Source organism: Astyanax mexicanus, chromosome 2 (assembly GCF_023375975.1).
Source record: "Astyanax mexicanus isolate ESR-SI-001 chromosome 2, AstMex3_surface, whole genome shotgun sequence".
Lineage (NCBI taxonomy): Eukaryota > Metazoa > Chordata > Actinopteri > Characiformes > Acestrorhamphidae > Astyanax > Astyanax mexicanus.
In genome coordinates, this window is record NC_064409.1 from 44,961,621 (window position 1) to 45,089,216 (window position 127,596).

At 38.4% G+C, this 127,596-nt stretch overlaps 4 protein-coding genes across 8 annotated transcripts; 1 reads left to right on the forward strand and 3 right to left on the reverse strand.

Moving 5' to 3' along the window:
- Positions 1-1,016: 1,016 nt before the first annotated feature.
- On the reverse strand, positions 1,017-5,995 carry echdc3 (enoyl CoA hydratase domain containing 3). The gene is made up of 5 exons (XM_049474356.1): positions 5,328-5,995; positions 3,519-3,640; positions 3,316-3,413; positions 2,988-3,188; positions 1,017-1,599 (listed from the first exon to the last, which is right to left on the reverse strand). Exons 1-5 carry the CDS (start codon positions 5,441-5,443, stop codon positions 1,267-1,269), a joined length of 870 nt encoding a protein of 289 aa, XP_049330313.1. The 5' UTR covers positions 5,444-5,995; the 3' UTR covers positions 1,017-1,266.
- A 3,378-nt stretch (positions 5,996-9,373) lies between these two features.
- LOC103036913 (mucin-12) lies at positions 9,374-25,197 on the forward strand. The gene is made up of 4 exons (XM_007235057.4): positions 9,374-9,571; positions 11,969-12,156; positions 18,774-19,032; positions 20,757-25,197. The coding sequence occupies exons 2-4, from the start codon at positions 12,085-12,087 to the stop codon at positions 22,403-22,405; spliced, it is 1,980 nt and encodes a 659-aa protein (XP_007235119.3). The 5' UTR covers positions 9,374-9,571; positions 11,969-12,084; the 3' UTR covers positions 22,406-25,197.
- Positions 25,198-29,784: 4,587 nt separating this feature from the next.
- On the reverse strand, positions 29,785-49,070 carry upf2 (UPF2 regulator of nonsense mediated mRNA decay). Of its 5 annotated transcripts, none has more exons than XM_007235061.4 (22): positions 48,912-49,070; positions 46,283-46,660; positions 44,981-45,760; positions 44,719-44,879; positions 43,825-44,016; positions 43,587-43,742; positions 42,803-42,906; positions 42,368-42,453; positions 42,112-42,220; positions 41,895-42,008; positions 41,687-41,803; positions 40,208-40,393; positions 39,812-40,015; positions 39,416-39,691; positions 38,258-38,441; positions 36,515-36,660; positions 35,294-35,395; positions 35,084-35,182; positions 34,401-34,571; positions 33,926-34,067; positions 32,882-33,002; positions 29,785-30,794 (listed from the first exon to the last, which is right to left on the reverse strand). In XM_007235061.4, the coding sequence occupies exons 2-22, from the start codon at positions 46,654-46,656 to the stop codon at positions 30,785-30,787; spliced, it is 3,834 nt and encodes a 1,277-aa protein (XP_007235123.3). In that variant the 5' UTR covers positions 46,657-46,660; positions 48,912-49,070; the 3' UTR covers positions 29,785-30,784. The 5 variants fall into 5 exon arrangements, with proteins under 5 accessions (XP_007235123.3, XP_022518494.2, XP_022518493.2 ...); XM_022662773.2 differs by lacking the exon at positions 29,785-30,794 and adding an exon at positions 31,628-32,045 and having other exon boundaries at positions 46,283-46,657; XM_022662772.2 differs by lacking the exon at positions 29,785-30,794 and adding an exon at positions 31,628-32,045.
- Positions 49,071-49,954: 884 nt separating this feature from the next.
- On the reverse strand, positions 49,955-61,133 carry LOC103037539 (protein FAM180A). The gene is made up of 3 exons (XM_007235059.4): positions 60,919-61,133; positions 53,956-54,053; positions 49,955-50,725 (listed from the first exon to the last, which is right to left on the reverse strand). The coding sequence occupies exons 1-3, from the start codon at positions 60,995-60,997 to the stop codon at positions 50,396-50,398; spliced, it is 507 nt and encodes a 168-aa protein (XP_007235121.1). The 5' UTR covers positions 60,998-61,133; the 3' UTR covers positions 49,955-50,395.
- Between the last annotated feature and the right edge of the window lie 66,463 nt (positions 61,134-127,596).

Sequence of the window (127,596 nt, forward strand, 5' to 3'; positions counted from 1 at the left end):
GTAGTTTTGGGAATTTTACAGTGCCTTCAAAATCACATTTAAATTCAACTTTTTCACTCATTAGTGCCCTAAAGCCTATATGGTGTTTCATTTCAGTCACTGCCTAATATAAAACAAACTTCTAATTAAACTTTTTTTGTGTAAAAATTCATGTGTGCAGTGAATTGTGGGTATGTGTGTGATGTATCCAAGTTGCGAGCTTCCACTTACTTTTCATTGTATGTATATTTGTCACTCTTTTTGCAATAAACGTTCCTGGATGTCTATAGTGTAAGTTATTGTGTGTATTGTGTATACTGTACAGTTATTTGTATATTCTATTTTATTTTATTATTCTCCGCACAGTAGTGGGAACCTGCACCCAAGATTTTCACTCACATGTACATCTGTACGTGACAATAAAAAGCTTGAATCTTGATTCAAATTACTCCAAATGTTGACTCTTTTTCTCAGCTGCACATAAAGGACCCTTCACTTCACCTTGACTAGTACAGCCTTCTATGATGTGCCCGAAAAATGCAGCCCACTTCAGCTGCAGCCTAAACTTTGATACATACCTGTTAACTACAAACTTGCACTCTGGACATTATGTTGCTGCTACTTTCCTGCTCTTCTTTATATTTTGTGTATTTATTTTGGTATCTATTTTATTATTATATTTATCTTTATATTATATTTAAAATTGCTCTTGGGTGTAACTGGACCATTAGAACACAGGTTCGTTCCACCTCATATACAACATGTGATGTAAATGACAGTAAAGTCATGAATCCTTGAATGGTTGAATAAGGTGTGTTGAGAGAAAAAAAGTAATAAATGTGCAGGGCCATGTGCACCAGAACCATGCTTAAGAAACACTGTTTTACAGATCACTGGGACTAATTTTAAAAGTAAATGACCGATTTAACAGATTTACTAAGAACATAATCATGTTTTTTTCTATTTTATTTGTCCGTTGAATTGGTGTTAGATCAAGACCTCACTCAGTAGAAAACAACTGCAGGTTTTAACAATGATCTACTAATAAATATTTATTTGTCTTTTTTAAATCAATAACAAAAACTTTAATCATTTGAGATATTTGCATAAATGTAGCTGGCGTAGTGCTTGAATTTACTTTGAACTTCCTTTGCAGATGCTGTTGTTCCAAACCTCCCATCAGCAAATACTGTCCACGATTTAAATGTCTTGTAAGATTGATGTACTTAAGTTATCAAATTGTGATTTTCAGGACCAGCTGTGTAAATGTACTTTTGGCAAGAGATGTCAGTCATGGGCTTTCTCATCGCTGTTGGTCCACACAGGCCTGCGCTTTTCTATAAAAGCTCTGATGCCCTCCTGCCCATCACGCAGAGACAGATTGTCCACCATGACGGCAGTGGCAGTGGCGTATGCTACATCTCTTGGTTGCGCCATCTGCCGCTGGAATGTCGCTTTTCCCATAGCCACCACTGGCCGGCTAGACTCGCACACTCTTCGTGCAATGCCCAACGTCTCCTCCTCCAAGTGAGCTTCACTCACGACCTTGCTCACTAGTCCGTGTAGCAAAGCTTCATGTGCTGTGATTGGTCGACCTGTGAACAACATCTCCATTGCAACCTGGGATAGACACAACAAGGTACAGGATTTAGTCGTGCACACACTTGATCAGCGTTATCACAATCCTGGTCATGAAACTGACTCACACAGCAGGATTTCTTGTTTAGCTAATTAAGCTTAAGCTTAGTCTTAAATCATCATCCTGATGGTTTATACATCTTTTACAATCAGAATATGTATAAAACAGTAGAGACCTACGCTTGAGTAAAAGTATCCTCTCAATAAAGTGCCCTCCTGAAAAGTGACTTCAGTTTTTAATGTACTAAAGTATTGCAAGTATTGATTTGGAAAATGTAGTACTGAAAAACCTGACGTAAAAGTAAACTTCTGTGTGGTGTAGCTATAACAAAGGAGTAAAAAGTTAGCAGAGTGAAAGGCAGAATGGGAGCAATGTGGTTTCATAAGATCAGCTTGATCATTTGATTCTCTCAATGATGAGGGGCTGGTGAGAGTGCAGAGCTCATTCAAAATATATAGTGAAGTAAAGGTGGAAGAAGGAGAAAAAAAATAATAATCCAGTAGATACAGATACAGCATTTTAGTAGTTAAGTACAGTAGTGGAGTAGTTCTACTTCCTTGCTAAAGATCTCTGGTTACAATGTATAATACACTTCTAAATTGCTCTGGGAACATAATCCAAAATCCAGAGCATAAGCAGAAAATCATGGTTTGTAATTCTAATTTGTAGTTCTTACTAGGTCACTTGTGGCATTAGCACTGCTTTTTACTGCACTGCACTGCATGTACGTCACTATCTAAACCAGACTTTTTTTTTTTTAGTATTTAAATTTTATTTTGAAAAGAAAAAGATTACAAGGATTTTACATTTTCACATCCCATCAGAGAAAACCTCTTGTACATTAATACAAAGCATTTCCCTATACTTCAAGCTAAACCAGACTTAACACAAGAACACTTTATACCAATTTAACATAATTACATAATAACGTAATTTTTTACCATTTACCAAAATTAGACTACAAAAAAAATAAAAATAAAAAAATAAATTACCAACATACACCATTGGGCAGTCATATGGACCTCTGAAATTATAAGACAGACAGCATACATGTATTTATGTTTAAAACACACTCAATTTGAACATTTGTTTTATGTTAAACTTAAAATCCACATTAATAAGAAAATTCCCAGTGCTGCCCACAATGAAATAACTTCACTGCTTCAACATGATGAGCCTGCGTCTTTCTTTCTCTCAAAACATTAACAAAGTGAAATTATCAATTGTAATTTAATTCTGTGCCTTTCAGCAGCCCTCTGGATTTCTGAGACCTCCAGAATCTCAGTTGACTGATGGGTCTTCCACTAATGATACAACTTGTTCACTTTCAGGGGGCAGCTCTATTTGACTCAACAGAAACACTGCTCACCTTTCTGGGTACAGCTCTTCCGAGGGCCACTCCTGGCGTGGAGCAGAACAGACCCACATTGACTCCAGGTGTTGCAAAAGTTGACTTGTCTGTTGCCACAGCAATGTCACAACTGGCAACCAGCTGGCATCCTGCTGCTGTGGCAATACCATTCACCATGGCAATCACAGGTACTGGGGCATCCTGGATCGCAGCCATTACCTTCAACAACAGTGACATCATGAGAAATGAGAAGGTTCTAGGCATTTTAAAGCTGATAAATATATAGATCTCAAGTATATTCCTTTTCAAAAAGACAAATTGGTAACTGGGTTACTTGTGTTCAAACCTCTGAGCAAGCCTGGAACACACTGGTGTGATATTCTCTGCCTTGTGCTGAGGTCAGCTCCTTGAGATCGTGACCAGAAGAGAAAACAGGTCCCTGAGCTACAGAGAGAGAGAAACTTTAATTTATGAATTAATTTATAAAGCCCAGAGAAAGGGTTCCAGTCTTAAGAAAATCCATCTTGAACTTTGACAAAAATGGAATACCTGATATTATGATGACTCTGAGGTTGTTGTTGTCAAGATCGGTCAGGATGTCCTCTCGCAGAGAGTTCAGCATGGCCAGAGACAGGGCATTTCTCTTCTTAGGGTTATTCAAAATGATTCTCCTAAAATGAGAACATGCAGATATGATCAGAACATTCTGGTAGACTAACAAGACTATCACTGCACACTTCTGACATTTGTGTTGTAACAGTATAATTTTCTAGACATATTGTAAATACCGTTAGTGCTTAAATATTACAGAAAAATTTTATACATCATGACGGTAAGCATATTAAGTTCTGTTTAACTGGACGTAAATCATCAAATATACATACACTGCAGAAATGTATGCAATAAAACTAACTTCTGTCTCTTTCTGTAAGTGCAACTGATGAGCTAGAAGACTGGTTTCCTTCCATTAAAAGTTTGCTTCACTTTTTTAACAGCATTTATTTTGGATTAGGGTCAGTACTTTGATTTGGACTTTCCAAAACATTCACTTCTTTCTTCTCTAACAATTCTTTGGCAAAATGTTTTGCGTGCTTAGGGTCATTGTCTTGCTGCAGAACCCACAGTCTCTTGGGATTCAGCTCACGGACAGCGATTTATTTTTTAATTCATGCAGAAATATAATAGAATGTAGGAAGGGTTTACAAAATATCAAGACCTATAGTAAGTATGTGAAAACTAGGGGTGTGTGCTATATTGCTAACGTACATTATAATATCACAAACATATTTTACAATTGTTATCTCAAAACTACCCTGTAATATTGTGATATTACATCATGGGCCGTCAGGGTACAGCTTTTTAGCTTTTTGTAGCAAAAGAAAAATTCCCACTGTTCTCATTTTCTTTTAAATTATTAATTTACTAGAGGCAGAATATGTATGTACAGTAACATTTATTTTACTTCAATCCTGGATATATGGCGTGAATTCTTAGTATCGAGAAGTTGGAGCATTGTCTTCTGTTACCATCTGGTAAAAATCTCAATCAGGGATGTGCCATATTCTATTGCAATTAATGTAATTACCACATAAACAACTAATTTTGTTGCAGCAATGTTTTTTTATTTATTATATATTTTCTTAAAAATCAATATTTTCACATATCGCCGGGACCATCCATATCACAAAAATACCCTTTAATATCTTGATATTATTTTTAGCGAAACCCTTAGTGAAACACATTAAATAATTGTTTTTAAATATGGGCAAGCACTGTAAAATAAAATAAAAAAAACATATTAAATTTGTGGAAGTAGTACATTTTTAAAATTAATAAAAAAAAATCTCCAACAATATTGTTATTGCAAAAATATTGCATGTTGTGATATTATTTTAGTGGAAACAATTAACATTTTTAATATGGGAGAGCACTTTTCATGTGTCAACATATAATTGTGAAAATATAGTGTATCATTGTAATTATTGTGGCAATATATACAGGTAACAGAATCTTATGAAATACATAGAAAAGTATTTCTAAAAATATATAATGAGTTCTAAAGGTCTCTAAAAGTGTATTAATGTGAACAATCACGAAAATGAGCCACCTTTCCATGAAATGCACTTATGCCACAGAGATTTATGAAATGATTATACAGAAGTACCAGCAGGGTGATCATTAACACCCGAGAATCACCAGACAGCAGCTACAGCACATAGACTAAAACTTACATTAAAATAACAATGTCTGTAAAGGACAGTGTGTGATGTGTGTGGTGTGTAGTTACAGGTCTAGAGTGTGTTTGTGAACTTGGTGTTAAAGTGTGAGGGTCGCTCTGAGGGCTGAACTGTACTGCACCTGATTCCGTCCTCCTGCTCTCTGATGGTTAAAGAGCTCACAGCTCGGGTCGAGCCGCTGGACAGAAGCCTGCGGACACAAAACCTGACCAACCCAGAAGCGACCAACCGAGACATGTTCACCACAGCGCTGTACTGTCTCTCCAAGGGTTGCCAGGTCCACCATAAATGTCCAGAAAGTCAGTCTAAAACCCGCCCTTCAGAAGCTTAAACTAGACCAAAGTATCTGTCTATAACAAATTTGAAGTCAAACAACTCAAAACAACGAGTGAACAACTTAGTATGTTGTTTATGGGGGATTTATTAACAGTATTGTTAGTTTTATTTACCATGCCATTAATAATATACAACGTTAGATCTATCTACCTATCTATCTGTCTATCTGTCTGTCTGTCTGTCTGTCTACTTTCTTATCATGCTGTCCATTATGCCGTTATGTTCTACTGGTTCTTATTTGTCGAAGTCAGTATTGAAAGATTCGTTTTAGTGTCGACTTCTACACGCTTGCCCTCCGTGTTCACGTAACATCCATTTTTTTGCGCCCGCGGTAATTTTTAAAAGTAGCCTAAAAACACACCCTACCACCCCTGAATTTCCACCTACGACTGGATTTTCAAACAAGCCCAATTTCACTTGATAACCGCGTACCTGGCAACTCTAAACCCACCGACACAGTAAAACAGGACAGAGGAAGAACAGCGGCCCCGCGGACACACTTCAAAATAAAAGACCTTGATGCACTAACACTGAAAAGTGTCTCACTTTCCTCTCAGCCTCAGTATATTAAGAGCATTATACAGGATTCTGCTTCCACCACGCAGTTCCTGTAGATTTATCGTAAAGATCATGATTTTCTTTATTAATCCTGTTTTTTTTTTTTTTGTTCAGAAAACTTTCTGGAGAGAGAAGTGTTTTTTGACTAGAGAAACAGCACCACCCTTCTGTCCAGAAGGAGGCACTTATTTTTGTCCTATATTTTATTTATTGGTTATACGGTTATATTTACCATTGTTTATTTTGAGGGTAGGCATTATATTTTCTTTTCTTTTCCTCTTTATTAGTCTTTATTTGTGTGTTGGCTGTATTTATATGCTAGTTACAGTGCCTTGCAAAATTCGGCTTCGGCTTTTCAATCTTTTGCCACATTTCAGAATTCAAACATAAAGATATGAAATTGTATTTTTTGTGAAGAATCAACAACACAAAAAAAAATCCAAAACATAAAGCAAAATCTACAATGGAAAGGTTCACAAATAAACGTATCTAGGTGTTAGAATGGCCAAGTCAAAGTCTAGACCTGAATCCAATCGAGAATCTGTGGAAGGAGCTGAAAACTGCTGTTCACAAACGCTCTCCATCCAACCTCACTGCAAGGAAGAATGGGCAAAAAATTCAGTCTCTCGATGTGCAAAACTGATAGAGACATACCCCAAGCGACTTGCAGCTGTAATCGCAGCAAAAGAAGTCGCTACAAAGTATTAATGCAAGGGGGCCGAAAAATATTGCATACCCCACTTTTACTACCCCAGTTTTTTTACTTCTAAAAATGCTTAAAATATCTAATTTTTTTTTCCACTTTACGATTATGTCCCACTTGTTGTTGATTCTTCACAAAAAATAAAATTCAATATCTTTATGTTTGAAGCCTGAAATGTGGCAAAAGTTTGAAAAGTTCAAGGGAATACTTTTGCAAAGCACTGTAGATCTTAATGGAAGAACTTAAATGGCTGAAATGAAAATGCAAATAGCTATTTGACTTTTTTCTCACATGTGAAAATATCATGACAAAATTAACAAACACAATTCTACATTGGCCATAACTTTGAGGCGCATGTCATGGTTCACAGTATGTTTGATTTTGTTATAGTTTATATAACACACACACAAATTTTGTGTTGCAATAATTAGTTTTGTGTTCCAATTAGAGATGGAACGATCGATCGGCAGTGTATCGGTTTCGGACGATTTTTAGCCAAAATACGGTATCGGCGATCGACCGATATTCCTCTGATTTTAGCCGATCTGATTCAGGAGTTTAGGGTTAAGCAGTGCTGCGTGTGGATGGCTGGAGAAACTGTTCGCTCACAGGAAGCTGCAGTTCCTCACCCAACCACTAGTCGGAGCTGAAGCAGCAGCAGCACAAGCCCCGCTCTCTCCTCACTCAGTCACAGAGCTACAGCCCAGCCACGGGCTACAGGCAAAGCTCAGTCAGTCTGGAGCGTTTTTACAGTTTCTGCAGTTCATATGTAGGACTAATGCGCTTCGCAGTGAAAAGAAAAAGGTTTAAACCACAATAACAGGATAATACCACAGCAAACAGCTAACCTCAGGAGCGCTCACAAGCTTAGCAGCAAACAGCCGCATCAATCACGAAGCTAGTTAGCTCACAAGCTAACAACAGCAGGGGACTATAGTCAGTGTTTTTAGAGCTGAGTATGGATATTTTTTTGCTCCTCACTGCAGTTTCTGTGTGCTCACACTCCAGCTCCTTCACTCCGTATCGGTTTATACTGGACGCGCTAAGGAAGCCGCAGTTCCGCTCAGATAAAATTAAAGGCACGTTGGTCAGTTAGCGCGCTGCTCACCTTAGAATGTTTAGAACTGCGCGGTTTAGTGAACACGGCTGCCAGGTAAGACTGTAGAAGGCTACTAAAGACTATTAAAGTCTATTAGAGGTTATTGAAAGGGATATTGGGGACAGAAATTAATGAAGGCTGGTTAGATAAGCGATTCACGTCCTCGCTGTGGAGAACACACAGTGCTGTCACGGTTTCGTAAAATAAAAAAAAGTCTTATTCTGTGTTGTACTGTTTATTAACGTCATTAAAATAAACAATAAAATATAAAAATTCTGGTGTCTTATAAATATTTGCACATAACCTATATATCTCCTGAAAAGCGTTTATTGTGGTCAGTAAAAGTCTTGTGTTTATTTACTATCAGTGTAAATTACCAGTGTTTGCTTAGGCGTAGATGTAATTAGGGGAATCTGTACCAGGTTTGTCTGGCACCTGTGTGGCATTAATGTGGCATTTGGCCCCGCCCAAGATCGGTATCGGCGATCGGCCGATCGGAATCGGCCCCAAAAACACTGATCGGTCCATCTCTAGTTCCAATAATTAGTGCTAAAGGCATTTAAACTGAGAAAACGACAAGGGTACCCAAATTTATCAACCTGCCTAGGTGGAAGGGTGATCATCCAACATCCTGACCTAACTAACACTCTTTTCCTTGAATGCAATCAAAACCCCACTGCAATGTTCTTGTAAAAAGCTTATTTGGGCAGAAGAGTTACTTTAGCAAAAGCAGATTATACTCAGTTTACACATAAAACCTAAAATATGTTTGTATGCAGTTGTAGGCCCATTCTGAGCTTAGATTTAGAATGCAAATCATCTCCTACAAGGCCTGTTGAACTAGTTGCAATGTGTGCAGCCCTAACCAACCACAAGAGGGAGGCCTATACCTTTCCCCTCTAAGTGTGTCTGACACTCTAAGTGTGTCTGATCGGCTGCATTAGTTTAATTCATACTACAGCTGTGTTGTTTCATTCCAGGGCTGCACTGAGTAATCAGAAGAGGGCATGTATACAAAATAAATGACGATCAAGCTGTTTATTTACAGACAACACGAATTAGAAGTACAAATATGAGCTGTGTAGTAAATACGCCTTAAACCAGACTTAATATTTCATTACTTTTGTTTATTTTTTAAAAGGCTATAAAAATAATAACCCCAAACAGTCCTTATTATTTCTCTCGATCCAGGTAAGCAACATTTCCCACCAAATGATCACTACTCATTTTTTACACAGACCCATCCAATGAACCCAGGTTCTCATTGTGAGGGATGATCTCAAGAGCAGAGCATTTTGAGCACAATTCTCTAGTCGGCTGTTTCTGAAATTCAGTTCTGGTTGATATCTGCTATTGGACGCTGGTTTGGGGTCTCTGAACACCCCAGACAACTGCTGTGTGCCCCCTTTACACCCCATGCTTTATAGATGGTCAGTGAGCTTACTCCTGTGTGAATACTGATGTAGTATATCTGTTCCAGTGGGTGGGGTTAGTCTGGTGGAGCAGTCAGTGCAGACCTGAGGGAGGAGGAGCTGAGCTCTGAGGAAAGTTTGGGAAACAGGACAGACCTCTACTTTACTCACAAACTGCTCAACAGCCAGCCACAGCAGGAGCCTCCTCTACCAACCAACTGGATTTAATGTTCAGACTGGATTCAGGTCCCTCACAGGTGAGAATATCTGAATATGACCATGCTATTTTCTTACTGAGTAAAACACATACAGGAGGACCAGGAAAATATTACTATATATACGGTTTGTTTTACAGCATTATAAAAGTGTTGTGTTCATTTAACCTCAGCTTTTAGACCTTTATTGTCAGAACTACTTTTTATAAGATGTGAGATATAAGTAGTGGTGTTAATATTTATCATGTTCAGTATGGTTGTTACTGTTAGGAGTATGTTTATTAGCTCTAAAGGACTTTTTCCCCAAGAAATTAAAAAAAGATTGTTAATGAGACCTGGGAGTATTAATGGTAATTCTAATAGACAGGATGTTTCCATTAGTAATATTTATAAAATATATAAAATTAGTAGAATTATTATTAACTCTAATGAACAGAAGTTTACGTTACCAGTATTTTTTGGTTACTCTAATGGACGGTGGGATAACATTAGTAGTATTATTGATAACTCTAATGAACAGAAGTTTACATCACCAGTATTATTGGTAACTCTAATGGACAGTGGAGTAACATTAGGAGTGTTAGTAACTGTCAAGGACAGTAGATTACCATAAGGAGTATTTTTAATGACTAAAGGACTGTGCGTTAAAATGAGTAGTTTTGTTAGTAACTTTGTCAGTTGATTAAAACTATGAGTATTATAGATAACTCAAAAAGACAGTAGGTAAGCATTACGTGTATTAGTAACTGAAATGTACAGTAGGGAATCATTAGGAGTATGAATAACTGTACTTTACTGTAGAGAAACAGGAGTATTAGGAGTACTTGTTACTGTAATGGACTGTAGGGGAATCATTAGGAGTTTTAGTAACTGTAATGAACAGTAGGGAATCAGAAAGAGTTTTAGTAACTTATGGACAGTAGGTAGGCATTAGGAGTACTTGTTACTGTAATGGACAGTAGGGAAATATTAGGAATATTAGTAACTCTAATGGACAATATGGAAACATTGAAAGTATTAGTAACTAATGGACAATAGGTAACAATTAGGAGTAATAATAACTAACAGTCAGTAAGAAAAGATAAGGAGTATTTGTAACTATAATGAACAGTAGAAAAAGATTAGGAGTATTAGTAACTAATTGACAGTAAGTAAGCATTAGGATTATTAGTAACTGTAATGGACAATATGGAAACATTAAATGTATTAGTGAATCTAATGGACAGTAGGGAAACATTAGGAGTAATACTAACTCCAATGGACTGTAGAGAAACATAAAAAATATTAGTAACTCTAATGGACAGTAGAAAAACATTAGAAGTATTAATAAGTCTAATGTACTGTAGGGAAACATTAGTAATATTAGTAACTCTAATGAGCAGCAGAAAAACATTAGGAGTATTAGTAAATCTAATGGAAACATTAGTAAATCTCTAAGTAAATCTAATAGACAATACGTATGACTAAGAAGTATTAGAAACTCAAACAGATTGTAAGGAAACTTTAGGAGTATTAGTAACTATAATGAACAATATGGAAACAGGAGTATTAATAACTCTAATGGACAGTAGGGAAGCATTAGTAAATCTATTAGTAAATCTGATGGACAATACGTATGAATTAGGAGTATCCGTAACTAATGAACAATATAGAACCATTAGGAGTATTAGTAACTCTAATGGACTGTAGGGAAACATTAGAAGTATTAGAAACTAATTGACAGTAGATAAAGATTAGGAGTATTAATAACCAACAATCAGTAGGGAAACATAAGGAGTATTAGTTACTTTAATGGACAGTAGAACATCATTAGGACTGTTATTAAATCTAATTGACTGTAGGGAAACATTAGGAATATTAGTAACCTGATGGATGGTTGGTTTACAGTACAAGAGTATTGCCAGTAAGTAATGGACGCTGATTTAACATTAGGAGTATTAGTATCTCTGATAAAAGGTGGGATAATATTAGTAGTATTGTTAGTAACTCTAATGGGCAGAAATTAATATTAGGAATATCAATGCTAACTCTAATTAATTTACAGTCGGTTGTAATGGATAGTTGGTGGTAGGGTGTATACAAATATACAGTACATATGCACTCTAAGAAATGTGTTGTCTCTAAGACAACTATGAGATTTTTAAGTTAGAGTAAGAATGACAACAGAAAGATATTAATTATTACAGGGAGGAGAATCTGTCATGTGTTCTTAGCATATTTTGGGTATTGTGACTGATTTGTCATTGGTGCAGCCCAATAGCTAGAGTAAAAACATGCACATACATTACCTCATGTTTGTTTATGTATACATAAAATATACTTATATAAGTATTTAAAGCGCAGACTGTTTCATTATACAATATTTTGAGTTCCGTTTGCTCCTGGAATGGCTAGTACCACACTTTATAGTGAAATGTGTGGAAATGTGTGTCTTTACAGGTGTACTTATGTGTGTGGACCAGCTGAGGCCCGTGGCTCCAGTGGAGATGTTTGAACTGTTGACCTTGACCACTTGACTGCTCCCCAAGAGACACTGAGACGTTGACGGGGTAGCCATGGACATTCATGTGCACGGAAATCCTCGCCTTCACTTTGGGCATAACGGCTACCTCCAGCCTCCACACTCAGTGAGTATACATGAGAGTCCCACTGTACTGGAAACTATGAACTGAGACCAACACTCACACAGTCACACCATATAACTATGCTGGACTGAATAAGGGTAGACTGATGTCCACAAAGATACGTGTGCCTGAACACACATTGCATATTGTATATGCAAAGATATATAAATACACACACACACACACACACACTTTGAGTGAAAACACATTCTTGAACTGTGTACACACTGGTGAAACCAGTTCTTCTGCAGTTTCTTCTGCTGAGTCTGACAGGAGAAGTCATTGTGCTCCTCATACTTTCTACAAGGTGTGGCTTTCCATCACGGATGTGCGTGTGTGTGTGTGTGTGTGTGTGTGTGTGTGTGTGTGTGCCTTTTCTAGGAGTAGTGTAATTGTCTCCAAAATCCTGGAAAGTGAAGCAGTCCGTTACACATTAATCACTATTGCACAACAGAAAAGGAAGGCCTGATGTGTGTGACACCACAACACAGGTGGATGCAATAGGGGATCCTGAAATTCTCTCTCTCTCTCTCTCTCTCTCTCTCCCTCTATCTTTCTCTCTTTCTCATTCTTTTGACAGACACATAAACACTCGTGCATATGTACACTAATGGTGATTTCTGCATTGTGTTTGAGTAGTGCAGAGATTGTTCTTTTGATAATGTCGGAAACAGAGCAGCTCCAGGCGCACTGCCACCGAGCCTGCAGCATTGTTTTCATCACAAAGTCAGAGTAATGTGAGAACTTCCAGTGATGTGTTCAGTCCAGTTCTCCCCGCATTCAGCTCAAGCAGAAAAGCTGGTTCTGTGTACCACTCTCTAACTCTCTCTCTCTCTCTTTACTCACTCACTCCACTGTCTGTCTCTCTATCTGTCTCTCTCGTTTTTGCTTTATTTTCTGTATTTTTTGTCTTTGGGGTGATTCCCTCAATGTTTTTACTTTTATTGAAGTCCTCAGTAGCGGTGTGCAATATTGTATTGTACAAGATAATATCGCCAACATTTTTGAAATATCGTTTTCCATTACATATCTGCTAGACAGGTTATATCTGTCCAGTATCATTTATTTTACTTTAATCCTAGATATATTGAGATATATGGAGTGCATTATTAATGTCATGACTGATCATTCTGGATCAATGAGTTTTGTTACAAATCTGATAAAATTCCTTTATTTGTTTTTATCTCAGTTAAGGGTGTGCCATATCATGCCTTTTCATATGCATTAATAATAATTATATATATATATATATATATATATATATATATATATATATATAAAAAAGAGTATCGTTAACACGAAAATACCATGAAATATCGTGATATTATTTTAGGGCCTTATCACCCACACCTAGTCCTCAGTGCTTTTAGTTAAGGGACAATGAACTGTATTTCTTTGCAGTTGGTTTCTCTTTTTTAAGGGGAAATGTTGTGACATTTAGATAACATTTGTACAGTTTTTTCTCTGAAGAACATAAAAGCACCTGTAAATTCTGAACAGTACTTTAAATTCTGAAAGTGTCGGACCCCCTAAAAATATGATTCTCAAAAAAAAAATCAAAAGTAGGGATGTGGAGATTACATATCAGCAGAGACCCAGACTTGAGTAGTAGTACTCAAGTGCTCCATCAAAAAGCTGCTTGATTGCTTGATGAAGTTGAAATGTTCTTTAAGCATCAGACTTAAGTGGAAGTACTAAAGTGTTTAACTTTTTATCGGACTAATATATTGCAAGTAGTTTATTATAAAAAGGACTGAAAATAAAAGTACAAAGACTGTATTATTTAGTTATTACAGAAAGCATTTGAACATTTGAATATCATATTGAAGGCTGGCATTAGAGCTAAAAGCTAAAGGTCTTCTCATAAGATCAGCTTGATCTCTTGATTCCCTCAATGATCAGATTGCTCAGCTTTATCAAACCCGGTGACAGTGCATCTACCACTCTGGCTTTAGTGATAATGTGGGTTTGAAATGATTCCTAACATTTAAAAAATCTTATTAGAAATATGTAGTGAAGTAAAAGTGGAAGTATAAGGAAAAATAATACTCAAGTAGATACAGATACAGCATTTTAGTACTTAAGTAGAGTAGTAAAGTAGTGGTACTTTATTACTATACATCACTGCATATCAGTACTAATTCCAGTGTGCATAAAGTAGCGGATTAGACGGTGGAGGGAAGCTGATCCAATCCTGTAACAAATCTATGCTAAAACAGTGTGTAATGTTTCTTTATCTGAGGTAATGGAGTGTTTGAGTAGCTAAGCACAGTGGCCTAAATCTGAACTTTTTTTTTTAATCATATTTGACACAGTTGTGTTATTTGTATGGCAGTACACATGAGAATTAAAACTCATAGTGAATCTGACATTTTTAATTCTGATTTGGGACACTTTGTCACTTTGCCATATGTGGCATTGGAATTCAATATATTTTTAATATGTGGCAATGCAACAGCAATGAGCAGTCAGATCAGAATTCATGCCACTGTCTTTGTCGAGGATAAAGAAAATAGATGTGATGAGAAGGGGAAATGGACAGAGAGTGAGGTTTTCAGTGGGATAAGGAGGTAACAAACATTTTTAATATTTGGGGTGATTTGGGGTGATTTGGGGTTTTGCTAAATCACCACTAAATCACAAAATGTGTCTCGCAACCTTTCATGTTTCTAAAAAAAATGACAGAATTTGGTTACAGGAGGAATTGGAATTGGAAACTAGTATCAGTATCTACTCAGAATACTTTCATATGGCTTCCTTATAACTTCACGTAGATGTCCAAGGCCTACATTTGTTTCCACAGACTGATCCTAACCCAAGTATACAATAATATAGCACAATAGCACAAAAACAACTTTACTATGTTTATTTTTTTGCCAATTTTAAGTTGTAATAGAACAAAACAGAAGCAGTAAATAGATTTTTAAAACCCACACTGCTCTAAACCCAGTTAGTCAGCACTAATCATGCTCTCTTAGTAATGAAAAATGTCCTTGGTCAAAGAAACCTGTGACCTATTGTGTTGTCATTTATCACGATAACAATTCAGATTGTCTTATTACCCAGCCCTATTGAGTAATCCAGGACCAACCCTGATCCTGTAGTTACCCTGCCTTGAACAGGATTTTACTGTTTCCATACCTGATCCAGCCCAAGGGGAGCTTGTTAAAGAGCTCACTGGATGGTTTCAGTGGTATTTGAATTCATAAAAAAATTCCTTTACAGTTTTATAGAAATATTGGTTTCTAAAGAGGTACACATATAGTAAAATGAATACAATGCAGAAATCAGAACCACTCAAATATTTGGCTACAGAGTACAAAAATACATTTATAAAACATTTTTTGATTTGAAATATTGGTCAAATGTAAACACTTGTCTGTTGATATGTGTATATTTCCAGTATCACTTTCCATCCCTTGTATATATCTTGTATATTGTATATACAGCTCTGGAAAAAAATAAAAGACCACTTCAGTTTCTGAATCAGTTTCTCTGATTTTGCTGTTAAATTAGTAAATGTTTAAGTAAAATAAACATATTTTGTGCATGTTCTTGGCATGTTCTCCTCCACCAGTATTACACACTGCTTTTGGATAACTTTGTGCAGAAATTCAAGCAGTTCAGTTTGGTTTGATGGCTTGTGATCATCCATCTTCCTTATATTTCAGAAGTTTTCAATTTGGTACAAAGTAACTCGTTATGTTTAAGTGGTCTCTTATTTTTTTCCAGAGCTGTATATCTAATTGTTTATCTAAATATATATGACTTACACTAACATGGCAAAAGTCATGGGATAGCAGTATGTAAATTGGACATGAAAAGATGGCTTGGGATTGCCCACGACTGTGTTATCTTGTAAGTAAGGGTAAATACTGGCCATTATGCTCATGGCAATGTAACATGAATCATTGGTGTTTGAGTGAGGTCTGATAGTAGGTTCCAGATGAATGGGAAATTCCACTTCCTTTTTTCTTGTGCCGTCATTTAACATTCCTTGATCCACAGTGTCACGTTTTCCATGAATACATCATAAAAGGCATTACCACCCACAGGGGACAGCAATATGGGTGTTAATGGTTGTGACCAGGAGCATCTGTCTAAAAACAAGCGATACAGACAGATAGAAGTCTCATCACACAAAGTATCCCACAGGGTAGTGCAGTTTCCTTCAGCTTTCCTGGGTCATGGCACTCGATATCAGTCTAATTTTAAAGTAATTTAAAAGTGGAATTTGTATTATTTGCCATTGAAGTGTACTTTAGCCTGTATTTAAGGGTGACCTTCCGCTAAAATACGCTTTTCTGGTTCTACAATAGGTGTCTCTAAGTTGTACATACATGCTGCTCATGAATCTCTTCCTCATCCTCCATTGTCTGCAGTAGCTAGTAAATGATTGGATTTTTTTTACTTTCTGGAAATGGACTACTCACCTTCATGTGTTCATATAGGTTTACATAGGATCTCCGGTGGATTTTCCATTTTACAGAGACTGAACTGCGTTTAGCAGAGCATCACACATGTTGTAAAGTAACATATGACACTGCGAAGACTGTTATTAGTGTATAAATCTTAATTTTAAAACATTTCTAACTGTTGCCAGTCAGAAGCAATATGCTTGCGTGTTTGAACGTTCATGAGCAAGAGCTGAAATCCTAGCGTCCCCCCACTCCTCCACGGGACTAAAGCAGCATTATTGGAGCACTTACAAATACAGCTAACATGGCATTCATTCATACCAGAGACCACAACTAGACGTTTTAAAATGAATGACAAAATGATTGAATGTGACCTTTAAGTAAATTATTCCGTAATTGTTTTTTTCTTTAGGTCCCCCTCCCCTTACAGATATAAAGCATCTGTTTGGTATCTTCTGTTTGTATATTTCGTACGTCTTTCTGGATAAGAACCCTAATCCCCTAATAATGAGTAAATGTTCATGTAAATGTACTGCAGGAACAGGGTGGGGACCACTGGAGTAAAGGTACCAGGGCCTTACCTAATCTTAGAGGCTGACTTCATGTTCTGTTTCTGAAGCGTAACTGCCTCACACACTAGTGCACACAGCCCCGCCCTCAGTCCTCCTGCGGCAAGGCAGGTGGAGTTCTGGAGTTATCCTCCTTTCCACCTCGGGTTAGACCTGGTTGCTTTAGGGGTGGGGGCACAGGGCCGATGCAACAAATGGCCCACTGTTCACCCACACACACACACATACACACACTCACACACACAGATGCAGTAGAGAGGAGGCTCCTGTCTGGCTGGACACTGTGCTGCACTGTGCACTCTGATTAAAAGAAACAGGGCTGTGAGGCCCTTCTCCACTGAATCAGGTTGTTTCTGTAAAAGACAAACTGGCTGTCTTTTTATTTACTGCCTTTACTCTTCAGTGTCTTGTTTCTGCTATAAAGCTCAGGGAGTGCCTCTCCACTGTAAAATGGAACTCAAACAACATATAAAATATAAATAGCAGAAGAACTGCTCTGTTCACTCCCTTGTTATTATAGAATACATGCTGCCCTTGCAATGTACCATTCTGTACTGTGCTATTCATGAAGAATTACTCAAATGTTCAGTAAGAGTATCAGTATGTTGTTGTAGGTCTTCCTCTGTTAACGTTCTCACATTACTTTTTCTGTCATCTTTTAATAATGGTTTCAATTGGTTCTAGAATCTATCTGCTTCCCTCATGTCCTTCACTGCTGTCCACAATTCTCCTTCTTTCCCAAATGACTTGTAATAGGGAGTAAAGCTGCTTTGTCTGTGCTATGATGGCTTGGCAGGCTGCTAATGCCGCTACGAAACTTTGGTGAAGCAGGCTGGGAAATGTTTAAGAAGCATATATAACATATAGCATATACCAGCAAAAACTAAATTGTGTTGTTGCAAAATCTGGTAATATTATTTTATTACAAAATACCACAGGCACATGCATGTGTAAAGGGTGTCCTTTAGTGGTGGGTCAAAGCAAAAAAAAAAAAAAAAAACCCTTCTTAAATGCAGAGGGGGCTCCAGGAGCAAGAAAAAAAAAAAACAATTCTTACCTAATGTTGCTCTAAGCTTTTAGAGGTCAGAAATCTTATTGTGTTCTGTAACACATGAACCTAAACTCCCACAAACCTAAACTCATTCTATCACTTGATGAGTGGTCCGGAATGTTGCATTGTCTTGTTGGCAGATCAAGTTTTTTGTGGCTCTCTGATAAAAAGACACAGTGAATGATGTCTGTACTTCTGAGCCATTATTTTTGAATATGAGCAAATGTAGGATAAATAATTATAGCCAATTTCAATTTATGTCACTCTGTTATTTGCCTAAAACATTTTATATGGCTTGACTCTGTGTTTTTTTTAATTAAACAAAAACATTGCTCTGAAAGACGTTGAGTAAGTAAATTGTGGAAATGCCCAGTTGACAGATATTTCCGTTTATGCATACCACCACTTATCATGCTGCTTTGTTTTTTCAGGAAAATTAGGGCAGGTAGAGGCTCTTGCTGAATGGTGGACACATACAGATATCTACTGCCACTTGCACATTATGTTCTTTCTGTCTTCTTTCAGAGTTTCTGTCAAGTTTATTTCAGCTCTTTAACAGCATTTCTGGTTCTGTCTTTGTAGAAAGAAGATGGCCTGCAGTTTCTCAGTCTGGAGGAGAAAGAGTGTATTCTTTTCTTTGAGGAGACTATTGATGCTCTGGAGGAGGGTTTAGAAGATGAGGGTACAGAACAGTCGTCAGGGAGAAGCACACCTGTGGAGGACGTTCGAGCCACATCCAGACCAGCTGTAAACTCCGTCCCAAACACGGCCATCGCTCCAAGCCTGATAGAGCATGACATCATTGACCTCGTCCACACTACGCCAAACTACTCCACGCCAGGTAATGTCTAACATGGATAATTTAATATTTATAGGTTTGATACTAAAATGACAGAACAGCAGTGCTAAACAATGACACTGATAGGGACTAGTTACTATATAATCAACTAGTTTTATAATCCACTTTGCTCCTTATAGTGCAAAAAATAGACTAATTATTGTTTACTCGAGCACAGAATCTGAACTCTGAGTATGTTTCACACATACAGTATGCTAACCCAGAATATTTTTACATATAAATAACCAAATCTGTTGTACTGAGCATTACCCGTACTTCATCCTGTCAGCCCCCCAGTACCATTTAATTACCAGAGAATTCACCGTGCAAAATGCCGTGGGCCATGGCGTGCCTCCTGTAAGTGCTACACAGGCACCGCCCCTTGCCTAAGCTATGCAGAACATTTCCTGTAGTAAGAATCCATTTTACATCAAAAACCTCTAGCTGTACGTTTACATGTATGAAAGGTCAGCTCCTGATAATATTCAGACCACAGTTCAAAAAGGGGTTTCCATGCCTGGGTCTATTGTTCCCCACCCTGTGCATTTGTGTTCTTTCTTTGCTGGAGCTAAATATCTCCAGATCTTCAAAATAAGATGTCCAAAGAACACACAGGAAACCCCTTACATAAGAATCTGATACGACTGCAATTCAGCTAATTAAGCAAAGCTGTAGATATGCTGGAGAAGACCTTGGATGAATACTTTAGTTTTTTTTGTTTTTTTTGAAGAAATGATTTAGATACATAGTTTTACACTAAAATACAAGGCCAATAAACACTAGAAGTCAATAGTTTTTTTTTTTTTTTTTTCCCAGTTTTTTTTTTCTCGACTACATGCACGTTTCTCCTAACCCGCTTAAGCTGCCTCCAGATTAAAGTCAGACTTGTTCATGTAGATAAAATCATTTTGTTGTAAAATATAAGAATTAATACTTCACCATGTAGTAGAATGGCATAAACACTAAAAAAAAATTACCACTGTCAGATTCTTGGGTTGTTCTTGAGTTCTTGGGTTGTTCCTGATTTTGGGGAACTATTGAATTCTAATGTTTGTAAGCTTAATTTCTCTACTATCAAACTAAAGAAGCAAAAATAAGCCTACATTGCCCAGTACGTGGAAAATTCTCTTTATTTAACAATTTTTTAACCCATGACTTTAACCACATGAATCCACTACTTTTTCCGTTTTCACAGTAGTTCATTCACTGACATGTCAAAAGTCATGGGACAGGAACTAGTATAATGTTTTAGCTATGTCCATTGTAAGTTAAAGAACACTGCATTTACCTGCACTTAATTCATGTCACCTTGTCATGAGCAAGCTGGCCAGTGTTTGTTTGACCTTACAAGATTACACCTCATACCATATACAGGTGTGGGCGTTCCCAAGCTGTCCCTTCTATCTTGCGACTTTTGGCATGTACAGTATATACAGTATATACACCCACCGACAAAAAAATGACACACCACTGATTGCTGCAAAACTCAGCTTGCAGTTATACCTCAGGCAAACATATATAAATAATTACATGTGTGGATGTGATGATGTACTGATCATTTGCATACTGCTATCCCATTACTTTTGGCATGTGAGTGTACTAGTAACTGAATGATTTCAAATAACAAACCTTAAGACTAAAACTTTTAGCTATTTATATCAATGTTGTTACATATTAACAAATGTAATAACTATTATACTAATCCCTTTTCTGTGCCTCTTTTTCAGATTTTCACAGCTTGCCCGTGGCACCAGAGACTCATTTTGAGATAAAGCCAAAGAGGAAGCCCACAGAGAGCCTCCCAACCACGGCTGATGCCTCTGAAGATAACATCCACCAGCCTCCTCCGGGCTCCGTCCCCACGCCCGTCATCATTGCCAGCCATCTTGCTGAACACCAGGGCACGAGCGGCTCCTCTTCATTGAACTCAGTGTTGAACCAGCGTAGAAGTAGCTTGGAGGCTCCACACAGTCCTTCCTCCAGACATGGGCCTCCCACTCACGCCAAGCCACACCGGCTCCCAGACAACATTACCATTATGCGGGGAAGTCAGGATCCGAGTCCCCAGTCCATCGCCACAGCGGCAGTCAACATGCAGGAGCGCCGTTCACAGGTTCTGTCAAACCTGCCTCCCTCTGCCCATCCTTTACAAGGTGGGGAACCTGCCTGCGTGCGAAACCCCCCCTCACGGAGTGTGTCGTTCACAGACCCCACACCTAACAAGTCCAGGATGGAGGCACTGTCCATGTTGGGGCTGACGCAGGGTAGAACACCTTCGGTGACGAGTATAAAGACAGAGAGTGGCAATGCTACTTCAGCTACACATGCTAGCCATGCTAGCAAAGTTGGTAGCGGTGCAGATGTAGCTATCAAAAGTGCACATTCCTATACCAGTATTGCTAATAATGCTAGTATCAGCCCTAACTCCACTGTTAGCCAGAAGAACAGCGCTAACAAAGTAAGCTACAGTGCTGATAGAGCTAGCAACAGTGCTAAAAGTGCTAATATCAGCCCTAACACCTCGATGAGCCAAAAGAAGCCCAGCAGCACCTTTACTCCATCTAGTCCCACCAGCTATGAACCAAAATCCAACAGCTACGGGGGAAGATCTGCTGTTATCACACCTGCTACATCATCCACGTTTGCTAACCACGCTAACCAAGACAGCAGGCCTAGCAGTGCTCCAGCACCTTTAAGTGCGGAGGTGACGCACAGTGACTTCAACAGCTATGGTGGCAAGACCATCGTGTTGAATCCAACAGCAAGCTTCAAGGCCGAGTCCTCCCCCTCCCCTGCTGGCAGTTCCCCGGTCAAGCCTGAGCCAGCAGAGACTCACATCAACAGCTTCGGTGGCAGATCCAAAGTCTTCAACCCCTCCACACACACAGACCTGCTGGACGGGCCTGACTACAGACCTCGCTCCAACAGCCACTCGCCATCCAACACCATCACAGCCACAACCCACCACACTGACCTCCAAAACAAGTCTAGGATCTTCCCGCCAGCTAAAGCCGAGAGCCAGCACACAGTCTACCACTACTCCGGCCCAGCCAGAGATGAAGCGCCGCCAGACATAAATACCCATGAGGCTAAACCCAAAGCGGTAAGCCCCATGCACCCTGACCCAGTCTACCAGCCCATAAGCAGGAGTCGGCTCTCTTCCGCACCCCCCGCACCTGCCCCAAAACCACATCGTCCCACTGCTTCTCTAAGGCCACGGCCTGACCCCATTCCTGCAGAGATCCGCAGCAGGCCTCCACCCAAAGCCTCCTTCCGCACTCAGGGCATTACAGTGCAGTTCTCTGGGAAAGGAGCCACAGACGAAGCCAGGCGAGATGCTTTGCGCAAATTGGGACTGCTGAAGAACACTTCCTAAACCTTCATCCCGGCTCCTTTAAGGGATTCTTGTTCTCTTTCATTACGCAGTGGATTTTTAGATAAGAGGACAGCCCTTTGATTCAGCACGACAATAATAGTATTATTGTGTTTATTATGTACGTACTCGGTAACTGTTGTTCAACTTCATGAAATGAAAAAAAAAGGTTATATTTAAGAATTAATATTACCCAATATTTAATCACTCACCCAATCAGCATCCACAGTACAGTCCTCATAACTGATAAGTCAGGCCTAAGAGTGTCAAAAGCAGAATGTGGCAATTCTCTTACGTTATGCCTCTTAGTCATTCAAAAGAGTTGCAGTGATTCCTCAAATAAATATGATAAAAGGGTACCAGATAACATGCATAGCATGCACAAGGACAAGGATTTTGTGAGTTTAACCCTTTTTCAAAAAGGTACACAGTTCAGAGCTATTTAACTACAGTGTGCCGTATATAGTACTTACTATATAAATACTTTATATATAATGTTAAACATAGACCCCTTTGAGGTTTGTGGTCACTCCCTCCCTGATAGTTTTGTGTCCAGTTGAACTCTGGCTAAAATGAACACTGTAAGATTTCCATCAACAGTGGGGGTTCCGCTGTGTTTAAGAAAAGACTGGTATCCAGATCATAGTTGTAAAGGGCTGTGTAAGATTTTTATCCTAAAGACTTTTGTTGCTACCCACCTGCCTCACTCCCACTGCTGCTCAGGCTGCTTCTGCTGCTGCTACTCCAGGCTCACTCTCTGTTTGCACCAGCATTTCCACAGCAGGGTTTACAGCAAGGTTACATTACATTACATTTGGCAATCACTTTTTTTGTCCAAAGTGACTTACAATAATGATTGAACAACACAATGAATTTTGTGAGCGATGTCATAGAACAACCACTTTTTAATCAAATTTCTTTTAAATATAGATTGTGATGGTGAAGAACATTAAAAGCAACAGTCCTTAATGTGTTTAATCATAAATAAAATACTTTTTTTTGGCTCTGGCAGCATGTACTGGTTACCTAAGCATGTACTGCTAATCCTTGCTGAAATTATCTGATTTATTACTCTAAATAGAGACTGCACCACAAGGCATGTTTAAAATGATTTTTTACATGCTCTGTGCAATTACACCTTTCCCCAAAATATACTGTCTGTCACTTTAAGAGTTTAAAGGACATACATATTCACATAGTTATTATTTTTATTTTTTCCCATTTTCTCCCCATTTTACACGGCCAATTACCCAACCCACTCATTAGGACTCCCTTATTTTCCTTATTTTCCTTGATCTGAGGTCAGCTCATGTCTTTTATGTAACTGAACAGAATTATGTGAACTCACTAAACCTGGACAAGTATTCATAAAGCTTCTCAGAGCTCAAACTTTAGACTATAGTTTCTAGATCAGCACTCCTGTTCTAAGAAGCTTTGTGAATAAGGATCCTGATCTTAGATTAGTGTTCTTAATCTGAGATGTTTAAACAAAAATATGGGCCAGTCAGTGTAGAATCACACCCATAACTGTGATCTCTCTCTTTTTCTTCTTCACCCTGTTTGGATATAAACTCTAGTATAACCCTGGTAGGACCATATGAGTCCCGATTATTGTCATATGTGTGATTTTATTCGGTTTAACAAGCCGTAAGAAATGAGAAACATTTGGAACAGTTAGGATTATGCAGGGTATCAGTCTTATATGAACAACCATATATCAACAGTTTCTCCCTTTTTGGAGGAAATCAGGTGTTTTCTGTAGTAGTGAAAGTTATATTATTTGAAGTTTCTTCATGACTGATTACATAAAGCACATTTTAGGAAAACATTTTTTAGAAAGGAATTACTAATTTCTTCCAAAAGGGTGAAATGGTTGATCTGTGGTTATTAGAAGTGTAAGTTATGTGATGATGTTATATAGAAAACACAAAGCACATTGTTTTTAGTTCATTATTTTTAGTCTTCTTTCATTCCCTTATCCAGTGTGACTTCCGCTAAAATGACAATTTATTTAACAGTACTATATCTGTGACAGAAAAAAGTGTATTTATTCTCTTAATGTTGCTAAATTGTGAAATTTGGGTGTATGGTTTTGTTTTTTTGTTTTGTGGAAAGGACATCAGAAGTGAGAGCTGGGCTGCTTCTGTTGCTTCTTGCCTCTTCCTAAAGGATATTTTTACATTTGATGGCAGTGCCTCCCCCACTAAACCACAGTGATCCAAATCAAGCTTGTGGTGTGGAGAGAAAAACTGTAACTTTGTTGTTTTGCTTTCTTGCTTTGACCGTCCTTTCTGGGCTGTCTGTATTCATCAAACATGGGTGTACAATCCAAAGTGCATATGTGTGTGTGTGTGTGTGTGCATGTGTGGAAGGTATGTGTGTACAGTATGTGTGTCTGAGAGACTGGGAGAGTGTGTGCAAGCATGTGTTTGAGTTGGCCCAAGAGTGAGAATGAGAGCGTGTGTAAGTGTGTGATGAATGGCTGCCATGTTGTGGGCACATGGTTGATTGATGTCTTTACCTTGTGAGTATTGGATGATTTTTCTTTTTCTTTTTTTTAAATATGGACTCCGGTTTTTGTAGCAACTCTACAAATCTTATTGAAGGACCAGAATGCATGAGTGTGTTTTGTACACACACACACACACACACACACACACACACACACACATACATAAAATGTTTTTCTTGACTCTGATCTCTATTGAAATCTGTTTTTGCTAAATTATTATGCAGATTTTTGTATCATTCTGTTCCTCTTCTGTGTCTGAATAAAACAGTTTTTCTCAGCCTGATTAGTGTTTTTGGGGATTATTTGGGATTAGTAGGACCGAGCAAGTATTCTGTACAGGAAGTTGTTTTGGCAAAAAAACAATGTCATCTTATTTGGAGAGAATTGGCCAATATTACGGTCTAGACTGGCTGTAGAAACCTTCAACTGGGATTTCAGCCATCTGACCACTAGATCATACAGGTAAAAATAATAGTGCAGAGAAGCAGAAATGTAATGTGTTAGGACACAGGTCTCAAGAGATTAAGGTATGAGTATCACAAGTTTCACACACAAGTCGTAAATATGAATGTACAGCTCTGGAAAAAAATAAGAGACCACTTAAAAAAGATGAGTTTCTTTGATTTTACAAAATTGAAAACCTCTGGAATATACTCAGGAGGAAGATGGATTATCACAAGCCATCAAACCAAACTAAACTGCCTTAATTTTTGCACCAGGAGTGCTGTAAAGTTATCCAAAAGCAGTGTGTAAGACTGGTGGAGGAGAACATGCCAAATACATGAAAACCTGAAAAACCAGGGTTATTACACCAAATATTGATTTCTGGACTCTTAAAACTTTATGAATATTAACTTGTTTTGTTTGCATTATTTGAGGTCTGAAAGCTCATTTTCTGTAAATAAATGTTCATTTTACTCAAACATATATCTATAAATAACATTAGAAAAAAAACTGATGCAGAAACTAAAGTGGTCTCAATTTTTTCCAGAGCTGAATATGTGCCTTCAGTCTGCACATCCTCAGTGAAGATACAAGTCACTGCAGTACCGTTAATGTCCAAATCATGACTCCCCACCATAATGTAAAGTGTATGTTCTGGATTGTGGGCAGATACTGTTCACAAGATATTCTCTAGAATTCTGCAGCTCTTCTTTGCAAACTGTGACCTGGAAGTTTAGTTTCTGTGAATTGCATCTTACAGTGTAGCTTCTATTTCTGTTCCTGATATCTTCTGCTGTCAATCAGAAATACACCAGCCTTCTGACAGCTGGTGTGTTCTTTCTTTTAAATGATTCTACACACAGTTGATTCCCAAGCTTTGACCGAAGTCTTTAATGATTGTGTTCATGTTTTTCATTTTGACTTCCAATTTTACTTTTAGGCCACAGCAGTGCCAATTACAGGGAAAGGTGTCAAAGGTGTTTGCTTTGAAGCTTAGAAGTAAAACTAGGTATCATATGTCTGCATAAATTAAGCAATTGAAGCTAGTTTGTTGGATTACTTTGGAACCTGTTGAAATCTAGGGAACAAAAAAGAGGATATTCTTCAGCTAAATGAAAAGGGTTGCACCTTAAAAACACCATGACTGTTTTATTTTAGATTCTTTTTCTCAAATATTTACGTGTTAAATTCAAATGTGCCCCTCTTTAAATACATATGAAACTGCTATGTATGTTCGTTTATAATGTATGTCTCATTTTATTCTTACTGTTGAATTGTAGTGTGGGAGGCCAATTACTCAACTATTACTATTACTGATGCCCCGACACCAGGACAGTGAAGACTAGCACATGCCTCCTCCGATACATGTAAAGTCAGACTATGCCTCTTTTTAAACCGCCACTGATATCGCATCACTGAGAAGCCAGCGTGCTCGCTGGAAAGTGCAGCAACCCAGCTCTGATACATCAGCTTACAGGCCAATTGTGCTCTCTCGGACTCGGACTGCTGATGGCAAGCAGATATGTGCTGTATCTTCATTATTCAATTTTTTTTTAGATTAGGTTCATTCTGAACAGTTTTGTGGTGTGGATTATTCATATGATTTTTTTTCTCCTGATTGTGATAAGCAGGAAAAACAATCATTCTTCTATTGATATTTTTTAGTGAGTGTAAAACATTGGACTGGAGCTTGTACTTCACTCCAGCCAGCTTCACCACTTTGCTTTTCAGGAACTATTAGTACTGCTCTGAATCTCCTGAATTATGCCTAATGCGGTTTACACATGTACTTAAATATGTGGGCCACAAAGAATTAGGATGCTGAAAGGCAGCCATGATGTTGAGAGTTCAGTCTTAGTCTATAATCCAAATGGGTCACATGCTTAGAGTGCAAATGGGGCTGGATGTCCCGAGTGTAAGAAGGGAATAAATATTGTATTCTGCTGCCATTTAAACCACACAGTTTGAATGGTAATAGAAATTTTAAATAAATAAAAACACATAAATGAGCTCTGTGTCATTCAGGGCTACTGGAAGGGAAAACAACATTCCAGTGCAGTATTTAAACATACAGCCTGCGGGAACTGAAGGTCAACTAACCCATCCCACCAAATGAGAGTCCATGATAACATGATGCCCTTTGGTTTAGACTGAAGAACAAGCAGAATAATGAAAAATAGCTCTTTGCCTTCTTAAAGCATCATGTTTGTAATTAAGATTTGTGAGTGTGAACTTTTTGAAGTCCTAAGAACCATAATCTTAGAGAGTCATAAGTAGATCTTCCATTGCACATCACTTAAATACTCTAGTGTAGAACTAATTTTAAGAGGGTTGGCAACATTGTGTTTTTTAATGAGGAAATCAATCTGAATGTATGCCCTTTTGTACTATTTCACAGAAATCAGTGATTCAAACAAAATGTTTTAAAAAGGTAAAAACTCAGCATTCAGAAATCTTGTTAGTGAATTATCCAGTCCCGTCTTTCTGACTTGATTCCAGAAAGATTAGATCAGATTAGACATCAGGTCCTGCCTGTTTCTATTTGAGGATTGGTATGTGGTGAGTGGATGGGGTTTGGCCTGGTTCTACCCGCAGTGACGGAGAACGTGTGTAGAAACTGCACAGTGAGTTCAGGCAGCTGGTGAAGCTGGTTCATGCTGTTCGTTTGTTCTGAGAAAACAGGTCAGGTATGTCAGGAGGAGCAGAATGCAGCAGAACAGGCCGACAGTGCGCTCAGACAGGTACAGTCCCTCTGACTGTCCACCTGACTCTGAAATGATTATCCACAGGGCTTTTTATTGTTAGTGTATCTGTAAAAGCTTGAATTCATGTAAAACAGAGCTTCAGTTCTGTAACTGAAAGGAAATAGTATACAGTATAGTTAGTAACTTCTTAAAACCAGTAAATAAATAGAAATGACTGATATGTGCTATGGCAGGGTTGGTAATAGGTGTCCTGTGGGTCAGATATAAGCATGAAACCACATAATCAAGATATCAGAACTGGGAAATCAATTTACCACATTTACTACCCATTAAATAAATATAAAACTATATTATATAAGAATAATTTGTCATACAGGTGATGTTGCCGTACTAGCAAACAATTATTTATACTCAATTGTTGCTTAACTGATTCCCTTTGCACTTTAAAAACGGGCTACATCCAGAAACTTTTGCTGCTTCTCTCCTTCCTCGGAAAAAGGTGGCCGAATGGGGAGAGGAGCAGGATGAATGGAGAGGAGCAGTAATTGGGGAAATGAGACAACTGAGCTCCTTTAATAGGATGGTGACTTCTGACAGACTGAGCCAATCACAATGCTCGCCTTCAGCTCACCCTAATGTTGCCTAAAGCAGTTTCAAAATCAGTGTCTCTGATTGTGCTATTTATAGGTATATGTTTGAGTAAAATGAACATTGTTCTTTTATTCTATACAGACAGCATTTCTCACAGATTTAAAATAAAAATGTCATTTAGAGCATTTGTTTGCAGGAAATAATAAACGGCTGAAATAAAAATTATGCAGAGCTTTGAGGTCTCAAATAATGCAAAGAAAACAAGTTCATATTCATAAAGTTTTAAGAGTTCAACTTTTTTTTTTATCACTGCTCTCATGCATCTTGGCATGTTCTCCTCCACCAGTCTTACACACTGCTTTTGGATAGCTTTATTCAAGCAGTTCAGCTTGGTTTGATGGCTTGTGATCATCCATCTTCCTCTTAATTATATTCCTGAGGTTTTTTTATTTTGTATTTGGTAAAATCAAAGAAACTCATCATTTTTAAGTGGTCTCTTAATTTTTCCAGAGATGTGTACAAGTCTAATGTCATGAAAGTTTTGAGATTGTATACTTATTTCTACAGTTTATTTAAAAGATAAATAAATAAATATATAAATAATTTAATGAATAAACAATTAATTATTTGAAAACATCCTGGGTAGGATACTCTGGTGTATTCTCTGCTGGAAGAAGCTTAGAGGAAGATTTTAAGCAGCTTCTTTTGTATCCTCTGGTATTCGGACAGGCAGCAAAATGGCGTCACAAAAAGTGTTTCTGGGTCACGGAGGAGAAGAATAGGAGGATCAGTAGGACGCAACCATACAGTAAATCTTGACAGAAGCATTGTGTGCATACTTGCACATATTCAGGACTTGAATAACACACTGACTGACATTAATTAATAGTGTGTGCTTTACATTTTTCTTTTATGATCTATGTGTTGCTCTAAATGTTCTGGGATCTTTTTCACAAAGCAAGATTTCTTGATTTAAAGAATTCCTAAAGTAAGGAAGGCCCAGAATGAATCTCCAGTCCTGTACAAAGGGCTAAACTGATCTGGTTTTGCTCAATATTACATCATATAAACCAGAAAATAAGACACACACAGGAATAAATGAGACACATACATGAAAAAATAAGACAATATCCACAGCAATGAAATCACTTTACTGCAATATTCACGGACGTACAGCATGTGTTACTGGCCTCGGCCGTCTCTAAGCAAACATTCATATATTGAGATAATATAAGCTACGGAACAGAGAGAAAAATCACAAAGAAACTCATTAGTTAATCTGAAACCAGCCTCGTTTTACAGAGAAAGCACTTGTTCATTTGTCAGGATGCTGATATACAGCCTGAAGAGGAAAGGAAAAAAAAGATCTGGGAGAGTGCAAAAGGTCTACAACTCACGAGATGTGTCGAAGGCTTGCCCATGAAAAAAAAATAAAACAACGTTTCCCTCCATTTAAGTCCTCTGCTCCTGCTGAGAAAAGCAGTACATCCCACAGTACCCCACACTCTCCATCTTTCAAGCTGCCTTTGTGAAGACTCTTTTCGTTTAAAAACATTACATTGTTTTGCACAAACAGCACAACTTTCTGGCATGTCACGCTTGGTCGTTGTACCGCTTTCTCCCGGTCACTGTGTGACGTGGAGGCTGACTTGTGCTGTGGAACACTGCCAGAAGGAGAGTGCTCCTTTAGTTTGCTTCCACCATCATCATCAGTATGAAGAAGAAACAGCTAAACTCTCACACCACACGCTGAGCCCTTCACAAACATCCACACATACTTCGTCTGCTCTTTGGAGCCTGCCTGTCGGGTTCGTCCGTCCGTCTGTCTATCTGTCTGTCTCTTTGTCTGACTGTCTCACTGTCTGTCTGCATAAGTGTATGTGTGGGTCTGTCCGTGTCTGTGTGTGAGGCGTGCCGGAGGTAGAATTCCTCCAGTTAGCTCTGCAGCTGATGGTGCTCGTCTTCCCTCCTCTCCCGCTCTCCTCTCAGATTGCCATGGTGAGGTTAGAGTCTGTAGGTCTGTCTGTAGCAGGTGCGCACTCCCTGCCCGTGCAGGGAAGACCAAATGCACCATGCTCCTGCTGCTTTCTGTTTCTCTCTCTCCTTCACGTGATCAACTCGCTCGCTCACTCAGCGTCTCCTATAAAGCAGAAGAGTTAAGGGTTATGTGGGAGCACTATGTTCAAAAACAGATGGACACCTAGAAATACAGTGCAAAGGACCGGCGTGTCTGTGAACACATGCTAAAGAAGACCTTCTCAGTCTTTAAAGGCTAACTAAAGCCCCTGATATTAGCTGAATTTATCCTCACCCTGCAACTTCACAGTTACTGTAACAATTTACTGCAGACCGATCAGGCTAGCTAGCTACTAAATAAAAAAATAACAAAAATTGAAAGAGTTAACAGTAAATCTACTTCTCTGTCTATGTAGCTAGCTAGTTCGCTAGGTTTAGCTGATGCATTGGAGATATTGCCCCTCCCTTCCTTCCTAGGAGCAGCAGCTGGAATGGCAGCCATGTGCCTCTGATAATGGTGAAGAACAGATGGTTGGACATCACCAGAGGGGTGGAATTATTGATCGACTGATTTGCATATTGTGACGTGTCCGCGTACCAAAGTACACAGACACATCTTGATCTATAGCACAGGTGAACCTGTGAGGGCGCTACAATAAAAAAAGTTTTTTAAAGGTTAGGAAACCTTTTTTAAAAAAATTAGGCAGCACTACCACGTTTCATCACTTCAAAAGAACACATTTCAGCTATTAATAAAAAAAATGAACTTTAGTGCCTTTTGAAAGGTTTTATTATTTGTGCTGCTGCTTTGTTGAAATAAAACATCACTTTAACAGTTAAATTGAACCACCTTGTTACAAGCTGTGGTCTGTGATAAGCCCGAGGAACTCTGGAAAATGTGTGAGAATGATGGTGTGCACTCTAGTTAAGGTACACAGAGCCACAACTTCAACTTCAAACATGCAAACGTTTTTTTATTGCGGAAATAGTGTTGAACAGACAATTTTTGTCAGGAGAAAAATATATTGGAAAACAAAAAACAAACAAACATTCAACAAAATTATTCCACTTTTGACTAATCAAAAAATCTGAAACTTTTTTTTTGTAATTTACAATGTTGCAGATGCCTCCAATAAAGTGCTTTAAGAAAAGTAAAAATATCCTCCAGGCTCTGCTGAAAAATGCTCAGCACAACAAACAAAATAAGGTGCATAAGAGACAGTGGAATCACAAGTGGATGACTGATGCTGGATCAGGCTGGCTGCCCTGTTGTGCATCAGCATGGCTCCTTTCCTAGCTGTTCTGCCTTCTCTCTCTCTCACACAGTTTTAGTCAAACTCGTCTACGCCTCTGGCACGCCCTACTCTCCAAATTCCTGCCCACAGATACAGCAACCAGCAATTACTTACAGTGGTATGCAAAAGCTCAGGAACTCCTGGTCAGAATGTCTGTAACTGTGATTACTTACGTGAGAAAAAGATAAACAGATCTCAAAAAGGGTAAAGTTAAAAATGAGACAATATTTTAGCGCGTTATTTTTGGAGCTGGAGTAGTAGTACAGCAGTACAGCAGTACATTTTCTCCATCCTCAATACAGCATTTAGTGTCAGCTGCTTTTAAAAGAAAGCCTAATCAAGTCTGATGATTTTTTTAATATATATTTTTGTGTGTAGAGAAGCAAAAGTATGTTTGGTGATTTTTTTTAAAGAATTTTATCTGTGCTGTAAACAAAAAAAAAAAAAAAAAAAAAAAAAAAAAAAAAATTCCACTTTAGGATGAACACACATCAAGATCCACAATGGACTAAAGCAACAGATTTAAGCTGAGGGTTTTGCCAGCTACTGAATCTAAAAAAATCTGTGGATGGATTTCAAAACCACATGCATGCCAGTCCTGTAGAACTATACATCTTTTACAAGGCCAAATGGGAAAAAATACCCCAAGCTTAATCTAAAACAGGCTACTTAATCTTTACAAACTGCAACACTTGCCGAAGTGGGTGGTAATTAGAAACAAAGTAATAATCATTCTAGGCACCTAAACTTATCCCTATTTAAGATATTTGTCATCTTTAAGTTACAGTGTCTGAAGATCAGCTTAGCAATTTACAGTAACTGAGACTTTTAAAATGTATTTGTGCATAATGCTGTACAGGCTGGGTACTGTGATACAACATACAACATTTATACTTAGCCTTTTAGCTTGTCTTACCTCCCTCCAGTTTTGAATATCAGGTCTGCATTTGGAGCCCCTTTAGGGTGCTGATAGCGTGGCCGACGCTCTCGGTTTGTATTAGCAGGTGCAGGTCTCTGAGCCAGAGACTGCATCATCTCTGTAAAAAATAAAATAAAAAATAAATAAAATCACCAACAATGGCAGCATTAACACAGTGATTCATAGCCCTTTGAGGCTACTGTAATAATCTTCTACAGCTGTGATCACATACGCTACATTGCTTAGTGCTGAAAGTATAGCCTAAATGTGACTGTTCACGTGTGTGCATACGACCCACATCAACTTAATTTGTTGCTTGTTGCTCTGTCACTTGTCGCTGAATCGTAACTACAAATAGCGACCTCCCATGAGAAATAAATGGCAACATGTCGCTCTCTTGCCTGCTCATATGGATGCAGGTTTAGTCTAAACAAACCTCTGCCCTGCAACATTTGATTTGATTTTTTTGTTAATTTACAATAAATTAGGCATGCACTGAATATTTGGCAACCAAATTTATTCGGTTATAAGAAATAAATTCACACAGAACAATTACTAATTTATCTGAAGTCATATTGCAATATTTCCTCTAACTTTGGCAGACCCACACTCCTAAATTCATGCAGAAATAATATAAGATATACAATATCCTAATAATAGAATTCTGTATTAGTCCCACAAGATTAGAGTAGCAGTGCTGAGGTGAAATTTTGACTTGAATAGCACTCTAGCAAATCTATTTTTATTAGTATTATAAGTACATTTGTGCCTGAAATAAATGTAAATGTATACTTAGGATGAAAAAAACATGTAAGCTAATTAATTTCTGTAATGGTGAAAATGGCAAAAATTATGATAACTGGCAAAAAAATATCAGAGATTCAGACAAACATTCTTTTGTTTGATTTCGGTTTCAGGCAAAATTTCCAATTTCTGTGTATCTATTAATACTAATAGATAATTACCTACATTTGTGTGTGTAATTAAGAACCACATTTGGAATTGATTCAAAACAGAGGTGACACTTTCTGTCTCGCTTACCCTGGTAGTCCTCCTGTTCCTGTCGTTCATTGATGTCCAAAGTGAGTTTCTTCATACGCATGCGCTCCTCCTGTTCTGCCTGCTGCTGGTTGAAGTGATTTGCAGCCAAGTGAGAGGATAGTGGTACGTTCAGGATCTTGAACTACAGATAACAAGAGTTACAGATAACAGGTTACACAGGGACACAAGTAATTCAGATTTATTTCAGATTTTTAAACCAGTAAAACAACCAATCTAATGTAACATAAGAGAAGCAGAAGTCTGAACAGCACCAGAAATGCATTAGAGTAAAAGTACAGCATGGAGTACTGTAGGGGACTGTATATGTGAACAGCTTCTCAACAGTGTGCAGTTCTGTATGCAGCAGTTTACTCTCCCAAAGCCACTTCCTGAACACACCCAGCTGCTTCGGACTGCAAAACCACACATTCCACAGCCAGCACACACACATACATACACACACACACATACGGACCTGCTGTTTGTTGCCTTTCCTGGTCAGCATGACGAACTGCATGGTGTCATTGATGTCTGCATTTGTTTCTGCTGCACAGGCAGGTACAGGGCCTTTCTTCAGCTGGCTCTTCAGTTGCAGTGGAATAGCAACATCAAGCTGATGCACCTTCACTGCCTCCCCACTGCGCTGCTGCTCAAACCCACACAACAGACAATTCAATCAAAGGAATCAAAACAAACATCTATATCTAAGTATCTAAAACAGTAGAGCAATTAATTAGTAAAAACGTGCAAGCTTTTAAGTCTTCCAAATATGAATTTTAATAACCTGCAGTCCTTAAACGCTCTCAAAAGGTGGAGATTTAGTATGATTGTGTGGACACTTAAAATTCAGCATTATGAATGATTTTTAATAAACTACCTGCAAGTAGTTCTCAGTGTCTTGTTTTAAATGTCAGGTCCCTCAGAACTCTATCAATAAAGTGTGGAGCTACTTTCTGCTAGTTAATAGTGTAAAACAGCGTTTCTTTGGATGGTTAACCCTATACCCCTCACACTAACATTGTAAGCCTGTTGGGAGCATCAGCTTAAAGCATGTGAACGTGAGGTGGGCTATTCGACAAAAGTTTGTACTTGTCCATTTCACACTGGATTTCTCCTTTAATATACATCCTTATACATCTTAGTCAATGTACAATGTACCTGCAGGTTCTCCAGCATCATCTTATCCAGGGCCTGAATAAAGTCATCATCCTCTGCACAGGCCACATGTTTCAGACCTCCACCACGAATCATCACCTCCTGGAAACAGCACAAACCATTATATACAAATATCAAACTTGTACAAAAATTCTTTTCAAAAGTAATTTCCATCTTTCCAAACTCTACTCGTCAAATCTATGAATCACACACATTGTTCTCCTCATCCGTCTCGTTCTCTTTGTTGGAATCAGTCAGATAGTCTGTGTTCTCTTCCTCTTCTTCCCGCTCCTCCTCCTCATTCTCTGAGCCTTCCTGCATGCGCACACAAACATATCACAGTCAAAATCTTTTACACACGAACAGATAACACCTTACAAAAGCTTCTCAAGGAAGTTTACACTAACATTTCCTTTCAGCTGTTTTCAGGTGCTGGTGTCACTTTGCAAGCGTGTTTTATGTAGCATTTTTTTTTGTTCAAAGAGAGACAGAATATCAACATAACACCAGACACTGTAAGCAATCCTGATTCCATACACAAGGGCCTGAGGCAAAAGTGCACATTTAAAACCGCAATCCTTTTGTCAAAGCAAATATAAGCCAATAGACATAAAAAGAAGCTGCTACAAAGAGGCAATGCATTGTTCTGAGGCAGATGCCACAACAGCATTCATCACTTCACTCCCACCAGGGTGTGTGAAGCAATATTGTCAAATCTCTGATCTTACACTGATTAAACTGATGACTACAGTTCTATATTTGTTTATTTATTATTACTTTTATTTTTTATTTCATTTTAATGTTTTGTATTTTCATTCCTGTTCTTAGTTCTATTACTCATTTAATCACTTATCATTTTTAATATTTTACTTTACTTCTACTATTATCTATTTACTTATTTTATATTTTATACATTTTTTAATTTTATGTCAACTTTTCTTTTTGTTTTTTTATGGTATTTTAGAATTTTCTGTTTTACATATATATTTTATTAAATGTTGATTTAAAATGCGTACTTTTATTTATTTATATATATTTTTTTACTATTTTATTTCTTATTATTTCTTAATTATCATTAAATGATAGTAAAAAGATTCCATGTTCTAAAGTACGCATATCGTTTGATTTTGCATTTTCCCCGTATTTGTCCCAAATTTGTGAGCGAGTGTTTTTGTGGCTGCTCACAATACAACCAACGCTAATCCAGCAGTATTATCTGTATTTTCATATTAACTTTAATAGAACATGTACATTCTTTGTGCGACATAATGCACAACTAACACCCTGTACTGTTACAGTTTGGTACAAACACACGTATAATTACACCTCTATATATTACATAGCAATAATAAGAATGATAATAAGCTCAGTCGTGCTTGAAAGCCTTGCATCATTCTATGTCTCAATGGAGCACTTATTCCGTTCTAGACTCACCTCCTCCTCCGGTTCATTCATTTCACTCTCGTTCCCAGACTGCTCCTCTGTCTCAGCTCCACCTTCATCATCGTCATCCTCGTCTTCCTCATCTAAAACCTCTCCTTCCCCCATGGCGCTGGAACTACGGCCATCCTTCTCCAAGCCTGGACACACACACACACACACCCACCCCAGCACAAACAATGTTTTCCATATTCACTGTGAGAACAATAGCGGTCATGTCTAAGGACTTTTGAAATGGATCTTAGGACCATAGACGTCCGGTTTCACTTTGACAGACTTATCTTGCTCATACATACTTCCCCTTGTATTCATCAGCTACGAACACAGAGACTACTTGTAATTACCAATGACTAATCGTCCATCAAACTAGATAAAAGCTTTTTGGCATATTCCAATGTTTTTGCCTCTGTAATCTACAGAGCATTCTGCAGAAAAGGCTACACCCACACACATACACCTGCTTAACTAGGATTACATTACAAACTATGAGTGGAATGTGCACCAGACACATTGATCTAATCCATGCAAAGTCTGTAGAACAAAGATGAATAGCACTCGTTTGTGACATGGAACAAAAAAAAGCTAAATAATACACATTTAAACTTTCAAATCTATTAGTGAGGACATCTATTATAAAGTAAATGTTTTCCTCCAGCAAGTGTTACAAGCAGATGTTTTTGTTTTTTAGCTTTTAATCGTTACTGTTCTTAGCCATGCTAAGATATGCTCTTTGTCAATGGGCATTATTGCCTCAAAAATTTTTGCACTAGGGTAACATCAATTTTGGCAGTACCTGAGCTCAAAATAATTACAAATATTTATGGTCTACCAATACTTTTGAGTGAATGACTAAGCAGCAAAATAAAAACAAAAAGTGACTGATAAATGTTGTCAATGTAAGTGTAAAATGTCAAGTTAAAAAAAAAAAAAAAGAATTATTTACCCATTATTTAGTCATTTAGAATTTTCACAATAACCAACAACTAAAGTGTTATTGAATTATATATTGTTAAATATTCTAATGCTGCAAGAAAATATTTTAACACACACAAAAGCACCATATGACACGGCACACACAAGTCACTCTGTTGCCACTGCAATCAGGATACTATTAAATGTGCTGAAAGAACCCAGCATTTGCTCTCCTTCAGGTATGAAGGTGTTCAGGGAGGATGAATGAAAGGAGGAAAGGAATAATGAACAAGTCTCAAAAGAGACAACTTATATACCATATACCGTATTTGCACTACTGTTATTTACTATTTTTACTGTCATTCCATCTCAATCACCATCAATATTGCACTATTGTCTTACGTATGTTTATTGTGTCTTGCTGTATTGAACATATAGTGTCTCCCACTCTTTTATATTATAATTATATATCTATTTTTACTTATTTACTTATATTTATATATCTATTCCTCCCCCACACCACTGCACCTTGTTTTTGTCTCATGTATGTCTATTTGTGTCCCTGCTGTATTGTACACATAGTGTCTCCCATTCTCCTTTATTATATCTATTATCTGTACTTGCTGTAAAATTTGGGAAGGAGAGTAACGTAATTTCAATTCTCTGTATGTCCTGTACATATGCAGTATTGACAATAAAACTACTTGACTTGACTTGACTCCTACACACACATACTGACACACACACAGACTGGAATGCTGCTTAGCAGGGACGACAGAAACTGGGATAACAAGCACAACACACACAGGCAAAAAGTTGAATTACCCAGTTTGACAAGGAACTCTCTCTCTAGGTCTGTGACCTGTCTGCAGGCCTCCTCCAGAGAACAGCACAGGTGCATTTTGGGCCTCAAAAGCTCCAGCATGTCACTGATCATGTAGTCGATATCAATGGGGAAGGGGTGATCTTTGGTCCACACTTCCAAACTCTTCTTCCACCAGATGTACCTCTACATTCACACACACAAAACAGCTTTGTTACTGGCTTGATCTACACAGGCTAGTTCACAGAATAATAGTACATTTAAATCACATGTTACTATTGTAAGGTCATATTTGGCCTCCCAAGTTTTTTCCCTGAGCTCTAACTCTGCAAAGGTTAATATTACGCTACACACCATCAGTGACCCCACAACTGAAATTATTCAGCATTTTAAATCATATAATTTCCATTTCAGTTTAGAAATAAAAGGTTAGATGCAGCATGTATTATGATGGGGCAGTCATTAATTAGATTAGATGAACTGTATTGTTGTCTAAACTTAAATACCAAAGAAACAAACTGGTAAGACACAGCATGTATTGTAGTGTGCTAAAATATTACTACCATAGATGAACACTCAAGTTTTAGAAGGAAGCTTAGCCAAATTTCAGGACTGCAAAGTTATCTGAATTTAGGTTATCTGAGTTGTTCAGATTTTTTTCAGGTCTTTTAATTCTTTTAATTAGCTTTTAATTCCACACTTTTTAAAGCAACTAAACCAAAAAGTTTGAAGTGACTGTTTAAATTTAAAGCAGATAAGAGCGGATTAATCCGATTCCAGGGTATGTTCAGTCAGAGAGAGGAAGATAGAGAGAAAGAGAGAGAGAGAGAGAGAAAGAAAGAGTCAGAAACTTCACTTCAACTAGACCCTTTGTTTGTACTATGAGTGAATGAGCTTCTGAGCTCCGAGTTTTCTTTTCTTGAAGTCTCCATTGCTCCACCAGCCGCTCGTGTTCAGTAAAACGTGACGAGTGATGTGGCCAGAAGAACTCCCGCGAAAAGTGACCCGACACTCGAGTTTTTAGATTTAATAAATTAGGCTTAGCAGGGATGGTTTTTCCAGCACATTGGTGCCATTAAACGCAATATTCTGTCCCTTCTCCACTCCACTTAGAAACAAAATTATATGAACGGCCGCTTTAAGGACAAAAAAACACCAACCTGGAAGTAAATGAGGAAGCAGTCCAGCTTTCTTTTGCTGGAGCCACGATCAAAGTACTGCCCGCAAGTGTCCAGCAAGGTGCACACCAAGCGGATACGGAACAGGTGCTCAGGTGGGTCCAGTGGACTGGGCGAGCCATCTGTGTTCACACCGAATGAGATAAAGGAGAAAAGTGTGCGGAAGATCACAGCTGACTCCACCATGCGGTAGTTGTACAGCTCTCCCAAGAACTTGGCACTGCTGATACGCCGCTGGTTGAACTTTGGCTGGTTCACCTGAGAAGAGGCAGCAAGCAAAAGAAGCCTTTTTGTTTTCATACGGAAACAGATGACATTGATGGCATAAAATTATATAATTTTCTGTAGTACTGCAATTAGTAAACGCAACTACACTACCTCCATGCCAAGGCGGATGTCTTCTAGTACTCCGTCCACCACATGTATGCCCACATCCTCCTGGTAAGCAACTAGACCAGCCAGCAGGTTAGCCACACAGTGGATGCTGTTGTACTTCACATTCCAGATGTTCACCATGCAGCAAATCAGATAACTCTTCATGTCTGGATCCTGCCACGGCAACTTCCGCATCTGCCTCAACACCTAAACACACACACACAAAATATATATATATATATATATATATATATATATATATATATATATATATATATATATATATATATATATATATATATAAATTCCTGATATAATCTTACTTTATATGTTCCAAAAATGCCAAGGGATTGATAAAAAATTATAGGAACAAGAGCGAACAAACAGACAAGCACAAACCTTCTCGGTGGTAACTTTAGACAGATCCTTGTAGAGCAGCTTGCGGATATACTCTTGTAGCGGAGGCCTCTTCTTACGTACAGCTTTCTCCACGGGGGGTGGGTTGCAGTAGTAGTAAGCATTCTCCACCATAGTCACATACCGAGCATCCAGATGTTGAGCCTGTTTTTTACGCATCATTTGTTCCTATAATACACGAACAGTGTGTAATTGTAGACAACATGCCTTGTGTACAATCCAAGAAGTGGTAAAAAGTTGTATTGGGCTCATGAAACTGCAGTAATTAAAAGCTCAGGTTAAACCTGGTGTCTGATCATGTGTTTGGAAGCTAATCTGTGCTGGGAATTAATTTAACAGGTTTTTAGGAAAATACCAAAGGGGGGAGGGGGTAATGAGAAGGTACAGACAAACATTAACAGGGTTAAAATAACAAATAAACTCTTGCACTCATTGCACTCACAGACACAGTAACAGGCTTTGGTACTGTGTTATGGTGTATTATGCTCAGGGATACAGACAGAGAATTCTGATCATATGCTGGATTTACTTTCTTTCATATTTGAGCACACACTTATAGTTTACAGGTACGAAGAGAATGAAGTAATACAACTGGAAAACATCGGGATGAGAAGCCAACAGCTCAAATAACACACAACCTCTGCTATTGGGACAGAAACTAAATCAAAAAAGGAAACTTATCACAGTGTTTACGATCATTTAAATTGCTGCTTCATCTGTTTTGTAGTAAGCAAATGATCAAGACCTCTTCCACAGTCACTTTGTAGAGTTTATTGCTTTTGAAGGTACCCTGCACCCTGCATTTTAATGCTTCTAGAACCCCGATTGCCAACATCCATGCCAGATGAAGGATGTGCAAAAAATGGGAGCAGATACTGAAATGGATGTATTAATCTTACAGTAAGCTTAGATTTTCCAATATTTTCAGTAAAGTTTCCCCTGGCTGGGTTCAGCATTAGCTGCTAACCGCAGTGCTAGCGGGATGTAAATGCTTCACAACTGCGCTAGATTGAGGAATGTGTTAGTCAGTGTTCAGGTAACCCAGGGTGTAATCAGCAAGCAGTTTGTCCCATGTAGCTTGTTTTAACATGGCAAACACACCGACTACAGTCCAATATACTGGAACAGCAAAAGAGCTAGCATTGTGGTAGTGGCTAATGCTAATGCTAATGCTGCTGCACGCAGCCTTAGTTCTGATTTTTTTTTTTTTTTACTGAAAACTAACCCTCATAATGTGGTACTTTAGTGAAGTGGCTTTACTCCTCCTTAATACCGGGCTGGTAGAATTTATACATAAGGCGCGCTGAATTATAAAGGGCACGCTGCGCCTTATAGTCTGAATAATATGGAACATAAAGGCAGTTTAAATGAGCCTAATCTACTAGACAGCACAGGGACACCTGTGGAACTAATTGCAAACCAAAAATACATTAATTTTGCATGCTTATTTATAAGCCTCACCAGTAGAACGCTGGTACGCAGGTGGGATTCAGGTGATCTGAAGAGGAAACGTCCACATGTCTCCAGCAGAGTGCAGGCCATTTCAATATGGTGATGAGAGAAATCAGACAACAGCATCTAGAGACAAAGCACATACACTATTAGATACACAAGAAAAATATCAGTAAAATAAAAGTAGTGAATTGTACCCTGGTTAATGTTTTCTCACCTTCAGACAATGCAGAGTGTCTGTTTTGGAAAACATTTTGAATTTGGACAACTCTCCAATAAATCTCACAGTTTTATTTTTGGTCTCAATGTTGATTTGGTCCTTCTTTCTCACCTACAAGAGAAATGGATAAATCATGACATGAAGCTGGGTTAGCAGAGTAAGTGGGTATAGATGTGTAAAAACTGTCATACGAGGCCAAGAGGAAGATACTAACATGGAATCTAAAGTCTCCTTTGAGCATGGAGCAGAGATCCTCCGCAACATCAGACATGCAAGGGTGCAGAGTAGCCACCAGCCTTGAGTAGAATGGCAACAGATCCAGTCTAACAGCAGAAAAAGAAAACACAAATTAGCAGAGATCAAAGTCTCCAAGAAAAAGATCCAAAGAGAGAGCTATGTTAGATAAAGCAACAGCTCTATCTAGTGTCAATTCATTATCACTGCATGTACAAAGATCAAAATGAACACACCTTTGCCTGGGAACAGTGAAAAGGGCACGAACAAGCTTCCTGCGGTTGGACTTTGTGTTCATATTCATACAGAAGTCCATCGCAGCCTTGAAGTAAAACATACACACAAAGATATTTAAACTACTTTAAAAGCACATAAAAAAATAATTTTACATTATATCTGAATATCATATTATTCTTTCCTATCAGCATTTTACAAGACAATAAACACACACAGAAAAGCCAGCTACTGGACATCTAAATTTAGGCCTACATATTTCAGTTCTGTCTCGTGCAACAGGCCTAGTATTGTTTATAAAGTGTACACCCACACACTCTCATTCAACACGCTATTTATAGAACGCCTGATATCATGAAACCAGGCGGAGCAAAATAAATAGAATGACAAGTGAAGAGTTGGGTGCTCTGGTATGCAAGACATAAATGTAGGTTTACCTTATCAATAAGATCTCTGTTGACACAGTTGGGAAGCTGCTGGATGAAGGCATCAACGATGAGCTTAAGATGAGATCCAGTGCTGGCATCTTCATCCTCTTGTTCTACACACACATACGCAAACAAGCACACAGTGACAATAAATTAACAAACAGTCTCTCTAGAGGTGCATTAACATTAAATTGCTGTTCTTTACAATGTAGTACTTAATTTAACTCTATAACTTTATATTATATTTATTATATATTAATTATTTCACTGACAGGTCACTTTTTAACATCACCTCCTGGTTAAATCTGTTTAACCACCACAGAGCCGCTGTTATTTGGAGGTGGTAGAATATTAGTGTATGTTTTGTTGCAAATAGTGAATCACACAGCATTTCTACTGGAGTGTTTAAATAACGCATACACATCTACTGTTCATTTTACTAACACTTCTACCTAAATGGTCCACCATAGATGTAAAGTTAGAGAAAGATGTTCATCTGTTGCTGCACAGTTTCCAGTTTATGATGATGTTTACTGCCATCATCATGTCAGTATCACTGCCTCACTGAGTGTGATAAATATTAATAACTAAATAATATAATAATATGTTCTGTGGTGGCCTTTTGAGGTTGTGACCATTAATGAAGAGGGTGAACGGAGGCAGAGGAACTGATGGACTGCAGTTTGTAATTACTGTTTTACAATGTAATACTATATGGAGGTATTGAAATTGACAATATGGAGAAATTAATGTATTGATTTATGTACACTTAAGTAAATCATGTTATAACCACCTTGCTCATCTAGTAGTTTCTTGGCCAGTTCTTCACTCTCTGCCTCATCAGCACCTTCCAGTTCCAGAGGGTCATCAGTGATGTCCAGAGCCTCAAGCTCCAGCTCTAGCTCCTCTGTGCAACTTGCTTCTTTCCCATCACGTCCCTCCTTAGTTTCTGAAGAGGAAGCAAAGACTCCACTTTAGCTCAACTTAATTATCAGACCTCAGGTCTTAAAGTGACAGCAACCATTTACTACCTTTGTTTTCTTCCCTATCTTTGCTCTGACAGGCCTTTTCATTGTCCTTGAACAGAATGGCAGGAACAAATGCCTTCAGGTCTACCAGGTTTTCATAAAAGTTTCGTGCATCCTCATCCTCCCAGATTCCTCCTTCAAGCTCATAGTCTCCTGGCTTCCCCGGGGTGAAGATGTCAATGCCTGGACCATGCTCTGCAACACAGACATCACACAAACACATTGTTCATACAACATAAATAGTAATTCACACACCTCTGTAGGGATCTATGTTACTAATTAACTCCTGACACTCATAAAACCACATTTAACCACTATTCTGGGTTTATAACCATTATAAAACTGAAAGTTATTACATAACAAACTTTTGCAAATTCTATTACATTAAATACTGTGTCACAAGGTGTTATTGCAATAAACAAAAACGCTTAATGTTTGTCTGAAAACAAAGGGCTGGTTTGCTGGTTCACTAAGTCTTGGACTATATCTTGGTGTAAACAACAAATTGAACTGAAACCACTGAAAATGTTTTGTTGTTTAAAACTTTAAACATTCATTTGAACAATATTGTGAGATTGAGGTAACATAACTAAAATGGAAGAAATGTAAAGCTAAAATATGGTCATTAGAAATGCTTTTTTTTAGGCTAGCTGTTAATTTACCAGTACTTATGAGGTGCACCTCATTAAATGCATTAGATGATAAGGACATTATTAGATAATATTTGTGAGTATTATTTATAAACATCAGACATTTCATTTGGTTCATACACTTGTTCAAATGAACTGGCAATTCGTGATTGAATATGCTTAACCTCCAGAGTATTTTGACTTTTTTGAAGGGTCTATATCAAAACCAATTTGTGTTGTAAAAACCCTGTTGTGCATGAGTTTGTACCTTCTTGGACAGTCTTATCCTGAGGCAGCTCAGGCATGTTCTCATCCAGCAAATCAGCCAGAGACTGGGTGTTGGCCAGCAGTTTCTGATAGCATGTGGCAAACTCCTCATACTGTTTATGCCTGTCCTCACTCAGCTCTCCTTTAGAGTGCAGAATACGCCTGAAAGATAAGGAAATAGAGCATAAGAGGTTTTTAGAAGAAGCTCCAGTACACCTACACTAAAGAGATACACTGGGCTGATGGTTATGACATTTGCTCACCTGTTTTGCCTTTCAGTGTTCTGAAGCTCTCTATGATCTTTCTTCAGGTGTTTGGTAAGAGAGGTAAAATACTCTCTCAGCAAATTCTGGAAGGGCTGCTGCTTCTCTATATTGATGATCTCACTCGGAGGGAATGTCAGGTTAAACTTCTCAGCTGCACTCTTCACCCGACGAGGCACCAGGCCAGCAATGTCATCTCCACAATGCTTGCAAAAGCTTATTACCACCGAAACGTGAGTGTGAGTCTCACGGTCAGCACTGATAATGTTCTTCAGTTGCTCATAGATGAGAGAGAGCCCTTCCTTATCAGTGAAGAGACCCACTATAGTCAGCTCAGCAATGAAGCGTAGGTCAGTGCGCAACTTGCTCACGTTTGGAGCCTTCTCCTCTTTGCGCGCCTCAAAGTGCCTCTTCCACGCAGCCAGAAGGAGAGGGGCAAATTCAGCGTAGCGCTGGTGGAACAGCGAACACAGGTGTACAGCACAACCCACATCAGAAATCTTAAGCTTGGCCTCCACCAGTGAGCTGACGGCTTCTCCAATGTATTTGCTGAGATTGAGCGAAGCGAAGTCGTGCGAGAGGGAATCACGCTGCTGTTCTGTGAGTGTGCGGAGCTTCTTGACAAACGCAGTGTTTTTCTTGAGACTGGAGTCCAGGCGACTGAAGAAGGCCTCCTCGGGACGGCTTTCCTGCACATGCTGGTTCTTACCTCGCAGCTCCTTCCTGGTTTGGTGTCTTTCCCATGCCTCCTGGTGCAGCTGCTGCGCTTCCTCTTTCTCCCTACAACACAAACACATTAGCTGAAAACTGCAGCAATAGAGCTACATTTACATGTACACCAACAGTTAGATAATAGTTAGTCCATTTTAAACTTCTGAGACTGATATAAATATAAAAATACCATAACAAAATAACATTTGTGCAGTAATTGTGATACAGTGCATGTGATAATAGCTTTCAAACATCAACTCATAACAGAGGATGAAAGGGTTCACATAAAATGCTTAACAATTTGTCAGAAATATTAAATACTCAAATATTTTAAAGGAAAAGGGGCAATAATGTTTATAAACAATGGGGAAAATGTTACATAGGAGGTATTTACCTTTATATAGTCAGTCTATGCTGCTGTAAATCTAATTGGAACTATAAACATACTATAGTTTCATAGATCTTTTTTAAACCTCTTCTAAAATTTTTGTCCAGTTTGTTAGATTACCTGTGAACATACTGGGCTGTACACTGGCACTATACAGAAATGCTAAAACTAGTCAAAGTCGAAACCTCTGTCAGAAATCTTACTTCAACTGAGCAGCCTCCTCCTCCTTCTGTCGTTTGGCCTCCTCCTCAAGCAGCTTCTTTTCCTGTTCCTCCTGTTGCCTCTTCTCTTCTTCCTCCTTCCTTTTCTGCTCTTCCTCAGCCCTTAGTTTTTCTTCTTCTTTCTTCTTACGCTCCTTCTCTTCTTTCTTCCTCTTCTCCTCCTCCACTCGACGCTTCTTGTCATCCGCAGACTTGTTGCCATCCTTCTTGCCACTCATTTTGCTCTCATCTTTGCCTTTGTCTCGGGAAGACGTGGGTCGCCTATCCCCATCTCTATCTCGCTCTTTCTCCTTGCTGGTGTAGGAGACTGTTTCCTTGTCATCCATGTTCACTGACTTTTTGCGTTCAGCAGGCATCCTGCTAAAACATCAGACATTTCTTTTTATTTTGGGATGTTCTATAAACACAGCATGAGCAAGCAAATAGAAACATCAACATTTTCTGTTATTGCCAAAGAGTGATTCTACAGGGTTTTCCTACTGTAATATAGCCATTTGTCTCAGCAAAGGCTCAACAGGTAATGAGTTAATTATGGATCACCTGTGTTGGAATTAGAGGAATCTCTACCAGGGCAATGGTAGCTAATAAAGGACCAGAGCTGGGTCTCATTCTTAAGTTTGTATGTAAAGTCTCTACTAAGTCCATAACACTACTTAGCTTTAAACTATCCTTTCACTAAATGTGGTTACACCACAAGTCTATATGTTGTGTCTTAACTAGTAACAACCAACTGATGTGCAGTAACCACTTTTACATTAAGAAATTAAATGTATGACATGGCAATCAACAGGTTGCCATGGAAACTTGGCATATAATGGTTTTCATTGGTTTAGTTACAACTTTCCTCTCAGTGTCTGTGAGGGGTCACAATATTTATAGAGGCCAAGTACTATTTCAACAGTCACACCCTGTTCAAACACTTAAATATAGAAGTATTTTTATACAAAAATATTAAATCTGCAATCAAATGTTTAAGATTCAAAACAGAAAATAATTTACTTGATTGATTATGGGGATATCATCAGTGCCTAAAGAACATTAACCCAACTGTACATTTAATTACAGAGAGTGTAATTAATCATGTTAAACTGGATGATGTGCAGCAAAATCACTGTACTATACATAAAACAGTATTTTAAACAGCAGATTAGCATATCTGCCACATGATAAATACTATCATGAAAACATCTATTAGTGTGTGATCACAAACTTTGCAGTTATGTGGAAATTATTTTAGTTTTTCTTTTATTTTTGTGTTTCTGTGGAGTTTGCTGTTGAAATCTCTCATTTGTTTGTGCTTCATTATTTGTGTTTCTATATAAATATAATCTGTAATTAATTTTTTAATAAGATTTTATATTTTTGTGTAAAACTTTTGGCAGAAAATCAACCTCATAAAAATATCCTTACCAATTTTACATTTATTTTTAACTGTACATGGACAAAATACTGTCAAACACAAACAGCATGTGAGAAAATCCAGCAACCTAGTTTGTGTGGAGCAACCTGTTTTGATTCAGTAATGCGGAAATCTGAATGTAGTAAACACTTAACCTGGTTTGTTACGTTAAAAGTCACAGCATAAAAAAATAACATTTTACACACACAATAACCTGAAATCTAAAGCGAACTAAATAAAGGCGTTTATGTTGCTATATTTAGCAGAACGACTGTGTGACAGGTGTACTATTTAACGCGTAAATCTAACAACTTTTAAAAAGTTAGTTTAGTTAGCCAGCGTTCGTTAGACAAGAGAAAGCCAGCTAGCTAACAAGCTACATTATTTAGCTAGCGTTAACTTCAGCTAGCCACTGTAGTTAGTAATACAAACGTAGGTAATAGTTTAGTTCATACCTTTTATAAATAAGTTAACACATTAGAACAACATTAGTTTATGTTGAAGAAGCAAACACACCATAGTGCACACCAGGAGAATGTAACGTGAGTGAGCTGCAGTTGTAGCAGTGACAGCTGTTCTGTTCAAAACATGAACCGAAGTTATGATTAACTATAAAATTAGCCAACCTGGCTAGCTAGCTAGCTATACTGTCTACGTTTACCGCGTTCGTTCTTTATTTCCGCCCGAATACTAGCTAGTTAACTAGCTAATTCCCACATACCCAACTGAATTATGGCCTAAATAAACTTACAAGTTATTGTAAAATTGCGTATAATAGAAGTATCTTACGGCATTTGCCCGTTAGCAAGTGAGCTAACTCCGTTTGCCATAGAAATCTAAACAGCTAACGATAATAGCGAGTTAGCTAGCTAGCTGTTAGCTGTCGAGAGTTGTTAGCTAACGCTAGCTAACTAGCTTCACACTTTACGCGCCCCTCACTCCGCACATTAACCCCCGCTATATATCGCTAACAATCCAACAGCGCGGAATAAACGCAGAGCTCCTGCTGTCTATCTGAAGCTGTCTTTAGATAGCTGTCTGTCCGCCTCTCGGTGAATCAGTAAGTGGTTAGCAGAGTGTCAGTAATAACAGTGTTAGCTCAGCTCAGCTCGACTGAATTTCAGGCCGCTCTGTAAACATTACCGAGCTGCTCGATACCCCGCACTACCCACACAAACCCTCCCCAAACCGCCACCAGCCCCGTTATCTTACCTTCAAAACAACATAAACAACATAGGGCAGTTTTAGCTGGGTGGGCTACTTTTTCCTCTGCCTGCTTTGGTAGGAAGGACCCCAAATCTAGCTCTGTATTTCGTGCGCCTGAACAAAATAAGCAGCGCTGCAGTCTGGTCCAGAGGAAGAGCAGAACATGTCGATCATGGCGCGTTAGAGAGGTTAGCTATCATAACAGCTCATAAACTGATGTGGGTGTAGACCTAGCTGGTGCACGAATTAACTCTAGTGAACCTTTCCCATTTTCCTCCTGAAATTACACACTATTGGGGTTTTCTACTCCTGCATTAAAGCTACATAAGGTAGATGCAGTTTCATAAACTGCCGCGTTTCCAAATTTAATTATCACAAACTGAGGATTTCATGCCCTCCCACGCTTTCATTTTGTTCAGTTCAGCGCATTGTGACTGTGGGTCTATAAATATACTTTCACAATTCAGCATCTCTAGCTAACTAGGTTAGTTGTTTTCCCCAACTTAATCCTACTGCAGAACAAAGTATATGTACACCTCTGAAAGTGTGAAAGTAATTTAAGCCAGAATCGCTTAATCAAAAACTCTGATCATTCAAGTCGTATTGTCATGAGCACACTGGACAGTTTTTTTTTTTATCTCACTCACATGATATCACCTTTCTATTTGTACAGGTGTGGGTGTTTTTCAAGCTGTTTCCTAAGTACAGCTCTGAAAATTATGAGTTTTCCTTTTATTTTACTAAATTAAAATTAATCTGAATCACAGCCATCAAACCAAGCTGAACTAAATCCACCATATATTGATTTCTGATCTCCTAAAACGTTATAAATATGAACTTGTTTTCTTTGCATTATTTGAGGTCTGAAAGATTTCCGTCTCTTTTGTTATTTCAGCCATTTCTCATTTTCTTCAAATAAATGCTCAATATTTTAATTTGGAATTTTGGGGGAAGTTACTGCAGATAACTATTATTTATTTTAACAAATCCATATGGCAGTCAGACATTATATGTTGGCAACTCAAATAAGCCACAATTCCAGTCTTAAATCATATGCAGCTGCCTTTTATTGATTTTTAAGGCTCAGAAAATAGGTTCCCATGTAGCATTTGTCTATGTTAATGAGATAAAAATGATCACTGAAACTTGCGGATAGCTCAATTATGTTTCTAAAAGTTTACATGAAAAAAAGGAACAAATACAGTAGGTTAGTCAGATATTATACAGACAAATCCGACATACAAAATCTGACTTGAGTACATCCCAAATTTGAACAGGGGTGTCCAAGACTAAGCATACACATATACATATATCATATGTACAAGTCAAATATAATGTTTCATTTATCATATACACGTCTAATAAGTTTGTATAACAGTTCTTTAACAAACCAAACAAAAATAAAAATACAGGCCTCTATCACCACTCCTATCACCACTCCTTTCATTAAAAGTTTATTGAAAAGTTCATTTAATAAAGAAAGTTATCTGTCACTCTGCTCTTAGATCTCCTTTAATGGCTTTATAAAGCTGAAGAAAGGTGTCTGCCCACAGCTCCCTCTGGTGGCCTGCAGTTGCCTGTGTGAGTCTCTGAGCTGTGTACACCATGGTGAGCACAGTTCGCTCAAAGTCCTCCTTGTGTAGGTGACCCCGATGCTGTTCCAGCTGGTGGCAGAGGCGGCGGATGTCTGACAGTGTTCTGGGAAGGACGTCCTCGCAGACCACCTCCAGAGATTGCAGCCGCCTCAGAGAAGCTAACTCCTCATCAGCCATGCGTAGCACACCTTCCCTGGCATCCACATACAGCCCTGACCACAGGGCCTGAGCCACAAACAGACAGACAATCATACAGACAGACATTATTAAAAGAGATACATTTAGAGCAAAGACTCCTTGGACTGTTTCAGTTACATTTGGTATAAAATCCTACAAATAGTATCCTACAAATAAATCTAAATTTACTTACTGATAATAATACTGAATATTGAACAATGTATTGATAAAGACCTGAACATTAGTAAAATATTTTATATATATATATTTATGACTGTAATGCCACAGTTCATTTTGACTGTGCAGTGTGACCAGTCCCCTGACAGGATATCTGTCAGTTTTTCTTATTTGTCAGTGACCTTCAGTCAGAACACCAACCCTATTATTTCCATTTGGTAGCTGAAGTCCCGTGATATTAGCTGACAGATTGTATTTTATGTTTTGATACAATAGATGGCGTATAGCAGCACCAGTAGTCAAATTAGAGATTAAATTCCAAAATTCCAGTCTCAATCCAAAATCTATACATAAGCTTAACCTCAGTCCAAAACCTAACCATAACCTTAACCTCAGCCCTAAACATAACCCCTAACCTTACCACAAATCAATACTGTTACCTTAACCTCAGTCCAAAACCTAACCATAACCTTAACCTCAGTCTAAAACCTAACCCTAATCTTACAACAAATCAATACTGTAACCTTAACCTCAGTCCAAAACCTAACCTTAAACTTAGTCCAGAACCTAACCATAAACTTAACCTCAGTCCAAAACCTAACCATAAACTTAACCTCAGTCCAAAACCTAACCCTAATCTTAACCTCAATCCAAAACATAACCCTAACCTTAACCTCAATCCATATGATAACCCTAACTTTAAAACAAATCAATACCCTCACCTTAACCTCAGTCCAAAGCCTAAGCCTAACCCTAACCTTAACCTCAGTCCAAAACCTAACCCTAAATTTAACCTCAGTCCAAAACCTGACCCTAACCTTAACCTCAATCCAAAACATAACCCTAACCTTACAGCAAATCAATACTGTAACCGTAACCTCAGTCCAAATTCTAACCCTAACCCTAAATTTAGACCAAAACCTAACTTCACCATAACCTCAGTCCAAAACCTAACCCTAACCTTAACCTCAGTCCAAAACCTAAAGCCATACCTCAGTCCAAATCCTAACCCTAAACTTAGACCAAAACCTAACCATAACCTTGAACTCAGTCCAAAACCTAACCATAACCTTAAACTCAGTCCAAAACCTAACCCTAACCTTAACCTCAATCCATATGATAACCCTAACTTTAAAACAAATCAATACCCTCACCTTAACCTCAGTCCAAAGCCTAACCCTAGTTTAACCTCAGTCCAAAACCTGACCCTAACCTTAACCTCAATCCATATGATAACCCTAACCTTAAAACAAATCAATACCCTAACCTCAACCTCCGTCCAAAACCTAATCTTAATTTTAACCTCAGTCCAAAAACCTACCCCTTACCTTAACCTCAGTCCAAATCATTACCCGAACTTTAGAAAACCTAAATCTAACTCTGGCCATAATCCAAATCCTGACCTCAAAACAAGGCCTAATCCTAACCATTATCCTGACACTAGTCCTAAACTTAACCTCAGTCCATGAAAGTGAAAAACAACTGAATTCAGGAGACATCTTCTGTAAAAGTCTGTTGATGATCTACTGAATGTTCAGATGCTGCTACATTACTGATATGTTTTTGATAAGATACCTAATAATTAACTGCTATTTTTCTTGCAACTCTTCAGTCTCCTAATAAATTCCATTAGGAACAGGGGTTTATATTGTATATTACATTGTACTGGAGCACATTCTATCCAGAGAGCAGTGTTCCTGCAGCTTACATTTTCTATTAAAGCCCATTGCCCAGGTTGAACAGGGCCTGAAGAAACACGTTATCGAAGTTTGTCAGATTCTCTCTACCATCACACTTTCTCTCACTCTTGTTTTATTAACTTCCATTCTACTTTCATGAAAAAGTCAGAGATTGTGTTGTGATGGAATTTCATTTTTCTCCTGGTACTTCTGAAGGTAAAAACTCTGTTTCTGAAAGAGACAGACAGAAACACTCGAACTCTTCTACAGTGTGTTCGGGAGCAGCCTAATTTGTTTCAAAGCAGTGTAGAGACGGAGCTCAGGGCTTCTGTAGGAGAAACAGGATGAGTCTGTATGTGCAGGTTTGTTGACTGCCTGGTGGTGTTTGTGCTAGTAGCATCATTGCTTGCCTTGTTTACCTCAGTGAAGAGAAGTTGATGGATACAAAAGTATTGGAAAAAAGTAGAAGCTCCATTGGGCTAAAGAAAAAAAAATGCTGTGAGGATCTCGGAGTCAGACAGAAAAACTGATGTAAGAAAGTCTGTGTTTATCTTGTGTTTGTCTACATGAATTTAAGGTCTAAATTGTTTAGGTTTGGTCATGTTGTAAGTGTCATTTCAATTTCTACTTTAATGCTGATTGACAGGTACTGGTCAAAAACATTGTTGCCTTTACCCACATGCAATAAGTCAACCAAGACACGTTATAAAATAAAGTTAAATATAAAGATAGTGAGAAATACTTTACACAATACATGTTTTACTTTAAACACTACATACAGTACATTTGGCTTTGTATGTTGCAATTGCAATGTTAAAGAGAATAAATCCACATGGTTCGAGGCAGATGTGTGATGTTCTATACCTGCAGTGTGCATTATACACTATATAACAGGTGGGGTACAAGCTTCCCACATAGCTCCAGACAGTGCACACCACCTACCAGACATCAAATACCCTGTATTTATTGACACACCTATATTTAATAATATGGTACAGTGTGACTGTCAGTCCTGTAGCTGTCAGTCTGCCAGCTCTGGACTCTGAACTACACAACAAAGACTCCAATTCCCAGCATGCACTTACAACAGACTTCCTTGACTTTGCTGATCACGTGAAGCTTTGACATTCCCACTCTCCCAGTTACTGATTGTTTGCACCTGGCCTGTCTTGTATATATACCTCTCTGTTTTCTTTGTCCCTCACCGAGTATTGAATCTAGTTAGCTAGCTCTGCTACAATGCGTTTCCTTTGTTTATTGCTTGTGTAACCCTCATTTTTGTTTCTGACCATCGTCCTTTGCAGACCTTTTTTGTGTCTCTGTTTATCCCTTTGTCTTGCCAAAATTGTATTTCTTGATTAGGGATTTAGATTGTTGGTTCTCAAAACACAATACAAGGTAAAAACAGTGGAGGGAACATACCTCATAGACTAAGTTGGTGTCCTCCACAGTTTTCTGGATGGAGGGGTTAAGTAGAGTTGGTGTTCCTCTCTTTACTCTGAAGGCAGAGGGGTACAGTGCTGAAAAAAAGAGGGTTTAAGGTCAGTGAGTTCAAAGGGTGAAGGGGAGAAAGGTTTATCTTCACTTCATAACCGTGACAGACCTTAAACCAGAACACTTTAAACATCTGGTGGGAGAGGACTGATGGACTGTCTGGAAGTTATATACCCTTTGACTGGCAGGTTGAGGCTTTATCAGGGACACGCCTCATCTGCTTACAGGTCACAGCTTGTCTTTAAAGCTCTTCAGACAGCTCCACTGTGGGGATTTCAAAGCAAGCATCTGTGTGGCAGGCTTCTGCTGCCGTATCTGCCTCTCATCAAGTCTGCAGTCACACCAAACAGCGGCCAGCCTGATGCATGATAGTATAAGGTGACTATATAATATCTCTTCCCCCAGACATCAGAGATCTTACAAAGGTGTGTCTGGATTTTTAAATTCCAGAGCTTGCAGTGATCTCATGTCAGTGTGTGCATCTAAAGGTCAGCGCTCGTGCTGTTAAAGGATTTTTACAGCTTTAAATACATCTCTTTAAGTCCTGCATTTTCGGCCCCACTATTGGTCTATATGTACCTGCTGCATGTAATTACATGCAGCCACTGTTCCTCCCGCTTTGCAGAAAAAGACAGAAAAATAGAGAGATAGAGAGAAAGGGAAAGAAAACTAAAAAGAGAAAACAGAACACTGTATAACAAGAACAGAACAGCAGTCCTAAAAAAAAAATAAATAAACACAAAATCAGTAAAAGAAAAATATGTTATGATTGTCTCTTAGTGAAACCATGTGGACCAAATATTCTGAAAGATCCATAAAAGCTTGAATCTAACCAACTACACAAAATTGTAGTCCGTAAAATACATCATGTGCGCTAAAATATTCTAATCAAACTTTATTTTCATACAAAAAAAAAAAAATTAATGTAAAATATGGTAAAAGCAGTATTTTTGTTCACTTGAGTTGAAATAAAAGAAGATGATTTGGTCATAAAAAGTAAAGGTACATGCACACATTACATGTACATTAGCTTTATTACATCCGATTTTAAACATATATGCATTGATATGAATCATCTGCATTAATATGGAGTGTGGAACTTTACAGTTATTGAATCAGCAGAGCATTGGGGACTTTTCGGCACTCAAAGATCCCACTCTGTAACTTTACTGTAACTGTCAGACACATTGTAGCACTTAGTTGCTGTGGTTCCTCAAAGCTTTCATTTTAAAGACGATTATAATATCCCTTTTGTAATTCCAGGACCATAATGGAGTTCAGTGAGCTCTTTGGAACCAGCCATTCTTTCTATAATATTTGTAAAGACAGACTGTAGGGCTAGATGCTTAAATTTATACACATGTGGCAATGCAACAGATAGAAACACCTCAATTAAGTGATTAAGATGTGTTTAACATTTTGTATTGTGTATAATATCCTTAGGAATCACTAGTATCACTATCCCCCCAACACTAGAAGTGTAAAGTCTCGCACATACGTCTTCCAACACGTATGAAGTTAGCCACAGTCTCTTTTTGAACTTCTGCTAAAATAGTAAGTGTTCTTAGAGGTAAGCACTGCTCCCAAGCTCTGATACATCAGCTAACAGATGCCTGTGCTGACCAACATTACTTTGGTAGTGCCAGTGAATTAAAACCGGTGATCCTTGGATAATGGTGGCAGCGTCTTAAAGCGTTAACTTAGCGTCAACTTAGCCATCCTTGAACTTCCTCATGACAACATCCCAACCACAGCAGACACCGGCATGTTTCCAGTGTTGTCCTCTTAAAAAAAAAAAATCTAAAATATGGTCACCATATGCAAGTACAATTGTTCAGCATATGCCTACAAGCCTTACTACAGATATCAGCAGTCTTTGTCTACTTTACGTAGGGATTTGGCATCAAGTGGACATATGGAACAGTAGCCACTAATAAATCTTTAACCTCTTGTTGCAAATTTAAAGCAGAAACATGTTTTATGTGCTTTCCATGGAATCCAACAAGCGATCACACAGTGCTGAAATTCACCAGAAAGGCACATGTGACTGAGAGTGCTGGAATGCAGTCCACTCACCCCAGACACTCTCTTAAAAACACGCCGGTGGTTTACTGGACGCTGGTGTTTGAAATTGAAATGCCTCATGATGTCAGAGAAACCTTCTTAGCACCTGGTTAAGCAGCAAACATACTTTACAGTCATGGCCAAAAGTGTTGGCACACCAACGGTATTTCTAGCAATTATTATTTTAGAAATGTATTGCAATCATATGTTTTGTTATACAGATGTTTATTTCCTTTGTGTGTATTGGACAACACAAAAAAAAAATATTTTTTTTAAATGGGCCAGAAAATATTGGCATCATAATTATGGTTAAATAACTTTGTCTCAAGCATGTGATGCTTGTTTAAAGTCACCAGTGCCAAGTATGTGGGCAATATAAACATTACATCTGAAACCAATGCCAATGGTATAAGACACTGGAGCATGAAAACAATTTACTATGCCTCCTGTCAGATACAGATGTATGAAGTTCCCTAGCATTAGGCTGTGATGCTCTGGAACATTACCTGAATTTGTGTATCTTCATCTTCACTAACTATGGGATGAGTGGTGTTTTTAATCCAGATTTGATCATCTAGTATCAGTATATCATAACACCATTGCTCTCATGGCTTAATGCAATTAAATCCTTACAGCAATGGTCCATCATCTGATGTAAAATCCTCTTAGAAGGGAGAGGCAGTTCTACTGCCGCACAAGTTGTTTAGCTTGTTCAGATTGATCATAATTGTATACAAGCTAAACCATAAACCAAAATCATATGAAAACATAGCCTATGTTGATCAAAATCTAAGCTGGAAACCAGCTTGACCACTCAGTTGATTAGCATTAGCATTAAGCCTAGCACAGTATTTACTCACTACTCACTGACCAGGCTTGGCTTTCATTTACATTTCTAATAAGTTAGATCTTGTTTGAGGAAATGGGCATTGGAGAAGAAATGGCAAATGCTGATTGGATAGTGTTTGCTTTTAGCTTAGCACAGTACCCATTTGCCTTGTCTGTTTTAGCTTCCTTGCTTACCAGGTTTGAGTTACCCAAGAAATGTCTGACAGTGTGACAGTGCATGCAAAACTGATTATGGGTTAATTTCCTGGATATGAGGCTTTCGCTAACAGCAAGCAGAGCTCGATACAGTATATGTACGTTTGGAGTCATTATTAGCCTGCTGGAAATTAGTTCCAGTGCCGAGAAAGTTTGAGACGAAGCTGTTACTGCAACAAAGGGCAACCGACAAAATGATGAATGAGCAAACTGCTAATTTTTGTACTTATAGAACTGGATTTCCTGTCAGATATAAGGAATAGTCTTAAATTTTACTTTTGTTCCAATGCAGAATCTCCATTTAGAATGTAGTATCATCCAGGATTAGGCTGTGCAGAAAAAAGTGCCCATAGTGTGTTAGGGCTGCAACAATTAATCAATATAATCAAGTCGATTATTTACAGTACATACAAATTTTATTGTCTACTAATAATAGTTATTGTAACAGCACCGCATTACACAAAATGCTGGGGACAACAGCGCAATGGGAGATGGGTAAATTGCTTACTTACACAGTTTATACTTAACTTAGTCTGTGTCTACAAAAGTGCCCAAACAGATTACATATTCTCACTAAATAATCAGTACCTCCCACAATTAAACAACATCTAGACATTTAAGCGCCTTTTAAATCTCATGATTAGCTGTTTCAATCGTTTTTAGAGATGGAGGCCATGGCAGAAATAATCGCTGATTAATCGACTAATCGACTAAAAATAATCAGCAGATTAGTTGACAACCAAAATTATCATTAGTTGCAGCCCTATAGTGAATTTAGACTTCCATATAAGGTGTTTTGTGACAAAAAATGACATGATACATTATAAATTGCAATTATAAAAAGTTTTGTTTTAAGAACTGACTACTGTTTCTTCTTGTCTATATACAGTTTTCATTATAATGGCCTCACTGGCCAAAACTGCAACCTTCACAGTTAAAGTTTTCACACTTAAAATTCCTCTGGAAGGTTAATGTCCTATAAGTAAATGAGTGTCTTACCATCAATCCTAGCCAGCTGCCATGCCTTGGCCAGCTCATCACAAATATTTGGAGTTTTAGCCCAATACAGACATGGGGACTCTTGCGCTGGTGACAAGACACTTTCCAAAAAATGCTGTGCCCTTGGAGAGAGCTGCATATAAAATAGTGTTCTCTATCTACCCTGAGAGTGGTGGAATGTAATGATATGTCAGTTAGATATACAGAGGTCAAGCCAAAGCCTGTGAGTCACAACTCACAACATTATGGCTTTAAAAACCCCACTGCCAGAGCAAAGGAAAGGTTTGGCAGCAGTTTAAGATGAGGCAGGACAATTTGTTGTCTACAGATGGTCAAGGTTGAATTGCAAAGCCAAAAGAATTCTCTCCAACAAACTTAGAAAAGTTCCTTCCTAGAAAAGTTCCTCTATGTAACTGGACAAGTGTCACAACTACACTGACATGCCAAAACCTTTGGGGTGGCTGTATGCAAATTGATCATGAAGTGTTACTTCAGATGACAACTTGGGAACACCCACACATGTATAAGCTGTGAGGTGTTAGCATGTGAGTGAGGTTAAACACTGGCCAGTGTGCTCATGGCAAGGCGACTTGAATTAGCATGAGTTCGAATGAGATCTGAAAGATCCATTTCCAAAGTTCTGCGGGTATTCAACATTTCCCGAATCACAGAGAAATGTTTGTACTGGAATTAACTCATAGGAGGCATTACCAACCACAGTGGACAGCGCAGTGGGTGGTAATGATTATGACCAGCAGCATCTGGCTAAAATTGTCCAGACAAATGGACGAGAAATTCTGCCAGAAATCCGATTCACATTCAATGCAGAAGGCCTCACATGCATATCACACACATCAGAGCATCGCTCTTAAGCTTGAATGGGCCATGGCAAAAGTCATGGGACATGATACAAATCTTGTGCCCCATCATTTCCAAACAGATAAGAGGATTCAGCTCCCGTTTGGCCTCTATGTTACTGGACAGGTGTCATAATTACACTGACATGCAAAAATTAACAGGACAGCAGTATATTATCATTTGACCTTATACTATAACTCTGGAAAAAAATAAGAGACCACTTCAGTTTCTGAATATTTTTTTCTGATTTTGCTATTTATAGGTATATGTTTAATAAAATTAACATTGTCATTTTATTCTATAAACTACGAACAACATTTCTCCCAAATGCCTAATAAAAATATTGTAATTTAAAGCATTTATTTGCAGAAAATGATTAATGGCTGAAATAACAAAAAAGATGCAGAGCTTTCAGATCTTAAACAATGCAAAGAAAACAAGTTCATATTCATAAAGTTTTAAGAGTTCAGAAATCAATATTCAGTGGAATAACCCTGTTTTTAATCACAGTTTTCATGCATCTTGGCATGTTCTCCCTCCACCAGTCTTACACACTGCTTTTGGATAACTGTATGCCACTCCTGGTGCAAAAAACATTCAAGCAGTTCAGCTTGGTTTGATGACTTGTGATCATCCATCTTCCTCTTGATTATATTCCAGAGGATTTCAATTTGGTAAAATCAAAGAAAGTCATAATTTTTAAGTGGTCTCTTATTTTCTTAGGAAACAGCTTGGGAACCCCCACACCTGCACACATTGAAAGGTGCTATCATGTGAGTGAGGTTAAACACTGACCAGTGTGCTCATGGCAAGGTGCCTTGAATTATCAGAGTTTGTGATTAAGTGATTCTGGATTAAATCACATCCACATTCAATGCATGAGGCCCCACTCATATATCCCTCAGATATGTGTAACATTTGTTAGATTCCATGGTACATGGCAAAAGCCATGGGACACAATACTAGTATCAGCTCCTATTCAACCTCTATGTTAGTGGATAAGTACTCACATTAGAAAAAGGGACATGGCACAAGATTTGCAGACTGTTATGTTTTGATTATTACTTTTTATTTCCTTTGTGTTTGTATTGGAACAACACAAATATGGAGGGATTATATAATTTCACGCAAAAATGATCTGGACACAATTATTGGTCACTTTTCAAAATGGTGGGGGAATAACTTTGTTTCAAGCATGTATTGCTCATTTAAACACCATTGCCATTAGAAGTAGACCAACTAGAGCATGAATCAAATTCACAATAAATCGCGTCGACTACAGGTGTATATATTTTTCCAGCATTAAGTGGATAAGAACTCACATTAGAAAAAGTGACACGGCACAAGATTTGCAGACTTTTATGTTTTGTTTATTACTCAGATGGAGCCTTCTTGACTTTTAGCACAGTAGCTAAGTGGAGTTCACCCTGCATGACCCCTTCTCACTTGTTTAGCAGCCAAACTTTAGAGATCAGTCTGGCTCAGCTTCCATGCAAGTGTTTATTTGGAAGGCTGGCCTCATTTGTTGAAACAGTGTTTGTGTTCTAATAGGAGCCTCAAGATCTACAGCTTTTTTTGGGTCTGGTCCAACAAGTCATTGCAGAACTGAAGAATCTGAAAGTTCATTGCCATGTGTACAGAATTGGAATCTGCTTCTGTTCCTAAATAGAACCAGAAATGCTGTTTGCTTTATAATTTGGTATTGAAACTATTTCCTTTCGACAAGCAGATATCCAGACAAAACAAACTGTCCCCATCTGCGGAGCTGTCTGCTAAAGTCATATGACAACAATGGTTAAATGATTTTAGATTTATTAGACCAGGTTTATTATTTTTCATTCTAGTCACACACATTCTTGTAGTGCACTTGTACATTCTCATTAGCATTTTCATCAAGTTTAACTTATTTTTCATCTTATCTCTTACCTTTCCTCCAGTGCAGAGCAGCAGATATGGACAGATGGCAGAGGACCAAAGAGAAAATCACGAGGGCTGTCGTCTCCATACTCTCCTTCGTCTCGCAGGGCTCCTCTGCGTCTCCTGCACTTAGTAGTGTGTATCACCGGGCCCTGGCTCCAGACGTTCAGAACAGTAATAAACAATCTGTGCACATCACACACACACACACTCATGCACACACACTGGCCCCAACTCTTACTCCTATTCTCCTCCTCCTGGCCCAGCTCTCCTCCTCTTCCTCTCCAGCACACATCCCCTCTCTCTCTCTCTCTCTCTCTGAGGCAGTGAAGGAATTGTTTTGTGGATGTGATGATCATCTGGAAGTCATCACCAGCTCAAAGACAGCCAACCTGCTCGCTTGTCCATCTAACTGATGCCTTACCTGTCTGGATGTTTGCTGATATGTCTGACTGCTACCAGCAAAGCCAGCAAATCTTCTTCTGAAAAACAAACAAAAAAACACCTTTAACCCTTGTGTTGTTTTGCGGGTCAAAAGTGACCCACTGCCATGTTTAGCTGTAGAAAAAATAACTTAAACTATCTTTTTTCAACTTGAAATTTTATGACTTTTTCTAAAGCCCCCATCATTAGAAAAAGTTATTTTTTTTTACCTTGTTTTTTTTATGTTTCTATGTGGGCTGTACTCCACTAGGGTACAAAGATTGCCTTATGGGTCATTTTAGACTCGTGATTTAAAAAGCATTTAAACACCAGAAAAAAAGTTCAAAGGGCACACACAAACTCTTGCTAATACACACACACACACACACACACACATCAAAAAACCTGGAACTTGCATTTGACCTGCACCTGCACTCATGATCTGCAGCTAACCTCTCACATCACACAAGCTCCCAAACAAAACAAAAAACAATCTCAGACATAATAAAAACTACAAAGTACCCCTAGTTGGTTCCTTGCTGAAGGCATGAGTAGACTGTGGTCACTGTCCAACAGGTCCTGAATGAGATATTTTTAGGAGCTCAGGAGAAACAAGAGGATGTGGATGTAGATGTACTTGTATCTGAAGAGGAAGTTGGAGAGAAATGCAACCTAGAGGATGATGCATCTTCAGATGAAGAATAAGAGGAAATCCTTCAAGCTGACTGAGAGACATTTATTGCATGGTCTTCATTAATTCAATTCAGACAGCAACCAGGGAAGAACAGCAGCATCATAAGGATGAATCCAGGCCCAACAAGATATTTATATTACATTTATGTACAGAAAATGAGAAATGGCTGAAACAGCAAAAAAGATGTATAACATGAACATTGGTCCATATTTATCAAACGTTTTTTGAGTAAGAATGCTGATCCAGGATCAGTTAAGGTTTACCGAATCCTATTACTTTTACTGCAAGATGATTGATAAATGAGGCCCATTGTGAGTATTACTGCTATTATTGCACTATACAGTGTCTGTTCTGTGGGATGTGCAATTAGCTAGCTAAAAAGATTGTAGCTGCTTGGTCAGTAGCTTTTAGCTTAGCACAGTATTCAATCATTTCCCCAGGTTTGTCTTTCACAGCACAGCACTTTTTTCTGTTAGTTCTGGAGTTAGGTCCCAATTGTTTTTGAGGGTGTCGACATTCAGAAAAAGATACTGTAAAAAAAAAATCTGAAAAAAAGTAGCAAAAATGTTGTTCTTTACCTTTTTTTTCTAGCTTGCAATCCGTTCACTAGAACACTAGATGTATTAAACAGACGGCAATAGCTGTTTTTTTTTATTATTTTACACCCCAGTTTCAGTTACATATGATGATCTATTTAATGAATAGACAAAAGTTCATGTCTTGTCAGTTCCATATACTGAACTTTTTATTAACTGTGCCGTATTAGAATTTTATTGTATGACACTAATAATTCTAAAATGCAAGGAGAGAAAATGTAATACTGTTCTTTTAATTTTTAGGATTGTGTATAAAGTCACAAAAAGATTAAAAGGTCCACTACAAGTAGTGACTGCACTGTACCTTTAAGAAAAAGTGTTTTTGGCCAGTCTGCTTTTTTTCCTTCTGTTCATCACATGATTGGAACTCTCTTCCAGCTGAAGTAAAAGGGTTTACAACTCTTGGTTCAGTCTCCAAAAAAACTGAATGGTTAAACATGGAACATGGTTTTTGGACACATAGATATGTCAGCATAACATCTACTCATGTCAAATGCATTATAGTTTACATATTTAATGTGTTCTCATCTATATATTATTTAAACTGTGTTTGGTACTGTGTGATTTATGTGATTTTGGTCTGTGAAATGGACTAGATTTGGCACATTTACATTATTCAAAAATAATGTTGATTAATTCATATTTTCTTGTCAAGTCAATCATTACAAATTACTGTATTTGGTACTAAAACCCATACAGGCATGTTGTTACTGTCATGATTTGTCTTACTCCCTTAATCTTAATTGCAGTTTTGTGTGTGATTAGTTCAGTTGTGGCTGTTCCACTAATGGAGCACTATTTATGCTCCTGGTGTTGTGGTGGACAGTGGATAAGGGGCTCCCCCAATGAGTCTCTATGTTATGGGAGAACCAATGCTTCTTGGCAGCCTTTCACAATCTCTCTTGGTGTGAATTCAGTTTACTTAACGGGACTACGACCTGGCCTTGTTACTCTGCCCCCTGGGAATAATACAATATTTCAATACATTTAATATTAACATTTTTTACTGCCACTATGATCAGAAGAATCCTGTTCATGTAGCTTTTCATTGGCTACCGGAGTAGGTTTGCCTCCTTTCAGAAATGAAAATAAAGAACACCCAACAAATAAATAGATAATAAAAAAAGCTGATGTGTCAAAACCGAGTAGCTGCGCTTTCCTCTGAGCACGCCGTGCTGCTACTTGCTAATGCTATACCAGCAGCAGTTCGAAAAGAGGCGATGGTTGATTTCACATGTATCGGAGGAGGCATGTGCTAGTCTTCACCCTCCTGATTGTGGAGCATCACTAGTTATAAGGGGGCTTATAATTAGTGATGCTCCTCTAGTTATATATATAACTGGGTTAGGTAATTGGCCTTGTAAATTGGGAAGAATTTTTTTTTTATATTAAATATTATTATTTAAATATTTTATTTTTACCATATTACCTTTCACACTTTCAGCATTTTTAAGCAGATACTGCAGCCTTGCATCAACAAGCAGTTTACTTCATGCAGGTGCAAGATCTCTGCCATGTCTGTTTATTAGCTTACCAAGTCAGATGTTGTGTAATTTTACTCATCAGCTGAAGCCATGCTGTTTCACACCTGTATAATAAAGTAAGATTAGCATCACGAGGATTGGTCGCTGTGTTTCCAGCGCACTGGCAGAGGTGAGCCTCCTGGGCGTAGAGAATACTGAGAGCGGATTCTGCTTCAGGAATTCAGAACGTTCTGTTTTCATTGGCCTAGTGTCCGACGTGGCTGAGAGAAAACACAAAATCATCTCCAGTTGCAAACCCAAATCCTTTCTCTCACAGACAAAAGGTCATCTCAAATATGCCATAGAAAAAAACAATACAGCTTCACTTTTCTGTTCCACAGCCCGTGTGATTACGACTGTTTGTGTAGTCCACTGTTTCAACAGAATATAGCCTCTGGGAAATCTGTGTTTGCAAATACTCAACATATGGCAGGTGGTGAATAAATCAGCAGCAATTGAAGAACCACTGTGTAGAATTACATGAATATAATTGGCCTTTAGTGCCAAGTACTTCATTAGGTGACTTTAGAACCCGTCCCTCATTCACAATGCGGCTTCCAGCCCTTCTGTCTCTCAGCTCTAATATTCAGCCATTTGACTCAGTCACAGCAGATGTTCGCGAAAAGCTCTCCAGAAAGCCATATGGGCTCAGAGTGGCGCTGCCCTTGTACTTTTCTACACAACTGAGAACAACAGTTGCTCTGTGGCTGATTCCTGCTGGGTCCAATATCAGTTTTTCAGCACTGATATTTGTCCAGTGGAGCTTAGCCAACTGATTGATCCCCAGGCCAGGCTTTGCAGTAATGGGGTTCCGGTGCACAGGCATTAAACTTAATGAAATGAATAGGTAAAGTGATCCATATGTACAGATGGGTGAACACTGTAACTGATGGTTGTGCGAATGTTTGGCTAATCTTAATACGTTGGGAGTTTAAAAGGTTTAAAACGTTTAAAAACAATATTGATAAGTGCTTCAATCTGCTTTGTAATATTTTCTGAATGGGTAACACCTTATATTTAGCACACAAATTAGGCGTTTATTAATGTCTTATTATTGGCTTAATAAAACCTTAATTAGACATGATCGTAAATTATTTATTCACTCCTTATTAGGCTTTATTCTGTGCAAGTGTTATTGTATTATTAGTGCTTAATTAGGGGTCTGTTATGTGGAAATGATTAATAATGACTGTATTAGTTATTATAGTGCACAATAAACAGTTATGTTAGAATCCTGATAAGCAGATTATTAAGCATTATTAACATTATTAGCTAATTCTACATGTTATTAGTGTATAATTGGCAGCAGTTTGATCTGTGTGAGTTTGGCAAGGTTATGGCTGTGCTGGAGTTTATTGAGTTAATAAGGGCTTAATAAGTCATTAATAGACCAAGATGTGCACCATGTTCTAAGGTGAGGTTTTGTTCATCACTAATTAGACACTAAAAAGAACGGAATAAATATTTAATCAATCACAGACCCATAATTAAGCACCTATAACACTGAATAACACAGAATAAAACCTAATAAGTAGTGAATAAATAATTTACAAATGTCTAATTAAGCAATTCATGTCTTTATTAAGCAAATAATAAGACATTAATAAGCGCCTAATTTGTGTCCCTTAAAATAAAGTGTTACCTCAAAATGGTTTCTCAAAATAATGTAATAAATTAACGGCATTCTACACATTCCACACTTTTGTCCACATACTCATAATAATAATAATTTGTTTGAGTGTCTTCTGGTCCAGTTTTTTTTAACCAAGGCCGTTTCAGGGCATTTACGGGCCCCAAGCAAAATGGAAATCTTCCTTTCTCTTCTTTTTTTGGCTTCCTGATGGATAACTTTAAAGTTTTATTATTTCTGAAGTTTCATATTTTCCCAGCTGTAGGAATCACAAACCTGGCTGGCTACTGTCAGCAACTAGTGGGTGTGGCCATCTTGAGGGGGATTGCTTTAACAGTGTCATTGTACTTTCCTGCAGTGCCCATCACAGAATTAAAGGGGCGCACACACAGTTTGTTGTTGCATTTAATTCAAAACCAGTCATTGTCTGATGGCCCGAGGATAGCTTGTGGCCCTAGGCAATTAATTTGTTTGCTTGCCTTGCTGCAGTGGGCTTGTTGTTAACTCCATTTGTCATGACATTAACTGAATTTTCTCACAAAATGCATTAGTATTTACTAGGGGTGTCACGATTCTCGAAATCCTCGATTAAATTTTATTTCCAATTTTAGGGTCACGATTCGATTCAATTCGATTCTCGATTTTCTTTTTTCATTTTTTTTTTTACAGTAGAGAGACCTATGCCAGTTTTAAATTAGTCTATGGTCAGTCATTGGATTGATTCATCAAATTTACAATATCTTATTTCAAAAGGTGGGCTTGATATAAGTGATGCAAAGTGATATAAGTGATCTGTAATACACCACATTAGGCACTAATGGTCAAATTTAAATAATTTAATTAAGATATATATGTAATGCCATCTAGTGGCTTTTTTTGGTATCAGCAGTGTGCACTATTAAAACAGCAATGTGCAACATAACAAAATAAATAATAAAAACATACAGGAACAGTCATGTACTTTTTTGGTCCCTGAGAATGACAAGTTTTTTTCTTTAACAGAGATATATTATTAACTTTATCTGAGAGAAAGATGCTCCTTAAGGTACTAAAACTCTTAACATATTTGAGGCTAGACAAAACAACTGTTATTTTTTATATTTTCAAGTTTTTCTTTAAGGAGATGAGAATGTCCACATTCTCTGGAGAAAGGGCTGCTCTTTAAGCAGTCACATTGTCCGTGGCTACAGTGTGCTGCGCCATTTGCGTTTGGTGCTGCGCCATTTGCGTAGCGCACGTGCTTGCGTAGCTTAGAGGGAGGGATTGTTGATCCTCTTTTTGACTTCGAGGCTCGTCATTTTTACATAATTTCGATCGATTTCGATGAAATATCGAACTCGTGACACCCCTAGTATTTACAATTCAGAAAATTGTATTTAACCTAATCTTATACACAAGTTTAAAAGCTTGAGCATTTTTACAGTTCTCTCAAAGTATTAAATGTATTCCTTTGATAGTCATTAATAAAGGATCTTTTCACACCTGGAGCAGATCTGGACCAGAATCTGAACCTTTGTTCATGTTTTTGTTACACTGTACAGTATACACCTAGTCCAGTTCGTTTTGGTCTCTGACTAAAGAACTTTACTACATCCAATCATCATCACCTACATGGGCTTTAATACATTTAACAAATGTTTACATCATTAACATGACTGCAGGTGCAGCATTTGGTTTAGCCAATCAGGACTATATTAAGAATATATTGGTGCATCATTCGTAATAAAACAGTAATTCACACATGAAGAAGATCCAAACCATCAGATGCAGCTAAGAGAAAATCGGATATAGGATGGTTACAAGAAACCCAAGAATCACCAAGTCTCAGGCCTACAATGAACTGGAAGCTGCCCAAATACCAATATTACTCTCTTTAGTCGAGCAAATGTTGCATCACCATGGACTGTGAGGCTCCTGTAAGAAGTAAGAAGCACCAGTTCCACAATCAACATTTTCAAGGTTGAGCAAGTTTGCAGCTAATCACATGGACAAAGAAAAAAAGTGGAAAGTTTCATTGTCTAACTGTTAAACATGATGATGATTACATCCTGCTCTTAAACAACGTGGATAAAATATTGATCAATGCAGACAACCTCAGAATTCCTCAGCGATTGTTGCAACCATCAACTAGAATGATTAAAAATTGGACACAGCCAGTGACCCCAAAACACAGCAGACGTAGTTGTTTAAATGGTTAAAGCAGGCAAACATCAAATTTTAAAATAATCTAACTAAACTGCTGAACTTAACACTACTGAATATACTACTGCATTTCAAAAAATCATATTATTGAAAATTTTGTCCAAAGTCAGTGCAGTGTTTTACCGATACATTTTACAGCACTTAATGACTTCACTTCATGAAGATGCAGATTTCATTTTTCCAGCAGGACTTGCTACACTGCCCACATTGCCAAAAGTACCAATTGGTCTTATATAATATTCTAATTTTCTAAGACACTAATTTTTTGGTTTTTATTGGGTGTAAGCCATAATCATCAATAATAAAAAAAAACATAAAACAGATCACTCTGTGTGTAATACATCTATATAATATATGAGTTTCACATTTTAAACTGAATTACTGCAATAAAGTAACTTTTTAATGATATTCCAATTTTTTGAGATGCACTAGTAAGACTGTGTCGAGTCATTGTCAGAATCCGGAAATTAAAACAAAAGATTTAATTGAACTCAAGAAGTCTATCAGTTAACAGCTATCAAAAGTCTCTGGTCAAAGTGCAACTCGCATCTAAGGGACATTCAGCGAAATATTAGGTTTGCTGTATGTTTATTTTTGACTCTGATTTGTTGACCCTGTGTTGATTTCAGAAATCCCACACAAACATAACTTTTTTGGTGTTCATGCTTCCTCAGAAAGAAGAATAAGTTAAAGTTATGGTAGGTAGGATGGTAGGTATGTAGGATGGTTGGTTGGTTGGTAGGTAGGTAGGTAGTTAGGATGGTTGGTTGGTAGGTTGGTTGGTAGGCAGGTAGGTAGGTAGGTAGGATGGTTGGTTGGTTGGTAGGTAGGTAGTTAGGATGGTTGGTTGGTAGGTTTGTAGGTAGGTAGGTAGGATGGTTGGTTGGTTTGTAGGATGGTTGGTTGGTTGGTTGGTAGGTAGGTAGGATGGTTGGTTGGTTGGTAGGTAGGTAGGTAGTTAGGATGGTTGGTTGGTAGGTAGGTAGGATGGTTGGTTGGTAGGTTGGTTGGTAGGCAGGTAGGTAGGTAGGTAGGATGGTTGGTTGGTTGGTAGGTTGGTAGGATGGTAAGTAGGTAGGTAGGTAGGTAGTTAGGATGGTTGGTTGGTAGGTTTGTAGGTAGGTAGGTAGGATGGTTGGTTGGTTTGTAGGATGGTTGGTTGGTTGGTTGGTAGGTAGGTAGGATGGTTGGTTGGTTGGTAGGTAGGTAGGTAGTTAGGATGGTTGGTTGGTAGGTTGGTTGGTAAGTAGGTAGGATGGTTGGTTGGTTGGATGGTTGGTAGGTAGGTAGGTAGTTAGGATGGTTGGTTGGTAGGCAGGTAGGTAGGTAGGTAGGATGGTTGGTTGGTTGGTAGGTAGGATGGTTGGTTGGTTGGTTGGTTGGTAGGTAGGTAGGTAGGATGGTTGGTTGGTAGGTAGGTAGGATGGTTGGTTGGTAGGTTGGTTGGTAGGCAGGTAGGTAGGTAGGTAGGATGGTTGGTTGGTTGGTAGGTTGGTAGGATGGTAAGTAGGTAGGTAGGTAGGTAGTTAGGATGGTTGGTTGGTAGGTTTGTAGGTAGGTAGGTAGGATGGTTGGTTGGTTTGTAGGATGGTTGGTTGGTTGGTTGGTAGGTAGGTAGGATGGTTGGTTGGTTGGTAGGTAGGTAGGTAGTTAGGATGGTTGGTTGGTAGGTTGGTTGGTAAGTAGGTAGGATGGTTGGTTGGTTGGATGGTTGGTAGGTAGGTAGGTAGTTAGGATGGTTGGTTGGTAGGCAGGTAGGTAGGTAGGTAGGATGGTTGGTTGGTTGGTAGGTAGGATGGTTGGTTGGTTGGTTGGTTGGTAGGTAGGTAGGTAGGATGGTTGGTTGGTTGGTAGGTAGGTAGATAGGTAGGTAGGTAGGTAGGATGGTTGGTTGGTTGGTAGGTAGGATGGTTGGTTGGTAGGTAGGATGGTTGGTTGGTAGGTAGGTATGTAGGATGGTTGGTAGATAGATAGATAGATAGATAGATAGATAGATAGATAGATAGATAGATAGATAGATAGATAGATAGATAGATAGATAGATAGATCCATCCTTTGGTGGATTTTTTGAACCTGTTGGTCCTGCACTTGGGGAGGAGCAGTCGGTCACTGAACAGACTACTCTGATTGCTGATGACAGTGTGTAGAGGATGACTGTGATATTTCTATTATGAGAAGCATATGTTAACTTCACTACAATTGAGCACCACCTACTAATAACCATATATCAACAATTTTATAAGAACTCTTTTCTTCACTATTGCATTTTTTTGAAATGGCTTCACAAAGAACAAATGTAAACATATACATCAAGCACATTTTATTTTGTCAATATAAAAAGAGAAAAAAACTTCCAGAGCAAAAGTTGGTCCTGAAAAAAAGAGAAATGGTAGAAATATGGTTATTCTTTGGAAGGACAATAAGTAAATTGTAGCGTATTGTAGGTGTTAACATGAAGCAGAATGCTATACAATGATATATACTCACAATTCTCTCTGTCTAAAATCCCCTTAAGAAATAGCAGTTATAGGGAATTGTGCAAATCAAAATCTGATATCCTAAGAAATCTCTCAGAACTGCTCATATGTTAACCAAAAATGCAAATCAAACCACTGGTGGATTCCGCAACAAATCAGCATATTCCTGAAAATGTGTTTCAAACTGATGCTTTCACATAAAAAAAAAAAAAAATTGCATAGTCTACAAATGTTTACATCCAACCGTGCATATGGTGCAGAGTTTTCCCAACCCAACTCTATTACTTTTTGCTCTCTCTCACCTCCCAGCACACATGAGCCAAGCAATTTAGAGCAGAATACCTGTATCAGTACAGGTGTGCAGGGACCTGAGATACAGTTAAAGTAATAGCCCATCTCCTGGTCCCTGAACAACTGGATTGGGAGGGCAGTAGTGCAGTACGTATCAGTCTAGTCCTCAAGGACTCTGAGTCTATTTACATTTCTGTTCTACTGCAGTATGCACACACACATACACATTAATACACATTTTCCAGGGCTATAAAATGCTGAACACCTGACTCAGGTGCGTTGCCCAGTGTGCGGAGATAAAACATGAGCAGATGTAGAATGTAGATTCATGATTGAGCAAACTGAAACTATTTCCTCTACTGATTGAGTTCAGGTGGTCTTTTGAGAGATGAAAACAGAAACTGTTTTAGTCAAGTTTTCTGGATGTTGTTAGAACATTTTAATTCAATATTTTTAAATGTTTTGGTAACATCACTTAATTTTAGGAAAGGTACTTTTCCATCATTTTAGGAAAGGTACATTTTCATAATTTTAATATTGCTCTAGCTGGGAATGTTTAGTGAAAAACATTATAATAATGTTGTGATGCTAACCATTATTATGTCACACATTTTTAGAAAGTTTGTATTAAATTATTTATGCAACATTTCTGGCTAACCTTCTTAAAACCTTCTAACATTTTTGATGTTAGTGTTTATCTGAGAAATAGGGGTGGGTGATATTGCCCTAAAATAATATCATGATATTTGATGAGTGTTTTTGCAATAAGAATATTCTTGGCGAAATCAAATCAAATCAAATCAAATTTATTTGTATAGCGCTTTTTACAACTGGTGTTGGCACAAAGCAGCTTTACAGAAACATGATTACAGGACAAAGAATCAGGCAAAACATTAAACATAGAATATACATAATACAGAACCCCCAGTGAGCGCAGAAATGACAAAATGAAATGACAAAACACTGAAAAATATTTTAGTAATTTTAAGAAAATACTACTTAACCAAAATAAAAATAAAAATAAAATAATATTTGATATTGTTTAGCATCAAACACAGTCTATTTTAGAAACCACAGTAATTTAACAACACTCTGATTTTGTATAAAATAATAATAATGTAATGTTACAATAAATCTAATAACATTAAGCGTAGAATATTTAGAACATCCATATAAACATAAACAATTCTAAAAAAAGACCAATGTGGATTTTTTGCAAAGAAATTTCAGCCGCAAAAAAATTGCAGCTGGAAAGAGAATCAAAAATGTTATGATGAAACTGGCTCTCATCAGGATCACAGAGTTGCCTCTGTTGTGATGCAAACCACTGTTATGTCACATGTTTTGGAATGTGTCCGAAACATTCCTGGAACAATATTTCTATAATGTTTTTATACTGTTAGCTAGGAAGACGAAGGGTGTCCCCGTGCAAAATAAACTCTAAAAAACTCTATGGCTCATATTTTAGCTTCTCTCTACCTCACTGAGATACATAAGTCTGGTCCTTTTATTTCAGACAACAGGTGGCACTGTAGGACTGTGTTTTTCTCTTTTCTGTCGCAGCTCTGTTTGCAGTGGACTCGTGATTTTTTTTTTTCTCACACTCTCCCGCAAATACAGAAAAACTCAGTCTCTCTAATGAAACTATGCAAAGCACTTTTCATGTTGTCTGGATTTAAATCCAGGTGGGCGCCCTTGTAAAGCCCCTCCATGTAATTGCCTGTGTAAACCTCAGATATGTAAATGGTCTCAGATTGCTGGCTTTGTGTGTCTGAATAGCCCTAATTGCTACATCGTGAGGCCGCATATCAAAGCACTGCTTCATCTGCTTTTAAATAGGACTGAAAGACAGAGGCACAGGAACAGCATCCAGCCTTCTAACTCTACCTGCGAAAGGGCTTCTGTCTCTGACCCTCAAGTCATAAATAGGCAGTGTCTCTCTGCCTCTCTCACCCAAACAACCAGTCCTGTACCAGCCAAGATGGCACAAAGGGAGATGACCCTTTGCTGCTGCCTCAGTCTCAGCTGAGGCAATCCCTCAGCACACTCATCAGCAGTACAGCAGCCAGAATCCAGCATCCTCAGCTCCAGGCTGTCTGTCTGTGTCCACAGAGTCACCTGCTGTGTGCTGCTGGCTGCTAGACACATTATTTGTCAGGAAACATACTGTAGAACTGCCATTTATATCATCAGATTTAGAGAAAATGAATGAAGTCTTTATGCAGATTTGTTCTAATGGACAATTAAAGGAGAATTCCAGTGTGAAATGGACTTTTTTTTTTCAAATAGCCCACCTCCTTTCTCCCCCAGCATTCTGAAATACATCACTTTTATCCTATGGTCCTAACAGTCTTACAATGTTATTGATAGGGGCATAACGTTACCCATGCAAAGATCAAAGTGGCGCCACACTTTATTGGTAGAATTCTGAGAGCCCTGTCATTTAAAACGAGGCACTGATATATTTATGCATTTAAATATAGATATACATATGTGTGGAGCTACTTTTATCTTTGTTACTGGTGTAAAAATAGCCCTTTCTTTGCACGGCCAACACTATGCCCCTATTGCTAGCATTACATTCTGTTGGGAGCATCGGCTAAAAGCGCTGTATTGTGGAATGCTGGGGGTGGAATAGAGGAGGGATATTCAACAAAAGTTTGTACTCGTTATCGTGTTTCACTAAAGCCCAAGTCCATTTCACACTGGATTTCTTCTTTAATACATGCAGCAAAACTGTGGGTAATAGTTGTTTTGTGACTTTTTTAGGCATTTTATCAGAAAATGTTAATGCCAAGTCAAATAAGTTGCCAATTTTGACTGGTGTACAAAACGACAATACTTAACCTTGAGAACATGTACTGTCCTTGTCCTTGATACAGTTTATATTTAATTTCTTTTTACAATTTTGTCTACTGCATCAAGTTGAGTCCATTGTATAATTTGTATGCAATTGTATAAAGGAGAATAACAATCTGTACTTGTTGTGGGAATGCAAGAGTAGAAAAAAAAAACTTAATCTGACAGTCAACAACAAATCCAGGCTCTTAAAGCAGCATTATGCAAGAATTTATACTTCTTACTCCTAGGCTCCCTCTACAGTTGGGAAGTGTAACGCATGCGTTGAGCTATCACTAAAGGACACACTTTTCACATGCTTTTTACAAGCTGAGAGATATATAATCTTTATTCAAAGTAAAATACTCATGTGGATTGATGCAGTAGTGTAATATTGGACAAAAATTTTTTTTTATTCAACAAATAAACATACAATGCAATGACAAAAATGCTATTGCTATGCTATATGAAGCATCACCATGATCCTAAAGCTGTTATTTTAAGTACAAACTCTACATAATGCTGCTTTAAACTAAAGACTGTAATAAATATGTACATAGAAAAGAAGGTTGTCCAGAGGGAATGACATTATGAAGAATTTGCATAAAACAACAAGCAAACGAAGGATGCCACGGGTTAATGCAAAAGACTGGATCAAAGTATAGTATAGAGCTATACTTTTTACAGCTTAAAATTATACACAGACACCTCTGGGTTCACACAGTAGAACATTAGCATTATTTTTAGCTCATTTAAAGCAGCAGTATGTCAGGTTCTCCCTAGAGTTGGGAAGTGGAACTTGCACCCATAAAGAGCTAGCTGTAGACACACATTTCTGGACAAGCTGAGAGATACAGAACACTCACTGAAAGTGAAAGAAACATGTGGACTGATGTGGTAAAGTAATATAATATTACAGGATTTGCGGCCCATTTCCTTTTTTGGAGCGGCCCGCGAGGTATTTTAGAACTAAAAAAGTTCGAAACGAAAGTTGGCCCGCTGTTAAGCAGGTTTTTATAATGTGAGATTCAAAGTTTGAACGCTAGGTGTCAGAAACGGGCCAAAGAGTCTAAAAGCGGAGAGGGTGCGCATTTCTAGCGCAGGAAAACGGGGGAAAAGAGTCTAAAAGTTGCCGTAATTAAGGAGTTTAATATTAAGAGACATCATGAAATTAAACATCAATTTGAAAAATCTTACTTTCACCACACAGTCAAAGATAAAGACAGTAAGTCAAGTAAAATGATCTGTAAATGAAATAATCAGGAAAAATGTATTATTTAAAGTGGTATATTTCATTATTTGTTTTATTACAGAGTCTGTGGCCCGTGACTTCAAATATATTTCTCCTTCTGGCCCCCAACAAAAAGAGTTTGGACACCCCTGGGTTAGCATTGCTTTACACACTTGTCCAAAGTTACATTGTGCAATTAGCAGCGCTGAGCCCAGGGTATATATATTATACATATGATAGACACTATGCCCTTTATTATACATCAGTGGAGCATCAGCCATTTTTAAGCTGTTATTTTAAGGTAGAATGCTACATAATACAAAGCCACTACACACCTCCAAGATAATACATCATGAAAACAACAAATACAGTTGAATAATTCACAGTAAAAACAAACAAACAAAAACAATACAGTACTGAGAGCAGCAGACAGACTTTATCTGAACATGAAGAAAGCAGTGAGTGAGTAAGAGAAAGAGAGAGGGAGAAAGAGATAGAAAGAGAGAAGGAGAGACAATTGTCTGCTTGGTGAATGATGGTTTCCAAGCGATTGAGTAGGACTGAATGTAAGTTAATCATTAATCTCAATCCTTAAAGAGTAATGAGAGAGCTGTGGCGATCCCATAGGAAATACTCTCTTCTTCACTTCTCATTGATCTGCAGTCGCCATTCCTCACATGTGCAGCCGTCTGTAGCTGAGTGGATTTAATACCGGTGTTCTAGTGTTCTGCACATGGATGCACTCTGCTGGAACCACTCCTCTGCTTTGAAATCCAAAAATACAAGAGCAGTTGCTTTATTTTCCTCAGTTTAGCCACAGGGAGTTCTCTACTCTGTAGAAGGTTTCTCTTCTATTGCATAGTGCCAGCCTGAGAGGGCACAACTGAGATCAATGAAAACTGATGCTGTCTTTTCCAAGCATTTTAACGGTTATCAAACGCACACCTGAAACAAGATTTTCTCGACTCTATCACTCTATCAAATCACAGACAATACCTAAAATAAATCGAGTGAGTACTACCAGGAGACTATGCACTTTGTTTCGCATGTCTTTTCTAGTGTACTACATGTTGTGTTGTTGTTTAAACTGAAAAATTCATGAACCAATATGGATAAAGAATATAGAGTGAGTCCTTTTGTATCTCCATTATACAGTGGCAGAAAAAGTAAAAAATAATGAATGAGAGGGATTGTTATAACGTGTAATATTGGCACTGCTGTGCTGCAGTAAGAGGCACAAGGCTGTAAGCCTAGTTTATCGCTGTTTATTAAAAGATTTTGATCTGTTTGGTTTTAAACACTCTGCAGCCTCTCCCGTGAGGATGTGCTTTTCATGGCGAGGGTGCTGAATTCGGTGCCCTTTCAAAATAAAAGTTTATTTTAAAACAATTTCAGTTTTTTCTGCGGTGGGGACAAAACCACCTATATCCCCCGGTTCCTACGCCAATGAACATTGAATCAATCGTAATGAAGATATAACTCGTAACATAATATTTTAAACAAATGTGGTTCTTGCTGTAGAGCAGAGGTCACTAACAGGTGGACCGCAGTCTGGACCCGGACCCAAAAGTTGTCCAATGCGGACCCAAACCGACAAACTACTGAGAAGGATTTAATTGTATACGTCCTTTGTGGCGCAGTAAACTCACAGACCAATCACGCGTGGGGTAAGATCACCAAACGCTCTCTTCAGTCAATCAGATCTGTCCCGCTGCTCCGGCTGGTGAATTGGGACCGTGAAAAAAACGCCCTTATAAGGAGAGGGAGCTCGAGAACAGACAGAAAAACGAGAATGTGCGGAAACTAAAGTCACGCCGAGCGCAACAGAGAGAGAGGTAATGAATGTAAACAAATTCAGCCAGAGAGACATTTTGTTATTATTATGATTTTTGTCATGAATGAGGAGGGATGGACGTAAGTGCAGATATAAATGTATACATTTAATAAACAAAATAAATAAAAACAAAACAGAAAACAAAACACAGGTAGTGCAAAAAAACTCACAAAAACAAGACTAGTACATATATTTAACAAAGACTAAGAGAAACTAAGGAAACACCAAACTTAAAAACATAACTCTTAACATAGAATAACTAGAAAACCCTAAAAAAACACAATGAACAAACTAGGAACACTTACTAAGATAACAAAACAGACCTGAAGTGAAGAAACAGAGATTCAAGGAACGCAAACTATAAAACCCACAAACAAACAAACAAACAAACAAACAAACAAACAAACAAACAAACAAACAAACAAACAAACAAACCTACCTACCTACCTACCTACCTACCTACCTACCTACCTACCTACCTACCTACCTACCTACCTACCTACCTACCTACCTAACTACCTACCTAGGACATGGATACAAAAGACTCGACAAGAAACACTCATACAAAGGGCTGTTTATACACGAGGAGGGTGAAGACAGGTAATGAGGGGGTGGGGTTACAAACAAGACACAAGGTGATAACACTAATGGCTGGGGCGGGGCTAGGGCAGAGACAGGGACCAAAACACAACAGAAGCACATGGCTGGGAACACATGACAGGAGCACAAGGGACCAATTGAATGAAAAACACAAGACAGACATGGGCTAAGGTGTGACAATTATATGTTTTATATCATAGTTCAAACAACCTTACATGAAATAGCACTGAATCTGGTCACTCAAGGTCTGAACCTTGGCCTGCCGAAATCTTCTCTAAGCATTGCACTCTAGCTCTGTTTTCCTGGTTTCCTACAACGGCAGGGCATTTTTCTTAAAAATGTTCTGAAAACAAACAAACAGTCCAATTTATAAGATGCAGTTGACTGAGAGCTGCACTCAACTGAATATGACCCTCAACTAATGAAACACTTATACTAATCATCCTGACATTGACTTGGACATTTGCTGAAGTCTTTTGCGAACACACTAATGCATGTCCTCACTGGGCTCTTCTTCCTTCCATCTTTCTCAATGTCTTGGAGACTTGTTTACCTTAGATGTGCTGCCTCATGATCCCTCGTGCTGTTTTTCATTCATTAGCTTCATTAGTGATTTTATTACTGGGCGGATCGAAAAAGCATCTCACATCAGGACCCTCATTCACTACACAAGCAGTCTACCAACTTTCTACCAACACACACACACACACACACACACACACAACTCAGCACCTCCATGCATGAGTGCTCCCATCCACACAAACAAACAAAGTAGTTTAATGTAGAAGCACTGTGTCCCACTGAGAGCAAGGTCATCTTTTAGACTTGACTGCTGTGCTTTGACCACATACCGCACAGAGCCCGCACCCATACACTTAAAGCTTTAATCAACAACTGCTGAAATGGCTCCACACCACAGAGTTATTTTACTGTTTCTGTTTTCTGTTTTTACAGCATTAAAAAAACAGCCTGCCACTTTCAATCGATTTTGACTCATTTTAAATCTGAATTGCTGCTGTAGTGCATGAGTTTTCTCCAGCAGTGATTTTACTCTATGCACTCTTGCTGGTAAACTTTATAAAATAATAAAGAAAATCAAAGAAAAGGAAAAAGGAAGTCCCAGTCAGGCATGTAATCAAATTGGGTGAGTGCAAAACAGAGATGTGATTATTCCTCGAAATGGGAACTGAGCCTGAATACAACAAGAGAACATTCTGAATCCAAATGAAACCAAATAAAAATGTTCCTGATGAAGTTAGCTGGAAGTGACGATGACAAAAGAAAAAAAAGCCAAATCACCAGCTTCCTAAAACTAATTTTAACTGCCTTTTTATCCTTAAAGTTTTAGTCTGAATGGATTTAAAATTTAGGCACAAAAACACTGGGTTAAATGTTTTTGGCAATTGCAGATAAAATGATGAAATCTAAACACAGGACTGAACATTATTTCACTTAACCTTAACTCTTAACATCCATCCATTCATCCATCCATCCATCCATCCATCCATCCATCCATCCATCCATCCATCACAACAGGAAAAGGAAAAAGCCTTCTAAATCTTTAATGTCAGTCAATACAATATTCTTTGGTGGCAACATACACTAACAAAGGTGAATGTCGGTAAACATTGCTTTGGAAAACAACTCAGGCATCGGCCTCAATGGAGTGCACAAAGTTTGGTAGCTTCGGGGCACAAAATCTCTATAGCTTGGGCATATGTGATAGTCTGAATGAATTTAAAATTTAGGCACAAAAACACTGGGTTAAATGTTTTTGGCAATTGCAGATAAAATGATGAAATCTAAACACAGGACTGAACATTATTTCACTTAACCTTAACTCTATTTCATCCATCCATCCATCCAATCACAACAGGAAAAGCAAAAAAGCCTTCTGAATCTTTAATGTCAGTCAATACAATATTCTTTGGTGGCAACATACACTAACAAAGGTGAATGTGGGAAAACATTGCTGTGGAAAACAACTCAGGCATCTGCCCCAATGGAGTGCATGAAGTTTGGTAGCTTCGGGGCACAAAATCTCTATAGCTTGGGCATGTGTACAAAGAATGAGAATGAATGGAAGGAATGAGGGATCGAAAAACAACACAGAGAAGAATGCTATACTGTATATTGACATATTTAAATGTTCATGTTCGCTTTGACTTAATTTTGGCTATTTCTTCTACCACTATAAGCCGAGAAACATTAAACACATCACTCATACTTTTACATCTTTTTTTTTACCCTTGTATTGAACTTGAGCTTGTCCAAAGTGGATAAAACAGTTAGTCCCCATCAGGTGCTGAGAGATACTTCAAACTCTGTTTGATTAAATCTGTGCAGTAATGGGCTAAAGCATTAGTTGTGAAAACTGAGAGCTGCATGGACCTCGGTCCTGCATGGCTGCTGCCCGGACACTCGTGAGCACTGAGCTGTTTTGCTGTGTAATCAGTGTTCAGCTGGAGGAGAAGTGCCCGAGTCTTATCTGATGGATGATATATCTTGTGCTCCTGTGATTGGTAGTGGTGGCGGTGGAGGGAGTGGAGGGGGGGGGGGGGGGGTCAAACAGTAGGACACGGGCATGCTCCAGACCTCTCTGAACTAGTGTGGAGGGGATTTGACGGATTGCTGTCTGTAGGGGGGTCACTTATCTGTGGAGCTGCGGGCCGAGTAAGCGTTATCTCATCAGAGCTGCGACCGTGGGAACAGTCCTGCCTGCTGGCTCTGCACTACTGAACGGAGGAGAAGGAGAGAGAGACAGAGAGAGAGAGAGAAGATGAAGAAAGGAGAGTGTGGGTTTTCTCACCTCCAAGGGCGTAGGAATGGGTTTGATATTGCAGGGGACACATTTGCTAATATGAACCAAAGCCCACCCTATAGTTTCCTAGAAAAACATTTGCGGAATTACTTTTAATCCCAAATAATATATATTTTTCTATATTCTGTTTATTATTAGTTACACCCAAGTAAAGGTGATTTAACAACCTAAACATGTTACTCCACATTACATTTACTGTTGCTAGAAAACATTATACGTGGAAGGTCTGAATTATATACATATGACAAAAACTGATCAGTTATCACCTAATATTTAAAATAATATAACAGATTTGATTATTATTATTATTAATTATGCACTGTATGTTGTATATTTACATTTTCTCCAAACTGACTAGCATTGTGTCCCGCACTTTTAATTGTTTCTACTGAGAGCTCTTCTTATGATGGTGTCCTTTTATGAAAAAGAATGTAACTTTACATTTCATAGGGATTTTTGTCAGAAGTTAATATAAACGTTAGATGTCAGGACATGTGTTCTTACTGTAAACTACAAATGAACACTGCGGTCAAGCCAGCCCCCACTTCAAAACGCTTGGTCAAACTAGCCCCCACGCTGTTTCTCAGAGCGCGCATACACTGAACATTGCGGTAAGCGTGAGAAGGAACACATTTCAAAATAAAAGTCCCCCCCCCTAATATCAAGACATTATGCTGTGGACTGGTATTAAAATGAATCCACATGATATCACATGTTATGTCTGATATCACATGTCAATTTCATGTAGTCTTGGTAGTACACAAAATAAAAGCCCTGTAAATTATAACAATTATGTTATTTTAATAATAATAATAATAATAATAATAATAATAATAATAATAATAATAATAAAAACACTTGTATGTGTCACTCACTTAATAACAGGGCATTATAATGTGTCATTTCAAAATAAAGGCCCTTTCAATTAAAACAATATTTTATTTTAACACAATGTTTAGACTGTTATTAAAAGGAATTTGTCTGATATCACAGGTCAATTTCATATAGTCCTGATAGTACACCACGTGTATTTGTCACTCACTTAATATCAGAAGATTTTGATGTGTCATTTCAAAATAAAGGCCCTTTAAATTACTACAATATTTTATTTCAACACAATGTTTAGACTGTTATTAAAAGGAATTTGTCTGATATCACAAGTCAATTTCATATAGTCCTGATAGTACACCACTTGTATGTTTCACTCACTTAATATCAGAACATTTTGATGTGTCATATGATGTGTCAAAATAAAGGCCCTTTAAATTATAACAATATTTTATTTCAACACAATGTTTAGACTGTTATTAAAAGAAATCTGTCTGATATCACAAGTCAATTTCATATAGTCCTGATAGTACACTACTTGTATGTGTCACTCACTTAATAACAGAACATTTTTATGTGTCATTTCAAAATAAAGGCCCTTTAAATTGTAACATTTATGTAATTTTACACAATGTTTAGACTGTTATTTAAAATAATCTGTCTGATATCACAGTTCAATTTCATATAGTCCTGATAGTACACTACTTGAAATTGAAATGTGATATCAGACAGATTTATCTTAATAGCATTCTAAACATTGTGTTAAAATAAAAGATTGTTACAATTTAAAGGGCCTTTATTTTGAAATGACACATCAAAATGTTTTGTTAATAAGTGAGTGACAAATACAAGTAGTGTACTATCAGGACTATATGAAATTGACCTGTGATATCAGACATAATCCTTTTAATAACAGTCTAAACATTGTGTTAAAATAATATATTGTTATAATTTAAATGGCTTTTATTTTAAAATGACACATCAAAATGTTCTGATTTTAAGTGAGTGACAAATACAAGTGGTGTACTATCAGGACTATATGGAATTGACCTGTGATATCAGACAGATTCCTTTTAATAACAGTCTAAACCTAGTGGTAAAAAAAAGATTGTTATAATTTAAATGGCTTTTATTTTGAAATGACACATCAAAATGTTCTGATATTAAGTGAGTGACACATACAAGTAGTGTACCATCAGGACTATATGATATTGACCTGTGATATCAGACAGATTTTGTTTAATAACAGTCTAAACATTGTGGAAAATTACATAAATGTTACAATTTAAAGGGCCTTTATTTTGAAATGACACATCAAAATGTTCTGATATTAAGTGAGTGACAAATACACGTGGTGTACTATCAGGACTATATGAAATTGACCTGTGATATCAGACAGATTTTTTAAATAACAGACTAAACATTGTGTTAAGATAAAAATATTGTTATAATTTAAAAGGCCTTTATTTTGAAATGACACATCAAAATGTTCTGATATTAAGTGAGTGAAACATACAAGTGGTGTACTATCAGGACTATATGAAATTGAACTGTGATATCAGACAGATCTTGTTTAATAACAGTCTAAACATTGTGTAAAATTACATAAATGTTACAATTTAAAGGACCTTTATTTTGAAATGACACATCAAAATGTTCTGATATTAAGTGAGTGAAACATACAAGTAGTGTACTATCAGGACTATATGAAATTGACCTGTGATATCAGACAGATTTCTTTTAATAACAGTCTAAACATTATGTAAAATTACATAAATGTTACAATTTAAAGGGCCTTTATTTTGAAATGACACATCAAAATGTTCTGATATTAAGTGAGTGAAACATACAAGTAGTGTACTATCAGGACTATATGAAATTGACCTGTGATATCAGACAGATTTTTTTTATAACAGTCTAAACATTGTGTAAAATTACATAAATGTTACAATATAAAGGGCCTTTATTTTGAAATGACACATCAAAATGTTCTGATGTTAAGTGAGTGAAACATAAAAGTGGTGTACTATCAGGACTATATGAAATTGACCTGTGATATCAGACAGAATCCTTTTAATAACAACAATTTAAACAAAAAGAAGAGGGCCTTTAAAGACAAGAACCAGGAGGAGTTGAAGAATATTCAGCGTGAACTCAAGTCCTGCTTAAAGGAGGCTAAGGAGACCTACAGGAAGAAGGTTGAGCAGAAGTTACAAGTTAACAACATGAAGGAAGTTTGGGACGGTATGAGGACAATCACAGGGTGCAAGCCAAAGAGTGATAGTGCAACAGCTGGTGGTGTGGAGAGAGCGAACAAACTCAATCTCTTCTATAACCGGTTTGATTGCCCTGTTTCATCCTCACCTGCTTCTGTCTGTCCTGCTATCTCAGCAACCTCAGCCTCTGCCCCACTGGACACCTCCCTACCTCTTCTGAGTGCTGCTCAGGTCTCCCTCTCACAGACTGTCAGCACATCCAGTCTGCCACCCCCCACCTCCACCTCTCTGCAGACCAGGTCACAGGGGCGCTGAGGAGACTCCGCTCAGGGAAATCAGCTGGACCTGACGAGGTGAGCCCGAGACTTCTTAAGGCTTGTGCCTTTGAACTTGGGTTACCCTTGTCGAATATCTTCAACATGAGCCTGCAGTTGGGGAGGGTTCCTACGCTGTGGAAAACGTCATGCCTGGTCCCTGTTCCCAAGAAACCTCGCCCCAGTGAGCTCAATGACTTCAGGCCGGTAGCTTTGACCTCGCACATTATGAAGACCATGGAACGACTGCTTCTCCCACTCCTCAGACCCCAGGTACAGCATGCACTGGACCCTCTCCAGTTTGCATATCGGGAGAAGATTGGTGTTGAGGATGCAGTCATCTACCTCATCTTGACAAGGGCAGTAGTGCTGTGAGAATCACGTTTTTTGATTTCTCCAGTGCTTTTAACACCATCCAGCCTCCACTTCTCAGAGACAAGCTGGTGAAGATGAATGTGGATCCTCACCTGGTGTCCTGGATCACAGACTGCCTCACCTGCAGACCACAGTACGTGAGGCTCACTGACGGCACATCGGAGACTGTGGTCAGTAGCACTGCAGCACCACAGGGGACTGTGCTCTCCCCCTTCCTCTTCACTCTCTACACATCAGACTTCCAGTACAACTCTGAGATGTGCCATCTGCAGAAATTCTCGGATGACACTGCCATCGTTGGGTGTGTGAAGGGTGGTCAGGAGGAGGAGTACCTTTGTTGACTGGTGCCGACTGAACCAACTGCAGTTAAACATATCCAAGACCAAGGAGATGGTGGTGGACTTCCGTAGGTCTGGACCACCCTTGCAGCCAGTCTCCATCGAGGGGGTTGATGTGGAGACAGTAAAGACCTACAAGTACCTTGGTCTGCAGCTGGACAACAAACTGGATTGGTCAACAAATACAGACACCCTGTACAGGAAGGGACAGAGCCGGCTCTATTTCTTGAGGAGACTGCGGTCCTTTAACATCTGTAAGAAGCTTCTGCAGATGTTCTACCAATCAATCGTGGCCAGCATTCTCTTCTACGCTGTGGTGTGCTGGGGAGGCAACATGAAGATGTGTTGAAATAAAATATTGTAATAATTTAAAGGGCCTTTATTTTGAAATGACACATCAAAATCTTCTGATATTAAGTGAGTGACAAATACACGTGGTGTACTATCAGGACTATATGAAATTGACCTGTGATATCAGACAGATTCCTTTTAATAACAGTCTAAACATTGTGTTAAAATAAAATATTGTTATAATTGAAAGGGCCTTTATTTTGAAATGACACATTATAATGCCCTGTTATTAAGTGAGTGACACATACAAGTATTATTATTATTAGTAGGAGTATTATTATTAGTATTATTATTATTATTAGTAGTAGTATTAAAATAACATAATTGTTATAATTTACAGGGCTTTTATTTTGTGTACTACCAGGACTACATGAAATTGACATGTGATATCAGACATAACATGTGATATCATGTGGATTCATTTTAATACCACTCCACAGCATAATGTCTTGATATTAGGGGGGGGGGGGACTTTTATTTTGAAATGTGCTCCTTCTCACGCTTGCCGCAATGTTCACTGTATGCGCGCTCTGAGAAACAGCGTGGGGGCTAGTTTGACCAAGCGTTTTGAAGTGGGGGCTGGCTTGACCGCAGTAAATGAACAGAAGTCAGATTAGATCAGTGTTTCTTAACCCTGTTCTTACCTATTTTATTGCATACTCCCACTGTTCTGCATATTGTAGAGCTTTCTCTGTTTTAAATGCACATAATAAAGTAAGTATGATGTGTCTAATACACTGCTGGACATACATAATGATTGATTTATGATCCATAGGGGGCTAAGAGATTTTAACAGGTACACTCAGTAACAGACTGTTTATTAGCTAATCAGTTGGATCAGGTGGAAAACACAATTTTAAGGGCAGTGATCAGGGTTAAGAAACTGCTTTAAACTACCAACATAAAGTGTTGTACTAAATTCTAGCTATTATCTTCTAGCTGACTAGTTATCTAAATGAATGAAAATGAAATAGTTATTAGCTAGTTAGGTACAGGGTAAGCTGAACATTATATAGTTTTGTTTTTCTTAAACTAAGCTAATTCCAAAATTAAGCTAACTGACTGTCACAGGCTGTATTTTATTAAGCGCAGAGTTGGTTTGATCTGTATGTTTTGATTAGTGCATTTTTAACCAGCTATCAGAAACATAGCAGTTAACATGGTTTACATGGTTAGCCTACCGTTACCTTTCTTTTAGAAAAATCGCTGTATATCCATATCTGGTTTAAAATAATCTGCTGCATTCCGATCGCGCTGCTTAATCTCACAGCGGGGGAGGGGCTCCCCCCCCACCAGCACACTCTCCTGCGGACGCCGCAAAACCAGCAAGCTGATTGGCTGTTTCTACTGAGAGGCGGAACTTAATTCCTGAACCGGCTCCGTGATTGGCGTTAAGAGATTCCCCATTTACGCAGCGGTCACCTGTCTCCTCATTAATAGTACAGTTGATACGAGCGAAACCATTTTATTTTTGGGGGGGACAAATCCACCTTTTTCTAATATCCCCCCCGGTTCCTACGCCAATGCTCACCTCTATTTAGATGCCTGTGGCCGTGGGCTGTGTGAGTTTATCTCACTGCCGTTCGGTACTTGTGCTTCTGCTATTGTGTTTGTGTTTGTCCTGAGGGGCAGCCTCTAGTCACATCTGTCTCTCTCTCTCTATCACTCTCTCTCTTTCTCCCATACACACAATCCCAACCCTCATCGCTGGTTGGTTAGGCATGTGGAGTGAGTAAATGAAAACCAATAGAAAAAAATGCCACCAGTGGGTTTTATGGATTTTTCCTCGTGTCCTGTCACTCCAGTCGTTTGTGGGGGGGTGAGTGGGGGTCAGCACAGGACTGATTAGTCTTCAAGGTGCACAAACAAACAGAGAGAGAGAGAGAAAGAGAGTCTGTTCTGTCTGACCTTCTACAGCTTGAGTCCATACACAAACTCTTACAGAACATATATAAACTAAACAAGTGAATCAGCAGCTGAATACGAGAAACGTGGGATGAAGAAACTGCAAACAAATGAGTGCAGGTCAATATGGCTGTGGATTAGAGGGAACCTGCGCTAAGGTGCTTGCAGTTTGGTCTGTGTTAGGCAAATGAAACGCTTGGTCTTGAGCATGAATAAAAATGAATGGAGTGGAGTGAATTGGAAAGAAAAGGGATGCAAAAATTACAAATAGAGGAGTTTAGGCAAGCAAACCAATCAACTGCTTAGGGCCCCAAACTGGCCTGGGGCCTCCAGACAATGACTGCTTGAATGCAAGCACAAAGTGTGCGTGTGAGTACTGTAAAAAAATGTTACTGATATAGAATGTGTCTTAAACAGTGTGTCTGTGTGTTATGGTTCCTGTAGACTTTGGGTGTGTGGGGTGGGGTGCAGTGTTTTTGTTGTGGTCCAGGGGTGTTGGCTGGTGGGGCGGTGGGTTGGGTGAAATGGATCCCCATTTTGCTTAGGGCCCCCAAATGCCTTAAAATGGCCCTGAGTGGGGGTAAACATTGCTGTGGGAAACAAAACTCTATAGCCTAGGCATGTGTGAAAAGAATGAGGTACAGTGCCTTGCAAAAGTATTCAGCCCCTGCATAAAAATATTTTTATTTTTTCGTGAAGAATCAACAACAAGAGGAACACAATCGAGAAGTGGAATGAAATTCAATGGATATTTTTTTTTAGACATTAAAAACTGAAAAGTGTGGCATGCAATATTATTCGGCCCTCCGAATAATACTCTGTAGCACCACCTGGACTTTGACTTGGCCATTCTAACACTTGGATAAGTTTATTTGTGAAGCGTGCCATTGTAGATTTTGCTTGACCAGAGCACCTTCTTCCACATGTTTGGTGTGTCTCCCAGGTGGCTTGTGGCAAACTTTTTGGCCTTCTTCTTGCCACACTTCTCTAAAGGCCAGACTGGCAGTTTGTCAGTTGTCATGGTCATAGACAAACATGAATGGGAGGAACAAAATTATGAGAAATAAATAAGAAAGGTTATTGTCCAGAGCCAGCTCTAAAAGAATATAGAAAAACTGTGTTTATTAGTCAAGCAGAAATATTTGTTCCACATTCATTCCTAATTGAGGAAATTCAGATTTTAGCCAGGAACCATGCTTTTGATCAACATGCCTTATATAATCTCGGGTTGCACAATCATACCGAACAATCTGGAAAGATGTTGATATCTTAAAAACTGTAGAATGTAAGAATTAAAGTATATATCAGATAATAATTCGTAATACTTTGCAATGCGCAACCGTAAATACCTAACTGTGCAGAGAGCAATCCGGGGGTTTGACACACACACTCAGGTTGCACAACACTGACAGGAGCGCTGGCACCATCTCTTCAGATTATAGACTGCTGCTCACTCGCTGCGTTCGATCATTTCAGATCCACATGCCATTTGCAGAATCGTTGCGCTGTCAGACTCAATAAGAAATCTCTGTTGTTAGCGCCTCTGGCAATGAGGAGAGAGGAGAGCAGATGAAGGATGCTCAGCACTGTTATCTGAGACAGTCGAAGGCTGAAGGTATGAAGGCATGGCTGCTTTCAATGAGCTCCGTCCCTCTGAGGCTGCAGGAAACGGCAGAGCGTATTCGAGGCTGCTGGACTCTACTACCCCTGAACTGGCTGCATGGCAGGAGACCGGCTGTGAAGCTCATGCCGCTGTGCCATGGCTGGAGGGCTGGTGTATAGTGTGTGTTGTGGTTGAGAACTTGATTTAAATATAATGAGATGCTTTGCTTTGCTCTATGGACTGGGCTTGTATTCGTCTTCATTAAGCATGAGAATCTCACATCCCGTTTTATGTCTCTCTGTTCTTTTTCTGCTCTCTGCATGTCTTTAGTGTGCTTACCTGTTAATTTGTAGCTCCACCCCCTTGTTACCTGGTCCCAGGTGTTTCTTGTTTCCTGTCCCCATCTGTGTGTATAAATAGTCCCCTTTGTTTCTGTGTCCCTCGGGTCTTCATGTTCTCAGTATTTCTTTTTGTGTCAGTTTTTGTTTCTTTGTCTGTTTTTCATATTCATTTCACTAAATACTCGTCTCCTTCCTGCTCCATACCTGACACTCTAAACTTTGTCTTTCCCTCTCTTTATCTACTATTATTTCTAGTCATCGTCTTTCATGTCTTTTCTAGATAACGAAAGTGTTGAAAAGGCTCCGATTTGTTTTTACCAAAATCTTAGAAATTTGAATCCTGTAACTGTAACAGGACCTTTCATCTGATCCAAAATCAAATTTCCAAGATGTATACCCTCCCAATCTTGTGCCATCACACTCAGCAACTATGAGCTCCTCTGAGCAGCTGTGTAAAGTGACAGTATGACAGTAATCGGTGCCCATGAGGCAGGGAAAGGCTAAAGAACAAAGCTAAGCATTTTCATCTTACAGTATCTAGTGTGTGGAAGTACGGAATGCCATGGAAGTATGAAAGTTCAAGAAGAACCATGTAGGTCAAGATGAGATCTGGAGGGCCAAGAAAACTCAAATGCTGGCATGCTGCTACCAGCGGCACTAGCAATATTGCATGAGTGAAGGGGAAAAATGGATTTCACAAAAAAATGCCAACAAATCCTGGATGCTAATGTCAAACTATCGGTTAAAGACTGAAGCTGAAGGAGGATGGGTCCTACAACAGGATAAAGATACAAAATACATCAGAATACTCCTTAATCACTCCTCAAAATTTCACAAGCAAGCCAGATACACACTGTGCTGATTTTCTGATTTGTGTTTGTGACAATGCAGGAGAATCCTGAGTACTTCAGGAGAAGTGGGATGTCAGATGAATGAAACCTTCATTGAACATAAGGGGACAATTTTAATCACACATAAAACACAGAAAGACTTTTAGCTGCAATAAACAGGGTTCATACACTATTTACCATATACATTTTCCTGACTTTTCCATGACATTGCGACAAATTTTCATGACCGTACAGTCTTTAAAATATCAGTGCAGACGTGACACGATGGATTTACCCTTAATATAAAACTATTTTTAATACGGAAATAGATTTCTTTTAGTCAATAAAAGGAAACACAGATTTGTAGAGCAAATTTCCATGACTTTTCCAAAAGTTTTTGGGTATTTATATTTTTCCAAAACATATCCAGGTCTGGAATTCAGGTCTGTTTTCAAATTCCATGACTTTTCCAGATTTTTTAAGACCGTACGAACCCTGAATAAAACATAATTTGAAGCTACGACTTTTGCTGACATTTCTGACTTTGTAAAAAAAGTCCAGACATTTTTATAGGTGATTTTTACAGAATTAACGTGACAATAACGTGACAAAAGACAAACTGTGTTGTAGGGTTTGCAGAAAAATGAGAGGCCTTGTTTACAACTTATTCAATTAAATAAATGTGACAAATTTGTGTTGTACTGTCAAATCTTAAATACAGCTGTACACATCAGTACCCTAGAAGCACTGCTATCTGGGAAGCTTTAAGAAAATCTATAAAGGCTGAGTTGGGCTTGGTAAAGATTGGCTGAAGTAATAACAGACTAGCAGCGCAAACCCTCAGCTCAACTCAGCTCACACCTCTGCGGCACCACTGGCCCGAGGATCTGATGAAAGAGTTGCGAAAGCGGTGCAATGCTTCTAAAAGTTGAGGGTAGCGGGCGATCTGTAGTCCACTCCGAGGAACAGAAGCACCGTCGGCCATTCCACTTCCCATGAATACATTGTCATCCCTTCTGTCTGCCAACTGTCATGGCATTTGCTTTCATGCTTAAGAAGACCCAGCTAAAGGATGTAAATGAAGACTCGCGGCAGCCTCGCAAAAGGAGCAGGACTCTGGCCAGTCTCTGAGAATACAGATGACTTTTGCGCGGGGTTCCATCGTTCAGTGTCAGTGCTAATGCGCTTTTAAGCACACACGCTTTCTGGGAAGCGGCAGGGGAAAGTTTGTAGCGAGGTGCCAGGGCTCCCGCTGCTCGCGCTTAATCAGCCGCAAGTTCCTGTCAGAGAGCCAGAGCTCTAATTGCTCCTGAATAATCACTGGAGCCCTGGAGTCGCACCGGCCAGCAGCCCCACACACCCGGCTCTCAGATTCACACACCACCTGCTGTCAATCACTGCCCATGACTCCAATGGAGAGACAGCGATGGCAAAACTGCAGAGCCTGAGCTGGACCTTTCATATGACAACAAAACGGGGGAACACTGACAGCTAAAAGGCTGTGCTCTATTGTACCAAAAATATGGTACACTGATGTGGAATGTTTAGAGTGTGTTAAGGGATCAACCTCTTTGGACAAGACAGTACACAATGTCATAAAACTCATCAATTGAAGTCGTGGGTTTAGTGAGGAGAGTGAGGAAGTTCAAATGCTATTGTGAAAGGCCAATAGTGTTTTAGCAGTTAGAGCCTCAGGCTATCGATGACAGGACTGTGGGTTCAATACCCAGCCAGAGCAGGTTGCCAAATTTCCAATCTCTTATTTTCTGTTATTGTGACGACTCTTCACCAACCCCCCATGCAGAGAGACAGAATATCTCTGCGTAGTTTAGCAGAGTGCATTGGTGGATGGAGGTACCATGCCAAAAAGTTACTTTAAAACAGTAAAACTTTATTTAATACTGTATAAAGGAAACAAAACGAATTAATATCTGCACCAAGAGAGGTGTGGGTACGAGAGAGAAGCACATAGCGCATCTGTAAAAGAAAAAAGACTTGATACATATTCGATTTAGGACCACATATGAAAGTGACTCAAATCTGATTTGAAAAAAATCAGATTTGGCACGTTCACACAGACATGAAAAAATCTGATCTGAGACACATTGAGCGAAACATCAGATTTGAGTCACTTCAAATTGAAAATGAGAACGTAGCCTAATAAAAAGGCACCTTCAGCTTCAAACAGCAATAGTTGAAAAAATGCGAACTTGGGTTCCATTGGCTTTTGACGAGACCATTTCAGGCTGATCGGTACACTCTACCAGATTACGATGATTGATATGCTCCAACTGGTCTGAATCATGATTGGGAGGCTGACAATTGCCCTTCACACACTACTGGAGTCTCTGTCTGACTGATGGAAAATCTGCAGACTACAGCCAACCAGCACCAAATCAGCCAGACTGAGAATCAGGCTAATATCTGGAGGAGGATCATATAGTACAACCCTGGCTTTACATAGATTCTAAGAAAACTCTGTAATCTAGATTTACTCACTACAGGTGCAGATCCCCTCTACCTAATCCATCAATCAATCAATCAATCAATCAATAATAATAAAAAAAAATCTAACAAAGAAACCACCACAGGATCGCCACAATCCATTATATTTTCAATAAATTACATTTTGAGTCTGTTTAGTTGAGTCTGTTTAGTTGGGTCTACCCTTGTGCAATAAATACTTCAATATAGCTTTTGAATAACAAATCAAGCTTCACGCTGAGTATTTCTAATTTACGTTCTGTATTTATGATAAAAAAAAAATTATCACCATTTACCATCTACATGACTACTTTAATTATTCTTACCACCACTATTATGATTATATAAGTATGCCTGAACATAACAGACATATGTGGCTGTAGACCTATAATGACTTTTATGAATAATTTATAAGCAGCAGTTTTGTCCAGAGAAGGATTGGTAGTTGGGATCCTCCCAAAGTTTCTACTGGCAGATTTGGGGGAGTTTTCTAACAAAAAGTAATAAATGCATTTTATTTTTTTATTGTTTTTTTTTATATAATATTTCTTTTTAATTTATTAAAATGTTTCTTTTATTCCGTGGTTAAACTGAACTCTTTCAACTACCATTTAATATTTTAGTCACTTCAGTCACGTTCTGTTAAGTGCACTGAGGGCTAAATAGGTTTTTAATAGTGCTTTATAAATTCAAGACAGTCTAATAGGACCTTCTTCTTCCATCAATATACCAAACGATTGCAAGAGTCTGAAAGCTGTTAGCAATTAGGTGAAATGTGTGGTGGCAGTGAGCAGCAAAAGCTACAGTCCTGTTTGCAGTTATTAGCAGAAAGAAATGTCAGAATCAGAGCCTTTCAGAAATAAAAGTCTGCTTCACAGCATTGAAATGGGACTTTCAGTAATGGACGTTGGCTTTTCAATAGCAAGAGAAGCTTGAATGATGCTGCCACAACATGCTTATGGCTCTATTTTCCGCTAAAGACATCATTATCTTCATAATGTATTTTGCTGTAGCATGACGCAATGTTGATACACATGCTAGTCAATTCTGCCAGTTCCCTTTCAGTGAGGCCATGAACTACAGATTAAATGAAAGCAACATTGGGGCAGTTTTTCAGACAGAGATTAATGACTGCCTGGAAAACCAACACTTTGACTACCATTTTACCTTATAACAGCTTAAAACTCATTGTGAGGCCCCAGTGACTTAGTAACAGTGAGAACAACATATCTTTAGTATCCTTCCCACTTAGGGATGTCCGGTACTAAACTACATAAGTCTGGAGAAGCATTTAGGACAATGCTTGTGAGAAATGTAATGCTGCGTCATATTTATAAAAATATATATATATTGCTTGACTGCGACATTACACACGTTTCTTTCTCTTTCAGTGCCTGTTTTGTATTATTCAGCTTGTCCAGAAATGCATGTGTAAAGTGTGTGATTTGGACAAACAGACAGGAGAGAGAGTCTCATTCAGCTATATGAACACAGTGCAGTCATTCCACGGCATTGTGGTTGCAAACAGTGTTTTAGAGGGCAATTTACAAATTTATTATTTAAAAAAACAAACAAACGAAAAAAAACTTGCAAATAATAATTTAATTAATAATTTGTTTGGTTCCTTCTACATTTAACAGCAAGAGAGAGAGAGAGAGAGAGAGAGAGAGAGAGAGAGAGAGAGAAAGAGAGAAATTCATTCATGCGGCAAAGCAGCTAGATTTGTGTCCAAAACATGTGTAAAATGTGTCTGACTGACAGTTAAAGCAGCTGTGTGACACTTTAAAGCATCTTTGATGAGGTAAATTGTGATTCTGTGCAGTCATGAAGCGTTCTGGCTAACTCATTAGGGCTAAAAGTTTGAAGTGTAGCTGCTTGCTAGAGCTGCTGACAAGGGAGCTGTGCCTGACTCTAAAATAGTCATTCAATAAAGTCTTGCTTGTTTCTGTCATTTCCCAAGTCTGTTTTGTTGTCTTTCCCATAAGGCTGGGCTATATGGAAAAAAATCTTATCACGATATAGTTTTCCATATCAGCCGATTACGATATGTATCACGATATACATCAAATCACTTTCAGAACAGAAAGAATAAGGGAGTGATGGCCAAGCTCACTAGCAGGCTCGGAGCCTTGTGGACAGACATTAGGATGTTCACATCTTGCCAGGTGGGCACAAGGTACTGAGACAGCTTTTAAATTAATTTTAAAAAGTCATTATACATCCACACAGGTCCGGAACCCCCTCACATGTTTGGCCCTTGAAACAAGTACAAGGGGACAAATATATAAACTCTAAAAAAAATTCAGATCCTTTACATTATTTGTCTGTTTAATTTAAATTGCAATAGCAATTAATAAAATTATATTTAATCAAAGGATTATTCCCCTCCCTGAATGCAGGAAACTACATAAAGCAAAAAACAGGAGTATACCACAGTGTTCATTTTGAAAGGTAATTTTGATACAGTTTTAGTCTAAGAAAAAAAAAAAAAAGTTTTTCGAATCCTATCGTTCGGCTTATATTAATCGCAATATATAATTTCCCCGATAACTATCGATATCGTTTTATCGCCCAGCACTCTTTAAGCACATGGCCCTGTTTCGTTGTTGCCTTATCTCTGCCGTAGCTCCACCCTAGTCTTGTTTGTTACCCCGCCCCCTTGTTATCCTCCCTAAGTGTTCTCAGTGTATATAGAGCCCCTTTGTTTTAATGTTATTGGTCTGGCCTTTATGTGCTTGGTGGTTTCAGATCTGTAAGTGTTTAGTTTATGCTGCTTGCTTGTACTTGTTTTTTCTGTTGTTTTCTTAGCCATGTTAAATCTGGTTTTAAAAATCTAGTTTTCATAGTCTTGTTATCTTTAGTCTTGTCTTTGTAGTTGAGTTTTTTTAGTCTTGTGTATTTGGTTTTACAAATATCTACCTGTGTTTGCCTTCTGTTTTGCTTTTCATTTACTCTCGCTTGTTTGTTTAAATACATCTTTATACTTTCATTTAAGCCTCCCCCCCCCCCATCCCTCACCCGCTGTGACAATTACAAGTGATTGTTAGCAATATTAGCCTCTCAGCTTGAGTTTAAACCTCAACAAAGCAACTTTTGAACAGCAAACAAACCAGGCTTTTCTAATCACCCCCTATATCTGGGGTAAGGGGATTTCAAATTACAATTTCCAACCACTCCTTTTAAGAAATGTTCATGTGTAGAACCCCTGAAAAGGGGGAGAGAAAGATCAACCCACACAGAGAAGCAGTTTTCTCACTCTTGTATTGAACAGAATAAGATACAAAATTTACAAGTAATTAATTAATTAACCAATTGTTTCCCCTACAATCAAACCCATTTTTGGGAAGAATAACACAATTTTATGCACACACATGAATAAAACACTTGTTGCATTGACCACATTGTGTTTCACATGGGAACTAAAGCAGGGCAGCTAGTGATCTAGCTAGGTAGCTCCTAGCTTCTCCATTGATCAAAAACCAAACTATAGAATCATTAAGAATAATGTTCAAAGAGCACAACAACCAAATAAACTAATTAACTACACATTTTTGTTCCAAAACCTTAAAAGGGGGACAGAAAGATCAGCCCACTCTCCAAAAGTCTCCAAAAACACCACAAAAACGTGCAAAATTTGTCGCCAGTCGCCTTTTTTTTTTTTTTTTTTACAAAAAAAGTCGACAGAGGGTCTAAAAAATGGCTAAATATAGTTGCTAAGTTGGCAACACTGCGAATAAAGACTAACCGTGCGGGTGCCCCCCCTACTGGACAGTTCAGACAATTATCTACAGTTTGAGCTTAGATATCCAGCATTGATTCAGATTAATATTAACAAATTTAAGATTTAAAGCTTTTAAACTAAAAACTAACCATCAATGACATTAATTACTACTAAAAAAAAATCCTGAACACTTGAAATAATTAATATTTTTGTAAATGACCACCAACAGTGATAACAACAAAAAAAACTCTTTACAATAAAAGTCTTCTAAAAAGAAATTAAATCTTCTTCAGATTCAATGTTTTAAACAATTGTTAACAATTATTATTATTATTTATAGTATTTTCAACCTACCACACATGCTCACCACATAAAAAGATTTGTATTTAAAAGTGTTTAAGAGTGTAGCATGAGAACATTAAAATCCCACCTGTTTAAAGCGTGGCGAACACAAGCGCTATAAATTTCTATAAGTTATTCTCTGAAAATTCTGGAATTAATTTATTTTAGTAATATTCTACCTACTATGCTGCGAGCCTGAGGATCAACTCAGGACTTATCAGTTTTCAAACACTTAGCATCATTTCCTGGCACACTAAAAAGCAATCTAAAGCGCTTAATGCTTTTTATTCTACGAGCGCACAAGGTGTTCGTTCATTTAGTCGCGATCCATAGAGGATTCTGATTTGATTATACACATGCGGAGCTTTAATAGCACAGTGGCACTACGAGTAGCAGAACAAATAAAAAGTCAGTCAGGCAGCGAGGAAGTAAATTTGTTTTAATCATGATGAACACTGAGTTGAGAATGCTCATGCTCATGCAAGTAAAAAAATAATAAAAATAGTTAAAAAACCATGTGTGAAGCTGACGCAGCATATCAGCAGCAGATCAGCAGATAATTATATATATAAATATATATAAAAATAATAATAATTCACTTCTCTTTTGGTAATTTGCCCACATGCTGGTGTCTGTGTCACTGATTTGTGGCTAACCAGGCCTATCACAGAGTATCACAGTGAAAAGTCCAGCTTAGCTGCAGATTGAGTCGCCAGCTGAGAAAGTCACCAGCGCTCCATGAGCTCCATGAGCTGAGGGTCTCTGGAGTTCTTATATTAGGATCCCACACTATAACAGAGCTCTGCACCAAATTCCTCCCTCTGGGTGGAAGAAAACAATGCTGCATACTAAAAAGTTGGCAGCAGCTGCTGTTGTTGAAATTGCAGTGAAACATTCAGCACTTTGCAGCATGGCTGAGCCAGAGACTTTAAGTTTAAAGACTGCGGTCAAACGATCACTAATCTGCACAAGAACGCCGCATAATCTCTACTCAACCTATTTGATACGCAATCCATTAGGCCTTCATTCACTCACATTGGGAATTCTACATCTCCTTCAGAAGCAATACATCACTCACGGCCAGTTGTCCTTGATGTCCTTGTTTCTTATTTAGCCCCTTGATATTCCGGCTTCCACTCTGGTCACCTCACTGCCCTCTCACTCGAACGCACACGCCCCCGCACGCCCGCGCCTCAAAATCCTGCTTAACATTCCGAATCCATTTGGCCCCAGGACACATTAATTCACTGGCCTTTTCTTTAATAAGGGATGATTAGTTTCCCAATGACTTTATAATCTCTAGTCTGGTGCTGGAGGGCCCTGCTAATGCAGCCCCTGCCCCGGCTCACATCCACCAGCTTTGCAACACGCCACCAAAGACGTCTGAAGGCCAAGCGCCCCCCGTGTCCCCCTCTGTATCTATTTGTGTGGTATCATCAGCCCTCGCCGTGCGCCGATGATGTGCATTAGGCCACAGGGATAACACGGAGATGATGAAAGCAATAACGAGATTAAAATGAGCAGACTGCGGTGTCATCGCAGCTCCTGCCTAGAGGTACAACACAGCACAAGCTGGCAGAGTGCAGAAAAAAACAAAACAAATAAAGAACACAGGAAGGTTTTCTGTGCGTGTGCATGTGTGTGTGTGAGAGAGAGAGAGAGTTTCAGAGGTAAACAGGATCTTGCTACAGACGCCTAACATACACACACACACACACACACACACACACACACACACACACACATACAGTAAAAATAGATGTGTAATTTAGTCTTTGAATAGAACCGAACTGCATCATTCTGTCTGTCTCTCATGGAGATTTTTAAATGCCTGAAACAATAAAATCTGAACATAGGTCTAGCTTATTAATTACTTCATTATACTGACTGCCACTCTACTATTGGGATTTGTAAACTTTTATTTTAAAACCAATCCTCATCCTACAATAATTGATTAATTGATTACTTAAATAAAAATGATTTTACATTATGGGTGTGTATTTTTTGATTACAAAACAATCACTAGGACAAAGACATAGAAAAGAAAGTTCTCAACTGTTTTTTCCGTTCCATTCCACTCCATTCCAGGTTTCTTTGTATCGCAAATTAGTCACGCCCTTCTCCTCAAATCTATCTACTTTGCATTTTGTGTGTGTGAAGAAGAAAACGTGGGCTTGCCAGTCTACCCCCGAGTGTTTACAAGCGAAAGCACACGTGTGCGCCGGTTCTACACCTTTTCTCTGCGTGGTACCTTCAGTATTGAGCGTGTATGTTAAAGAAAGCGGCAAAAATAGTTGTTCGGAGAAGTTACGCATGAAGAAACTCACTGTGGCTGCTACAAAATGTGTAAAAATCACAGACATGTTCACTACTGTAGCCTCCACGTCCTCCATAGGTGAAGAGAGCAGCAGCAGACCGGGAGAGCAGGCTTGTGATGGAGAAACCGAAGGACAGACTGAGCAGAAATGTGTAGCACATAAACAGGTAGTAACGTTAGTATAGTATAGGATTACATGGGGGCTTTGAGGTGATGGAGATAACATTAGCTCTATTATATGAGAACGATATAAATACATGTTATAGCTGTTTAAAGGAGGAAGCACCTTTAACCTGAAGAATTAGAATTGAGCTGTTATATCAGAGAAATTCAGAAAATACATACTAGACATGAATTTAATAAACCCTATATATCAAAAATTGATTGTGTGATTATATGTTTTATCCTTTATAAAGTGATAGACATGAAAATCCCTGTATTAGTAGGGAAAACCTTTGACTGGAAGTTCCACAAAATGTTCGAAATGATATTTGTAGCTGGTCATAAAACAAACATCCATAAAAAATAACCAATTTATTTTAACAGAGCTTCTACACTTTCTCTTATAGATATTCCGACAGTGTTTATTAAGAGTGAGTTAACGGACTAAGCTAAAGGCTAACTCTATGTTTTGCCCAGGCTTTAATGGTAGGTAGGAAGCACGACCGGTTAGAAGGTTATTCAGCTCTCCAGCATCACCATTATCAGCCTCATTTTAGCCAGCCAGCCCAGCTCAGCTCAGCTCAGCTCAGCCTGCAACATCAACACTAACACAGGCATTTCTACGGTGGCCGAGAAAGCCCAACGCAGTGCAAATTGAAAAGCGCTGCAAAAGCACAAAACACATCCATCAAAATTACAACACAGGCGCAGCAAATAGAAAAACGCGCTGCAAATACAACCACAACACAACGGAAGTGAGTCACAACACAACGGAATTTTCCCGGGGGACCTTAAAAGACACTGTACCAGCTGTATACAAAGGACAATAAGTGGCAAACAAGGCGTTTTGTGAAGCAGAACTTTTAATAATATGCACACAACCGTGGTAATCACAGGTAATAAACATAACTTACTTTTCAGAAGCTTGTTTGCCACTTATTGTCCTTTGTACACAGCTGGTACAACATCTTTTAAGGTCCCCCGGGAAAATTCTGTTGTGTTGTGACTCACTTCCGTTGTGTTGTGGTTCTATTTGCAGCGCGTTTTTCTTTTTGCAGCGCGTTTTTCTATTTGCTGCGCCTGTGTTGTAATTTTGATGGATGTGTTTTGTGCTTTTGCAGCGCTTTTCAATTTGCACTGCGCTGGGCTTTCTCGGCCACCGTACATTTCTCACAAGAGGAGCGGCTGATGAGGAAGACGCTGAATGAAGGGTTTCGGAAATGGAGAGTGGAAAGGGAGAAGTTTATATCTAATTCTAATCACTGATAAGACCTTCGCTGCGGCTCCTTTATCAGGGCGCCCAGAACTAGACACTGAATTGTAGACCATTATCATTCAAATCGCTTTAATCAACTAAGTGCAGTTAGGCGTCTGCAGACCGTCTCATCTCCATCATCAGTGTTCTTTCCTTTAAGTCCTGGAGGAGTGCTGCTCTTTTACCTGATTCAGTGCATGAAGGGGGTGGTAATTAAGATGATGGGTCGGTTCAGGAGTGTTGGGAGTGAAGAAAGCATTAAACAGTGTCCTCCAGAACCACGTGCATCATCCTCTTCAGCTGCTGCTCTTCATTTAAAGCATTAGTAATGCTCAAAATACAAATGTGCAAATATATACATTCATTTTATAAAGCAGATGATGGAGGTGGTGCTACCTCTCCAAAAGTGGTAGGGTGCAATTTATTGATTAGAAATACACAAACATCTGCAGAACAGCATAAAACAGCATGTCAGTTTAATATAAATAGTCTGAATACCCTTGTGAAAAGGACTTTTTGATCTTTTTAAGTAAAATTACAGCTTTACTCTCGTGTCTGTGCTGGAGCTCCTCTAGGCTCAAACCAGAATCTGCGACAGAACTGCGACCTGCTTTACGACCTTTAGTTCTAACAGTTCTACAAGGACTACTGGTTCATTCTTTACAAACTAACATACAGACACTCTGGCAGAAGCTGGAAAGAGACTGAATATGTCTGTGAAAGCCAGAAAACGAGAAAGAGAAACTAATCCGCCTAAAACATTTATTACACTCTACAACTGTAGGTGGAGCCCACGAGCACAAAAACTCAATCCTACCTAGTAGAGCTTTAAGAGGATTAAAAATATGTACAAATATGTACAAAAAGTGTGTTTTCAATTTAACATACTTTATACAAAACAAACACATTAAATATAATTTCTCTGTATTTCCATAAAATGTATTTTTTAAACAATATGCATTAAAATGTACATTGTGTTGATAGAAAATAAACATAGTAGCATTAAATGCATTAGTGTATTTTTTTTTTACAGAATATGAGCATCGATACACAAAGTAGTACTTTTACTACATACTTCAAGTGTATTAAAAAAATGTAATACTTTTATGCTGTGTTTAAATATAGCTTAATTACAACTAAAATATACTTTAGTTGCCATAATTTGTTCCAAAGTAGAACATATAGTATGTATTTAAGTACATATTGTATTTTTTTAAAGTATGTACTTTTCCATGGTAAGTATAAAAATTTAAAATATACTTAAATACATTTTTCTTTTACAATGGTAACAATAAACAATTCCAATGCTTTTATTGAACTACATTGAACATTGCAATTATTCATATTATTATATTATTATAATGTTATTATGTTATTATATTTACTGTTTTCTTTTGTTTTTATCAGTTTTTATTTATATATTTTTGTGTGAATCTTCATTGATAAATGTCCTGTTCCACACCACACCACAAAGGCCTCTCAAGGAGGGTTGTTTGCATCAATATTTATTGATATGTTATGAAAATAATACTTTACCAAAACTAATAAAACAATTGTTCACAAAAAAAGTCAGAAAGTCTGGACTAAATGAGGTGATTCAGCACTTTCCTCTATTACTGCTTTTCCACCAAAAGTACTGTGGTTTTTGAACCAGTTCTGTTTGGGCTTATAAGAACCGTGGTGCTTTGCAGTGAACCAGCCCACATTTCCACCAGTTTTAGTGGAACCATCAAAACAGCACATCATACATCATCAACAGAGGGCGTTGCATAGCTGTGAAGAACAGGAAAGGTGCGTACGCACCAAAACATTGAGTACGCCATATTTCACGCTCACGGTCAGATGTACTAAATTTGACTTGAACGTCAGAAAGTGCGTTACCCCGCGGCACTTTCGTTTCAGGCATACGCCTTTTTTTTGTGCATATATATTGTGTTTTTGTCATTTGGCGACACTAAGAGGCGATGCATTGAAATTACAACTATTAAGATATCCTTTATGCACACATTGTAGTAAGCATTATTGGGTAAAATAAAGTAAATTACTCAGAAAATTTCATTGGCTTACAGAAATAATCATTCAACGTGTTTCCACTTAGCCTAGATTATATAAACATGCATAAAATGTTGCGCTGGAGTTGTTGGAAACGGCAACGTTGGCATTATTGAAAAATATTGCTAACGGCTGAGTTCACTGAGAGCGCATTTTCCGTGATCATTATGTTTTTTGGCCCATGATGATGACTGGCTTATAAGCTTTTTAGATTTCCAAGAGCATAAGAGGATACGATTAAAGCTGAGGGCGTGACGTGTGGCTTCTTGGTAAGCAACTCATTTAAAGCTTTTAAATGAAAGCATTTATCATCCATCTTAATAATACAATTTAAAACATGGGTAATTATTAGTTATTACGCTACGCATATATAATAATAATTATTATTATTATAACATTATACTCTGCGTAATTGAGGGAGGAGACATGGCAGGTGTGATGTTTTCGTGCACTTGCGCTTGATTTGAAGTTGATTGCGATGTACTAAGAGAAAGTACTTGGAATTCTGCCTACGCACGGTTTGATAAATCTGGATTTTTTTGTGCGTACAGAACTTTTCAGGTCTGAGCGTACGAAACATTTTAGTAGGAAGTCCACGCAAGTCTTAGTACATGAGGCCCCTGGTTCCAGAACCTATTTTTGTTGGTGAAAATGTGACGAACTGGTTTAAAATTCGATCCGTAAACCAGAACGGTGCTGGTTCCACACTGATGGAAAAGCGCAATAAGCGCATTGGCCCTCTGGAGATACTGAGTTGCCAGCAGTTCAAATAGAGACAGTGGCTAATTTCACATTTCACATGTATAGAAGAAGGCATATGTACCTCTCCTTTCCCTCCTAGTGTTGGGAGCATTAAAAGGCATATGGAGGAGTCCTAGTGAGTGAGAGAGTTAATTGGCTGAGATAAACTGGGTAATATAAAAGAAGTATCATGTCCAATTCACAGCAGCATAAACTCACAAATCTCTATGGCACCATTTTAAATAAAAGATGCAAAAAAAAAAATGTGTGAAACTTAGGAATAATAAGAAGATAAATTAAAGAACAAGAGTAACTGAGCTGTGCTCTGTTGTCCGCAGTCTTCTCCAGTGCCCTATGGAGTGAAATGCCAGATGTCCGGAGACGAGCAGAGACTGGAGTGAAATTGTTTTAGTAAAATAAATAGTCAGCAGCAGCATCTGACAGCAATGGCCTTCTGCTGAGGAGCCTGAGAGAGCTCCCACTGGCCCCGCTGCTCTACCACACAATACAGATCCAGCAACAGCACTATCAGTACTGCATTACTGATTCACTGCAACTCATATACCAGTCCTTGGCAGTCGTACCAGTATTGGCATTTAATGATCTGCTATCAGCACTTTTCTGGAGTGAAGGGACCCTGTGCTATGGGGGCAATTAACAAGCACAATAGCTGTTTACTGCACCACATTCTATTTTATCATTACATTCATTTGTACAAATAATAATACAAAATAAATACATTTTGTTTTCTACACATCAGCATACATTAATGTATAAAAAAATGGAATCCAATTTTCCTTATCAGTAAAGCCATATTTAAATTGTTTAAATCTGTGTTAACACATTTAAAAATCTGTTTACAGAAATCTAGCCAATTAAGCTTTGCTCATTTAAACTGAAAGCATGTTTCAGCCTGTAGGCCAATTGCCTTTTAAAGTTTAAGACATCCAATCAAAACAAGGTTATTTACATATCATTCATCATTCGTCACGTCATTTTTACCTGCACTTGTTTATTTGTTTTATATACAGTGGTGTGAAAAAGTATTCAGATTTCTTTTATTTTTATCATACTGATTTATTATACTGATCATTCTTATTATTAAACAAACTTTAATTTTAGACAAATATAACCTGAGTAAATATATATATATAAACACTTTTTAAATGATAAATGTATTTATTAAAGGAAAAAAACATATCCAAACCAATCTAGACCTGTGTGAAAAAAATTTTGCCCCCTAAATCTAATAACTTGGTTTTGGCACCCTTGGCAACAACTTCAATCAAGCTTTACTGATAAATAGCAACAAGTTTTCTATCTCTCTCTATTTCTGTGGATGAATTTTGTTTCACTCTTCTTTACAGTTTTTTTTTTAAATTCAGACACATAAGAGGGTTTTAAAGCAAAAATGTCCTGTTTGAGATCATCCACAGCATCTCAATCAGAATTTGACTAGTCTACTATCTACTATTTTGTTATTATTTGTTATTATATATTATTTTTTTTTTTTTGTTAAGCCATTCAGAGGTAGGCTTGTTTGTTTGCTTTGGATCATTGTCCTGCTGCAGAACCCAAGTACACCTGAGCTTGAGGTCACAAACAGATGGCTGGATATTCTCCTTCAGGATTGTCTGATAAACAGCAGAATTCCGGGTTCCTATCTCTCACAGCTAGTTCTCCAGACCCTGACGACTTCAAAGCAGCCTCAGACCATCACACTACCACCACCATGTTTTACGTTCAGTATGATGTTTTTTTTTCTGAAATTGTGTTAGTTTTACTCCAGATGTAACAGATGTAAACACCTGAATGAGTTGTCCATACCCTTTTGCTTAGCATTTCATTTCCCCTACAGTCTACAGCAAAAATGCTTCTTCTTTTTTTTTTACACTTTGCTCTAATATCTGTGCAACAATTTTGTGTTTCCTTTAAGAAATGCTCTTTTCTAATGAATTCTGTACACTGAATAAAGTCAAGTTAAGTCATCTAAATGTCTATAATATGTATACAAAGTAAGTGCTAGCCAACATTCTGCACAATAAAATCAAGCAATAATTAACTAATTTCACAAAGAATACATAAAAATGCAACAAAATGGAAACATAGATATAGAAAAAAATAAAAATAATAAAACAAAATGAAACAGCTACTTGTGGCAGACATAGTAAACCAAGGCACAACTGTAAGCTTGATCTTTTAAAAGGATCTAAGAGAATAAATGTTTTTTAATTGGACTTAAAGTGTCTATTATGAGTAACAGACACTTCCACAGAGAGCAAGAGGTGTCTAAGAGCAGTTGGTTGGTGGATCGCAGATTATTTAGGGGGAATGGAAATGGAGAAGGTCAGAAATATGATATTCTGAGTAATGTCATTGCAAGCTTTAAAAACCAAACAGTAACGCTTTAAATTTAACTCTGTACCTAAATTAAACTAGTGTACATCTCTTAAGCAATCTAAATGAGGAAGAAAAGAACAGGTCCCGAGATAGAGCCCTGAGGTTCACCACAGGAAATAGGCACTAAATAGGAAAAGAAAAATGACCCAACTTGACAGAAAAGGTTAACACTTTTCAGAATCACTTCAGCGCAACACCCTGGATGCCGACACCACACATCAGGTGATCCAATTAAATGGTATGATTAATTTAAAAGAGTTGCACAAAAAATGACCTACAAAGGGCCCAAAGTGAGAACTTTAGATGTAGATGCTCAGTGGTTCAATAGAAGCGCAGCAAAAAAAGAAAAGAAAAAAATATCAGACATAGTGAGTCATTGGCTTTATTAAGCTTTTATGCACTATAAAATCATCATTCTATGTCAAAAGTTCTTGCACCCATAGTGTTGGAAATCCATTTAAGTTTCCCTTTCATCATTAAATATGCACCTCTGTTCAGGGCTGTTCAGGGTCTGTCACCAGAAAATGGCTTGGCATATTGAAACCTGTTTTAAAAAAGTCTGCATGATCAGAAGCTCCGAGATTCAGAAATTCAGACCACGTCTTAAAATGGCCAATTTACACAATATTACAAAAAAAAAAAAAAGGAATGGATTTTGTCAGGACAGGCACTAATCATAGACCGTATTTTTTTGCACTATAAGCAGTGATGGTATAGTAACTTACTGATTACTCCTTTAAAAAGTAACTTAGTTACTTTATGGATTACTTGATTTAAAAAGTTACTTTACAAGTTACTTTATTAGTTACTTTCAGCAGCTGCAGACACCACCTCCCGCCACCTTAACATAAACATTATAACCAGTTTTACCAATACTGCCTTTATTGGAAAATGCATTTTTAACAGCAACAATGTATCTCTAGACATTTGAAGTTGAAAAAAAATATATATTTTTTTTATAAAAATAAAAGACCATTTCTCATGAATTAACTCAACATAAATAATTTTTTTAATAAAAAATAAAATATGGTCTTTCTTGATTTCACTTAACATAAATACTTGTTTTTATAAAAAAATAAAGAAAGAAAGTCTTTTTTGACCTGACATATTTAACACTGTAAAACTGAACATTGAACTTGTTGTTCTCTGCAGGGCAGCAAGGAGTGGTTTTATAAAACAGAACCGTGTATATGGTCTAGACCAGGGATCACTTATGCAGACCGCGGTCTGGGTCCGGATCCAGACGTTGTCCAATACAGACCCATACCGGACCCAACTACTGAGAAGGATTTAATTCTGACAGCTTTCATTTGAAGCGTCAGAACTTTTCTTGTCTTTACGGTACACACGCTCTGAGGCACAGTAAACTCACAGACCAATCACGTGTGGTGTAAAATCTTCAAACGCTCTCCTCGGCCAATCAGATCTGTGCAGACCGCTGCCATGGCTAGTGAATTGGGACGCGGCCGAGAAAAAAACGCCTTTACATAGAGATAGGGAGCCCAAGAACTGGCGGAAAAACGAGAACGGGCGAAAACTAAAGACACGCCGAGCGTGCGCGCGCGCGAGAGAGAGAGACAGGGGAGTGCGGTGAGTAAACTAATGGTTGTACCTCATTAACAGAAGAGAGACGCATGTGATTGGGGGAGCGCGGTGTGTGTGTGTGTGGTGGAGAGAGAGAGAAACAGAGAGAGTAACGCACAGTGACTTGAATAAGTAACTTTAATCTGATTACTGGATTGGAAATAGTAACGCGTTAGATTACTCGTTACTGAAAAATAGGGTCAGATTAGAGTAACGTGTTACTAAGTACACACTGGATCCAGGCACACTGGATTATAAAGCGCATTTTAAAAGACATTATAAGGAACGTCTAATTCAGCAGGTATTGCCGCTGGGTGGTGGTGGGGGTAGCTAACTAAGTTAAGTAAAGCTAAGCTAAATAAACAAAACTGTAATAAAAAACTACTTTATTTTAAAGTAAAACGAGCACTGGATGCTAATCTACACAGATTTCTCTCCTGAAAACTCTTTATTTGGGTGAGTAAATTGCTTTCGTTTACTTACAGTAAGCTTAGATTATCAAATTTCTCCAGCACTAAGGCTGGAGCATTAGCATTATCGGCTTACCGCTCCAGCAGTGCTAGATGGGGTTAACAGCAGGCTGCAGTCCGATATCCTCCCCGTTGAACAGGGAAATAGTGAGTGTGCTTAGCGGGTAATGCTAATGCTGCTCCAGCAGTGCTATAGAGAGTTTGGAGTAGACTTTAGGCTGATAGTGGCTTCACTGCTCCTTACATAAGGCGCACTGATGATTTTTGGGAAAATTAAAGGATTTTAAGTGCACCTCATTGTGAGAAAAATACGGTATCTGTCATGAGTGTCTGCAAACCCTTCATACCAGCAGGCTCACTGTTCCGAAGTTCAGGTAATTGGTGCAAGACCAAATTACTGAATCTAAGTTTCTGTGTTGACATATATATCACAGTCAGGATCATTTTTAATATAGCACTTTTTTTTGATTGGCTGCGAAGTCCACGCATGAATAAAAAAGACCTTTAACAAAGGATAAAGGCTTTCCTCTGTGGACCGGCTTATATTTCAAACATAATCTCCTTTTCCAAATTCTTGGGTTAATTCAACTGCCATGGATCTACGTGTCCGTGTGACATTTGTCAGCCAGATGTAATGTCTTGCTCAAAAGCAGCAATCCTGGTCTAAAGCACTTGATCTGGGTTACACCACATATACATATAAAACACCCACTAAGCAGCCCTAAGGCCAGGGGTATTAGAGAGCAAAGGCGAAGGACATCGCAAGTGAAGCATGGTACACAAAGTGCTACTGTTTTGCTCTTTATTCAAATCCCAGCACTGGATTAATCAGGGATTTGTATTACTGCAGTCTCAGAGCAGTGACCAACCTCAGATAACTCTTTTATAAAAAGAATACTGACCAACCAAAGTTTAATTCAGTACAGTACCCAGTCCCTCAGACTGGTAAACTCAAATATTTCATTAAAGCAAACCAGAGGCTTAGGCTGATTATATTATTCTTACATCAGAAAGGATTACATTAGAAGCATAGTGCTTAGTGGACAGCTACTGTACATTTATTAGCAGCATGAGCTACAGTGGAAGCCTAAGCACTTGTAGGTTTGTGTTTGAACACTTAGAAAAATGGAGAAATGTTTGTAATCCAGCTAATGTGTTTTCTCTTCTTATATATGCACTATATATATATATATATATATATATATATATATATATATATATATATATATATATATATATATATATATATATATGCACTGTAATGTAGTTGGCACACAAATAATGTACAAAAATATTAAACCATAAGTAGCAAAAATTTGACAATTCCAAATTGAAAACCTCTGGAATATAATCAAGAGGAAGATGGATGATCACAAGCCATAAAACCAAGCTGAACTGCTTGAATTTTTGCACCAGGAGTGCAGGCATAAAGTTATCCTAAAGCAATGTGTAAGACTGGTGGAGGAGAACATGCCAAGATGCACGACAACTGAAGCAGAACTGCTTACATTTTTGCACCAGGAGTGGCATAAAGTTATCCAAAAGCAGTGTATAAGACTGGTGGAGGAGAACATGCCAAGATGCATAAAAACTGTGATTAAAAAACAGGATTATTCCACCAAAAATTGATTTCTAAACTCTAAAATGTTATGAATATGAACTTGTTTTTTTTTTTTGCATTATTTAGGTCTAAAAGCTCTGCATCTTTTTTGCTATTTCAGCCATTTCTCATTTTCTGCAAATAAATGCTCTAAATGACAACATTTTTATTTGGGATTTGGGAGAAATGTTGCCCGTAGTTTACAGAATAAAACAACAATGATAATTTTACTCAAACATATACCTATAAATAGGATAGGTATAAATATATATATATTTTTCATCCATCCAGTGATCATACTCTTAAGCAAAATACACACAAATACACATTCACAGCCAGTGTATCTTGTTCTTTAAGGAAGAATTGATTAAATAGTGCTGGAAAATAATGTTGGAAAAAAATCTTGCTGTTTAGAAACGTTGGAGTTTAGGTTTATTATAAGGGTTAAGACTAAGGTGTAGATTTTGCAGTCTAGGTTAATTGTAGATTTTGGTTTAGGTTAATGTTTGGCTAAATTGAGATTCAGATTAGATTTTGGTGTACATTAAAATTCTGTTCCCTTTTCTATTTTTGCAGTTTTTGCTTGGTTAAATTAACTTAATCCACCTCTATAGATTGCATTTCCTTTAAAACAACAATTAGTAATTTTACAAGATTATAGAAAATGACCAATGTGGAGTTTACACTGATCAGACTTTTATAAACTTCTGTTCAACTTACAGCAGCTAATCTAGCTAATCACCTATTCAGAGTAAAATTCTGAAGTTTTTTTGCCAAAAAAATGTTAGCCTAAAATTGTTTTACACACATACACAACAGTCAATTAGAGAAAAAAAAAGCACAGTAATAAAAATAGCCTGTTTATTTTAGGGGATAGAAAAAGGTTGATGTAAAAACAAAAGGACCGGCAGCGTAGTTCCCAGTAGTAAATGTGTGAAATTGTAGGAAACATTAAAAAGCAAAATTTGTTCATAAACAGGCACATGGACACTCTGGTATGTTTGACTTGGGTATGTTCCCTTTTTAGGCCAGAGTAAGAGCCAGGCTGAAATTCCCGTCCAGGACTCAGTGTGCAGCGGATGCTGGAGCTCTGACAGTTCTCTCCTCTGCTCTGGAGAACCCCCCAAAAATATCTTTCCTACTTTTGTTTACAGAGCTTGTGGAAGTATTTCATTGGACACACCCATTTTATGAGCTGGAGATGCTAGGAATGCACAGAGAAGGATGTCAGCATGTGTCTTGCAAACAATCTCTATTTCTGTAGTACCATGGCTCTTAAATGCGCTCCATGGAACTTAATGTCACTGTACACATTACTTTATACATTGAAAATGCACTAAATTGCAAGTACAATCTAAATCAAGTCTGGATTTTGTTTGTTTTTTCCATGATTAGTTAATTAACTAGAGGATACAGAACTGTTTGGTGGGAGGGCATAAAGACTGTAGATAAAATGCAGTAGTGATGTTGGACGAGGTCAGCTGTAAAGTGGGACGATTAATGTGGCTGATCTGTAAATGCTTCAATACTGATGTTGGATGAGGTCAGTAGTAATGTGGGACTTATCATAGTTTCGTAGTTGGAGTGCCAATGCTTCAGTAGCAAAGTTGAAGGACAGTTGTAATGTGGGACGATTACTGTATGTGTGCTAAAGCTGCAGTAGTGATGTTGGACGAAGTCAGTAGTAATGTATGACAAGGCCCATCGTTGGTGTGCTAATGCTGAGGTGATGAAGGAGGTCAGTAGTAATGTAGTACAAAGCCCAGAACTCCTGTGGTAATGTATTAGTGACTTTGGAGGAGGTCAGTAGTAATGCAGGATGAGGACCGCAGTTGGTGTGCTAACACTGCAGTAGTGATGTTGGACAAGATCAGAAGTACCGTGGTACGAAGTTCGTTGTTGTGATGTTGGACGAGGTCAGTAGTAAAGTATGACGAGGCCCATCATTGGTGTGCTAATGCTGATGTAGCAATGTTGGAGGAGGACAGTCATAACGTGTGAATAGGCCCATGTGTGGGTGAAAAGTCGTGGTGTTAGTAGTAATGTGGTATGATTCCTGTAGTTAGTGTGCTAATGCCACAGTAGCAAAGTTGATGGACAGTTGTAATGTGGAAAGAAGCCCATAGCTGGTGGGCTAATGCCAAGGTAGCAATGTTGGAGGAGGAGACGTTGGAAGTAATGTGGGACGATTCCTGTAGTTAGTGTGCTAACGCTGCAGTAGTGATGTTGGATGATGTCAGCAGTAATGTATGACAAGGCCCATCGTTGGTGTGCTAATGCTGAGGTAGCAATGTTGGAGGAGGTCAGTAGTAATGAAGTACAAAGCCAAGAACTTGTGTGGTAATGTATTAGTGACTTTGGAGGAGGTCAGTAGTAATGCAGGATGAGGACCGCAGTTGGTGTGCTAACGCTGAAGGTGATGTTGAACAAGATCAGAAGTAATGTGGTACGAAGTTTGTTGTTGTGATGTTGGACGAGGTCAGTAGTTATGTGGGACAATGTTGTAGTGTGTAACTCGTGTGGTAATGTATTAATGACTTTGAAGAAGGTCATTAGTAATGCAGGACAAGGACAGCAGTTGGTGTGCCAACGCTGCAGTAGTGATGTTGGACAAGATCAGAAATAATGTGGTACGAAGTTCGTTGTTGTGATGTTGGATGAGGTCAATAGAAATGTATGACGAGGCCCATCATTGGTGTGCTAATGCTGATGTAGCAATGTTGGACGAAGGACAGTCATAATGTAGTAATGTGGGAAGAAGCCCATAGCCGGTGTGCTAACGCCAAGGTAGCAATGTTGGAGGAGGACAGATTAGTAGTAATGTGGGACGATTCCTGTAGTTAGTGTGCTAACACTGCTATAATGATGTTGGACGAAGTCAGTAGTAATGTATGACAAGGCCCATCGTTGGTGTGCTACTGCTGAGGTAGCAATGTTGAAGGACGTCAGTAGTAACGAAGTACAAAGCCCAGAGCTTGTGTGGTAATGTATAAGTGACTTTGGAGGAGGTCAGTAGTAATGCAGGATGAGGACCGCAGTTGGTGTGCTAATGCTGCAGTAGTGATGTTGGATGAGGTCAGTCATTATGTGGGACAAGGTCCGTGATTGGTGTGCTAACACTGCAGTAGTGATGTTGGACAAGATCAGAAGTAATGTGTACGAAGTTCATTGTTGTGATGTTGGACGAGGTCAGTAGTAATGTGGGACGATTCCTGTTGTTGGTGTGCTGACACTGCAGTAGTGATGTTGGATGAGGTCAGTAGTAATGTATGACGAGGCCCATCGTTGGTGTGGTAATGCTGATGTAGCAACATTGGAGGAGGGCAGTCATAAAGTGTGAATAGGCCCATAGCTGGTGTGCTAATGCTGAGGTGGACGAGGTCAGTAGTAATGTGGGAAGAGCTCCATAGTTGAGAAATCATAACCGGGCTAAAGGATCTGCAGAGGTACTGAACTGTACAGCACATTACCATTAGTAACCATTTGTCCCTGCAGTGGAAAAGAGGCCTTCGTTTCTTGAAGAGAGTAGAGATAAAGGCCTGTAGGGCACCTTGCATAGCTATTAAAACTTTGCTGCACAAATCAAGCATTTATGGGTGAGAGAGAGCGCAAAAATAAGTCTCGAGCAAAGTAACTTTTCCACATCGACTCATTTTCTCATTAAGCACCAATCTATCGCTTATTACAAATTGCCACCCATCAAGCAAGCGAGCGAGCGAACTCTCCGCACGTTCGTTACGGACTTCAAAGCACGGGAACAAGCAGATGCACTGACAGCTCCAAACAGTGCTCCTCAACTTGTGACCCAAGTAGGCTGATACGTTTCCCTGTTGGGAAGGAAGCCCCTCCTTGGCTATTCGAACCTCTCAACAAACCCAAATAATGAGGCAGTGCGTGTGCAGATGATGCCCTCCTCTACGCCACAGAGCTGCTCATTAGGACCCCTCACAGTAGAAAGGGATGAGATAAGGCTGAGACTATGTGTGAACAAGGCCTCAACATGCAGGGCTATTGACAGCATCCAGCGTCCACCACGGCAGTTTAATAAGAAAATTAAACTGCATCTGGCACTGTATTGTTTTTAATGAAGCCAATGGGGAAATAAAGATTTTTACGAGCCTCATCTCCTCGCTACAGTAAACGGCAGGCCAGGCACGACACGTCAGTGGGTGGAGAATATAGCGGTCATTAAAGATGCCTGCCATTATGAGCGGTATACACGGCTCTCCATCGAGCACGTAATGGAGTGATCAATGCGGTGATGTACGTTACTGTCCCTCTGCTTAGGGCCCGGCCGATATTAATGTAGCCTCCTGTAGGCGTCCGGCGGTGATGTAATCGATACTTCACACGCTGCTAAGAACCCAGGCGGATGTACATAAGAGGGGGCAGCTGGGCAACCCTCTTTCTCCTCCACTGTCAACTCGGCAATCCATCATTGTTTTCTATAAGCGTCTATTGTGCGAGTCTGTTAAAGCTATTATTGACCTTCACTGAGTGGACAACTCAAGGCTGTCTGGTGTGCTTACTCCACCGACTAATAAAGCCTCCCCTGAACACCCCTCCACGACCTCTGCGGGTCCCAGTCAGAGCGGGGCCCTCGTGCTTCATGCAGGCTGTTTATGAGTGGATGTGTTATTATTCTCAAAAGCCGTCAAACTTTAAAAAGTGCCATAAAAAGTTCAGTTTGCAGTTATTGATTAAGCCTGACGCCGGAGGGACTGCCTGTAGTGGCAGCTGTGGAACTGCACGACGAGGCCTTTGAAAAACACAGACAAAAAGACACAGTAGAGGCCAGAGACACAGGCAGTAGAGATAGATATCTTTTAAAATTCTAATAGATTAAAAAACACCACCATTCATTTTGGAATAAAGGTTCCAAAATGGCTTTTTAGGGCATTTTCACACCTGAATGTCCAAACCAAGGTTCATGTAATAGTAATAATTAGTCTGGTTAGTGTTGGTTTCATACCAGTGTTAACTCTGATTTAGTTTTAGTCTTAGTTTTTGGCTTAAATGTATAATAGTTTTAGTCACATTTTAGTATATTGATTAATATTAGTTTTAGTCTCATTTTAGTCAACAAAAAAGTATGTATTACACATCTTAGTCTAGTTTTAGTCTAATTAATTTTAGTTATATAAAAAGTATGTATTACATACTTTTTTAAAATTATTTTTCTATTTTAGTTTACTGCTAATGTTTATTAAAACAATAGCCTTTAAATTTTCTTGCATTTAAATAATGCTAACATTAGAATATTTTAAAGCAAGTTACCTGTAAATATGGTGGAACAAATAAAGTCTCTAAAGTTTCTGAAATGATTCACTTCTACTGCAGTACAGATTTATACTAATATTTCTGGGTTTTAGTAGACTAGACCAGAGGTGGAAAGTAATGAATTACATTTACTCAAGTTACTGTAATTGAGTAGATTTTATGAGTAATTTGTAATTTTCAAAATAGGTAATTTTACTTTTACTCAAGTACATTTTAACACAAGTAATTTACTTTGCTACATTGGAAAACTCCCTGTTACTGAGTAAAAAATAAAATGCTGGGGGGGAAAAAACAATTGTCTGAATAATAAAAAAAAAAAAATTGGCACGGATGCTTGCGCGTGGAATAACGAGGCAATAACGTCCTCATGCAATGCAAAATGTGCCCCACCGTACAGAGCTGTCAGCTTTCAAAACTTCCACATAATACCTGTGAAAGCATGTGGTGTAAGTCCTTTTATCACTAAACAGTCTGCTTAAATGTTAAAAAAACATGTAAATAGCAGTTAAAGCATAGTAATGGGAAGTTAAAAAATATAATGGACTGTAAAACTATAAAATTACAGTTTATAGTCACCTATATTACCATGACTTTTTAACAGTAAAGAAAAATAATGGATCATAGAAACCTATGCCACTTGTTCTATGGGGTGGTCTGAACAAATACTGCCTGAAAGGTCCAAATTCTTATGTGGAAGAATAAGTCATTAAAAACTATTTAATTTATGATTTGTTTTTACTTTTTTACATTCAATAATTAAAACTTTTTCAATTGAGTACTTTTTTACTTTTACTCGAGTAGATTTTTAGATGGGTACTTTTACTTTTACTTGAGTAGAATATTAGCAAAGTAAAGGTACTTTTACCTAATTACCATTTTTCAGTACTTTTTCCACCTCTGGACTAGACTTACTTACCAAGTGTATTTGAAACTCGTCCAGTCCAGTAACAGCAGAGTTTAGCTCTGTTTATATGCAGTCAAACATACTCAGCTCATGCTAGAATTAATGTTAATTTACACGTAAAGTGGGCCGGTGTTGTGCCGACTGAGGGGGTGCTGAATTTGGCACAACACCGGCCATAAGGACGCTGTGTGGAGCGACTGTGTTCCAATCGCTGCTAAATAACATTATTTCTTACAAATAATTCTCCCATTCGTCAGTCTTTGACTGATTTTCGTTTAGTTTTTATTATTTGACGAAAATTGTCATACATTTAGTGGTAGTTTTCCTTTTCAATTATTCATTTTGATTTAGTTTTTGTCTTGTTTTTGTCATGAAAAAATATTAACTACGGGGGTTGTGTCTCCCCATATAAAACAGATTGGTTTGTAGAAGGTCATGCATCAGTTGTTAGCATGCCTTCATTTTAGTGACTTGCATTTCCAGATGTACCAAATTCACTCACTTCAAGTGCAAGAGTGCCACACAGCAGAATGAGCATAACGACCCTACAATTCCTTTCATTTCTGTATATAAATAAGGATTAATCTACAGTTACAGTAGATACAGCAGCTGCAAGCATACGTTTTTTCACATAAACTCCTGTGTGAAACAGTAAGGGACTCAAATGTTGGGCTCCACACTGTAAACGAACCAGACCATGATTCAATTGATCCAGATTAAGGCCACCTTAACTCTTTTCGTTACATTTTGGTTCAGACAGGGGTTGGCAGCACTTTTTACACCTTCTATTTTTTTTGTTTGGACAAAAGTCTGTAAAGTCTGAAGGTCCAGAACAAACAAGGTTAATGTAAAGGCAACTTGATTTCTTTCTTTATTTTTTATCCTCGAAATGATCAATGATGTGTTTTTTTTAATCAGAGCTGAACAATCAAGACAAGAACCAATTGCATCCTTATTTTTTTATTGGTATTTATTGTTAAATAAACCTTTAAATCAAACCATTCATCACTTTTTGACTATTCTTTCCACCCGATGCTTTGAGTTGATTTTGTTCTTTGTCTCCACACAGAAAATGAAATTCTTAAATTGAACAGAGTCTGACTGCTATGCGATTGGTTCCAATGCTTCTCAAGACACAAAGAAACAAAAATAGATATATTTCATTATAGCTGATGAAAACAGACCCCATTCTTTTTCCATTCTGTGGTGAGAGCTACAACATTTCCTCACAAACTGGCATTAAATTGAAAGTGTAAAAGTAGTGGCTGCCTGGTTCATATATTATGAGGGCACTCATGCATCTGCTAGAGTTTCAAAAGCAAGTCCTACATCTCTGCTGTCTGATTCAAACACAGAACACCAGGCTGTCTAGACTGTCGCCATCCAATTATATTGATACCCATCTGACCCTACATCAGCCTTCTGCGTTTTCAGTCACAAACACATCAGAAACATTCCAAGACTGCAGTTGGTTGCTGATCAGCTGTATTGAGAATAATGTTTGATTTAATTAGCAGTTTGAGAAATTTGATAAAACAGAGAAATTGAGGATAAAATCAGACTACAAATCATGTTGAGCAAGAAAAATATGTCAGAGGCAATAGGAGCATTTTAATGCACTCAAAAACCTGTTAATAATCTTATGACTTCAGTTATCTACAGAGGTTAATACTTTATTACCTTACTTTAGTATACATTTTGGTTATCATCTTTACTTTTCTGGAGAAATACTCCAACTTTATTATATATATTACATTGAACTAAAATGCATTCATTTTCAATGGGTATATATTCAGCTGAAACTGGGAGCATAGTGCATCCCAAATGTATCAACGTTAACATTTTAACAGTGTTCTCAAGTCTCACGCTTTGAGCGTGTGACACACGCACCTCAGCGAGTTCACACGTTCACACACCACACATGGTTTTTCTCACGCTTGCCAATCCATCGGCTGTATATTATAATGTACTCTCGTTGAGCCAATCAGAATATAGAATGCTCTGTTGTTAGGCAGACCTAGTCAAAGAGGGTGGAGTTTCAGCCAGTGTCAGGCGCGAAGAACTGTCCGATTCAAAAGTTCTGAAACACACGTCGGTGAACAACTGAAGGAGAACTGCGCACCAAACCAACAGCCCCCACACCCCACCCCCCCGTTTAACAACTGAAGAACTGCGTGCGAAATAGCGAAAAACTGAAAGTGAAAAAACATTTGTGTTAACGGTAATTAAAAGGAAAAAACATAACTAACTCAAACTGTATTGTGTGTTTGTAAAATTAACTAAACGAACTGAAGTTACTGATAGAATACCCTCATTTTCGTGTTTAATTTATTTATAAGCGCTGTTGTAAAGCGGAGTTGTACAGCGGGCGGTGTTGTGCCGATTCTGTTTGCGAAGCGGAGTCGGATTAAGCAGGGAGTCGGATTCGGCACAGCAGCGGCAGCGCGCGGCACCTTGTGGTCCGTGGCGTTTGTTCTCGTTTAAAGCGCTCGCGCTAGCCGCAAAATACCACAGAAAACACTGAGAAACTGCAGAATTATGTATGGGATTACAATATGAGTGCAAGGAGATAAAAGAGAAACAGGAAATACAGTATGTGAGAACCTTTACCTGTAAGTAGCTCACCAGAACACGCAAATCTCTCTCTCTCTCTCTTTCTCTCTCTCAAAACAAAATAAAATTAAACTATAATAAAAATGAAAAATGTAATCACGTAGCTCTGGGCGCTCGTGAACGCTTCCACGTTTGACTTGCAGCATTGTGTGTAGCTGTTCTTAAAAATCATTTAAATTAAATAATAGTTCTATGCTTCTATGTTACAGTGTTAATTAACATAATTCTGATTATATTTCGCTTATTCAAAACAGCCCGAAAACAGACAGTTTATGGGGCGGATCGGGCTCGGGCTCATAATGACAGTTTATGGTTCGGGTCGGGTTGGGCTCGGGCAGAACGTGCACGGGCTCGGGCTGGGTCGGATTTTTTGGGCCCGATCTAACCTCTACTGTCAATATGACTTTTAGAAAATGTGTTTTAGGGAGAGGGGGGGTGTAGTGCACTAGAGGACTCTGTGGTTTGGCCTAAGCTTTTATCCGTAAGCTTGATTTGAGCCTTTTTAAACCTTGGAATCTATACTTCCACCTGAGATTTCTCATGATCTGATTACCCAAGTTCATGTTAATGCATTGATCAGTTTACAAATGCAGACAAACGCCTGTGTCTTTTGATATCCTGCAGTAATCAGATAATGAATTGTGCGTGTCATGTTCATATTGTCCTATTTAAAAAGTTGGTGCTGGTCCAAATCAGATCTACAGATATGATACTAACTAAATAACGTCCTGGTTGGTGATCAAGTTTGGCAGAAACCAATTCCTGGACCTGCAGTAGACCACTGTGGATAAGCCACTCCTGCCAGGTACTTCAATCTAGCAGCCATTTCTCTCTCTCCATCTCTTTCAGTGTGAAAGCGGCACACGCTGCCTGCAAGTAAATAAATCAATAGGCAGAGGAGAGAAAATCACAGAAATCCTCAGTGCTGTTCAGTGCTGTTGTCTGAGAGTTTTTTTTGTGTCCCTGGCACAGCAGTGGTGAGGCAGCTAGCGTGGTTTTATCTCTCAGACATGCAGGTCTAAAAGAACACTTTGCCTGACTCTCAATTACTGCTCCCCGAGGAAAACAAAGAGGTCAAACGCTAAGCCACTTTCTGAAACACTAAACCGTTTCGTGTTAGAGTGAGGGTGGGAGGACATAGAGCCTTTTTAGCAATGCTTGAGTAGGCCAATGTGCTGCAGATTGTAGAGCGTAGAGCAAAGACTCTGATTTTAGACTTGGCTGTACTACCACTAGCATTTTCCCTCACATCTAGACATATTATATTATAAAAGGTGAGGAAAAGGGGGTTATATATTTGTCACTCTGTGTGAAAACAGATAAAATGAGGTTATACCCATAATTTAGCGCATTTCAGAGAACCCAAGGATGTAATCATTTACACTTAGCACTCCTTTACACCAGCACACACACACACACACACACACACACACACACACAACAAAGAGAAGCGGCAGCCAATTGCTCACAGCACACTCTTAACTAGAAACTACCGTCAGGATTGCTCATTTCCCACCATGTTTTAAGGGAATGCAAATCTATATCTGGGCAAACAGAAAGTTCTATATTTTAAATGCATTCATAAACACATCCTAAAACATCATTTTATTTTTTTCACGATTTTTTCACAGTCCTAAAAGTAGATGAAGAAAATCTAGTTAAAGAAATAAGAGCAAAATGTTATACTTGGTCATTTATTTATTGAGAAAAATGATTTAATATTACATTTTTGTGAGTGGCAAACATGTGAGAACCTCTAGGATTAGCAGTTACTTTAAGGGGAAAATTAGAGTGATTTTTATTTTTTTTTAAATCAGTGGGATCACAAGAATTCTGAATTATATCAGAGAATTCTAAAGGAAAATGTCAGGACATCTGTCCATTAACTGTATCTCAAGAAAAGGTGGGTCATGCAGCAAGACAATGACCATCAGCACACAAGTCTATCACATTCTATCACAGAATGTTTCAAGAAGAATAAAGTTAATGTTTTAAAATGGCCCAGTCAAAGTCCTGACCTTAATCCTATCAAAATTCAGCAGGAAATATTCACCATCCAGTCACCATTTTTTTTCCCGCTTGAAAAATATACATTTTGGATGTAAAATAAGGTATACATATTAGGAATTTGGCAACTTTATTCTGCAGCTATGACTCCTGAGCTTGCTGGACTTCTGGCCGTTTGTCTGGTAGAAAGGAAATACGAAAGGAACCAAAAGTTCAGAGAGCAGAAGCTTGAGGACCTCAGACTGCCTTGTATGTGACAGGTCCAAAAAATTATACAAGCCAATCGGGTTAGAACAGGGGTGCCCAAACTTTTTTTGTTGGGGGCCAGAAGGAGAAATATATTTGAAGTCACGGGCCACACTCTGTAAAGAAACAAATAATGAAATATACCACTTTAAATAATATATTTTCCTGATCACTCATTTACACACCATTTTACTTAACTAACTATCTCCGCTTTTAGACTCTTTGGCTCCGTTTTTCTGCGCTAGAAACGCGCACCCTCTCCGCTTTTAGACTCTTTGGCCCGTTTTTCTGCTCTTCAACTTCACTCTCGCCGCTTTTAGACTCTTTTAGCTCGTTTCTGACACCTAGCGTTCAAACTTTGAAGCCCACATTATAAAAACCTGCTTAACAAAGGGGGCAACTTTCATTCTATTTCTACAATACCTCGCGGGCCGCTCCAAAAAAGGAAACGGGCCGCAAATGGCCTGCGGGCCGTAGTTTGGACACCCCTGGGTTAGAATGTCGCTTCACCGCTTCGTAATTCATTTGCATAAAGCTGAGAAAATGTCATCTCAGTGCCGCTTTTCGCCTCTCGCGTGTTACCACAACGAATCGTGCTCTGTCGCGTTGTTGAAAGTTTAAAAGCGTTCACAAACTTACGAGCACAACTCTATATATAATCCAGGGCAATTTAGAGTAACCAATTTCAGAGCCAGTTTTAGACTAACCAATTCACCTGTGGACTGTGCGAATAAACCCTACACAGATACAGCAAGAACATGATAGGGACTTGAACCCCAGACCCCAGCTCTGGTTTCCACCATATCTTCCAAAAATACATATGTTTCCAAGTCTAAATCTAAACAGGCAGAAACATGGACCCAACCAATCCCATTAAGAAGAAATCAGTAGGAATTGAGAGTGAGTGTGTGAAATAACTACAACAATCCAATTTCAGAAAGCAGGAGAAACTGGTTTCCCCTGCCCACCCCTGCACATACACTAAGCTCACTCGGGTTGCCAAGCTGAGGACACTCGAGGACCTACACGAACGAGTGTAAGAACGAGTGCAAGACAAGTTCAATAACTTCTACCATGGCAAGCAACATTAAAAACCAATTTCAAAGCCAGTTTTAGACTAAACAATTCACCTGTGGACTGTGCGAAGAAAACCTACACAGATACAGCAAGAACATGATAGGGACTTGAACCCCAGACCGCTCTGGTTTCCATCATATCTTCCAAAAAACATATGTTTCCAAGTCTAAATCTAAACAGGCAGAAATATGGACCCAAACAATCCCATTACTCACAACAAACCAGTTCCCTGTGCCATGCCACTGCAAGCATACGTGTTCAAGCAGCTGTAATAATTCCCCCTTATATGCAATTAAAATCTTCCCAAGAACATTTCTAGCAGCATTGATTTCTACACTACAAATAATTCTCCGGCTGAGCGCTGCTGCTCTGCTGCGCCTGCCTGGGCTGAGCAAATGTGACTGCACACACAGCAAACAAAAGCTGATTGATGAGTAAAAAGCTCCTGCGGGATTTATAGGTTTTAGTTCTAGAAGACCTAGGAGACACACACACAGGTGTGCACTCAGTCTCTGTGGAGACCCATTACAGCTGGAAGTGTACATTAAAAGAACTGAATGCATGCTTGCTGATGGAGCTCAGCCAATTCCCCTAAAGACTGGGGTGGACCTGAACGGTGAGGACAGGTACGACTACAAACCTGCAGCTTTAAATCTTCCGTTCTTCCCTTCACACTTAATGACAACACCTTCATCGTTGATGGACTGGATTTTAATTAAACTCTGCCAGCGGAAAGCTCAGTGCTTTTCCGATTAGCGGCTATAATAAGATTGCGCTTACTTCATTTTGTTCCCACTCTGACTTGTTTTTTCTTGGCTCAGAATCTCTCAATCTCTTTCTTCACATACAGAAAACAATACAAATGTTTCTGCATGATTAATCATCACACTTCTAACAGACAATACATTTATATAAACAGAAAGGGAAAGGAGTCTGTATGTCAAACAAATCAAATTTATTTTTGACCATAATCAGAATTTTAAGACCACATCCTTTTTTCTTTCAACACTTACTTTTTGGTGGTATGGTGTTTGTATGTGTTGGTCTGGTATAAGTGGATCAGATCCAGCTGTGGTTCTGTCCACATCTGTTGCTTCAACACGTATGTTGCTCATGCTCTAGTCCTTCAGGAGTGGTCACATGATGCTGCTTAAAGGACACTTTCCAGGACATTGTTGGATGGTGAACTATTCTCAGTCCAGCAAACTCTGAAGTGTTTAAAAACTCCAGCAGCACTGCTGTGCCTGTTTCAGTTGTACCAGCACACCACACACCACCATGACTGTGTCACTGCAGCGCTGAGAATTAGCCAAAACCGCCAAAACCCCATAGCTTCTCTTGTGCTCTATGGAGGTCCTGTGGGGTCTTATCCCTTAACCATTGAAGAACAGGGTGAAAGAAGGATAATTACGTATGCATAAAAACGGATGGATCACGATTACATCTGTGATAACAGAGAAACAAAGTGCTCTTATGTGCTCAGTGAGTGCAGAAATCAAGGCGTGGTCATAATATTCAGATATCACCTTCGCAGGAGTGAACGGCCTACCGAAATAATTATAAAAGGGCATGGATAGCTCATCCATGAGGTTACAAAAGAACCCAGAACAACTTTTAAAGAACTGCAGATCTAACTTGCCTCAGTTAAGGTAATGATTCAATAATCACATTAGCCAAAAAAACATCTTGATGATCCCAAAGTATGGATAAATATTCTTTGGACTCACGTAACAAAAGTGAAGCTTTTTTTCAAGCCATACTTTTAGAAAAAGACCATCATACTAAACGTAAAACATGGTGGTGTTTTGCTGCTTCAGGGTCTGGACAACTTGCTGTAATAGATGGAACCAGGAATTCTGCTGTTTGGGTGATGGTTTTGGAGTAGCCTAGTCAAAGTCTGATTAAGATGCTGTGGCATGATTTTAAACATGACGTTTATGCTCAAAAACCCTCCATTGTGGCTGAATTAAAACAATTCTGTAAAGAAGAGTGGAGCCAAACTTAATCCACAGAGATGTGAAAGTTTGGATGAGAAAGTTTGGAAAGTTTTCTTCTTTTAATAAACACATTATTTACTTAGGTTTTTAAAGTTATTTAAAAACAAATCAGTATGACAAAAAAAGGCAAAAGAAAAAAAACTGTATATGGCAAATACTTTAAACTGGCTAACTCTACCTGTGAATTGTTTAAATGGTGATAAATGATGCTGTTACATCTAGTTGAGTTAAGAATTGAATAAAAAAAAGAAGAGTATAAAATCAATCTTTTATGAATCTGGACTCTCAGACTCTTCAGTTTAGCCCAAAACCAAAATAGTAGGTGTGAAGGATGCCATGAACCACAGTCTAGACCAAGCTAAGATGTAGCCTTTTCACTTTTAATATTTGTTGCTGTTTTATTAATTAATCTTGGTGATCAGATGATAAACAACCCCAGCAACCATAGTTAATCTGGGATGGGCCCTATGTACAGTATAATTCTTGTTGTTGGATGTGGTGGATTTTTGGTTGATTTGGTTGATGTATTACCGTATGTCACTCACAATGGCATGGCACATCTTTATTTAGTTTATTTACTTATTATTACATTTATGTAATGAACACCATTTGAAAACAAGAGTTGTGTTTTATGTGTTTTTTATATAAACTTAAAAGTCAGGATACAATCATATGCCTTGTACTTCTGTCTTCATTGTCAATATGCTTGACTGGGTGAATCCTAACATGATAGCCTTTTCAGTTAATGGCTGATTTTAAGGTTGGCTGAACTGAGGGCACCATGTCAGACCGAACTCTCAGAGGGCCAGGCTGGAAATCACTCACAGAACCAGTCTGAATTAATGCCGGTCAATAACGCTAAATGAGTGTGCAACAGAGAGAGAGAGAGATAGACAAGGAGGAAAAACAAAGTAGCAAACAAAGTGTGTGGTTAGTGTGAGACAATTTTGTTTTATTAAAGCACAGTGTGCACATTTTAGCACTTATTTTACAAAAAAAAAATTAATCAAGCTGTACATACTGGTTCATTTAGCTTGGCACAGTACTGATGTAGATCTATTTTAATCTATTGTAATGTAAAAGAAGAAATCAGTAGGAAATGAGATATAGTGTGTAAAATGACCAACAGTGCAATTTTAAAACACCCGAGAAAGTCTTCCCTGCCCACCCCTGCACATGCTCACTCGGGTTGCCAAGCTGAGGACACTCGAGGACCTACAGGAACGAGTGCCTACCATGGCAAGCAACATTCTAAACCAGATTATGTGGATTTTATATAACCTTTTCTGTAGTTAACTAGCTAACTTTGTGCCCCGCAAGCTGTGTTAGTGCAAGCTAAGTCAGTTATATGAAGAAAAAAAAAGCCCACTGTTTTAAAAAATACGCATCCTAGAGTTGAAGTTACTACTTTACAGATGCCAGTAATTTGCTAGTAACTGCTTCATTTAGCAGATACTGTATAAACCAGCAGCCTGATCTAGATCTCAGTTATGACCTGCCCTCACTGCATTCAAGCAAAGTCTTTGAAGAATGCACATAAACAGCTAAATAGCTTGGTTAACTAGGTCCTAGGAATGGCTATGAGTAACGTTTACCGTGAATCATTTTGCAGGTAAGATAAATAGATCACATTTTTAGCTAAACATAGTCAATATAGAGTATAATTTTGGGTATCTAATGTATATTTTTGGCATCCTCGTCTCTGCTGAAGTTATAAACACGTCTGCTTTTCCACTGTGTGTGACTGCAGTTCATGTTAGCATGTTTAGCATGACTGCGTTAGTCAGCACTGTCCTTCTGAGCTCGAAGTCTTCTCTATCTGTTAAAATCATCACCAAAAATATAGCTGCAGAGGAAGTCAGAGGCCACACCCACACAGATTTCCGTGACATACCGCACAGTTCTAGTTAGAAAATACTGTCTGAAGCTCTGCTGACAAGAGATGGCAGTGCTTGAACTCTGCATGTTTCTTTAATATCTGATGACACACCTTGATCATTTTATCATTTACTATTGAAAATACAATTTTAATAGTCCTTTCACACTAAACTATATCCAATATACTGTGAGCATTCGCACAAGAGAGAGATGAAAAAGTGAGACAGAGAAAATGAGAGTTCTTCCTGAGGCAATTATGAATACAAAGACAAACAATAATCATTCTAATAATTTGGATTTGATACTTCATTAAGCACAATTTCGAGGTAGTTGATCACAAGCCTCGCACAGCATGGAGTCACTGTGGCAACCGCAGGAGACGAGGGACGGGGGAGGGTCTGTGTATACTAATTAGCACAGCTGGCAATTATGTCTCTAATACGGACACTTAGCAGACAAGCTGTCACCGCTCACCAGCCCATCTGAGGGGAAGGAAGGAATTCAGCAACATTACACTTACAGATGACTCACTTTAAAACGCCCGTTTCTCCTCGTTCCTCATGGTGCTTTGAACAAATGCATGTGGTGAAGCATAAAGAAAGGTGCTATGAGCGTGATCTCACTCAGAGAAGACATCCAACATCCAAAGATACTGTACAGAGGGTCTTCTGTCCTAGCAGCTTCCATACCAGACAGCAGGGGGCAGTAGAGGTAAAGGCACAGCTTTGGGACCAGAAATAACCCTCCAGAATGTCCACAGAGGCTTAGAAGTCCAACAAAAGCAAACAACCAGAAAACAGTGGAGCTCAAGTCATATAACGGACATTATGAATCCATAATAGCACCTCAGCACTGTAGTAAAAGGGCTGGTAGCCAGTGTGTGTGTGTGTATCCAGTGTGTGTGTGTGTGTGTGTGTGAGTGAGTGCAGGGAAAAAAAAAATTAAAACCTAACCCCGACTGTCCCTGCTGGAGCCACCGTACATTCTTCTACCCTGCTCAGTCCATTTTAAGGCACTCCCTGGCTCCAGAAAAATGTGCAGACGGTGAATCATGATTATCACTGAGCAAAATCACACGTTTTTCCCTCAGCCTCATCAAGCACATTGGGCAGTCCTGCAAAGACAAAGAATAATAAATGAAGTGCTTTATATTCATGGAAAGCGCGCCAATCAAGAGCGCAACTTCATCTGCCAACTGGCTCCCTTTAAGGGGCTTAATCGGGTGGGCTTACGACTGGGAGAAAAGGATGCTAAGCATACGTAAGACTATTTACGTTTATCTTCACGTTACACAACCCCTTCCACCATTCCAATAAGTAGAAGAAGATTCAGGGGTTACAAAAGCTTTCACACTTCCAAACACCACCTTCCTCCCCAACACACACACACACTTAATGATTGAATATGAATTGAATACATCCTATGTGATGTTGAGTTGAGTTGAATTTGAAATGGCATTCAAGGCATTTGGGGCCCCAATGGATGTCAATCACTGGCATCCCTGGTTCACAGCAAAAAAACTACAAGAACCCACAGCATAACCCCTTTCTGGACAGGATTAGTTTCTCAGAGTTTCTCAGTCTGTGAAAAATATCTCACACTTCGACTGCAATTAAAAAAACAGGAGGACCAATGAGTTTTTTTTTTGGCTTCCTCGATCATGACATCGTGTTCAGTAGCTCCTCCATTTCCACTCACTGTTGTGTTTACGTGGATCTCACACCCAAAGTGTAATTACGGTGCATGGCAATGGACAAATGGCTATTTTATTAAACGCAAGAAGACGAAACTCAGAGATGTGTGTCCGAACAGACGGGACTAAAATTACCGGAGAACCACTTTTTGATGTGTCTGAAAATTAATACGCTGTGTTAATACAGTTTATTGTTCATGTTTTGGAAATGATAAATACTAGTGCACCTCATAAAATTAGAATATCATTGAAAAGTTACTTTATTTCAGTAATTAAGTTAAAAATGTGAAACTTATATTTTATATAGATGTTTAACACACAGTGTGATCTATTTTAATCGTTTATGTCTTTTATTGTTGATGATTATGAAAACCCAAAATGAAAAACAAAAATTAGTCTCTCAGAAAATTTGAATATTATATAAGATCAATTGGTACTTTTGGCAGTGTGCTTTTTGTATCCTTCCCCTAAACCCTGCAATTTTTTCACCTTAACCCATTTTCATAATTGGATTCACCTGTGTATGTAGGTCAAGGGTCAGTGAGAAAATGTAGTGCTAAATGTATTTAAATCAATGAAACGACAAAGGGTGTCCAAATGTATGCACCTGCCTAATTTAGTTTAAAGAATTATTGCTCACATTCTGTAAATCCTATAAACTTCATTTTACATCTCAAATATCACTGTGTTCATCTGCTATATGATATATGTAACTGAAATTACTGATCTGGCAAACCAATGATTTATAAAGGAAAATCATGAAAATTATCAGAGGTACCCAAACTTTTTCATACCACTGTTAAAAAGGTCCTGTGGGGTCCTGACCACTGAAGAACAGGGCGTGCAGAGAAGCAGGACGACTGCAGTCTGTAATTATAGAACTACAAATTGCTCCTATTTGCTAAGTGGAGCTGATCAAATCAAGAGTGTAGAAACAAGAAGTTGTTCAGAATAGTCTGCTTTGACTGTATATAATATACAGCACTTACAGCACTCATGCAGTTACAGAGCTCATTCTAAAACTACAACGATCTCACTGGGACACATCAATTCTTAACATTCCTGACACGTCAATGTTAAATTCACAAAAACACTGTTTTTGATGTTCTGCTGGAGTAATTGGACAATGTGATACATCTTTGATGCAGCTGGAGAGTTCCTTCAACCACTTGATGTAAAAACCTTCATTAAACAGTGTATGCTGTCAGGAATATCCATGTATACGGTAAGTGTACTTGTCATTAACCCCAAGGCCCTTCCATCCAAAGCTTTATTCTCAAGAACAGGTTTGAAGGGCACGTTGTTTTTTTTGTTGGTACTTCTTTGGTGCTCCATTAAAAAATGAAGGAATCTGGATGAACCCTTTTAATAAAAGACCAAAGGGAGAGTCATATGGTTTATTAATAATAATAATTTATTGTTTCTTTCCTCCAACAATTCTTAAACAACTTAAACATTTTTTTTGCAGGACCGCAACAAAATGTTGTTTCTTTCCATGTTTGCTTGCTTAGCTGCTTAAACATTTTTCAGAGATAGATGTAATGTTAATGAAAAATTTTGTTGACCTTCATTATGTAGGCAACAGGCAAACATGAAACGCATC

Coding starts and splice junctions, on each gene's coding strand:
- echdc3 (XM_049474356.1), bottom strand. CDS start 5,443: ATGTCTCGGTTGGTCGCTTCTGGGTTGGTCAGGTTTTGTGTCCGCAGG. Junction 3,641..5,327: donor GAGCAGGAGGACGGAATCAG/GTGCAGTACAGT, acceptor TTCTCATTTTAG/GAGAATCATTTTGAATAACC. Junction 3,189..3,315: donor TGTTCCAGGCTTGCTCAGAG/GTTTGAACACAA, acceptor CTGTTGTTGAAG/GTAATGGCTGCGATCCAGGA.
- LOC103036913 (XM_007235057.4), top strand. CDS start 12,085: ATGGACATTCATGTGCACGGAAATCCTCGCCTTCACTTTGGGCATAAC. Junction 12,157..18,773: donor ACCTCCAGCCTCCACACTCA/GTGAGTATACAT, acceptor CTGTCTTTGTAG/AAAGAAGATGGCCTGCAGTT. Junction 19,033..20,756: donor GCCAAACTACTCCACGCCAG/GTAATGTCTAAC, acceptor CCTCTTTTTCAG/ATTTTCACAGCTTGCCCGTG.
- upf2 (XM_022662773.2), bottom strand. CDS start 46,656: ATGCCTGCTGAACGCAAAAAGTCAGTGAACATGGATGACAAGGAAACA. Junction 34,572..35,083: donor TGATGCTGGAGAACCTGCAG/GTACATTGTACA, acceptor GGGTTTGAGCAG/CAGCGCAGTGGGGAGGCAGT. Junction 34,068..34,400: donor GGAAAGGCAACAAACAGCAG/GTCCGTATGTGT, acceptor TGTTATCTGTAG/TTCAAGATCCTGAACGTACC.
- LOC103037539 (XM_007235059.4), bottom strand. CDS start 60,997: ATGGAGACGACAGCCCTCGTGATTTTCTCTTTGGTCCTCTGCCATCTG. Junction 54,054..60,918: donor TGCTCTGCACTGGAGGAAAG/GTAAGAGATAAG, acceptor TCTTTTTTTCAG/CACTGTACCCCTCTGCCTTC. Junction 50,726..53,955: donor ACACCAACTTAGTCTATGAG/GTATGTTCCCTC, acceptor TTTGTGGCTCAG/GCCCTGTGGTCAGGGCTGTA.